This window comes from Cherax quadricarinatus, chromosome 1 (genome assembly GCF_038502225.1).
Source record: "Cherax quadricarinatus isolate ZL_2023a chromosome 1, ASM3850222v1, whole genome shotgun sequence".
Taxonomy (NCBI): Eukaryota; Metazoa; Arthropoda; class Malacostraca; order Decapoda; family Parastacidae; genus Cherax; species Cherax quadricarinatus.
In genome coordinates, this window is record NC_091292.1 from 88,082,172 (window position 1) to 88,226,350 (window position 144,179).

At 40.3% G+C, this 144,179-nt stretch overlaps 2 protein-coding genes across 3 annotated transcripts in view; both read left to right on the plus strand.

Moving 5' to 3' along the window:
• Window positions 1–18,062: 18,062 nt before the first annotated feature.
• Window positions 18,063–116,090, plus strand: LOC128689358 (protein amalgam-like). Of its 2 annotated transcripts, XM_070083452.1 has the most exons (13): window positions 18,063–18,321; window positions 18,746–18,800; window positions 43,264–43,437; window positions 55,137–55,210; window positions 55,795–55,944; window positions 56,703–56,846; window positions 70,584–70,724; window positions 71,218–71,464; window positions 85,591–85,718; window positions 90,061–90,271; window positions 106,336–106,419; window positions 113,741–113,858; window positions 114,364–116,090. In XM_070083452.1, the coding sequence occupies exons 2-12, from the start codon at window positions 18,752–18,754 to the stop codon at window positions 113,830–113,832; spliced, it is 1,494 nt and encodes a 497-aa protein (XP_069939553.1). In that variant the 5' UTR covers window positions 18,063–18,321; window positions 18,746–18,751; the 3' UTR covers window positions 113,833–113,858; window positions 114,364–116,090. The 2 variants fall into 2 exon arrangements, with proteins under 2 accessions (XP_069939553.1, XP_069939557.1); XM_070083456.1 differs by lacking the exon at window positions 106,336–106,419.
• Window positions 116,091–132,897: 16,807 nt separating this feature from the next.
• Window positions 132,898–144,179, plus strand: part of LOC128685958 (uncharacterized) — a 374,632-nt gene continuing 363,350 nt past the window's right edge. The window contains exon 1 of the mRNA XM_070083475.1: window positions 132,898–133,101. The gene's annotated coding sequence lies outside the window, so the exon portion shown is untranslated. The remainder of the gene's footprint in view (window positions 133,102–144,179) is intronic.

Genomic DNA, 144,179 nt, shown 5'->3' on the forward strand with positions numbered 1-144,179 from the left:
TGATGATGGTAGTGATGGTAGGGTGCAAGAAGTATAATGGTGGGAGGGTAAAGCTTTGCGTATGGAGAGTAAATGTAGCGTGAGGGGTGAGAGCGACCGAAGGAATATTGTACTACTGGGAGCTATGTTGATGCTACACACTGGTGATGGTATTTTCTCGTCAGGGAATATTTAACACGGGTCAGATATTTCCTGACGAAGAGAGTATCCAAATCATTTACAAAAAACAACGGAAAACATTAAAAACTATAACTCTAGACTCTAGAGGTTGGGGAAGGATGGTATTTTTTAAAATAGCCGAACTGTTTCTTTCCAGTGAACTTTCAGTTATTTAAATGTGTTCATGTTGAAACGCGTTTGCTAGTTAGTTTTTTTTATATATTTTTTACGTCGTCACAGACTTTACACGTGCTGAACTAGCTGTAAAATGGTGCCTGGGTATACCATAACTCTTCCATTGTGGGTCGCATCCTGGGAGTAGTAAATGTACAGACTAAAAACAAATTCCAAACCTACTGGAAGTATTAGTGATGGGAACGTTTCAAGTCTCTCAGTCTGCACTCCCAGAAACGTAGGCGAGAGAGATACATTATAATCTACACCTTTAAAATTCTAGAATGATTAGTCTCAAATCTGCGGTGGTGCATCCACAGACCTTTTCGGGTACCATGGTCATGTCTGATGTAGATCTGAAAAAAAAAAGATTGCAAGGCATAAGAGATTAGCAACATTAAGAGGAGCCTTGCAGCAGACAGATGCGCAGCGATAAAGGAGACAGCCCAATTATGCAGATCCGATGGCAATCAAAAGCGTCCAGATGGAATTTCCCTGTAAGCCTGGACAGACGGCAAACAACTGGTATGGGACTACAAGTGTGCATCCACATTGGTTGATACCTGTCTCCAATACAACAGGGAGGAAAGATAGGCAGCTGCCAGCTTCAAGGAGTCACAAAAAGTCTAGAAAATATGGTGAATTTGCCCATCATCATATGTTTGTTCTCATAGGTTCAGAGACTCTCGGCTCTTGGGGAAAGAGTGCTTCTAAGTTCCCTAAGGAGCTAGGCAAAAGGCTCATCGGGGCAACTAAGGATTCCAGGGCAGCAAGTATTCTCTTCCAGCGGCTCAGTTTTGTAGTTCAGAGAGGTAATGCCTGTTTTATACCGGGTACGCGCCTCGCTCTGAGGAGCTGGACGAAATATTTGTAATGTAGATTTTGATAAACGTATATTTGTAATGTATCCCTGAAACCCCATGTATTTTATACTCCAACATCTTTGTACCATCATTGTATCCTTTAAATTTTGTGTACCATATTACGTAATAGAATATTCCTATATGTGTAGTTAAAAAAAAGATGGGGTGGTAAGGGTTCGAAGCCTTATTTACTCCAAGGCGATATGTGTGTGTGTGTGTGTGTACTCACCTAATTGTACTCACCTAATTGTGGTTGCAGGGATCGAGACTCAGCTTCTGGCCCCGCCTCTTCCCTGATCGCTACTAGGTCCTCTCTCTCTCTCTCTCTGCTTCCTGAGATTTGTCATACCTCTTCTTAAAACTATGTATGGTTCCTGCCTCCGCTACGTCACTTGCTAGGCTATTCCACTTCCTGACGAATCTATGACTGAAGAAATACTTCCTAACATCCCTGTGACTCGTCTGAGTCTTCAGCTTCCAATTGTGACCCCTTGTTTCTGTGTCCCCTCTCTGGAACAATCCTGTCTCTGTCCACCTTGTCTATTCCCCGCAGTATCTTGTATGTCGTTATCATATCTCCCCTGAGCCTTCTGTCCTCCAGTGTCGTCAGTCCGATTTCCCTCAACCTTTCATCGTACGACATTCCCCTAAGCTCTGGAACTAGCCTTGTTGCAAACCTTTGTACTTCCTCTAACTTCTTGACGTGTTTGTTTGTTTGTGTGTGTGTGTGTGTGTGTGTGTGTGTGTGTGTGTGTGTGTGTATACTCGCCTATTTCTCTATGTGTGAAATTGCTATATTGCCTTAATAACGCAAGTTACATTGTTTTGTTTTATTAGGGTATCCTAAGTTAGATCTACCTGATATATATGAGCCAGTCACACCTGCGCCCTCAAGACACTGTAACATTTTTTTTTATGTACGTAAAACCTCAATAGAACTTAATAATGCTACTACCAATAAAAATGAGAATCCCAGAATTACATTGCTGTTTTCTTTCGTACCATTCCTGTGTGTTATGAATAATTGCCTTCGTTGTTCACTGAAGACAAGTCAGGTTGTTTGATAGTTTTCCACACTGGTGATGGCATTATCCTCACAGCGCAGGAGAGTGGTCAAGGCTGTGTTGTACAAACTGTGCCTGGTGTGCTTTTATTCTGGATAACCAAACAGTCTGAGAGTGCATTGTGATGGCTGCCCTCCTAACCTTGCATTCCTAATCCAATATTCCACTCGCAAGACCTGACCCAACTCTTCGACTAACCATCATTTAAAAACATGATTTCAAATATTCAGGCCGTGTATTCAGAAATTGGTGAATTCCCTAATGGTTTATATTCGATTTAGCGCGTTGTCCCCCGGCCACCCCATCAGCAGGCTGTCTTGGACGACCCGTCCCCATCCAAGCGTCCAATCCCCATCCTGCCTATCCCACGCCTGTCCAGGGACGGTCGCTGTTGCCATACCACCACCTAACTCCTCAATTTCCATAAAACAAAATTCACGGTGATATTTTAAATTTATTGTAATTGTCCAAGCATTATGGATGCCATACCATGAATCACAGAGTAATTGCAGGTTGAAAATGATGGATACCTAAAATGGATGGCTATATGCAGGGTTGTGTAGACTAGGCTCGCTTGGCAGAAGTTGTGATGGGTAACAGCTCTTAGGCGCGGCGGGTCCACCCAATGGACCGGACTGATAGTGCTCACCTATCCACTTCTGCTATTGACTGGCCTTTCTTACTTTGCCACTCTTGTGTTGACAGACCTAAGTGGTGATTCTGAGAGTGCTATATTAGCTTGACACACTCCCTGGACATTATTTTCGAAAAAAACAAGCTTTACACTTATTTTCATGACTTGAACACAGAATTCGTGTTAGTCCTTGAATTCCCCCTCACAATTCTTTCTTTTCTCTGGTTCCCCTACACAATTCTTTCTCAGGTTCCCCTATACAGTTCTTTTTCTCGGGTTCCCAGTTACAATTCTTTCTTTTTTCTGGTTCCCCTATACAGTTCTTTCCTTCATCGGGTTCTTTCCTTCTAGCGTTCACACGTCTTTTTTTTCATTGCCTACGTGCTGGAAGTTTCCTGTTTACTGTTTCTTGTCCATTTTCCTGAGAAATTCGTATCCAATGTCCCAGAAGTCTGTCCCAGGTCTGCAGCTGGAGTCCCGCCCTCCCCAGCCATGTTTATTTAGCTTTGATGGCGCTCTCACGTATGTACTTGGCTGCTTCAGTGGCTGGCTGTTTGGGGATTGTTATCATTACACTGGAAGGCTGGTAAATGGTGATTACAAGCTCAATTATGTTTATGTTGTACATCCGGTAAAGTTGTGGGTCGTTAGGGAATTGGTTAAATTTTAGCAGCCTCTCTTACCCCCGTCTGTTTCTCTCTCCATACACGCTTATAGGGACCAGGAGCTGAGCTGAGACTTGACCCATGCAAGCAAAAATTCCAGTAAGCAAACATATTGTCTTAGATTTGCCGAACAAACCAGTTAATACAGTTTGAATATATATATATATATATATATATATATATATATATATATATATATATATATATATATATATATATATATATATATATATAAAGTTCCACCCACATTTTATTCTAATACATAATACTACCACTTTCCAGGTTATAAATGTTCAACATTTAGCCTTGCCATTTTTAGACTTGCTCAATTTGTCCTTTAAATTAATGGCTGAAAACTTTTAAAAAAGTTTAGCATTTCTTCGTAGTAATGTTTAAATTATTCAGCAATTAGCAGGGGAAATTCCGAGTGTGATGTTATCAGTAGCGAGGGAGAAACTTGCTGATGTTCCGGATGGAGGGGGAAGGGAAACAGGGCATCTATATACACCGAGAAATATATCTGTACACTGACCAACGTGTGTAGCCCTCGCTATATATTTGCTAAAATGTATATATACACAAGAGAGAGAGAGGGGTGTTTATGATCACTGGGTTTACTTCCTATTTGAGATTTTAAAATAATCTTAACTGGTGGGAAACAGGTCGAATTCAGCCCTGGTAATCAACCCTCTTACAGTCAATAGGTTTGAAACCCAATATGTCAAGCCAGAGTGGAAAATCAGGGTTAATCTCCCTGTAAACTAGGCTCTTCCAGTCTTTTTTTTTTTCCTTAAATTCGTTAAAGTATCACTACTGGCCACAATTTACAAATAATTGTGTTAGCTCCTCTCCTTCCCCATTAACACTTTAGGTAACATTTCCGCTCGGTGAAGCATTCAACTCAGTCGAACGAATAGTTGTTCAATACCTGGTTTGAATGAGACATATTGTCAGGTCTTCATTTTTTATACTCTATGAATTTAAGCTTAGGGATGTTATCCTTTCCCCGTTTATTTCAAAAGGCCAGTCCTGTCTAAGATATATATACTAACATATTCCTCGTGGGAGGCAACCCTCTTGAACGACGAGTCACCATGTACCTATATGTATCAAAACGTAAATCAGCCGAGATATCTGTAAATTTATATTTAATAGTGGAAGATTTTTGTTTTTCATGATGAAAGCTATGAGATAAACAGCGTGAGTGATGAGGATGCGGGTGTGGGAGGGAGTCATGTGCCTCTCCCGTGGCTCATTGTGTCCCTGGGACCTGCCACCGTGTCCCTGGGATCTGCCACCGTGTCCCTGGGACCTGCCACCGTGTCACTTGCTACACTCAATCTCATATCTGCAGTATTCTGAGAAGCTTAGCTTGTGTGTAAAAATCAACAGCAAAAGAAGACCTTTATTAGTACGGTGCTTCACTTACACGAGGCTTTATTAAAGTACACAAAGCTTCTTGTAGGTGAAACGTCTTATTAATAAAGTTTTCTTTTTGGGCTGTATGTGTCTTTTTAACACTTGTCAGCTATTCTATACTTCAACTACTTGAGTGTTGGGGGCATTCCTGGCAGGAGGTCGGGAACTACGCTGCTGGGGGTATAATAATGAGCTGTTAGGGGAGAAACCTCAAGGAAGGTTCTTGATGCCAGTTCTTATTTATAAAGGGAATTGAACTTGACTTCTCCATCCTTGAATCGAGCCTGATTACCTCCCATTCCCTCTAGGGATTGTATGACCCCTACGGGTTTAGCGCCCCCCTCCCCATGAATGCATGGAGGATGATATGTAAATCAGACGCTGGGGTATGAGAACAGGATAGCTAGTGTCCCATCTGCTAGAGAAATAAGAACAGCCTAGATGCTGGAGATAAGTAAACAGCCGAGGCGCAGAACTAGCTGCTGAGAGTGGAGGGGCAGCTAAACTCTATACCGAATTAGCTGCTGGGGAGGATGAGAACAGCTGTTGTCCCAGCTGCAGAAGGTAAGATGACAGCCTAGCTAATGAACTGTGTGTATGTGAATCAGCTGCTGATGAATGAGAATAGTCTAGCTACTGTCCCAGCTGCTGGGGGTATAGGAACAGCCTAACTACTTAGCGGGGTGTGAGAATAGCCTTCCTACTTAGCTACTGGGAGTATAGGAACAGCCTGACTGTTGTCCCAGATGCTGGGGGGTATACAGTAAGAGGATAAATATCCTGGCTGCTGGTTCCAACAATTGTGGCAGCTGCCCAGCCTATCACCTTTCACCCCCCTGGCCTCCTTGTATTTTATTATAACTGTTGTCATGACCAGTAAGTACCTTATGTCTCTTCTCGGTTACAGTTATCTTAACTGACGTAGCCTCTTCACTTTCTTCTCTCACACTCCCTTCAGGAAGGGTGACTTCATGATGGTGAAGGGCTCGTGATCAAAGGAATTAAAACGGTTTGCCCTCGGATAAAAACCTTCCCGAATATAATTTCCTCCCTAAATCTATTCTCCGCGTTTTTAGCGCTTATAATAATCTCCAAGTCTCTTAATTTTTTTATTGGCATTGCTCGTGTTAATTGCAGTCTCCATAACATTTGCTCCAAAAAAAATATTGTGTGGGAAGAACCGACTAGTTTGTTTTGAAATACTATTGAAATTGAAATTTTAATTCCTTATGATGGAGGTAATGTGTAACTCCTAGGTTATGTGATTTTTTTTTAACTAGATAAACAGCAGAAATAATGGTTCAAGGTGGGGGAAAATGGAAAGAGGAATAATTTACGGTAATGGTAATTAATTAAATTAAAAAAAAACAGTAATCCTTCACATGGCTTGTTTTATCAGTTCAAGACTAGCAAGTGTTACCAAGTTTGCACATTGTATCAACATCCGTGGGCCCAGACTTTTCAACATCTTGATAAAAAATCTCACTTCTGGGACAAGTGTAGAAATGTTTAAGAGGAAACTGGACAAGTATCTCCAGGTGCCAGATCAAGTATCTCCAAGTGTCAGATTATTGCTAGTGGGCCGCCAGCAATAACAGCATGGTTGACTAGACATGCCTGGCCGGGCTCCAGGAGTAGGAAAAAACTCTTGAATTAAGGCCTATAACTTAATATGACCTCAGACACATACACACACAAAAAAAAAAATATGAGTAACCCGGTGAATTTGTAAATCAAATTATATATTATTTGAGACTCACTAATATCAGATTTCGCTTCAAAAAGTGATTTCATGCCTTTGAAGGGCTCTTGATCCAGGTAATTGGAACTAACTTCCCACTTTCTTGGTTTAAATTTCATGATCAATTCCTCAATTGTTCTGTGACTTCTAAGGGTTTAGCGCCTCCCCCGCGAATATACTACTAGTACTACTACTACTACTACTAAATAATAATAATAATAATAATAATAATAATAATAATATCAGATTTCCGTATCAGCAAAATAATTCCTAATTGTTTTTTGGTCAGTATGATGTTCATTGATACCTAACTATAAAGGTCTTCTTTTCTACTAATTGCTTCGTGGAGCAGCTGCCATGTGTAGATGCTCTCTGCTTAATTATACATAAAACATTCCTGAAATAGATTTCCACAAGATCCATGTGCAGATCTCCGGCTTCACAGGTTCAAGTATCACCGACACATTTACTTAGGTTGTTATAAGCTATAAACTCACACATATACACATGTGCATGATGGAGGTGGTGGTGGTTTTGAGGATGGTGATTGTGTGGTTACCTTGGTTGTGGTAGTTATGATGGTATTGGTGGTTGTGGTGCTGGTGTTGAGGATGATAGTGTTGGTGGTGGTGGTAATGGAGGAAGTGACGGTGATAGTGGTACTGAGATATATATATGTGTATGTGTGTGTGTGTGTGTGTGTGTGTGTGTGTGTGTGTGTGTGTGTGTGTGTGTGTGTGTGTCTGTGTGTGTGTGTGTGTGTGTGTGTGTGTGTGTGTGTGTGTGTGTGTGTCTGTGTGTGTTTGTGTGTGTGTGTGTGTGTGTGTGTGTGTGTGTGTGTGTGTGTGTGTGTGTGTCTGTGTGTGTTTGTGTGTGTGTGTGTGTGTGTGTGTGTGTGTGTGTGTGTGTGTGTGTGTGTGTGTGTGTGTGTGTGTGTCGTGCCGAATATGTAAAACTGGTCAATTAGCAAAAACTCATTTAAAATTAAGTCCTTTCCGAAATTTTCTCTTATACGATTAAAGATGTATTTTTTTCATTAATGTTAATGTAAAAAATTTTAATTTTTCACCAAAAGAATCTTAGAAAACTTACCTAACCTTATTATAACAAGAGCAATTTATTTTAGCCTAACCCAGCTAAATATATTTTAAATACGTTTACAGTAATTTCGTACTAAACAAACACAATCAAATATATTTTTTTCGTTAGGTTCAGAATGATTTTGGCGAAATTATTGCATACACAAATTTTCACTTGTCCTATATGGCAAGATGAGCGTTGCTATTTAAGCCAAGATCGCAAATTCTGCTTATTCGGCACGACATATATATATATATATATATATATATATATATATATATATATATATATATATATATATATATATATATATATATATATATATATATATATATATATTTCTTTCAACGTACCAGTCGTATCCCACCGAGGCGGGGTGGCCCAAAAGGAAAAACGAAAGTTTCCCCTTTCAAATTTAGTAATATATACAGGAGAATGGGTTACTAGCCCCTTGCTCCCGGCATTTTAGTCGCCTCTTACGACACGCATGGCTTACGGAAGAAGTCTGTTCCACTTCCCCATGGATAATATATATATATATATATATATATATATATATATATATATATATATATATATATATATATATATATATATATGTCGACCACTCTCCAACGAGAGTGGTCGCGCTTATGGAACGCGGGGATACTGTCTCGGATCGCGCATCGACCGAAGTTATTATCGTCACATTCATAAGGTAGTGGTAAACCCGTAAGGATGGGGGTCATACAGTGCCTGGGGAAATTGCAGGCATTCAGGTTCAGTCCAAAGAAGGGAAGCACGGATTCGATTCCTTCGATCAAGAGCCCCTCACCAGCATCAAGGAACCTCCCTTGACCTCTCATGGAAGGTTCCTTGATGCTGGTGAGGGGCTCCAGTTCCCTGAATTAATCCTGAATGCCCCCCCCCCACAGGCGCTGTATAATCCTTACGGTTTAGCGCTCCCCATAATAATAATAATAATAATAATAATAATAATAATAACCTCCATTGAGGGGATAATATAACAGACAATATAACCTAACCAACCTTAAGCAAACAATACTTAGTCTGCCTAATCAAACGTAGGTTAAGCAACTTAAATATAACTTAATGCCAAGCTAACAGCATCAGCGTTCACGATCACACTCATTATTCATGCATTTTTTCTAATGTCACGGTGAACATGTGAGGCAGTGCTGGCAAATGTATTCCTCCTGTAAATTAGTAGTTGAAACGATGGTGTTAAATTTAAAGAGGCGGTGTGAGAGACGGCTACAACACCCACTCTTGGTTTGAAACTCTTCAACTCGGAGTTTTGGAAAACTCTTACTTGCAATCGTAACTTTTTTTTTGCAAGGTTAAGCTACAATTTCGTTGCTTGAATGTGGAATTATTGTTGAATTCGTGGGAAATGCTAAACCCGTGAAGGTCATACAGCACACTGAGGAATGGAAAGCAATACAAATTGATCCAAGGAAGGGAAGGATAACCCAAGTTGGAAGTTGGGAGATCAATAGAGTGCTTAAGCGTTGTTTGTATTGGGTCATATCTTGGTTAACCTCTACCTTCCGCCGCTAATAATGTATTCGACAACTTTTAGTGAACATTCGCCAGATGGTTGTTCTCCCTGATGGAGTTGGCCGTGAAGCCTCACGCGGGCACTATTATAACTTCCAAAAGACGGCAGTAGCTTGGAAGAGACAACTCAAAGACAGCTTGTCTTGTCTACCTCTGGTCCTCACACCTCCACGGAGACATACACAATCTTGTACATGAATGGTATACAATACCGACAAGATGAAAATTAGACACATGTGCAACATCTGGGTATCTTTATTGTAGACATTTTGCCATCCAGTGGCTTTATCAATACAAATTCAAGGACGTAATTGGAAGACAGTAGAACTATATGCGAAAAATGAGGTTTCACTACTGCACAGTCTTCTTACACCATGACAAACTTCAGATGCCTTCTCGAAAAAGCATTTTATGTGTTTACGTAATTAAATCAGACAAAACCGGAACTCGTAAATTATTTGAGGGTGACAGGCGAAATTATATCTTTGAGGTTCACTGTTATTATTTTAATAGGAAAGTGTTAAATCCGTATTACATGCATCTCAAAAAATCAGCCCCTGTACTTCAATGCATACAAATGAAAGAATACAACGTGTGTGGCAGTTTCTAATGCAGGCAATTATCACCATTAAGGATGTACAAATAACCCGCACATAGAAGAGAGGAGCTTACGACGACGTTTCGGTCCGACTTGGACTTGTGACTTTGAAGATTGAGACACTTATGCAGCATATGGGAATCTTTATTCAGGAAACGTTTCGCCACACAGTGGCTTCATCAGTCCAATACAAAGAGGAAGGCGTAAGGAGAGGAGGAGAATGAGGTAATCAGTCCCTCAACCTGGAGTCGATGTGTTCAGTCCATCAATCTTGTAGAATGTACAGCATAGGGCCGTAGACGTGGCTTATATACTGTAGTGAGGTGACGTGAAGCAGATGGAGGCGGGGTCATAGTGGTACCATCCACTAGTCGAAGTAGGTCTTCGTCCAAAGGTTGAACAAGTGTTGAAGAATTCTTTGTAACAAGACCCCATGATGCTGCCGTGTCTGACAGTTGTGATGAATGGTTTGAAAAACCGACAAGTTGAAGATTGAGACACTTATGCAGCATATGGGAATCTTTATTCAGGAAACGTTTCGCCACACAGTGGCTTCATCAGTCCAATACAAAGAGGAAGGCGTAAGGAGAGGAGGAGAATGAGGTAATCAGTCCCTCAACCTGGAGTCGATGTGTTCAGTCCATCAATCTTGTAGAATGTACAGCATAGGGCCGTAGACGTGGCTTATATACTGTAGTGAGGTGACGTGAAGCAGATGGAGGCGGGGTCATAGTGGTACCATCCACTAGTCGAAGTAGGTCTTCGTCCAAAGGTTGAACAAGTGTTGAAGAATTCTTTGTAACAAGACCCCATGATGCTGCCGTGTCTGACAGTTGTGATGAATGGTTTGAAAAACCGACAAGTTGAAGATTGAGACACTTATGCAGCATATGGGAATCTTTATTCAGGAAACGTTTCGCCACACAGTGGCTTCATCAGTCCAATACAAAGAGGAAGGCGTAAGGAGAGGAGGAGAATGAGGTAATCAGTCCCTCAACCTGGAGTCGATGTGTTCAGTCCATCAATCTTGTAGAATGTACAGCATAGGGCCGTAGACGTGGCTTATATACTGTAGTGAGGTGACGTGAAGCAGATGGAGGCGGGGTCATAGTGGTACCATCCACTAGTCGAAGTAGGTCTTCGTCCAAAGGTTGAACAAGTGTTGAAGAATTCTTTGTAACAAGACCCCATGATGCTGCCGTGTCTGACAGTTGTGATGAATGGTTTGAAAAACCGACAAGTTGAAGATTGAGACACTTATGCAGCATATGGGAATCTTTATTCAGGAAACGTTTCGCCACACAGTGGCTTCATCAGTCCAATACAAAGAGGAAGGCGTAAGGAGAGGAGGAGAATGAGGTAATCAGTCCCTGATTGACTGAACACATCGACTCCAGGTTGAGGGACTGATTACCTCATTCTCCTCCTCTCCTTACGCCTTCCTCTTTGTATTGGACTGATGAAGCCACTGTGTGGCGAAACGTTTCCTGAATAAAGATTCCCATATGCTGCATAAGTGTCTCAATCTTCAACTTGTCGGTTTTTCAAACCATTCATCACAACTGTCAGACACGGCAGCATCATGGGGTCTTGTTACAAAGAATTCTTCAACACTTGTTCAACCTTTGGACGAAGACCTACTTCGACTAGTGGATGGTACCACTATGACCCCGCCTCCATCTGCTTCACGTCACCTCACTACAGTATATAAGCCACGTCTACGGCCCTATGCTGTACATTCTACAAGATTGATGGACTGAACACATCGACTCCAGGTTGAGGGACTGATTACCTCATTCTCCTCCTCTCCTTACGCCTTCCTCTTTGTATTGGACTGATGAAGCCACTGTGTGGCGAAACGTTTCCTGAATAAAGATTCCCATATGCTGCATAAGTGTCTCAATCTTCAACTTGTCGGTTTTTCAAACCATTCATCACAACTGTCAGACACGGCAGCATCATGGGGTCTTGTTACAAAGAATTCTTCAACACTTGTTCAACCTTTGGACGAAGACCTACTTCGACTAGTGGATGGTACCACTATGACCCCGCCTCCATCTGCTTCACGTCACCTCACTACAGTATATAAGCCACGTCTACGGCCCTATGCTGTACATTCTACAAGATTGATGGACTGAACACATCGACTCCAGGTTGAGGGACTGATTACCTCATTCTCCTCCTCTCCTTACGCCTTCCTCTTTGTATTGGACTGATGAAGCCACTGTGTGGCGAAACGTTTCCTGAATAAAGATTCCCATATGCTGCATAAGTGTCTCAATCTTCAACTTGTCGGTTTTTCAAACCATTCATCACAACTGTCAGACACGGCAGCATCATGGGGTCTTGTTACAAAGAATTCTTCAACACTTGTTCAACCTTTGGACGAAGACCTACTTCGACTAGTGGATGGTACCACTATGACCCCGCCTCCATCTGCTTCACGTCACCTCACTACAGTATATAAGCCACGTCTACGGCCCTATGCTGTACATTCTACAAGTTTGATGGACTGAACACATCGACTCCAGGTTGAGGGACTGATTACCTCATTCTCCTCCTCTCCTTACGCCTTCCTCTTTGTATTGGACTGATGAAGCCACTGTGTGGCGAAACGTTTCCTGAATAAAGATTCCCATATGCTGCATAAGTGTCTCAATCTTCAACTTGTCGGTTTTTCAAACCATTCATCACAACTGTCAGACACGGCAGCATCATGGGGTCTTGTTACAAAGAATTCTTCAACACTTGTTCAACCTTTGGACGAAGACCTACTTCGACTAGTGGATGGTACCACTATGACCCCGCCTCCATCTGCTTCACGTCACCTCACTACAGTATATAAGCCACGTCTACGGCCCTATGCTGTACATTCTACAAGATTGATGGACTGAACACATCGACTCCAGGTTGAGGGACTGATTACCTCATTCTCCTCCTCTCCTTACGCCTTCCTCTTTGTATTGGACTGATGAAGCCACTGTGTGGCGAAACGTTTCCTGAATAAAGATTCCCATATGCTGCATAAGTGTCTCAATCTTCAACTTGTCGGTTTTTCAAACCATTCATCACACTTGTGACTTTGTAAATGGTCCAAGACGGACGGAAACGTCGTCGTAAGGTCCTCTGTTCTATGTACGGGTTATCTGTGTATCGTTCCAGTCACGGTATTGTGCCTTTTTTTTGTTACCATTAAAGATCTGAAGCCTGTCGAGAAAGGTACTTCGTAGTTATCACATGGAGACTAATACAGTGCCTAGGAAATGGGAATTAATCAGGAATGATCTGAGAATGGGAAGTGTAGGTAGCTTGGGCGTCTGATCATTAGACAAGATTTGTTGGAAGAACTGAACATTATACAGTGTATGTCTTCTACAGTGGTCCATTGAGTAACATCCAGTCCCCGAAGTTTCCACATAATCTCTCCAATTTTAGCTCTTAGGGGACTATCTACCCAGTCCCCAAAGCTGCTAGATAATAGTTATTGCTCTAGAATCTGTCTAGAGCAGACGCTAGTAATATTTCTAAAGGGCCAGTCAGAAACAGTGAACTGACACTCATTAATTATATCAGTAATTAAGACATGAAATCTAAATACAGGACTATAAAAGTTTAAATAAAAAATAGGGAGCAATACACAGTGAATAATAATAATAATAATGATAAAAATAGTTTATTTCAGTTCATAATACATAAGTTGAAAGAGGAGACGTGCAACAATTAGTTACGTTTATTCCGATAGGTGTCACCTACGCAGTAGGCAGCATCAGTCGAGTGGAGAGGTGGCACAGCAGAAGCAGTGGAGAGGTACATATGATATGATCAGTCCATTAACCTTGAAGTAGTGCTTTGAGGTGGTCAGTCCCTCAGCTTGAAGATGTGTTTCACTTCATACCTAGAGGTTATTCCGGGGATCAACGCCCCCGCGGCCCGGTCCACGACCAGGCCTCCCGATGGATCAGGGCCTGATCAACTAGGCTGTTACTGCTGGCCGCACGCAGTCCGACGTACGAGCCACAGCCCGGCTGATCCGGCACTGACTTTAGGTATCTGTCCAGCTCTCTCTTGAAGGCAGCCAGGGGTTTATTGGCAATTCCCCTAATGCTTGATGGGAGGCTGTTGAACAGTTTTGGGCCCCGGACACTTATGGTGTTTTCTCTTAGTGTACCAATGGCGCCCCTGCTTTTTATTGGCGGCATTTTGCATCGCCTGCCCAGTCTTTTACTTTCGTAGGGAGTGATTTCTGTGTGCAGATTTGGGACCATTCCTTCCAAGATTTTCCAAGTGTAGATTATGATATATCTCTCCCTCCTGCGTTCCAACGACTACAAGTCAAGTGCTTCCAAGCGTTCCCAGTAGTTAAGGTGCTTGACAGAACTTATGCGTGCAGTAAAGGATCTCTGTACACTCTCTAGATCTGCGATTTCACCTGCTTTGTATGGAGATGTTAATGTACAGCAGTATTCCAGCCTAGAGAGAACAAGTGATTTGAAAAGGATCATCATGGGCTTGGCATCTCTCATTTTGAAAGTTCTCATTATCCATCCTATCATTTTCTTTGCACGTGCGATCGTAGCACTGTTGTGATCCTTGAAAGTGAGATCCTCAGACATTACTACTCCCAGGTCCCTTACATTATTTTTCCGCTCTATTGTATGGCCGGAGTCAGTAGTATACTCTGTTCTAGTTATTATCTCCTCCAGTTTTCCATAACGGAGTAGTTGGAATTTGCCCTCATTGAACATCATATTGTTTACCGTTGCCCACTGGAAAACTTTGTTTATATCTTCTTGGAGGTTAACCGCGTCCTCAGCAGATGACAGCCTCATGCAGATCCTAGTATCATCCGCAAAGGATGATACGGTTCTGTGGTGTATATCTCTGTTTATGTCTGATATGAGGATAAGGAATAAGATGGGGGCGAGTACTGTGCCTTGTGGAACAGAGCTCTTCACTATGGCAGCCTCCGATTTAACTCTGTTGACCACTACTCTTTGTGTTCGATTTGTTAGGAAGTTGAAGATCCATCTCCCCACTTTCCCAGTTATTCCTTTAGCACGTATTTTATGGGCTATTACGCCATGATCGCATTTGTCAAATGCTTTTGCAAAGTCTGTGTATATTACATCTGCATTCTGATTTTCTTCCAGTGCATCCAAGGCCATGTCATAGTGATCCAGTAGTTGTGAGAGGCAGGAGCGACCTGCCCTGAACCCATGTTGCCCTGGATTGTGCAGATTTTGGGAATCCAGGTGATTTGCAATCCTGCTTCTTAGCACTCTTTCAAAGATTTTTATGATGTGGGACGTCAGAGCTATTGGTCTATAGTTCTTAGCTAATGCTTTGCTGCCACCTTTATGGAGCGGGGCTATATCCGTTGTTTTAAGTGACTGTGGAATCTCACCCGTGTCCAAGCTCTTCCTCCATAGTGTACTTAGGGCACGCGAGAGGGGTTTCTTGCAGTTCTTAATGAAAACAGAGTTCCACGAGTCTGGGCCCGGGGCTGAGTGCATAGGCATGTTGTCAATGGCTTTTTCGAAATCTATCGGAGTTAGGGTAATGTCGGAAATCTGGCATACATTTATGGAGTTTTGAGGCTCATTCATGAAGAAATCATTTGGGTCGTCGATCCTCAGACCGATTAGTGGTTCACTAAACACAGAGTCGTACTGGGATTTCAACATTTCACTCATTTCCTTGTTGTCGTCTGTGTAAGTCCCATCCTGTCTGAGTAAGGGCCCGATACTAGATGTGGTATTTGCCTTGTTTTTGGCATATGAAAAGAAATATTTGGAATTTCTTTCAATTTCACTAATAGCTTTAAGCTCCTCCTGCCTCTCCTGGTTCCTGTAAGAGTCATTTAGCTTAAGTTCGATAGTTTCCACTTCCCTGGTCAGCGCCACCTTTCGTGTATCAGATATTCTAGCACTCCTGAGGAGCTCAGTGACTCTTCGTCGTCTTCTGTAGAGGGAGCGTCTTTTTCTCTCCAGTTTACTCCTGCTCTTCTTCTTTCTTAGGGGAATATGCCTAGAACATGCTTCGGCTACCAGGAAGTTGATCCTTTCAAGGCACTGGTTTGGGTCCATGTCATTTAAGACATCTTCCCAACATGTTTCGTTTAGGACATGGTTTACCTGGTCCCAGTTGATGTTCTTGTTGTTGAAATTGTATTTTGTGAAGACACCTTCACAGGTACATGCATTCTGCTGTTCAGGACCCCTATGCATGTACGTCTGGACTTCGATTAGATTGTGATCGGAATTAGTTGTTTTTGATATTCTTATGTCTCTTATCAGGTCCTCATTATTTGTGAAGATAAGGTCAAGTGTGTTTTCTAGTCTTGTTGGCTTCACTATCTGCTGGCTTAAGGTGTGTTTTTCGCAGAGACTTAGTAGCTCATGTGTGTGTGACCTTTCATCTGCACTACCTCCGGGGATTGTTTCAGCTATAACATTATTTGCTACATTTTTCCATTTTGTATGCCTTAGGTTGAAATCACCAAGCAGTAAGATGTTTGGGGATGGAGCTGGAAGGTTTTCCAAACAGTAATCGATTTTCAGTAGCTGTTCCTTGAACTGTTGGGAGGTTGCATCTGGTGGCTTGTATACAACCACAATGACTAGGTTTTGGTTCTCGATCTTTATTGATAGAACTTCAACTACCTCATTTGTGGTGTTCAGCAACTCCGTGCAGATAAGGGACTCTTTGACATACAGGCCAACCCCCCCTTGTTGCCTGTTTTTTCTGTCGCATCTAAAAAGGTTGTAACCACTTATCCATATTTCACTGTCAAAGTGATCTTTTGTGTGAGTCTCTGTGAAGGCTGCAAACATTGCATTAGACTCCACTAGAAGTCCACTGATAAAAGGTATTTTGTTGTTGGTGGATGGCTTAAGGCCCTGTATATTAGCAAATATGAACGAGGTTGTATTCTGTGTTTGTTGGGGGGATTTTGTTATTGGCATCAGTAGTTGTAATTCTGGAGGGCCATGGGTGGCCACTGGCTGTGCCTCCAGTCCAACAAGGCTCCAAGGTGGTGGACTATTTTTGTTATTTCCTTCCATTTTCTTTTTTCGTTTCCTGCCACTAAAAAATCACCTGGAGTTGGGTAGTCGTAGCTACTATTGTTTGTCCTGTGGGGTCTGTGCCTCCTGGTCCCTTTTAGATGGTATGCAGGGCACTCGATGTTGTAACACTGCTTCTGGAGGACCGAGGAGTGGCACATTTTTGGGTGAAAGAAAGTACAGGAAGAAGAGCGACACACTCCTTTAGACAGGAGGTCGCTACATTTTTTGGGATGGTCAAAGTTGCATGTCCCATTTTTTTCCCCTGTTATTCCATGTTTACAGATGCCCCAAGCATAATATTTGCACAAATTCACCTTTGGTTGAGAATTGTTGGGAGGTGTGTTGTCAATTTCTGCAGGTTCTGGGACTGCACTATAATCCTCAGTATCCAAGCCAGGGCCACCCCGTCCTGGATTCCATCTACTTTCCCCAGTAGAGTCATAATAAAAGTAAACAAAAGACAGATGAAGGACTGTAGATGCTTAATTATTTTAAATTGACGAATTTTCGTACTTTCAGTTTAGTAGTAGAATAATAACGTACAGTTAATTTAGATTACCATACACCAGGAAGAAGATGCCACAAGACCAGGTTAACACACAGGAAATACTATGAAATACAAGGTGCAGTGTCCACAGTTAAGAACATAGGAATGAACACTGCAGTAAGCCTTTTTGTCCATACTAGGCAGGTCCACCTCACACCCACCCACTCCTACTCATATACTCGTCCAATCTATATTAAAGCTGAACAAAGTTATCGCTTCAGTGACGCGACCTCAGAGTTTGGTCCACTCACCTAAAACTCTATTTTCAAACTAGTATATAACTATATTCTTCCTGAATGTAAATATTTCCAAATGTTGTGCATTCTATGGGCCTTCATGTTATTATATATTTTTATGTATAGTAATTTCAAAATAAAGAATTTGACTTTGATTGCCGCAGGTTGTGTCTTAGACAGGTCTTATGCAACAGCACTGATAACAACAGTATTATTAATTATAACTGAGGTAAGAGACACTGAGTAGCTCATGCGAAAGTGAGCCATCAGCTTCCTGCCGAGCACGTGGTGGCTGGCCGCTCTGGCCCCCCAGTCTCACTTGAGTTGTGTTCAACCCCCCCTGTGCTGTGAACCCATCTGGAAACCTATCTCGAAACTTTTTTCATATATATATATTTCCCCCCACCAGCCCTTAGTGATATTTTGTAGGGGTCTCTGGAACGTTTGGAATAATATAGACTTGTAATAATTTTGTTATCCCAAGGCTACAAGATCGTTTGTGGAAGGAGCGATTATAAATATGAACCATACCCCGGCCGGGATTGAACCCGCGGTCATAGTCTCAAAACTCCAGCCCGTCGCGTTAGCCACTAGACCAGCTAGCCACAATAAGATTCGTCCAACTAGGTATATTGTTTGCAATCGTGTCATTACGATTTCGTGAGTCATGTTGACGGCAGTGAAGGGACTTGAGCTAGAGTTCGTCACGGCCACGCTAGCTGGAGATTCGTCTGTAAAAACTTGCATTTGTGGTCACAGTGGTGCCTGTGCTAACCTTCCTATGGTGTAGAAATATACCTAGTTGGACGAATCTTATTGTGGCTAGCTGGTCCAGTGGCTAACGCGACGGGCTGGAGTTTTGAGACTCTATGACCGCGGGTTCAATCCCGGCCGGGGTATGGTTTGTTTGCAATCGTGTCATTACGATTTCGTGAGTCATAAATATGAAGAGGGTGATCTCCAAGCTGATGCTGCTGGCGCTACTAGCAACAGGTATGTGGGTGTAACCCAGGTCTTGAGCATACGTGGGCAAGACTGCAGCGTAGGCGTGGCTCCAGCGTGGGCGTAGCTTCAGCGTGGCCATACCCTCCATAGTGGGCGTTTGGGCGTATCTGATACACCTAGATTGCAGATGTGTGGTTCATATTTTTTTCCTCCTAGAAAGTGTACAGAGAACCTTTATTGCACATATAAGTTCTATCAAACACCTCAACTACTGGGGAAGCTTGGAAGCACTTGACTTGTACTCGCTGAAACGCAGGCGGGAGATATATATCAATCTACACTTGGAAAATCCTAGAAGGGATAGTCCCGAATCTGCACACAGAAATCACTCCCTACGAAAGTAAAAGACTGGGCAGGCGGTGCAAAATACCCCCAATGAAAAGTAGGGGCGCCATTGGCATACTAAGAGAAAACACCATCAGTGTCCGAGCCCAAGACTGTTCAACAGCCTCCCACCAGGCATGAGAGGAATTACCAATAGGCCCCTGGCTACCTTCAAGAGGGAGCTGGACAGATACTTGAAGTCGGTGCCAGATCAGCCGGGCTGTGGTTCATACGCTGGACTGTGTGCGGCCAGCAATAACAGCCTGGTTGATCAGGCCCTGATCCACCGGGAGGCCTGGTCGTGGACCGGGCCACGGGGGCGTTGATCCTCCTCCGGAATACCCTCCAGGTAGACTTCAGGTTGATCAAATAAAACCAATAAGTCACATGCAATGGTTGCAGATTATTCTGACCCTGAAAGAGAATAGGTATACTCAGACTAATTTGAAAATGACAAGTCTCTGAGATCATTTGATTAGACTACACAAGATGGAATACGCAGGGAAGGCGCCAAGGGAGACTTCAGCTCCCCCCCCCTCCCCCCCCCCCAAAAAAAAAAAAAATTACCTCAGCCTTCCCAAGGCAAGCCAAATAAAGTCATAATAACAGTTGCAAAACAAAATCTCCTAGCCCCCCCCCTCCCTCCTCGTCGTTCAACATCCAACCAGATATCAACCCCTCAGTTCTTACCTCCCCTCCCCCCCCAGAATAGTAACTCTGGCGCCGCAACTGGAAATACGTCATACCTGAACTACTGAGGTTAATTAGCTGCCTGACTGCGGTGGAGTGCGGTTGTGCACAGCACCCCTCTGCTGTTTTGTCAGGAGAGCTCTCATAGCAACAATATGGCGCTGAGTATCCGACGTAGGGTGAACACTGTCGGCGTGGAGCTGCTTCGTGGGGCGATTTCCCCCTCTACGGCGCAGGTGTTACTTCCGGCAATCATCAGGGAAACGTACGGAGTGCAGGATGATGAGGTTTATGGTGTGGCCCTGAATGGGGCCTATCGTCTATTCGTCAAGTTAAATTCGACGGCTGTGTACGAGTCGTTAGTGACGAAATTTGAGCATGTGAGTATTGATGTAACTCCAGCTGTCAAAGTGCGACTCATAGACGTTTCTCGCCACTATACGTGGGTGAAGTTGCGCAATGTCCCCTTCGAGGCTGACGAGGAGGACTTACGGAAGGTGTTTGCAGCTTATGGTACCGTGCATCTGGCAACCCAAGGCAAGTGGGCGGCAGGTGCGTACGTGGGACGTCCGGAGGGTACATTCTCCCTCAAAATGACACTGAGGCACCCGATCCCGTCATATGTCGTGATGCCGGAGTTTAGGACCCAAATTCTAGTGGCGTATGCTGGGCAGCGACGGACATGCAGGTTGTGTGGAGAGTATGACCATATGGCGGCGACGTGTGGGAGGCAGTGGAGGGCGCCGGCGCAAACAGGTGGTGCACCAGTTACAGGTGTGGAAGTCGTAGAGGAGAAGTCCAAAGGAAACCGAGGAGATGGCCGTCTGTGGAGTGAAATTGTAGAAGAGTCTCTTGTGGTGCATGTTGAGCGGGGCACGAGTTGTGTGGAGCCGAAAATGGCCACTTTGCCGGTGACGGGGGAGGAAGTGCTCATTCAGCAGGAGGTGCAAGAGCTGGAGGAGGAGCTCGACGAGGTATTGAAAACTTTACCTTCTTCGGGCGAGGATAATGGCTTGGTCCGTGAAATGGTGCCTGAGTTGAAAGGAGAGTGTGGCGGGACAGGCACGGGAAGGAAGGAGGACAACTGCAGGCACAGAGAGGAGTCACCAAGCTCTGTGCGACAGGTCACAGTAGAGGTTGATGTTCACTGTGAGGAATCTTCGGTAGACAGTATGGCGGTAGAGAGTGTTACGAGGAAGAGGGCGGCTGCGTCAGACTCAGATGATGTCCTGACGCCCGCGCAGAGGTCTGGGAGGAAGGATGTATATTCTCGTGACAGCCAGGATAAGAGGCATCGAAGAGGGGGGGGGTGGATGGTGACAAACCACATGTTGACCCTGGGGCAAGAGGCCCTGGGAAGGGTGAGAGGAGAAAGGGTTGGAAGCTTTAGAAAGGCCTTAAGTGCATGACTGTGAATGTGAATGGACTGTGTACTGGTGTGAAGAGGGAATGCTTTCGTATGCTCTTACGTCGATACAGAGTGGACGTAGTCTTTCTACAGGAGCATAATTTCAGGGAGGGTAGAGTGCTCGAGGTGGACGGGTATACGGTGTTGACTCTGCCATCGGCACGTTTGAAAGGTGGTGTGGGTTTATTGATAAAGGAGGCGAGCCCGTTTGTGTTGCAAAGACGTGAAGGGGGTGGGGGGGGGGAGGGTGTTGCGTGTGGATGGGTGGTGGATGGGGCAGAGGGTAACCTTTGTAAGTGTGTATGCACCAGCTGAAAATGATATGAAAGTCAAGAGGGATTTTGTGTGTGATGATCTAGTTTTTGCTTTCCGTGGTTTACCTGAAGTGGCCATCGTAGGTGGGGACTGGAATTGTGTGATCAGGAGAGCGGATGTGGAACCACGAGGGGCGGGGCATATGTTGACAGCATTACGCAATCTTTTGGTGGACGTTCAGTTGAGGGATGTGGTAGGTGGGGGAGCGTGGGAGGTGGAGCATACTTTCGTGAGGCGAGGTTACGCAGCTAGGTTGGACAGGTTGTATATATCTCATAAGGTATTGTCAACGTCTGTCCGTACTATTGAACTAGCTTTTTCAGATCATAGGGCGGTTGTCGCAGAAGTAGAGTGGGATTCTCTAGCTTGTATCTCTAGGGGATATTGGAAATTAAATACGAGTCTGTTGGAAGATGAGGAGGGGTTGGGGGGTTTTACGGAGCTGTGGGAGAGATTAACTGAGGAGGTACAAGGTGTGGAGGACGTGGTGACGTGGTGGGATGGTGTGGCTAAGGACCGGATTCGGCATTATTATGTGAGGGAGGGGAAAAGGATTAATTCTTTAAAATTTGGGTTGATTAATTATTTGGAGGACAGGTTACAGGGTTGTTATGTAAAAGGGACAGTAGAGGGTGTCTATCCGATGGACGACATTATGATACTTAAAGAGCGGTTGCGGGAAATTCAGGACGAGCGGTTCCAAGCGGTGAGAGTAATGGCGGGGGTGGAGGAGGTGTTATGGGGAGATAGGCCGTCTTCGTGTGTGTTGCGCAGACAAAAACAACGTCAGCAGGCAACAGCTATTCCATGTTTGGAGGTTCTTGAGTCGGTGGGAGGGTATAGGGCGGGTCAGGTTATCCACACTACGGATGGGATGGGGTTGTTTGCGGATACGTGGTACGAAAAGTATTGGCGGGAGGAAGGGGTAGGATTAGGGGATTTAGAGAGGGTGTGTGGAAGTGTGCCATGTAGGTTAGGACACAGTGATAGGGAAGCTTTGGGGGGGGACATAACTGAGGGGGAAATATGGAGAGCTTTGAGTGCCATGCGAAAGGGCAAAGCACCGGGAATCGATGGACTGCCGGCGGAGTTTTATCAACAGCATTGGGAGTTAATAAAAGGTTTTTTGGTGAGGTTACTGAACTTGATGAAGGTAAGGGGAAGGTTGGGTGAAAGACAGGCAACAGCTGTAGTAGTTTTGGTACCGAAGGGTAAGGAACAGCGTTCGCTCAGGGACTATAGAACAATATCGTTGTTATGCGCGGATTATAAGTTATTTGCAAAAATTTTAGGAAATAGGCTCAAGTGTGTTGTAGGGAGGGTTGTATCGGAAACCCAGTTTGGGTTGCCAGGTAGGTCTATGGGGGTGGGACATGGTCTTTTAAGGGATTTCGTGGAAGAAAAAGGGGGGGGAAGGGGGGGGTTTGGTTGCACTAGACTGGCAAGGAGCTTATGATAGGGTGGAGCGAGAGGCGTTGAGAGCTATCCTTAGGAAACAGGGCTATGGGGAAGAAATAGTGGGATGGGTAGAGGCGTTATATAGAGGGGCAATGGTGAGAGTACAGATTAATGGAAGATTAGGGGGGAGGATTGTAATGGGCAGAGGTCTTAGACAGGGGTGTCCTATGTCACAGCTTTTATTTGCATGCATACAGGACCCCTTTTATAGAATGGTGGAGCGCCATATGGGCGTTAGTGAAGGGGTTGGGGGGGGTACTGGGGGCGTTTGGCCTGTTCTCATAGGGTATGTAGATGATACCACTGTATTGGTTAGAGAGGGGATGTCCATAAACGCCTTAGATGGAGTGGTCGACACGTTTGCATGTGCAACTGGTATGAGGGTAAATTCGGAGAAGTCCATGGTTATGGGGTTAGGAACTTGGGGGGAGCGGGTCGAGTGGGGTAGTGCAGTCGTAAAAACGCGGGTGATGTCATTAAAAATTTGTGGTCTAATCTATGCAGATGATCTTGAGGTTGCACGTGTTAATAATTCGGTCAGGTTGGTAGAAAGGATACTGGGTCGATTGGGAGCATTGCGGCCTTATCATTTGACCCTTGTGCAGCGTGCCATTGTAATTAACGTTTTATTGTATAGCAAGGTTTGGCATGTGGCTGCCGTGTTCCCTTTAACGGGGACGGCAATTGCAACTATACTTAGAGGGGTTTTTAAATTTTTGTGGGGTTCAGGTTGTGATTGGCTTAGAAGGGATGTAGTAATGTTACCTGTGCGTCAGGGGGGGTTGGGTTTAATGAACTTAAAGAGGAGGGTCAAATGTATCTTTATTAAAAGGGAGGTGATGAGGGAGGGTGTGAGTGGGGGGGGGTTGGTTAAGGTACACAATAAATTGAAACGCATGTTTTCTGGGACGGAGTTGAGGGAGTGTGAAACTATTTTGAGGGCAGTGGTGATGGTTAGGGATCTGGGTAAGGTAAAAATAAGTAGGCTGTGTAGGATGTCGGCGGAAAGGGTTGTGGCTCCGGTGGAGGGGATTTTCCCCATGTATGACTGGGGATGTATATGGAGAAGGTTTGGTAGGTTAAGGTTACAACCCCGTGGACGTGAGGTGATGTATCGGTTTTTGCATGGGATTTTACCATCGGGAGTGGTCTTACGAGCTAGACGGGTGGTTGAGGGGGGGGGGTATGTGGAATATGTGGAGGGGAGGATTCTGCATTCCATGTAGTGTATTTTTGTGAGGGGTTGGGGAGCGTCAGGGGTTGGTTGAGCAGGGTGTTGCATAAGATAAGTGGTCAATACTTCTCTGTTCTGCGGGCATTGAGTCTTGATGTGGGGGGTATGGATGAAAGTATTATTAGGGCTGTGGGGTACATTATGGTAGATTATGTCTACATTATGTGGGGAATGAGGGGGAAAGGGGTAAGTGAGGTGAAGAGGAGGGTATTGGCTGTTACGTTTTTCTTAAACGTTGTGCCGTAATAGAGAACTTTATGGGAGGAGGTGGGAGCGGGATTTCTCTGAGGGATATAGAGCCCTTACATTAGAGATTTTATTAAATTTGTAAATTAGGTGGGTGGGGCAGGGTAGGGATGGTACAATGTGTTATGTTGATGGGCTGTCAGGGGTGAAAACGGGGTCGCCTCCTGGTATGTAGCGGGTGAATGTGTATGAACCTGGGCGTATGATGTGTATTCATGGTCTGTGACGAGTATACTCAATATATGTGTTTGATTTTGCAGTAGGACATTGTTCTATATATGTTACTCATATGCATGTTGTTAGATGCTTGTAGAGGTGTCAGTGTGTTGGATCCTTGTTTATTAATATATTCTGTGTTTGATGAACATATTGTTTTTACCTTATTCTCAATACATTACGTTAATTGTATTTAACGTATACGGTGTCCTACTTTATAATTTACAAAGTGACAATATATGCATATTATGGTGTGTTTTGTTAATCATATACCAATGCAATTGGAATTAGTCGTTTATTGGTTATCATAGGTGTAGGGGTTTTCATGTATGGGTGAGGAGGGTTATTTGTGTTATCTCAAGTTCATGTTTGTGTGGTTGTTAATGATTTATCTGTGTAAGACCTGTTTTTGTCTTTATCTATCTCTTGTATTGTATTGTTCTAAATAAAATATAAAAAAAAAAAAAAAACTACTGAGGAATATAGGAAATTAATTTGTTGCTATAATGAGCTGAATATATTGAACGGAGGTTCAGTACAAAGATTAAGTAAACATACTCCTAGTTATTAATGAGGCTTTGGAACTGCTGTGGGGCAAATGAGGTTCATTATTATTATTATTATTATTATTATTATTATTATTATTATTATTATTATTATTATTATTATTATTATTGGAGGCAAGCGCAAAATCCGTAGGTGGTCGTACAGAACCTGGAGAATGGGAGGAAAACAGGTTGTACTCCAGGAAGAGAAGGGTAGCTCCATTTCCTTCTTGCAAGAGAGCGCTTCACCAGCATCATTGCACTAATAGAGTGAAGTAGGTTGAGTCACATGTAACAACGATACCAAGAGAGGAGGCAAGTGTGTGTGTGTGTGTGTGTACTCACCACCTAGTTGTGGTTGCGGGAGTCGAGTCACAGCTCCTGGCCCCGCCTCTTCAACTGGCCGCGTCCCAGTCACTCTTCCCGCTCCGTGTGTGTGTGTGTGTGTGTGTGTGTGTGTGTGTGTGTACTCACCTAGTTGAGGTTGCAGGGGTCGAGTCCTAGCTCCTGGCCAATGTGTGTGTGTGTGTGTGTGTGTGTGTGTGTGTGTGTGTGTGTATGTGTGTGTGTGTGTGTATGTGTGTGTGTGTGTGCGTGCGTGTGTGTGTGTGTGTGTGTGTGTGTGTGTGTGTGTGTGTGTGTGTGTGTGTGTGTGTGTGTGTGTGTGTGTGTGTGTGTGTGTCTGTTGGTTTGTTTCTCGCAACAAGGACACCTGGCTATGTGTCTTCCCTCCTTCAATTTAGCGGGAAGCCACATTCTCCAGTGCCGAAGCTCTGGTTTGTATTAAACTTGATTTCCTCTTCCCTTCTACAGTTGAAACCCATTGAGGGAAAGCTTATATAGTTTAGTTCGTTTATGTCTAATATATATATATATATATATATATATATATATATATATATATATATATATATATATATATATATATATATATATATATATTACAGGAGGTACCCACATGTACACCTGTTTTCAGTGTTCCACGTTTTCATTGGCTTTCAGTACTCTTGTTTCACCCACCAGTGACAAGAACAAGCCGTAGAATATGAAAAAAAACTAGCTATAGGCCTTTCGCACTGTCTCCAATGTTTCCTCAGGAGCCACAGTGTTGAAAGGGTTGCAGTAGGTGGAGTGGAAAATTCTGTTATGAAGGAGGTATAACCCGCGCTGAGCTCATCTCGCTTTTTTTTTTTTTTTTTGAGATGGGTTCAGCCTTCAGGTTAGTTTTTCGCTTTATTGAGTAGTTGGAATTTGTTTTATGCTCATTTCTAGTTTTTATTTTCTGAAAATTTCCGTAACGCCGTATTTGAAATTTGTCCTCAAAGAACATCACATTGTTTTCTGCTGGCCACTGGAAAACTTCGTTTGCATCATCTTGGAGATCTGTGTCCTCAATGTAATCTTTCTCTCTCATGTTTTAGTGTCGTCTGCAATGGATAATACGGTTCTATAATTTATATCCCTGTTTATATCAGATATCAGGATGAGAAAAAAGATGGGAGCGAGTACTGTGCCTTGGGGAACATAGTTGTTCATTTTGGCAGTCCCTTACTTAATTGTTTACTATTGCTCTTTACAGTCCGTTTGTGAGAAAGTTGAAAATCCATCTGCCCGCCTTTACTTTTTCAGCTAATTCCATTTGCATGCATTTTTTTTTTTTTGCACAATTACACCATGGTCGCATTTATCGAAAACTTTTGCAAAGTCTGTATATACCTCGGCCAGGTGCCGGATCAACCAGGTTGTGTTAGATATGTGGGTGAATGGGCCGCCAGCAGCAACAGCCTGGTTGATCAGGCAAGCACCAGACAGCCAGGGTCGGGGAAGTAGGAAAACTCTCAATCACCCTTCAAAGGTATATAAAAGGTAAGGTATGGTATACATGTATGTGAAAGTAATAAATATGTTTTTGTCTTCATAATTAGTGCAAATGAAGCTTGTGTATAATTTCATCTTCGTTTCTGCCTCGTTCACTGCTGTGGTTCACATGTTAGGTTAGCCTAGTGTTGTCATCTCCCACAAAGAATATAAAAGTTACTGCCTTCTTTTTATACTATTATTTTTTTCAAGCTCGTGTTGTATCACCCCTACGGGTGATACAACACGAGTTATTATTATTATCGTTATTATTTTATTATTATTATTATTAACACACTGGCCGATTCCCACCAAGGCAGGGTGGCCCGAAAAAGAAAAACTTTCACCATCATTCACTCCATCACTGTCTTGCCAGAAGGATGCTTTACACTACAGTTTTTAAACTGCAACATTAATTCCTCTCATTATTATTATTATTATTATTATTATTATTATTATTATTATTATTATTATTATTATTATTATTATTATTATTATATTGGCTAATTCCCATCTAAGATTTTTTTCCAAAAGACAGGTACGCCTATTAAAAAAAGGTAAAACCACGGACGCCTGACACTCGTCAAATAGGGACGAAGGAACATATAAACTCATTATAAATACCTTCTCAGGATGATTAAGTGTGAACGTCATTGATAGGTTAAGAGAATCTGTTAACGTCACTGTTATAGTTAGAGAAATTTACATACGTCATGGGGCTGGTAAGGTTAATTCATTCACACTCGTGGATCATGGAAATTTATGTGCCTCGTAGGAACGATTAGAGAAATTCATGCCCGTCACTGTGATGGCTAGAGAGATTCACATATATATATCATTGTGATGGAGTGTGACGCCTGTGACTCAAGTAATCTTCTATTGGTTCTTATGCATAGATAGGTTTTCTAGTTTTGTGGAGTGAACGATGTAGTATTTTCATCTAATGTAATGAAAAAAAACAGTCAAAATAGGAAATAAAACCCGAATGCTTTCATGTGCTTACACATGAAGACGGGCCACTAGCAGCAACAGCCTGGTTGATCAGGCTAGCACCAGACGAGCCTGGCCTATGGCCGGGCTCCGGGAATAGGAAGACTCTTGGAAATATGTGTGTGTAAGCACATGAAAGCACTCAGGTTTTATTTCCTATTTTCACTTTTATATATATATAGTATACTTGCAGTCACGCTTTTTATTGTGAATTCTTCCATAATCCAACGTAATTTGCTTGTCTTTCACATTTAGAAAAAAATAATAATGGTAATTTTATTATTGAATCACATACCCTCGTTTGGTACTTAGAAATGCTCTCTAATTGCATCCTACAGAAAAATACAAATTTTTTGACACCTGTATGTAGATGTTGAAGGAATATGGGACACTAATAATGAAACAGATAAGGTAACATTATATGTACAGTAAACGAGAAATAGGGGTGCACAGGCAAAAATGTGATAAAAACGTGGAATAATGCGAAAAAGAAGTAAATGCCGGATGGGAGAATTAGGCAAAACCTATTTGGCCGGGTTCTCTGGATCGGGGATAGTGGATGGGTCTCACGGCTTTAATGTGACAATCGGAAATTGTTGGAGACCGTTGAATTTTGATTTGTGTCATATAGTCTTAGCATATTTATGGTTGTACGAAGGTATCCGAGGTAACGGCTGATTAGTGGCAAATGTGTGCATATAACCGTTAATTAAGTGGTGTGTGCATATAACCGTTGATTAAATGGTGTGTGCATATGACCGTTGATTAAGTGGTGTGTGCATATAACCGTTAAATGATGTGTGCATATAACCGTTAAGTGGTGTGTGCATATAACCGTTAAGTGGTGTGTGCATATAACCGTTAAGTGGTGTGTGCATATAACCGTTAAGTGGTGTGTGCATATAACCGTTAAGTGGTGTGTGCATATAACCGTTGATTAAGTGGCAAGCCTGTGTACATAACAGTTGACTAAATGGTAAGTGTGTCCATATAACAGTTAATTCAGTGGTAAGCGTGTCCACAATTCTGTCTGCCGCAGTATAAGGATTTAAAATCAGAGTGGATGAAAAGTGATATTCCGTGGAATGGTTGGGAAGATGAAGTTTCCGTGTCTACGAGACACTTGTGGAAAACACTTATCAGTTTCCCAAGGGTGAGAGTGAGGTGTTAGTCTCCCTCCCAGGCTGGGGGAGTCACCCTTGTTCCTCTGGTGGGGAGGAAGATTTTTTGTATTTCCCGAAGGGCGTGGGGAACATTGATAGTTATTTTCTGTGACAAGAAACGTCATCTTGACAATGACAGTAACGAAACACCCCAGAATCTAATAATAATAGTAATGCATCTGCTGATGGACACACACACACACACACACATATATATATATATATATATATATATATATATATATATATATATATATATATATATATATATATATATATATATATAGATATTTATTATCACACCGGCCGATTCCCACCAAGGCAGGGTGGCCCGAAAAAGAAAAACTTTCACCATCATTCACTCCATCACTGTCTTGCCAGAAGGGTGCTTTACACTACAGTTTTTAAACTGCAACATTAACACCCCTCCTTCAGAGTGCAGGCACTGTACTTCCCATCTCCAGGACTCAAGTCCGGCCTGCCGGTTTCCCTGAATCCCTTCATAAATGTTACTTTGCTCACACTCCAACAGCACGTCAAGTATTAAAAACCATTTGTCTCCATTCACTCCTATCAAACACGCTCACGCATGCCTGCTGGAAGTCCAAGCCCCTCGCACACAAAACCTCCTTTACCCCCTCCCTCCAACCCTTCCTAGGCCGACCCCTACCCCGCCTTCCTTCCACTACAGACTGATACACTCTTGAAGTCATTCTGTTTCGCTCCATTCTCTCTACATGTCCGAACCACCTCAACAACCCTTCCTCAGCCCTCTGGACAACAGTTTTGGTAATCCCGCACCTCCTCCTAACTTCCAAACTACGAATTCTCTGCATTATATTCACACCACACATTGCCCTCAGACATGACATCTCCACTGCCTCCAGCCTTCTCCTCGCTGCAACATTCATCACCCACGCTTCACACCCATATAAGAGCGTTGGTAAAACTATACTCTCATACATTCCCCTCTTTGCCTCCAAGGACAAAGTTCTTTGTCTCCACAGACTCCTAAGTGCACCACTCACTCTTTTTCCCTCATCAATTCTATGATTCACCTCATCTTTCATAGACCCATCCGCTGACACGTCCACTCCCAAATATCTGAATACGTTCACCTCCTCCATACTCTCTCCCTCCAATCTGATATTCAATCTTTCATCACCTAATCTTATATATATATATATATATATATATATATATATATATATATATATATATATATATATATATATATATATATAATGAATTACGTATTTCTCTTTATATATATCGAGAACAACAATGTATACAAAGAGTGCTTTCTCTAATTCCTATTTTTAGTGATTTAAATATAATCCATATTGGTGGACAGGTGAATTGCAGCCTGGTCATGGACCGGGCCGCGGGGGCGTTGATCCCCGGAATAACCTCCAGGTAGTGACCCTTGTGCAGGCGATTGGTCTTAAACCTAGCAAGCCAATCAGTTAATAGGTAAACTTCATTGCATTCTCATTCGCATATTGTGCAGAGGTGTGTTTAACATGCAGACAGCTACAAGTGTTGAGTCACTACACGATACACGAAAGATATGCCCAGCTCTTCCCCCCCTTCCCTCTAACTCAGCGGACTCAAAAGGAATAGTGGAGAACGAGACACTTATGCAACATATGGGAATCTTTATTGATGAAACGTTTCGCCACACAGTGGCTTCATCAGTCCAATACAAAGAAGAACGGTGTAGAGAGAGGAGTTTGAGGTGATCAGTACCTCAGCCTGGAATCGATGTGTTCATTCCATCAATCTTGAATGGAATTGTTCATTCCCGTATGTTGCATAAGTGTCTCACTCTTCAACCTGTCGGTTTTCTAAACCATTTATCATAAAAGGAATAGTATACACGGCATGAGTTTCTACTGCCGTTAAATCTCAGCATTGAACATTTCAAGACAATCAGAAGATGCCTTCATAACTTATCGTATGATTAATTGGCACCTACGCAGCCCAGAACTAATTCGAACCTTCCAGTGCCATACATCAGATTGAAGATGAAGCATTCTCTAGTTATCGCAAAGCCGTTCAGAAGTTGTATTCTCAAGTTGGCACTGAGAAGTTCTGAAGCTGATGTGCAAATGAACATCAGTATATAAATTTTCTGAATCCTTAATAAAACTGATAGATTGGCAGCAACACAGCTCAAGATCAATCAAAAACTTCCTCTCGGTTACATCAGCATTTAGGATTTAAAGTCAAAGAGGCATCCAGTTATTGCATGCAAATCAATTTGTTTAATTAAATTGGCAAATTAAAACTTACGTAACACAAAATCAATATAAAGCGTCCTTTGAGCACAGCTTGCTATTGTTGTGGCCCGGTGGCCTGGTGGCTAAAGCTCCCGCTTCACACACGGAGGGCCCGGGTTCGATTCCCGGCGGGTGGAAACATTTCGACACGTTTCCTTACACCTGATGTCCTGTTCACCTAGCAGCAAATAGGTACCTGGGTGTTAGTGGACTGGTGTGGGTCGCATCCTGGGGGACAAGATTAAGGACCCCAATGGAAATAAGTTAGACAGTCCTCGATGACGCACTGACTTTCTTGGGTTATCCTGGGTGGCTAACCCTCCGGGGATTAAAAATCCGAACGAAATCTTATCTTATCTCTTAAAGTTTGAAGTCGATCAGAGGGGGCATTCTCCAGTCATTGTTCGAAATCCAATAGCTTATTATTAACCATGCTAGCAAATTGCGACGCATCCTGTCCTTAAGCCATTAAATATTGTAGCCGTTCAGAAGATGATTAATAAATTATTTTATAGAAAAACACCATTTTAAAAATAAAATTGATTTCTACACACACCATTAAGAATCACAACCTTCTTCTAAGTACGATACGCTAGTGTTGAAAGTTTGAAGCCGATCAGAAGAGGCTTTTTCGAGTTATCACACTGAAACCAAAATTGGGAATGGTCGATATAAAATTAACCAGAAGGTCTAGTTGCATGGACCTTTTCCTGGTCAACAGTACATCCCACCCACCCCTCTTACATGAGTGAGAGGGGGTTGGATTTGAGTGCGACTTGTACATGAGTGCATAGGGTTATCAAAGCTTATCCCTTGGGTAGCATTGAACATGAGTTGGGCAAATATTTTTTAGTGGGTTGGGTTTCAGAAAGACCTGCCTAGTATGGGCCAGTAGGCCTGCCTAATATTGGCCCGTAGGCCTGCCTAGTATGGGCCAGTAGACGTGCCTAGTATGGGCCAGTAGGCCTGCCTAGCATGGGCCAGTAGGCCTGCCTAGTATGGGCCAGTAGACGTGCCTAGTATGGGCCAGTAGGCCTGCCTAGTATGGACCAGTAGGCCTGCCTAGTATGGATCAGTAGGCCTGCCTAGTTTGGACCAGTAGGCCTGCCTAGCATGGGCCGGTAGGCCTGCCTAGTATGATCCAGTAGGCCTGTCTAGTATGGGGCAATAGGCCTGCCTAGTATGGGCCAGTAGGCCTGCCTAGTATGGGCCAGTAGGCCTGCCTAGTATGGGGCAGTAGGACTGCCTAGTATGGGGCAATAGGACTGCCTAGTATGGGCCAGTAGACCTGCTGCGGTGTTCCTCCTCTCTTTTGTTCTTATCACCTAACACTTAGTATAATAGGGAACATTCTTAATATTTTCCCTGACAGGAAATATTACCTCTAACATTGAGAGGAAACATCTGACTGTCTTCCTGTGACGGGAAATGTCCTTCCCATGAATGACGTGGGAGTATCCCTCCTTCAAATAGCGTAATGGGTGACATGGGAGCATCTCTTCTCACCTAGCGTTGTGGGTGATGTGGGAGCATGTCTTCTCACAGCGTAGTGGGTGGCGTGAGAGCATCTCACATAGCGTAGTGGGGGACGTGAAAGATGGTGTATTATCTGGCAGCAACGTCCGCCGTGAAGACAATTCCACAATTTGCCCGAAATCTGATAACACGTCCGCCAACGCCAGCAGATATGTGTTTGTTCTCTGCCGTTGTGCTGTCCCCTCGTAGTGTAGACCGTAAAAGACAGCTTTGTTAACATTGCTGTGGAGAGGACGCGGGATCGTTTACTTTGCTGTGACGACAGCGTAGGGTTGTTCACTTTGCCATGGAGACGATGTGATATTGTTCACTCTGTTGTGGAAACGACGTGTTATTGTTCACTGCTGTGAAGACGATGTGGGATTGTTCACTTTGCTGTAGAGACGACGCGATAAATGTGTAGCTCCCGCTTGAGTATGTATACTAGGATGTAGACCGTGAGAGGTGTATGAGTGTGTGTATGTATGTATATTATTGTAACCACAAACGAGTAGCATTAATTAATCAATAACAACACTGCGACTAGATGAGGATTCGAACACATGTCGTTTTGGTCCGCTTAACGGTGAGTGAGCGAAAATCACACATGACGCTCTAACCCACGGAACCACGCATGTCCTCGGATCACGGTAAAACACCTAGCTCTGTTGAGTGCGTGATTCTTGGAGGATTGTGTGGTCCCGCGGGTTAGAGCTTCACGTGTGACTTTCGCTCACCTTGAGGCGGGCCAAAACGACAAGGGTTCGAATCCTCGGCTTGTTGCAGTGTTGTTATATATATATATATATATATATATATATATATATATATATATATATATATATATATATATATATATATATATATATATATATATATATATATAATTTTTTATTAACACACTGGCCGATTCCCACCAAGGCAGGGTGGCCCGAAAAAGAAAAACTTTCACCATCATTCACTCCATCACTGTCTTGCCAGAAGGGTGCTTTACACTACAGTTTTTAAACTGCAACATTAACACCCCTCCTTCAGAGTGCAGGCACTGTACTTCACATCTCCAGGACTCAAATCCGGCCTGCCGGTTTCCCTGAATCCCTTCATAAATGTTACTTTACTCACACTCCAACAGCACGTCATATATATATATATATATATATAATATATAATATATAATATATATATATATATATATATAATATATATATATATATATATAATATTCTTCTTCTTATTCTTTTTAGTAATCTTTACAGGAAAAGGGGTTACTAGCCCATTGTTCCCGGCATTTTAGTTGACTTTTACAACACGCATGGCTTACGGAGGAAAGATTCTTATTCCACTTCCCCATGGATATAAAAGGAAAATTAATAAGACCAAGAACTATTAAGATAAAATCAAAGAAAACTCAGATGAGTGTGTATGAATAAATGTGTATATGTATGTGTAGTGTGACCTAAGTGTAAGTAGAAGTAGCAAGACATGCCTGTAATCTTGCATATTTATGAGACAGACAAAAGACATCAGCAATCCTACCATCATGTAAAACAATTACAGGCTTTCGTTTTACACTCACTTGGCAGGACGGTAGTACCTCCCTGGGTGGTTGCTGTCTACCAACCTACTATTATATTGGCAGTTTGGAGGGATATGTTGTGTATCTTTATATGTGTATGCTTCTAGACTGTTGTATTCTGAGCACCTCTGCAAAAACAGTGATAATGTGCGAGTGTGGTGAAAGTGTTGAATGATGATGAAAGTATTTTCTTTTTGGGGATTTTCTTTCTTTTTTGGGTCACCCTGCCTCGGTGGGAGACGGCCGACTTGTTGAAAAAAAAAAAAAAAAAAAAAAAAAAAAAAAAAATATATATATATATATATATATATATATATATATATATATATATATATATATATATATATATATATATATATATATATATATATATATATCGCAGTGTATACGCTGAGCTGAGCTAATTTTAATCTCAATTTTAGGGATTAAAATATTCTTGACTAGTGATGAACGACCCTCATGTAGTCAATAGGCTTCAAACCTCTACTTACCAACCCACTTGTACTATTTTCATGAACCATGAACCCGTACGGTAGGTCGTGCAGTGCTTAGAGAATTTTAGGCTTGATCCAAAAAAAAAAGAGAGGGTAGCACTAGTTCCTTTGATCAAGAACCTCTTGCTGCTAACATCACTTTGTTCAGCATAACTATCACGTACACAATGGTACAATGTACGTTATTAATGACTATCTTGATTGCTGTTGTGCAGAGATAATTTCTTTGCTATCATGCATAACAACACTCGATAAACGAATATTAAATGTGATGTTTAGGGCTGACGTTTGGATGAGACATTGAAGAGTGACCTTTGGACGTGAAATTTGGGGGTAACGGTGACGTTTCCTTGTAAAAACAATCTTGAGTTTGTGGAAACAATAGCGTGTCAACTCTTCAAGGAAAGGTTTGTTAGGGGAGGAGGTTGCCTATATCAGCGAGGGACACTAGATCCAAGGAACTGGAGCTCTCTTCTCCTTCCTTGTATAAAACCACCCATTATCCAAGGCTCTGGATAACCCCCTATGTGTTTAGACCTCCCCCCCTCCAAGAATAAATTAATAATAACACTTGAAATGTATCCCTCACACCTCATGTAATGTATATGTATATACGCCATCTTTATACCAGCAATGTATCTTTAGTGAGTGTCAAATTTTAATGATAGTTCTAATAGCGTGAAATGGCATGTATTTGAGTCACATTTCAATGAGTATTGCCAGGCTTTAGTCCCCGTGTCTCTTGGCGGCGCTCCAACCACTGTGCCCAGCTTTCAAATCGAATTAATTTGATATATTACCACTCGTGCTGAATAGCCTCGAATAATCCTTCTTTGAGGGGTATTCACAGAGGATTTTTCTAAGGATTGAATATGTAAATGCGGATTAAATCCGATTAGGGAAGTGTAGGGTGTTAATAATCAGATTTTGTACTTAAGATTCGAAATAAAAACGTGAATTTATAGTGATATATATTTAATCTTTAAGGTTGCTGTCGTTGTGATGGTACAGATAAATACTGTATATGTTGCTCTTCTGACACTTATCATATAAAATTGTAAAGTTATTTAAAACATTAATATGACAATACAAAACCATTGAAAAACAGGTTAATGAGAGTTCAGGGAGAGCTCGACTGGAAGTGGTTATTCCTTTACATATGTACCTTGAATCCTATGTAAGTGTATTTTAAACCATACCACGGGTGGGATTTGAACCCGCGGTCAGAGAGTCTCAAAACTCTCTGACTCAAGACTCTCTGACCGCGGGTTCAAATCCCGCCGGTGGTATTGTTTGTTTGCAATCGTGTCATTACGATTTCGTGGGTTAAGTGTATTTTACATAGTGGATTTTATCATACTCCTGAGGGAGCGGTGAAGACGTGCAGGGATCATACACTGCCTGGGAGAGTGGGGAATAATCAGGTTTGATCCAAGGAAAACGGGGTGGCTTCAGTTCCTTGGATGAAAAACTCATCGCCAGTATTAAGGCACCTTATTTTGAGAAACGTAGTAAGTGGTGTGAGAGATTGTGATATTATTGTTTATTTCAACCTCAGCGACACTGATGAAACTTGTCCTTTCAGTGTAGTGCCTTGATGCCAGTGAACGGTTCTTGATCCAGGGGACTGGAGCTACCCTCGCCTTCCTCGGGTCACACCTAAGTACCTCCCATACTCTAGGAGTTGTATGGACAACTACAGGTTTAGCGTTCCATTGTTAAAATTTCGCTTGCGAGATTGAATTAATGAAGTGGGAGCCGAAATGTTCAGTTGCATTAGGCATAGTCACAGAGAGAACATACAACTAGAATTATAAACTCAAGCTAATATTGCTAATTTGTAATATACATAGTTATTGATCATGAAGTGGCCGGGTAGTCGACACCCGCTAGGCCAGGAATCTGGTTCATGGACACAAGTATTCCTACAACACCTTATTGTTATTATAATAGTCATGAGAAAGCGCTAAGCCCGTAGGGATCATGCAGCGCCCGGAGACCGGGAGGTAAATAAGCTTGATGCAAATAAGAGGGTAGGTTCAATTCCTTTATTAAGAGCCCCTTGCCAGCATCAAGCCCCCCTTGAAGGGAGGCCAGCATCAAGCCCCCCTTGAAGGGAGGCCAGCATCAAGCCCCCCTTGAAGGGAGGCCAGCATCAAGCCCCCCTTGAAGGGAGGCCAGCATCAAGCCCACCCTTGGAGGCCAGCATCAAGCCCCCCTTGAAGGGAGGCCAGCATCAAGCCCCCCTTGAAGGGAGGCCAGCATCAAGCCCCCCTTGAAGGTAGGCCAGCATCAAGCCCCCCCTTGAAGGGAGGCCAGCATCAAGCCCCCCTTGAAGGTAGGCCAGCATCAAGCCCCCCCTTGAAGGTAGGCCAGCATCAGATAAGTCGTTCCTTTTCGTCTCGCTTGGAAGACAGTCTTATCAGTGTGCGTTATTTGTCTCTCCGCCGCCCCTCCTCCCCATTATCCTGCCATAAAGGCGCCCCTGCCGTATAATTTTTTTATGGCTGCCTTCCCATACACATTTTCCCAGAAGTAATTCTTCTGCGTCTGTCTCGGTGCCTGGTAAAAAAGAATTCGTAATTTTTATGAAAGAAAACTTAAAGACTACTAGAACGAGAAATGATAAATGGTAGAATCTTGTTTCATATTTTTATTTTTCAAGCATCATCGGTATTACTCCAAGTTTAAGTCGACCCTAAATGCTTCGCATAATACTGTTAACCTTTTCAAGAGTTACGAAATAAGTAGCCTATATAGATCAAGTATTAGAGTAATAATTGTGAATAAAACTTGCAAAGGACCAGCTTTTGCATATTAAGTCAACAGATTCAAATAATTTATCATGTTTACCCATGTTAATGTACCTTATTGGAAAATAATATAATAATAATTATTTGTTTTTAACACGGAGTAAAGATGACCCGACAAAGAGGAAAGCACTTTCACTGTCATTCATTCAGTCACTGCCTTGCCAGCATCCTTCTGACAGTTATGCCCAGATGACCCTTCAAACAGCAATATTCCCATTCACTGCTTTCAGAGTGCAGAATGTGCTCCTACCTCCAGGACTCGAATCCAACTAACTTGTTATCCTGAATCACTTCATAGATGCTATTCAGCTTACTCTCCCACAGTACGTTAATCATAAGAACCACCTGCCTCCTTTCTAAGTCACAGACAAGCCTGTTGGATATTCATGCCCTCTACCTGGAGATAATTCCGGGGATCAACGCCCCCGCGGCATGGTCCACGACCAGGCCTCCCGGTGGATCAGAACCTGATCAACCAGGCTGTTACTGCTGGCCGCAAGCAGTCCAACGTACGAACCACAGCCCGGCTGATCCGGCACTGACTGTAGGTACCTGTCCTCTCAGGGAAGGTTCCTTGATGTTGGTGAGGGGCTCTTGATTTAGGGAATTGGATCTGTGCTCGTTCCCCGAATTAAGCCTGAATGCCTTCCATATCTCCCCCAGGCGCTGTATAATCCTACGGGTTTAGCGCTTCCCCTTGATTATAATAATAATAAAAATTTAGGTACCTGTCCAGCTCTCTCTTGAACCCAGCCAGGGGTTTATTGGAATTCCCCTAATGCTTGATGGGAGGCTGTTGAACAGTCTTGGGCCCCGGACACTTATGGTGTTTTCTCTTAGTGTACCAATGGCGCCCCTACTTTTAGTTGGGGGCATTTTGCATCGCCTGCCTAGCACTTCCTCCGTCCAACCTTTCCTAGGACAACCCTTACCCATATTCACCCCCCCCCCCCCCCCCCCCCGATTTACGCACTCTCCAAGTCATCCTGTTTTTCTCTATCTCAAAATATCCTAAACACCTCCTTCTCAGCCGTCTGAATACTTTTGGCACCCCCCCCCCTCGCCTCGTCTTCAAACATTGCCCTCAAACACACCTCCATTACCTCCAGCCTCCTTCCTGCAACGTACACTGACACATTCCTCCTTTTGCCTCCATGGATAAAATTATTTGTCTTCAACTTTTTCCTTTCGTTAATTCGTGTAAATAAAGATTATATCCTAGTCTTATATGACCGTTTGCCTGACATGTTATTCGTTCATGACATACATTTTTGCACATGACAAAAAGGACATAATATAATGAACTTACATGCATAACGTTTGGACTCCAGGTATCTAATAAAGAGCAAATGATGATACACACCTGCAATAATGATGATTTAGACTCTTGCCAGTAATATGAATCTGAAGTGGGCATTGGCTGTAGGAGTCATATGACATGAGAAATGGGAGGTAATCAGGTGTGACAGGGTTGGATACGACGTAAGGTGTCAGTGGCCGTATAAAGCCGCCAACAAGAAGCATCAGGCGTGATCTAAAAAAAAAAAAAGTGGAAGAGGAAGGTCTTCAGTGCCGGTATTGGTGGAGTAAGGTCTCCCTCTACCCCTGTGCTGTGCCTCGAGCACCAGTGATGAATTTGCCTTGTTTTTTTCCCCTGGGACATTTGTCGTCATCAGCCCTCTGGGTAATTGGTCGGGGTGCTGAGTATCTGCTCCCTCTAGGCTTAAGGAAGTTCTGTAGTTGCTGAGTCAGGCAGTGATAATGATAATGACTTCAAATTAAGATTCAGATATACATAATTTTATGGGAAGCCCATAGTATGCACATTGCACACATTTCGAGGGTGGGAGGTGTGGGCAGATAGCTCTGTCATGGTTTATTCAGGAAAGGAAGTCCATCTGGCCTACTTGGAAACGTTGTTCCTGTTTCTTTTAGAGGGAACTTTGTTTTCTTTTCAGTTCCAGCCCAGATTTGGTCAGTATATTTTTTCCCGGGCTCGACAGAGGCGGGGCTCAATGAAGTGTAATAGTAAGCTCTGGTGGCCCTGGAAACAACAAGAGTGGAAGAGAGAAGAAACGAGGTTCCAGCAAGACCCAGTAATGGAGGAACCATCTTCGGGAACTAATAATTACTACCTGGAAGATGAAAAGGATTAAGTAGAAGAAGGAATTACAGGAATCAAGACCCAACTACTGCGATACTGTCTGCTAATGACCGTCTCTTCAATATTTCCTGAAGACACCAACAAAAACACATTGCTCAAGACGCATTTTATGACCATTACTATTCACCCTGGGTCCTTAACAAGAAATTGCTCGTCATCCAATTATGATAATGATCTATAACCTATAAAAAAACAGTATAAATACAACGGTATATCTAAAATGGAGAGGAAGACAATATTTTAGATAAGGCTTCTCTGTAGTTGTCTGAATGAGATCCATTTTCTATTTCGTTTATGTTGATGTTATGGTTATTGGAGGGTTTTCTTCCTAGATTATTTAATTTTTTTTATTGTATGTATTGTATTATGTTTACTTTAATTGCATTATGCTGTAATATGTTTCGATGACAATGTTACCTGGAGTTTACCTGGAGAGAGTTCCGGGGGTCAACGCCCCCGCGGCCCGGTCTGTGACCAGGCCTCCTTAGGTCAGTGTCCCAGGATGCGACCCACACCAGTCGACTAACACCCAGGTACCCATTTTACTGATGGGGAACACAGACAACAGGTGGAAGTTAGGGGAGTGTCGAGGATAATCTACTTTAGTTAGACAATAATTACAATTTACAATTTTGAAACAAGATGCATTATTGTAGTTAAATTATTTTAGCTAATACTACGGAAATCTGAATGCTTTATTTGCAGGGTCAATGCACAGAAAGATATGTACCTATGTATATATAATATAGCTACATGTGTTATAGCTGTATAGCCCTTGTGACTTAGCGCTTTTTTTTATTATAATAATAATAATACATGTGTTATATGTAGCAATATAACAGTAATGCTCAATACCTTCAGTTATATTACCATGACAAGACAATTGCCACTAGGTTCCAAATTAAATAATTATTGTTTTATATTATATTCGTGCAAAAGCACTGAACTCATAAGGGTCAACTGTGGAAAGAATAGTAATCGGGTTAGATCCGAGGAAGGGGAGGATAGCTCGATTCCTTGGATCGAGAGCACTTTGGCTGCATTAAGGCACACTCCCCTTGAATGGAGAACCCCCTCCCTCTCCTGTCTCTCATACAGTATACATGTATATATGCAAAACAACCACAGGGGAGTTGAATGATAGCTCTAGGCTTTTCGTTTGGCAATCAACACATCAGGAGCTTGCAATGTTGCAGAAAAAAGGAGTAATTCCAAGCAAATACGTTCAGTGAAACATGTTTTATATATATATATATATATATATATATATATATATATATATATATATATATATATATATATATATATATATATATTTATTAACATATGGGCCGTCTCCCACCAAGGAAGGGTGGCCCGAAAAAGAAAACTTTCATCATCATTCACTCCATCACTGTCTTGCCAGAGGTGCACTTACACTACAGTTATAAAACTGTAACATTAACACCCCTCCTTCAGAGTGCAGACGCTGTACGTATTTCCCATCTCCAGGACTCAAGTCCGGCCTGCCAGTTTCCCTGAATCCCTTCATAAATGTTACCTTGCTCACACTCCAACAGCACGTCAAGTCCTAAAAACCATTTGTCTCCATTCCCTCCTATTTAACACGCACACGTATGCCTGCCTTGGTGGGAAGCAGCCAATGTGTTAATAAAAAACATACATACATGCATATACAGTGGACCCCCGGTTAACGATATTTTTTCACTCCAGAAGTATGTTCAGGTGCCAGTACTGACCGAATTTGTTCCCATAAGAAATATTGTGAAGTAGATTAGTCCATTTCAGACCCCCAAACATACACGTACAAATGCACTTACATAAATACACTTACATAATTGGTCACATTCGGAGGTAATCGTTATGCAGGGGTCCACTGTATATATACACACACACACATTATATATATATATATATATACACATGTATGTATGTATGTTGTGCCGAATAGATAAAATTGGTTAATTAGCAAGAATTCATTTAACCCTTAAACGGTCCAAACAGATCGACGTTCAAATTCGTAGTGCTACAAAAGTAGATCTACTTTTTTTTACATATTTTCAAATATAACAAAAAAAAATGTAGATAAAAGTGTTTTTTTACACGTTTTCAAATGTAAAACAAAAAAGAAGATCTACATTTTTTTACATGCTTTCAGATGTTGAAAAAACGTATATATACTTTTGGACCATTTAAGGTTTAAAATTAAGTCCTTTTTAAAATTTTCTCTTATGCATTTAAAGATATATTTTTTCATTTATGTTAATGTAAAAGTTAATAATTTTGTACTAAAAGAATCGTAGAAAACTTACTTAGTCTTATTATAACAAGCACAGTTTAATTTAGCCTAATCCAACTAAATATATTTTAGATAAGTTTACAGTACCTCCTGCCTCTCTCATATGCCAACAAGAGCCTTCAATGGGAAAACTGATTTAAATGCTCATTTATCCATTAAAATTAGTGCTTTATATTTATTTCTCATTGTTTTCTGTATGTAAAACTATAGTATTTATTCTTTAAAAAATGAATTTTTTGTGAATATTTTTGGGTGGAATGGATTAATTGGATTTACATTATTTATTATGGGAAATATTGCTTCGACTTTAGGCCTAGCTCCTGAAATGGATTATGGCCAAAACTCGGGGTTCCACTGTACGTATATGCAGTAGGACCCCCATATCCATGGGGCATAAGTTCTAATATCTACCTCAGATACCTGAAACCATGGACAGTAGTGAACCCTATATTTAAGTAATTTTTCATTTACGTACTGTACATACATACTTATGATAAAATTGATAAATTATGAACAATAAGTCTAGAATTAACACTTTTTCACTGATGGGAAGCACTTCATGCCTTCTCTTAGGCTTTGAAGAACTATAATCATCACTACTTTTGCACTTTGGTGCCATTATTAAGCAAAATTATTTTTGGGCCAGGGTAACAGAAGCAGTGGAAACCGGACCTGCGGATACAGCAATCCTACTGTATACACATACATACATATGAGAGCTTATATGCAGCCTTGATAGATGAAAGGTTTTAGTTTTGCCAAGTTAATCTAATAATTTTGCCCTGAAAGACCCAAATAGTTTTAGCACTATGTAAATATAATAATAATAATAAGTAGCTAAATATTCCTACTTATGTTTCAGTGCATGCACAAAACTACGAGGATGGCTATCAATATGACGACTCTGAAAATCCTAAAGAGTATGTGGAGGACAGCTATGACCCAGATAGTACTCCAGTCTTCAAGGCCAATTCCCAACATTTCTCTGTGGAGGTTGGAGGAGACATCACCTTCCCGTGTGATGTAGAGAACCTAGGTCAGTATGCTTATATCCTTAAAAACCTCCTATTATTATTATTATTATTATTATTATTATTATTATTATTATTATTATTATTATTATTATTATTATTATTATTATTACTTGTATTTTTTACTAATTGTATTTTTTATTATGGTTATTATTGTTAGTATAGTATGTATTGTAATTGTTTTATTTAATTCACAAAAAACACTAAACCCGTAATTATTATATAATCATAACGAAGCTCTAAACCCTTAAGGGTCATGCATAATGACTAAACCCATGAGGGTAATAACATACTTTTGGAACTGAAAATAATCAGGTTTCATCCAAGGAATAGGAAGATATACTGTACATGTAAATATATATATATTGGCAGTTTGGAGTGTCTGTCTAAACTGTCATATCTGGGCACCTCTGCAAAGACAGTGACTATATATGAGTGATTGTGAAAGTGTTGAATGATAATGAAAGTTTTTTCTTTCTTTTTGGATTCTTCTTTCTTTTGGATCACCCTGCCTTGGTGAGAAACGGCTGTGTTAAATAAATATATGTGTGTGTGTATGCCGCGTATTGGTCATCCTCGAAAAGGTTGGAGGGAGGGGGTAAAGGAGGTTTTGTGGGCGAGGGGCTTGGACTTCCAGCAAGCTTGCATGAGCGTGTTAGATAGGAGTAAATGGAGACGAATGGTATTTGGGACCTGATGAGCTGTTGGAGTGTAAGCAGGGTGATATTTAGTGAAGGGATTCAGGGAAAATGGTTATATTTATATAGCTGGACTTGAGTCCTGGAAATGGGAAGTACTATGCCTGCACTTTAAAGGAGGGGTTTGGGATATTGGCAGTTTGACGGGATATGTTGTGTATCTTTATGCCCAGCGGTGAGAGTAGCGACTTTCATTGTTGAGGTCCAGGTAATAAACCCTGGACATTACTATAAAAAAAATTTTATAGGTAGTAGGTTGGTAGACAGCAACCACCCAGGGGGGTACTACCGTCCTGCCAAGTGAGTGTGAAACTTTTGTTTTTCTTTTTTGGGCCACCCTGCTTTGGTGGGATAAGGCCAGTGCATTGAAAGAAGAAAGACTGTGTTTCCTTTATTTTTAGGATCACCCTACAGTAACAAAATGGTACTTAGTGTGGTGGAGTGACGAAAATTAGAAAATTCTTCTTTTTATTAAAATATGAAAAGTATGCAGTTACTTATAAGTAGGAGGTTGGTAGACAGCAACCACCCAGGGAGGTACTACCGTCCTGCCAGGTGACTGTAAAATGAAAGCCTGTAATTGTTTTGAATGATGGTAGGATTGCTGGTGTCTTTTGTCTGTCTCATAAATATGCAAGATTACAGGTACGTCTTGCTGCTTCTACTTACACTTAGGTCGCAAACTCCCTTCCTGTAGGCTTTTTCACCCTGAAATGTGTACCTCTTCAGTACAGGAAAGACTGTGCTATAACTTAAATTGCCAGGCATACCATCTAAAGGGGACAAAAAGATACAAAACATCCAGGCCATGGGAAAACCTGGGTAGCCACAGCCACTCAAGAGGGAGAGGTTTTTTAGTGCCAGGAAGGAAAAAAAACTGGCAGGAAATGGCAGAAATCGTACACCAAATCCAGTCATTCCTGGAGTGGAACCACAGTCGATGGCCTCCACTCCAAACCAACACATACAGATACTAATGCCGGAAAAAAAATCCCCCCCCAGTACCAACAATACCACCAGTCCGATAACATTCTTCTTTGCAAATATACAGGGTCTAAAGCCAGCAACAAACAACAAAATACCTTTCATCCGTGGACTGCTTGCAGAGGCAAAGGCAATGTTCGCGGCTTTCACTGAGACCCACATAAAGGATCACTTGGACAACGAAATATGGATCCCAGGTTACAACCTATACAGATGTGACAGAGTGAACAAGCAAAAGGGGGGGGGTTGGCCTGTACATTGCAGAGTCACTTGTTTGCACAGAACTGCTTAATGCCTCAAATGACGTAGTGGAAGTTTTAGCAGTAAAGGTCGAGAAGAAAAACCTAGTCATTGTGGTAGTCTACAAGCCTCCGGATGCAACATCCCAGCAATTCCAGGAACAGCTGTTAAAAATTGACCACTGTCTGGAAAATCTTCCAGCTCCTGCACCCAACATCTTGCTCCTGGGGGATTTCAACTTAAGGCACCTAAAATGGAGGAATATAGCAAATAATATTGTTGCAGAAATAACACCAGGAGGCAGCTCTGATGAAAACTCACACTCACACGAGCTTTTAAATCTCTGCACAAAATTCAATTTAAACCAGCAAATAATAGAGCCTACTAGACTGGAGAACACACTAGACCTCATCTTCACTAACAATGATGATCTGATAAGAAATGTCACCATATCAAAAACAATATACTCAGATCACCACATAATTGAGGTTCAGACATGTATGAGTGGAGCCCCAGACCGACAAAATGAGACTAGTCACGAGGGAGCATTCACCAAATTCAACTTCAATAACAAAAACATAAAGTGGGACCAAGTAAACCAAGTCCTAACCGATATAAGCTGGGAAGATATACTAAGCAACACAGACCCAAACTTATGCCTAGAACAGATTAACTCGGTGGCACTCGATGTATGCACAAGGCTTATTCCTCTAAGAAAAAGGAGGAGTAGATGTAAAATAGAAAGAGACAGGCGCTCCCTTTACAGGCGACGGAAAAGAATAACAGAGCGGCTAAAAGAGGTCAATATATCTGAAATGCGCAGGGAGACACTGGTCAGAGAAATAGCAAGCATCGAACTTAAGCTAAAAGAATCCTTTAGGAGTCAGGAATCGCGGGAAGAACTAAAAGCTATAAATGAAATCGAAAGAAACCCAAAGTATTTCTTCTCCTATGCCAAATCAAAATCGAGAACAACGTCCAGTATTGGGCCCCTACTTAAACAAGATGGGTCCTACACAGATGACAGCAAGGAAATGAGTGAGCTACTCAAGTCCCAATATGACTCAGTTTTTAGCAAGCCGCTAACCAGACTGAGAGTCGAAGATCAAAATGAATTTTTTATGAGAGCCACAAAATTTGATTAACACAAGCCTATCCGATGTTATCCTGACGCCAAATGACTTCGAACAGGCGATAAATGACATACCCATGCACTCTGCCCCAGGGCCAGACTCATGGAACTCTGTGTTCATCAAGAACTGCAAGAAGCCCCTATCACGAGCCTTTTCCATCCTATGGAGAGGGAGCATGGACATGGGGGTCGTCCCTCAGTTACTAAAAACAACAGACATAGCCCCACTCCACAAAGGGGGCAGTAAAGCAACAGCAAAGAACTACAGACCAATAGCACTAACATCCCATATCATAAAAATCTTTGAAAGGGTCCTAAGAAGCAAGATCACCAACCATCTAGAAACCCATCAGTTACACAACCCAGGGCAACATGGGTTTAGAACAGGTCGCTCCTGTCTGTCTCAACTACTGGATCACTACGACAAGGTCCTAAATGCACTAGAAGACAAAAAGAATGCAGATGTAATATATACAGACTTTGCAAAAGCCTTCGACAAGTGTGACCATGGCGTAATAGCGCACAAAATGCGCGCTAAAGGAATAACAGGAAAAGTCGGTCGATGGATCTATAATTTCCTCACTAACAGAACACAGAGAGTAGTCGTCAACAGAGTAAAGTCCGAGGCAGCTACGGTGAAAAGCTCTGTTCCACATGGCACAGTACTAGCTCCCATCTTGTTCCTCATCCTCATATCCGACATAGACAAGGATGTCAGCCACAGCACCGTGTCTTCCTTTGCGGATGACACCCGAATCTGCATTACAGTGTCTTCCATTGCAGACACTGCAAGGCTCCAGGCGGACATCAACCAAATCTTTCAGTGGGCTGCAGAAAACAATATGAAGTTCAACGATGAGAAATTTCAATTACTCAGATATGGTAAACATGAGGAAATTAAATCTTCATCAGAGTACAAAACAAATTCTGGCCACAAAATAGAGCGAAACACCAACGTCAAAGACCTGGGAGTGATTATGTCGGAGGATCTCACCTTCAAGGACCATAACATTGTATCAATAGCATCTGCTAGAAAAATGACAGGATGGATAATGAGAACCTTCAAAACTAGGGAGGCCAAGCCCATGATGACACTCTTCAGGTCACTTGTTCTATCTAGGCTGGAATATTGCTGCACTCTAACAGCACCTTTCAAGGCAGGTGAAATTGCCGACCTAGAAAATGTACAGAGAACTTTCACGGCGCGCATAACGGAGATAAAACACCTCAATTACTGGGAGCGCTTGAGGTTTCTAAACCTGTATTCCCTGGAACGCAGGAGGGAGAGATACATGATTATATACACCTGGAAAATCCTAGAGGGACTAGTACCGAACTTGCACATGAAAATCACTCACTACGAAAGCAAAAGACTTGGCAGACGATGCACCATCCCCCCAATGAAAAGCAGGGGTGTCACTAGCACGTTAAGAGACCATACAATAAGTGTCAGGGGCCCGAGACTGTTCAACTGCCTCCCAGCACACATAAGGGGGATTACCAACAGACCCCTGGCAGTCTTCAAGCTGACACTGGACAAGCACCTAAAGTCAGTTCCTGATCAGCCGGGCTGTGGCTCGTACGTTGGTTTGCGTGCAGCCAGCAGCAACAGCCTGGTTGATCAGGCGCTGATCCACCAGGAGGCCTGGTCACAGACCGGGCCGCGGGGGCGTTGACCCCCGAAACTCTCTCCAGGTAAACTCCAGGTAAACACTACACATACATGTACATGTTTATTTATACACACTCATCTGAGTTTTCTTTGATTTTATCTTAATAGTTCTTGGTCTTATTACTTTTCCTTTTATATCCATGGGGAAGTGGAATAAGAATCTTTCCTCCGTAAGCCATGCATGTTGTAAAAGTCAGCTAAAATGCCGGAACAATGGGCTAGTGACCCCTTTTCCTGTAATAATTACTAAAAAGAATAAGAAGAAGAAAATTGTCAGAGTGGGAAGTCTGAATGTGCGTGGATGTTGTGCAAATGTTAAGAAAGAGATGATTGTGGATGTTATGAATGAGAAGAAGCTGGATGTCCTGGCTTTAAGTGAAACAAAGCTGAAGGGGGTAGGAGAGTTTCAGTAGAGAGGAGTAAATGGGATTAGGTCAGGGGTTTCAAATAGAGTTAGAGCTAAAGAAGGAGTAGCAATAATGTTGAAGGATAAGTTATGGCAGGAAAAGAGGGACTACAAATGTATTAATTCAAGGATTATGTGAAATAAAATAAAGGTTGGATGTGAAAAGTGGGTTATAGTAAGCATATATGCAGCTGGAGAAGAGAAAAGTGTAGAGGAGAGAGAGAGATTTTGGGAAATGTTGAGTGAATGCGTGGGGAGTTTTGAACCAAGTGTGAGAGTAATGGTGGTTGGGGATTTCAATGCTAAAGTGGGCAAAAATGTTGTAGATGGAGTAGTAGGTAATTTTGGGGTGCCAGGGGTAAATGAAAATGGGGAGCCTTTAATTGAGCTATGTGTAGAAAGAGGTTTGGTAATAAGTAATACATATTTTATGAAGAAGAGGATAAATAAATATACAAGGTATGATATAGCACGTAATGAAAGTAGTTTGTTAGATTATGTATTGGTGGATAAAAGGTTGATGGGTAGGCTCCAGGATGTACACTATTATAGAGGGGCAACTGATATATCGGATCATTATTTAGTTGTAGCTACAGTTAGAGTAAGAGGTAGGTGGGAAAAGAGGAAAATGGCAACAACAAGCAAGAAGGAGGTGAAAGTGTATAAACTAAGGGAGGAGGAAGTTTGGGTGAGATATAAGCAATTATTGGCAGAAAGGTGGGCTGGTGCAAGTATGAGTAGTGGGGGGGGGGGTTGAAGAGGGTTGGAATAGTTTTAAAAATGCAGTATTAGAATGTGGGGCAGACGTTTGTGGCTATAGGAGGGTGGGTTAAGGAGGAAAGAGGAGTGATTGGTGGAATGATGAAGTAAAGGGTGTGATAAAAGAGAGAAAGTTAGTTTGAGAGGTTTTTACAAAGCAGAAGTGTTATAAGAAGAGTAGAGTATATAGAGAGTAAAAGAAAGGTGAAGAAAGTGGTGAGAGAGTGCAAAAGGAGAGCAGATGATAGAGTGGGAGAGGCACTGTCAAGGAATTTTAATGAAAATAAGAAAAATTTTTGGAGTGGGTTAAACAAGTTAAGAAAGCCTAGAGAACAAATGGATTTGTCAGTTAAAAACAGAGTAGGGGAGTTAGTAGATGGGGAGATGGAGGTTTTGGGTAGATGGCGAGAATATTTTGAGGAACTTTTAAATGTCGACGAAGAAAGGGAAGCAGTAATTTCATGCACTGGCCAGGGAGGTATACCATCTTTTAGGAGTGAAAAAGAACAGGATGTGAGTGTGGGGGAGGTGCGTGACGAATTACGTAGAATGAAAGGGGGTAAAGCAGCTGGAACTGATGGGATCATGACAGAAATGTTAAAAGCAGGGGGGGATATAATGTTGGAGTGGTTGGTATTTTTGTTTAATAAATGTGCTTTCTCTACTTTCTTGATGTGCTTGACCAGGTGTGGCAGGTGTGTGTGTGTGTGTGTGTGTGTGTGTGTACTCACCTATTTGTAGTTGCAGGAGTGAGTTTGCAGTCCCTGGCCCTGCCTCTTCATTGGTCACTACTAGGTCTGCTCTCACCCTTCTCTAAGAGCTTTGTCATACCTCTTAAACTATGTATGGATCCTGCCTCCACTGCATCACTCTCCAGATTGTTCCACTTCCTGACAACTCTTAATGCTGAAGAAATACTTCCTAACATCCCTGTGACTCATCTGAGTTGTGACTTTTTGTTGCTGTGTCCCATCTCTGAAACATTGTCCCTGTCCACCTTGTCAGCTTTTCTCAGTATTTTATACATTGTTATCATGTCTCTCCCCCCCCCCCCATCACTCCTTTTCTCCAGTATCGCCAGGTTGAGTTCCCTTAACCTCTCCTCGTAGAACTTGTGTGTGTGTATGCAATACGTATACGTATATGTATACATATATGAATTGCATTCTTCTTTCAACAAATCCACTGAAGCAGGGTGGCCCAGAAAGAAAAACAAAAGTTTCTTTTTTAAATTTAGTAATGTATACAAGAGAAGGGGTTACTAGCCCCTAACCCCTGTTCCACTTTCCCATGGAGATAAGATGAGATAAACAAGAACAAGAACTAAGAAAATAGAAGAAAACCCAGAGGAGTGTGTATGTACATATGCTTGTAAATGCATGTATAATGTGACTGAAGTGCAAGTAGAAGTAGCAAGACATACCTGAAATCTTGCATGTTTATAAGACAGAAAAAAGACACCAGCAACCCTACCATCATGTAAAACAATTACAGGTTTTTGTTTTTACACTCACTTGGCAGGACTATAGTACCTCCCTGGACAGCTGCTGTCTATCATCCTACTATCTAGATGAATGTATTATATTATACTACAGTATATGCAGCAGGCATTTATGATTGTGCTAGATAGGAGTGAATGGAGATGAATGGTTTTTTGGGACCTGATGAGCTGTTGGAGTGTGAGAAGGCTAATATTTTGTGAAGGGATTCAGGGAAACTAGTTAGCCAGACTTGAGTCCTGGAAGTGGGAATTACAGTGCCTGCACTTTAAAGGAGAGGTTTTTCTGATATTGGTTGTTTGGAGTGACATCTAAACTGTTGTATCATCTAAACTGTCATACAGTAATTATGTGTGAATGATGGTGAGAGTGTTTCTTTCTTTTTTGGGTTACCCTGCCTCATTGGGAGATGGCCGATGTGTGGAAAAAAAAATATATGGGTGGCCAGAAAAAAAAAAATTCACCATCATTCACACTATTACTGTCTTGCCAAAGGTATACAGATATGACAGTTCAAATGTCCCATAAAACAGTAAATACCCCAAACCCCTTCTTTAGAGTGCAGGCACTCTAAAGAAGGGGTTTGGGACTCAAGTCTGACTCACCGATTTCCCTGAATCCCTTTACAGTATATTACCCTGCTTACGCTCCAGCAGCTCGTCAGGTACCAAAACCATTTGTCTCCACTGACTCCTGTTTAATATGCTCACACATTTCTGCTGTATGTCCAAGCAGGAATACCTTTAAAGAGTTTCGACAGTTTAACTACTCTCAGACCCTTGCACACAAAACCTCCTTTATTGAGGTTAGTCAGTGTCTTGTTTGTGAGAAATGAGAGAGAAGTGCTGAACTCTGCCTTCCAGTCTGACTGCCAGTTCCCCAGTCCTCTCTTAGCTCCTTTTCTTGAGCTTATAAAGGCCAGTTTACCCTTCCCTGGCTTTCCATTGTCTCTTAGCTGGAGACTTCAACATCAACCTTGGCTTACTAGATGATCAGCCTGTAACTGATTTCATCAACAATATGAACAACACACTTCTCATACCAACAATAACTAAACCAACCAGGCTCACTGAGACAAGTGCAACCATAATAGACCACATATGGACCAATATACTAGCCCCCCTTAAATCAGGGATAATCACAGATAGCACTACAGACCACTACCCTACCTTCCTCCTGACAAACATTAGTAAACCACCACTTGAATACAACAAAGTCTCATTTAGACTCTATGACGAGGCCTCAATAAGGAAGTTCACAGCTGACCTAGAGACTGTTGACTGGCCTACAGAATTCTCCAAGGCCAATGGTATTGATGACTGGACAGACATTTTTCTTAACAAATTACTTAGACTATACAACAAACATTGTCCTATAAAAACGAAACAGATCACAAACAAACGGCTTGGTTGCCCATGGCTAACCAGCACCATTCTGAAATCCATTGACAAGAAACACCAATATGAAAAACAATATAGTCGGCCTAGGAAAGGTTGGAGGGAGGGGGTAAAGGAGGTTTTGTGGGCGAGGGGCTTGGACTTCCAGCAGGCATGTGTGAGCGTGTTTGATAGGAGTGAATGGAGACAAATGGTTTTTAATACTTGACGTGCTGTTGGAGTGTGAGCAAAGTAACATTTATGAAGGGGTTCAGGGAAACCGTTTGGCCGGGCTTGAGTCCTGGAGATGGGAAGTACAGTGCCTGCACTCTGAAGGAGGGGTGTTAATGTTGCAGTTTAAAAACTGTAGTGTAAAGCACCCTTCTGGCAAGACAGTGATGGAGTGAATGATGGTGAAAGTTTTTCTTTTTCGGGCCACCCTGCCTTGGTGGGAATCGGCCAGTGTGATAATAAAAAAAAAAAAAAAAAAAAAAATTCTTAAACACTATTCATCAGTTCTCACCAAAATAATAAAGAAAGCCAAACAACTATACTACTCCAGTAGATTCACAGACACTAGAGGAGATATAAAAAAGACCTGGAAAACACTCTCTCAGATTCTAGGGACCCACAAACTGAAAAAAACCAAGAATATTGTCCTAACTAAACCTAATGAAACACCACTACATCCCACTGACACAGCTAACAAGATAAACGACTTCTTCTCAACCATAGGATCTAATCTCGCCAATAAAATCCCACATACCAATGCCCATGCCGGGGACTACGTAGATGGGAATTTCCCAAATTCCTTCTATCTTGCACCAACTGAGCCCTCGGAAGTCACCGAGATTATAAAGTCACTTAAAAATAACTCAGGGAATCTGTCTCATGTCCCACCATTACTGTACAAGCGAGCGGCCCATGTCCTTTCGCATGCTATTTCATTACTTTTTAACAAGTCACTAGAAACTAGCACCTTCCCGAAACTACTCAAGATGGCAAGGGTTACACCAATACATAAAGGTGGTGACCCTACAGACTTAAACAACTATAGGCCAATATCAAACTTACCATTGCTATCCAAAATCTTTGAGAAACTCGTGCACAGGAGACTATATTCATTTATAACAGCACAAAACATACTCAACCCCTGCCAATTTGGATTCAGGAAAAATAAAAGCACTAATGATGCAATCATAAAAATGCTAGATCTGCTTTACACAGCATTGGAAAATAAGGAATATCCACTAGGAATTTTTATTGACCTAAGAAAAGCTTTTGACACAGTAGACCACGACATCCTACTCCACAAACTTGACCATTACGGTATAAGAGGCCATGCGCTTGCTTATTTCAAATCTTACCTTACTAATAGGTATCAGTATGTCACCATTAAAGACACAGCATCAACAACACGGCCACTTGATACTGAAGTTCCGCAGGGAAGTGTCCTTGGTCCCCAGCTCTTCCTCATATACATCAATGATCTTCCATACGTATCCCAACACCTGAAACCCATTCTCTTTGCTGACGACACGACTTATGTCATCTCTCACCCTAATCTTGCCACACTCAACACCATTGTTAACGAGGAGCTGATCAAAATATCGACTTGGATGACAGCCAATAAACTTACGCTTAACACTGACAAAACCTACTATATTATGTTTGGTAGCAGAGCAGGAGATGCACAAATTAACATTAAGATCGACAACACTCTAATTACCAGACATAATGAGGGCAAATTCCTAGGCCTATACCTTGACAAAAACCTGAATTTCAGCAACCATATCCAACACATAACCAAAAAAGTATCCAAAGCGGTTGGGATCCTCTCCAAGATACGATACTACGTGCCGCAAAATGCCCTTCTCACACTATACCACTCACTTATTTATCCATACCTCACCTATGCTATTTGTGCTTGGGGATCAACTGCAGCAACACACCTAAAGTCAATAATAACCCAACAAAAAGCTGCAGTAAGAATAATCACTAAATCCCATCCCTGGCAACACCCCCCCCCCCCCACTCTTCATAGATCTAAACTTACTCCCTGTTCAGTACATGCACACTTACTACTGTGCAATCTACATCTACAGGACCTTAAACTCCAATATCAACCTTGACCTAAAATGCTTTCTTGATAGTTGTGACAGAACCCACAGGCATAACACCAGACACAAACATCTCTACGACATTCCCCGTGTCTGACTAAACCTTTACAAAAATTCAATGTATGTCAAAGGCCCTAAAATATGGAACACCCTACCTGAGAACTCTAGAACTGCAGACACATTCATCACCTTCAAAACTACCATTAGAAAACATCTTATCTCCCTGATACACCCCATCAACTAACTACACGAATACCACCTGGTGGTTCACACTTACACTCACTCACCCATTTGACCATAAACAGAAATATTAATCTCAATCTTAAAATAATGAATCCTATGATACTCCAATACTGAAACTATGTACTGTGCCAAAACAAAAGCATTCACATTGCTAAACTCACAAACTAGTATTTGGTCACTTAGCCATAATACCAACTTACCTCATAATTTGTAATATTTTAAAATAAAGAATTAAACTAAGTCTGCCCGAAATGCCTAGCCATGCTAGGCGTTCTAGTGGTACACTCTGTAATCATTATTTAACTACATGTAAACCACACAATAACCAAATTCTGTAAATTCAACATTGTAATCCTTATAGAGAATAAACTTTGAATTTGAATTGAATGTGCTCACTCGTATAGATGAGAATTTCTTCCTCAAGTGGAAAGCCAGGGATTGACACCCAGTCTCAATAACTCACAGTGGTATGTAACTTTTATACATACCCTGTTTAAACTATTTTTAATATTTTCAGATTTATTTAAGTTTGGTCATACAGTATCCTTGTACTGAAATTTTCTTTCATGCTACAGGAGGCCATGTGGTTATGTTCAAGCACATTCTGCTCAATGGTGAACACCAGTTACTGTTTGTTGGAAGCATTCCTGTAAGTTTTGTATTGCCATACTTCTAGTTATATGATATCATAGCCTCTAGTATGGACTGTAATTCTTCATTACATGTCATATGCAACCTCTCTTGGCTTGTACCTAGATAAATATTATCTCTCAATGTATATTCCTTAATTCCACCTAGATATGCAGTGTGATATATCGTTAGAATGCTTTACAAGACTACATAGTAAATGCTAAAACCACTGGAAACTTAAAAAAGAATTGTGATAGACAGATACCTGGAAAGACCAGTGTGAAAATTACTACTACTTGGATAAGTGGAGTTATCTTGCATTAAATAATCCTAAATATACCTTTAGCTTTGTTGAGAAAAATACATTTATCCTAACACTGAGAAGCTAGTAACAGTACTAGCGAATACAGATAACATTTTGCAATTATGTTCTTATTTTTAAACATTAGAACTTCTGTTAATCACAGTGACTTGTCTAAAACTTTCATTAGGCCTTTAAATTTTATTATAGAAAAATGTTGAATTATAGTACAAAGAATTTATTTATCAATATCTGTGATATTTTTCATAAAATATACACTCAGAGTAATATTTGTGTTACAGTTGAAACCTGCAGCAAAGTTTACTAGGAATGAAAATTCCTTTATTTTGAGTGGTGTTACCAGAAGAAATGCTGGCAAGTATGTTTGCCGCATCGAGACATCCCCAGCCATCGAGTTGATGCATACACTTGATGTTCAATTTCCAGCAATGGTGAGTTACCTAATAGCTGTTACCTATGGTATATGAAGCATAATTAATGATCACTAGAAAAAGCAGAGCCTGGTATAAGAGTTTACCAAACATGTGCAGTGCTGTATATTATACTGTATGGTACTGTACTTAAAAAGCTCATGGTAGTCTAGCAACTTGAACATACAGCTTCTGTACCATATACGGGTATCTCACTTTATGCAGTGGCTTTGTTACGTGTCAGTGGTGCGTAAGCAACCCTGATGAACATGTAAAACAGGGATATATTTCATGACTTTGCAACTTATACATTTTGTGATCAGTGTTTGCTAAAAAAAATATGAACATATGGCACATGTACCAGACAGTTGTACCAAGCAATCGGAGTACCTATGCAAAAAAAGAAATTAATTGGGTCAAAAAAATTGAGAAGTTAAAATCCAAAATTCAATACATAATAGTTCTTATACAATAAAGATGGTACAATACCCTTGGGGAAAAATCCCTACTCTTACCATAAATGAAATTAATTTGATCCTACAACAACTGAGGAAAATTAAACCCAAAATTACATCATAATTCATCCTTTTATGCTCTCTTCTCCCTCCACCAACTTAACCAGCCTATCTTAGTCTAGGTTGAATGCCCACATTTTATGAACCTATGAAGGACACCAAATTTAATACTGTAAATTACCCAGTAAATGCTGAACTGGACACTACAAGCATAGCTCTTCTTCTTTAGCTACAGATAGGTAATTACTGTTTGTATTTTTTAAGGTAAAACGTGTAAGTGACGAGATACAACGTGTGGTCCAAGGATCAAGTGTGACCTTGGAGTGTGTCTCAGAAGGTAACCCACCTGCTGCCATTAGCTGGAGCCGTCAACAAGGACACTTACCTTCTGGAGCACAGTCTGAAGAGGTATAAAAAAATTACAATTTTTTTTTTCCTATTATTGTGTGAGCATAATTTGCAAAATCTGATCAGGATTATTGACAAAATAATTTATGTATCTACAGAATAGTAGGACCCGCATATCTACAGGGGATATGTTCCCTTCTGCAGATACTGAAACCATGGATAGTAGCAAACCCTATACAGTAGACCGTTATATTACATGATAGTTACGTTCCTGAAAACACCATATTAGGTAAATCCGTGTTAGATAAACTGAAGAACTTATGGGAAAAATAGGGTTACATTCCAGGGAGCCCCAAAAAAGCCAAACAGCTTTTTTTTTAGGCCTCCAGATCTTACAAAAATAAAAGTGAATATCTAATTGTTGTTCACTGTTTTATACCTGGAGATATGTTGTTTATACCCTTAAGACTACAAATACAACAGAAATAATAGTATTTCTTACCCTAAATTGTGGGTGCTGGTGTTTGTCGATGATTGTGAAGAGAGTGGAGAGTTATGCTGTGGCTGAGGTGGATGGTAGAGGTTCTGGTACTGAAATCGATGGTTGTACTGAAGTGTGCATAAATTCTGTAATGAATTTTTGTTCTATTTTACCCCGGAGTACATTATACAGCTGACAGTAAGGCATCAGCTGCTCTAGACACTGTTTCAGAGCACTGCTAGATTTGTCAGGGTTCTCTATGGTAAAAAATCTAACTTAAGTCAGTCAGTCAAGTCAGTAAATTCAGTAAAGTCAGTCAGTTATTCATCACACAAACTCATATATTTACCTCATTCTTTTTAATTGTACAAAGTGTCACTTGATTAAGGCCATAGGCTATCTCTGGTCTAATATATCTATATTCTTTGTAACTCTAAGACTTAAATGCCTATACCTTTTCTTGCCACTTTCAGTAACACTTGTGTGCCTACTGGGTGCCATGATTGCTTGGCAGATACAAGATATGGCAATTAAAAGACCAAAACACAATTCACAAAAACAGCTAGCTCCTAAGGCAGTGGAACTGAACACATATTCACGAAGGCCGGGATGGTGGTGGTTGAAGTGTCGGTGGTGGCGGAAGTGTTGGGGGTGGCAGGGGATGATGATAGGTCTCCCCCGCTGACCCACAACAAGGCGGCAGCTTGAGCTGACGGTAAAGCATCAGCTGCTCTAGACACATTTCAGAATAAAGATACGAACTGTTGCATATGTGTCTTACTTATCAACTTGTTGGTATTATATACCATTATCATATTCACTGTTTCTAGATTTGTCAGGGTCCTCTTCGTTAAAAAAGTCAAAGTCAGTCAGTCAGTAAATCAGTCAAGTCAGTCAGTCAGTAAATCAGTCATTAAGTCAGTAAAGTCAGTCAAGTCAGTAAAGTAAGTTAGTCAAGTCAGTAAAGTAAGTTAGTCAAGTCAGTCAGTAAGTCAATCATTACACAAACTCATATATTTACCTCATTCTTTTTAATTGTACAAAGTGATGCTTCATTAAGGCCATAGGCTATCTCTTGTCTAATATCTCTATTTTCTTCATTAATTCTAAGACTTAAACACACATATACCTTTTCTGGCCACTTTCAGCAACACTTGTATACCTACTGGGTGCTATGATTGCTTGGCAGATACAAGATGTGGCAGTTAAAAGATCAAAACAATTCACAAACAAAGCTGGCTCCTAAGACAGTGGAACTGAACACATATTCACAAAGGCTGGGATGGGGGTGGCAGGGGGATAGTGGTAGCTCTCCCTTGCTGACCCACAACAAGGCGGCAGCTTGAGCTAGGGAAATTTTTTCCTCGCCCACAAATGGAACCATATTAGGTTAATTTTACGAAGTGTTGTGTAAAATTGTGTCGCAGTTCTTCAATTGTAGTGCAATAACCAAAACTTGGCAAATAAGTCCATGTAATATAACAGTCTACTATATATAAGTCCTATACAAGCCTATTATAAAGTTTAGTTGATAAATTAATTATCACTTTTTTATTGATGGGAAGTACTTCGCTGCTTCTCTTAGGCTTTGAAGAACTGCCAGCTTTGGGGACATTATTATGCAAAATTAAGAGGTATTTTTGGGCGACAGTAAACCGTGGATACCGAATCAGTGGATACTATGGTTCTACTGCATATCTCATATGAATTTACCTGCACATATAACCCTCACATAGGAGACTGAAACTTTTGATGACATTTCAATCTGACTTGGACCATTAACTAGTCACATCTAGTTCATGGTGAAAGTCAGACCGAAACGTCATCATAGGTTTCAGTCTCCTATGTACGAGTTGTTTGTGTATTGCTCCAATTACTGTATTATGCCTTTTTATTCTTGATGAATTCATGTGCTATATATGTAATTCTCTAAACATAATTGTCCATATTTAACATGACAGTAGTAAATAGCTGTAACATCTTGTGAAATCTTGAATAAGTGCTGAAAAATGGCACATTGAATAGTTGCCACTTAATTCTGTATAATATTCCTTACTGTACAGTATGTTGCAGGTCGGAAGGTCCCTTAATTTGTGATGTTTTGCACTTCTGGCATCATTTAATCAATAGATTAAATGGTGTTGAACAAAATTCTTCCTCCATAAGCTATGCATGTCATAAGAGACAACTAAAATACCAGGAGCAAGGGGGGTAGCAACCCCTTCTCCTGTATACAATACTAAATTTATAAAGAGAAACTTTTTGTTTTTCTTTTTTGGGCCACTCTGCTTTGGTGGGATACGGTCAGTGCATTGAAAGAAGAAAGACTGTGTTTCCTTTATTTTTAGGATCACCCTACAGTAACAAAATGGTACTTAGTGTGGTGGAGTGACGAAAATTAGAAAATTCTTCTTTTTATTAAAATATGAAAAGTATGCAGTTACTTATAAGTAGGAGGTTGGTAGACAGCAACCACCCAGGGAGGTACTACCGTCCTGCCAGGTGACTGTAAAATGAAAGCCTGTAATTGTTTTACATGATGGTAGGTTTGCTGGTGTCTTCTTTCTGTCTCATAAACATGCAAGATTTCAGGAACATCTTGCTACTTCTACTTACACTTAGGTCACACTACACATACATGTACATGTTTATGTATACACACTCATCTGAGTTTTCTTTGATTTTAACTTTATAGATCTTGTTCTTATTGCTTTTCCTTTCATATCTGTGGGGAAGTGGAATAAGAATCTTTCCTTCGTAAGCCATGCGTGTTGTAAAAGTCAACTAAAATGCCGAGAACAATGGGCTAGTAACTCCTTTTCCCGTATAGCCTACTAAAAAGAAAAAGAAAACCGTTAAAGTGGGATGTTCAAATGTGCATGGATGTTGTGCAAATGATAAGAAAGAGATTGTGGATGTTATGAATGGGAAGAAGCTGGATGTCCTAGCTTTAAGTGAAACAACGATGGAGGAGGTAGGATAGTTTCAGTGGGGAGAAATAAATGGGATTAGGTCAGGAGTTTCAAATAGAGTTAGAGCTAAAGAAGGAGTAGCAATAATGTATAGGAGCCGTTGAACCAAGTGAGAGAGTAATTGTGGTAGGGGATCTGAATGCTAAAGTAGGAGAAACTTTTAGAGAGGGTGTGGTAGGTAAGTTTGGGGTGCCAGGTGTAAATGATAATGGGAGCCCTTTGATTGAACTTTGTATAGAAAGGGGTTTAGTTATAGGTAATACATATTTTAAGAAAAAGAGGATAAATAAGTATACAAGATATGATGTAGGGCGAAATGACAGTAGTTTGTTGGATTATGTATTGGTAGATAAAAGACTGTTGAGTAGACTTCAGGATGCACATGTTTATAGAGGGGCCACAGATATATCAGATCACTTTCTAGTTGTAGCTACACTGAGAGTAAAAGGTAGATGGGATACAAGGAGAATAGAAGCATCATCGAAGAGAGAGGTGAAGGTTTATAAACTAAAAGAGGAGGCAGTTAGGGTAAGATATAAACAGCTATTGGAGGATAGATGGGCTAATGAGAGCATAGGCAATGGGGTTGAAGAGGTATGGGGTAGGTTTAAAAATGTAGTGTTAGAGTGTTCAGCAGAAGTTTGTGGTTACAGGAAAGTGGGTGCGGGAGGGAAGAGAAGTGATTGGTGGAATGATGATGTAAAGAGAGTAGTAAGGGAGAAAAAGTTAGCATATGAGAAGTTTTTACAAAGTAGAAGTGATGCAAGGAGGGAAGAGTACATGGAGAAAAAGAGAGAGGTTAAGAGAGTGGTGAAGCAATGTAAAAAGTGAGCAAATGAGAGAGTGGGTGAGATGTTATCAACAAATTTTGTTGAAAATAAGAAAAAGTTTTGGAGTGAGATTAACAAGTTAAGGAAGCCTAGAGAACAAATGGATTTATCAGTTAAAAATAGGAGAGGAGAGTTATTAAATGGAGAGTTAGAGGTATTGGGAAGATGGAGGGAATATTTTGAGGAATTGTTAAATGTTGATGAAGATAGGGAAGCTGTGATTTCGTGTATAGGGCAAGGAGGAATAACATCTTGTAGGAGTGAGGAAGAGCCAGTTGTGAGTGTGGGGGAAGTTCGTGAGGCAGTAGGTAAAATGAAAGGGGGTAATGCAGCTGGGATTGATGGGATAAAGATAGAAATGTTAAAAGCAGGTGGGGATATAGTTTTGGAGTGGTTGGTGCAATTATTTAATAAATGTATGGAAGAGGGTAAGGTACCTAGGGATTGGCAGAGAGCATGCATAGTTCCTTTGTATAAAGGCAAAGGGGACAAAAGAGAGTGCAAAAATTTTAGGGGGATAAGTCTGTTGAGTATGCCTGGTAAAGTGTATGGTAGAGTTATTATTGAAAGAATTAAGAGTAAGACGGAGAATAGGATAGCAGATGAACAAGGAGGCTTTAGGAAAGGTAGGGGGTGTGTGGACCAGGTGTTTACAGTGAAACATATAAGTGAACAGTATTTAGATAAGGCTAAAGAGGTCTTTGTGGCATTTATAGATTTGGAAAAGGCGTATGACAGGGTGGATAGGGGGGCAATGTGGCAGATGTTGCAGGTGTATGGTGTAGGAGGTAGGTTACTGAAAGCAGTGAAGAGTTTTTACGAGGATAGTGAGGCTCAAGTTAGAATATGTAAGAAAGAGGGAAATTATTTCCCAGTAAAAGTAGGCCTTAGACAAGGATGTGTGATGTCACCGTGGTTGTTTAATATATTTATAGATGGGGTTGTAAGAGAAGTAAGTGCGAGGGAATGATGTCACGAAAAACCAAGGCAAACAGAAATCAAATCTATGCCAATTCTGTGCATTAGGTATCTGCAGGCCTGGAATATCTAGAAAAACAGATGGGAAATGCAACTTTGACCACCTCAGAAAATGCCGTGCCCGTATGACAACAGGAAAATGCAACCTTCCTTCCTGTAAGCTTTTCCACCCTGAAATGTGTCACTCTTCAGTTCAGGAAAGGCAGTGCTATAACTTATATTGTCAGGCACACCACCTAAAGGGGACAAGAAGATACAGAACATTCAGACCATGGGAAAACCAGGATAGCCACAACCACTCCAGAGAGAGAGGTTTTTTAGCACCAGGAAGGAAAAAAAGCTGGCGGGAAATGATAGAAATCATACGCCAACTCTGGTAATTTCTGGAGCAGAATCACAGTCAATAGCCTCCACTCTAAAACAACAGATATTAGTGCCAGGTAAAAAAAGACCCCCACCCCCTTCCACACCACCAATACGACGACATTCATCTTTGCAAATATACGTACAAGGTCTAAGGCCAGCAGTAAACAACAAAATACCTTTCATCCATGGACTGCTTACAGAGTCAAATGCAGTGTTTACAGTTTTCACAGAGACCCACAATGAGATATGGATCCTGGGTTATAACCTATACAGATACAATAGAGTGAACAGGCAAAAGGGGGAGAAGGGTTGGCCTGTATGTCACAGAGTCACTGATATGCTTGGAACTACTAAATGCTTCAAATGATGTAGTTGAAGTTTTGGCAGTAAAGACTGAGAACGAAAGCCAGGTCATTGTGGTTGTAAACAAGCCTCTGGATGCAATTTCCCAACAATTCCAGGAACACCTTTTAAAAATAGACCATTGTCTGGAAAATCTTCCAGCTCCTGCCCCAAACATCTTGCTCCTGGGGATTTCATCCTAAGGCACCTAAAATGGAGGAATGTAGCAAATAATGCTGTAGCTGAGATAACCCCAGGAGGCATCTCAGATGAAAACTTGCACACACACAAGCTTTTAAATCTCTGCACCAAATTCACCTTAAACCAGCAAATAATAGATTCAGCAAGGTGGAGAATACACTAGACCTCATCTTCACTAACAGTGATGATCTGATACAAAATATTACCATATCAAAAACAATATACTCGGATCACAATATAATAGAGGCTCAGACATGTGTGTGCAGGGCCCCAGGCCAACAAAATGTGATCAGTCACGAGGGAGCCTTCACCAAATTCAACTTCAGTAACAAAAACATGAGGTGGGACCAAGTCAACCAGGTCCTAAATGATATAAATTGGGAAAATATCCTAAGCAACATGGATCCAAACCTATGTCTAGAACAAATTAACTCTGTGGCACTCGAGGTATGCTCAGTGCAAATTCCTTTAAGGAATAAGAAGAAAAGATGTAAACTAGGAAGAGAAAGGCACTGCCTATACAGGCGAAGGCAAAGAATAACATAGTGGCTAAAAGAGGCCAATATATCTGTAATACAAAGGGAGGCACTGGTCAGAGAAATAGCAAACATTGAACTTAAGCTAAAGGAATCTTACAGGAGTCAAGTAACGTGGAAAGAAATAAAAGCCATAAATGAAATTAAATATTTCTTTTCTTATGCCAACTCTAAACCGAGAACAACGTCCAGTATTGGGCCCCTACATATGAACATAAGAAAGGAGGAACACTGCAGCAGGCCTGTTGGCCCATACTAGGCAGGTCCTTCACAGATTCATCCCACTAACAGAATATTTGCACTCATAAGAACATAAGAAATAAGGAACACTGTAACAGGCCTACTGGTCTATGCGAGGCAGCTCCAATTCTCCCCACTAGCTTAAGCCATGCCTTGACCTAGTGAGGTCGGACATGTCACTTAAGGGAGGAGCACTGCATCCAACCTAGTACCTAGTCAGGTCCAACTCACACCCACCCACACCCATTCATGTATTTATCCAACCTATTTTTAAAACTACACAATGTCTTAGCATCTATGACGGTACTCGGGAGTTTGTTCCACTCATCTACAACTCTATTACCAAACCAGTGCTTTCCTATATGCTTCCTGAATCTGAATTTTTCCAACTTAAAAACCATTGCTGCGAGTCCTGTCTAGGTTAGGTATTTTTAGCACGCTATTTACATCCCCTTTATTAATTCCTGTTTTCCATTTAAACACCTCAATCATATCCCCCCTAATTCTATGCCTTTCTAGAGAGTGCAGATTCAGGGTCCTCAGTCTTTCCTCATAGGGTAGATTTCTGATACATGGGATCAACTTTGTCATCCTCCTTTGTACGTTTTCCAGTGCATTTATATCCATTCTGTAATACGGTAACCAAAACTGTGCAGCATAATCCAAATGAGGCCTAACCAAAGATACACAGAGTTGAAGAACAACCTGAGGACTTCTAGTATTTATACTTCTAGATATGAAGCCAAGAATTCTGTTAGCTTGATTGCGAACACTAATGCACTGTTGTCTTGGTTTTAGATTACTACTAACCAGAACTCCTAAATCCTTTTCGCAATCCGTAATATTAAGATATACATTATTTAGTTTATATGTGGCATGGTTATTTTCCTGTCCAACATTTAGAACTTTACATTTGTCTATATTAAACTGTATCTCCCACTTCTCCAACCACTGCATGAGTTTATTCAAATCATCCTGGAGTGCTCTAATGTCCTCGTTAGAATGAATTGGATGGCCTATTTTGATGTCATCAGCAAATTTATTTATGTCGCTATTTATTCCCTCATCTATGTCGTTTATGTAGATTGTGAACAACAAGGGGCCCCAACACTGACCCCTGCGGAACACCGCTTGTAACGTGCCCCCATTCTGATTTCTCCCCATTTATGCAAACTGCTGCCTATTCGTCAACCATGCCTCAACCCAGGAAAAAATTTCTCCTCCTATTCCGTGTGCCCTAAGTTTCCTCAATAACCTCTGATGTGGAACTCTATCGAAAGCCCTACTGAAGTCCATATACACAATATCATATTCAATACCATGATCTACCTCCTCAAATACCTTAGTGAAGAAAGTGAATAAATTCGTAAGACAGGAACGCCCCTTTGTAAAACCGAGCTGAGATTCATTAATCAATTTATGTCTTTCGAGATGGCTACGAATTGCTTCTTCAATTATTGATTCCATAAATTTTCCCACTATGGAGGTAAGGCTTATTTCATCTTTAGTTCAAAGCTAGGGACCTGTCACTTGCCTTGTAAATAGGTATTACATTTGCCATTTTCATTTATCAGGCACTATGCTAGTTTGCAGTGATATGTTGAAAAGTTTAGCCAAAGGCGTGCTAAGTTCCTCTTTACATTCCTTTAACCCCCTTGCAAACAGTTCATCAGGGCCTGGGGATTTGTTAGGTTTTAATTTCTCTATTTGTCTGAGAACCATATCACTAGTTGCTGCAATCGTGCAGAGTTTATTATCATCCTGTTCTACATAATCTATTATTTCTGGAATTTCGCTAGTATTTTCCTGGGTAAAAACTGAGAGGAAGTAAGTATTGAAAATTTCACACACATCCTTATCACTATCAATGATCTGACCTGAGTTACTCTTAAGTGGGCCTGTCTTGTCCCTAATCTTACTTCTGTATACCTGAATGAACCCTTTTGGGTTAGTTTTCGAATCCCTTGCGACCTTAGCCTCATAATCCCTTTTTGCTTTTCTTATTCCTTTTTTTATTTATCTCCTTAATTGAATATATTGATTTCTTAACTGCCCCTCCCTTCTTTCAATATGCCTCTCTTTTGACCAATGAGACGTTTTAATCTATTGTTCATCCATTTGGGATCATTTTTGTTAGATCTTATTTCCCTACTTGGAACAAAAGTTGTCTGGGCAGCTAGAACTATGCTCTGAAAAATGTCATATTGGCAACCAACATCACCTACCTGACCCATAGTTAGGACATCCCATTTAGCCCACCCAGGTAATTTTTCAGTCCCATGAAATCGGCCAAGCGAAAGTCTGGGACAGAGATTTGAGTGCAGTTATGCGGGTAACTCCACGATACATTGAAACTAAGTGATTTGTGATCGCTTTTCCCAAGCTCGTCATTAACCTCAAAATTATTAACTAGTGATTCTTTGTTGGCAAGAACCAAGTCAAGTAGATTGTTTCCTCTAGTTGGTTCTGCCACAAACTGTTTTAAAAAGCAATCCTGAACTGTATCAAGAAAGTCACTAGACTCGAGATTTTCTGTCACATTGTTCCAATCAATTTATCTAAAGTTAAAATCTCCCATTCACACAACATTTTCATATCTAGATGCCTTATGAATTTCATCCCATAGCAGCTTACTGCACTCCCTATCAAGGTTTAGGGGCCTATAAATCACACCCAAAATTAACTTTTCACGACCCTCGAGAAACTGTAGCCAAACAGATTCTGTGTCCGATGTTTCTAATCTTATATCTTGTCTAACACAACAATTTAAATTATCTCTGACATACATCACCACTCCATCACCCTTCCTGTTGACCCTATCAGTATGGAAAAGTTTATAACCCTGTATGCTGTATTCAGAAGGTATTTCTCTATCTTTCAAGTTGAACCAGGTCTTTGTTATAGCAATAATATCTATATTACCTTGTAGGTAGTAGGTTGGTAGACAGCAACCGCCCAGTGAGTGTAAAACGGACTCCTGTAATTGTTTTACATGATGGTAGGATTGCTGGTGTCTTTTTTTCTGTCTCTTAAACATGCAAGATTTCAGGTACATCTTGCTACTTCTACTTACACTTAGGTCACACTACACATACATGTACAAGCATATATATACACACCCCTCTGGGTTTTCTTCTATTTTCTTTCTAGTTCTTGTTCTTGCTTATTTCCTCTTATCTCCATGGGGAAGTGGAACAGAATTCTTCCTCCATAAGCCATGCGTGTTGTAAGAGGCGACTAAAATGCCAGGAGCAAGGGCCTAGTAACCCCTTCTCCTGTATAAATTACTAAATTTAAAAAGAGAAACGTTCGTTTTTCTTTTTGGGCCATCCTGCCTTGGTGGGATACAGCCGGTTTGTTGAAAAAAAAAAATTATATTACCTGCACTTGCAAGTAATCTTAGCTCATCTATCTTATTTCTTAGACTCCTACTATTTGTATAGTAAACTTTAAGGGAGCTAGTCACTCGTTGCTCTCTACTATCTCTCTTTGTTTATTGATCAGTTAATTTGCCTTTACTAGCAACTTTATTTTGAGTATTATCTTTTAAACATATCCCTGAGGTATCCCGGTAATATCCACTATTTTCAACCCTAATACTGCAGCCTGATTGTTTCCCACAAATGCCCATACCTCTATAATCTATCAGTTTAAAGTCCTAGATAAGTCACCAATAACCCCCTCGATCAAATTAGCTAATGCAACCACTCCAGTCCCAGAGAGATGAGCCCCATCCCTTGCATACATATCACATTTACCATAGAATATGTCCCAGTTATCAATGAATGGGATTGCAAGTTCCTTGCAGTACTTGTCTAGCCAGCAATTTATACCATTTGCCCTAGACATCCATTCATTGCCCACTCCCCTTCTAGGCAAGATGCTACATACGATTGGACCCCCCTTAGACCTGACTACATCTATGGCTGACTTATACTTATCCAGCAGCTCCTGTCTCCTGCCATTCCCAATGTCATTACCACCAGCACTAAGACATAATGGGCTTGTTCCCATTACCTTACATAATTTTATCCAACCTGCTGACTATGTCACCAACACCAGCTCCTGGGAGGCACACTGTCTGTCTGACCTTTCTATCTCTGTTACAAAAAGCACGGTCCATATATCTTACCTGAGAATCTCCCACAATCAGAATATTCTTACGTTGATAAGCAGGGGAGTCAGTGGTACCTTTAACCTCACTAACCACTGAAGTACACTCGTCCTGAAAAACAGAGAATCGATTTCCTACCTTCACATCTTCTCTATTAACCTTCCTTATCATTCTTAGATGAGATGGGTCCTACACAGATGACAGCAAGGAAATGAATGGGCTGCTTAAGTCCCAATATGACTTGGATTTTAGTGAGCCACTGACCAAACAGAGTTGAAGACCTTAATGAATTTTTTATGAGCGAGACAGAGAATTTGGTAGAATCAAACCTATCTGATATTATCCTGACACCAAATGACTTCGAAAAGGCAATAAATGACATGCCCATGCACTCTGCCCCAAGCCCAGAAACATGTAACTCTGTGGTCATTAAGAACTGCAAGAATCCTATATCACGTGCTTTTAACATCCTATGGAGAGGGAGCTTGGACACAGGGGTTGTCCCACAGCTGCTAAAAACAACAGACATAGCCCCACTTCACAGTGGGGGCAGTCAAGCAATAGCAAAGAACTACAGACTGATAGCGCTAACATCCCATATAAAAATCTTTGAAAGGGTTCTAAGAAGCAAGATCGCCATTCATTTAGATACTCATCAGTTACACAACCCAGGGCAACATGGGTTTAGAACAGGTTGCTCCTTCCTGTCCCTACTGCTGGACCACTATGAAGAGGTCCTCGATGCTCTTCTAAAGCATCCAGGAGCATGGAGTATATACACAGACTTTGCAAAAGCTTTTGACAAGTTTGACCGTGGTGTAATAGCACACAAAATGTGTGATAAAGGAATAACATGAAAAGTTTGTAGATGGATCTATAATTTCCTAACAACTAGAACACAAAGAGTACTGCAGTAGTAAATGGAGTAAAGTCTGAGGCAGCTACTGTGAAAAGTTCTGTTCCACAAGGCACAGTACTGAACTCGCTCCCATCCTGTTCCTCATCCTCATATCTGATATAGAAAGGGATGTAAGCCACAGCACCGTATCTTCCTTTGCAGATCACACCTGAATTTGTTTGACAGTGTCCTCCATTGAAGACACTGCAAGACTCCAGGTGGACATCAACCAAATCTTTCAATGGGCCACAGAAAACAATAGGAAGTTCAATGATGAGAAATTCCAATTAGTACTCCGATATGGAAAAACTGAGGAAATTAAAACTATATTGGAGTATAAAACAAATTCTAACCACACGAAGAGCAAAAAGCTATTGTAAAAGACCTGGGAGCGATAATGTCAGAGGATCTCACTTTCAAAGATCACAACATTGTATCAATCGCATCTGCTAGAAAAATGACAGGATGGATAATGAGAACCTTCAAAACTAGGGATGCGAAGTCCATGATGATACTCTTCAAATCACTTGTTCTATCTAGACTAGAATATTGCTGCATGCTAACATCACCTTCCAAGGCAGGTGAAATTGCTGACCTAGAAAATGTACAGAGAACCTTCATGGCACACATAACTGCAATAAATGACACTATGCAAAAACTCAATGCACATAAAAGGCCCTAAAATCTGGAATTCATTACCTGTAAATATAAAAGAAACACTACCTGTTTATAAATTCAAGTCTCTTCTCAAAGATCACTTACTCACCCAAAACCAAATAAATACTGAATAACTGAACCTTATAAATTGTATATCTTAAATGTTTCTCACAATTATATCACATAAATGTTAAACCTAAAACCGAATCTAACTTTATTATTTTTTAAATACACTACCTAACAGAATACTTCATATGACTGAATGTACAACAATGCATGCAACCATATGACCTGTCTTTGTAATACTCACTTGTGCTTTATAGTAATCTATTTACATTAATGTTTTATCACTGATTTCATCATTGCTTAGTTAATCTTAAGTTAATTTTAAGCCAGCCCGTAATGCTATGCATAGTATAAGTGGCTTTGGCATGCTGCTCTTATCTGTATTTTTTTGTACCTCTGTATGTGTGCTCAAATTGTTAATAAATAAATAAATAAATAAATAAATAAAACACCTCAGTTACTGGGAATGCTTGAAGTTCCTCAACCTGTACTCCCTAGAATGCAGGTGAGAGAGATACATGATTATATACACTTGGAAAATCCTAGAGGAATTAGTACCAAACTTGCACATGAAAATCACTCCCTATGAAAGCAAAAGTCTTGGCAGATGATGCAGTATCCTCCCAATGAAAAGCAGGGGCACCACTATCACGATAAGAGACAACACAGTAAGTGTCAGTGGCCTAAGATTGTTCAACTGCCTCTCAGCATACGTAAGGGGGGATTACCAATAGACCCCTGGCTGTCATGAAGAAGGTGCTGGACAGGCACCTAAAGTCAGTACCTGACCAGCTGGGTTGTGGTTCGTATGTTGGGTTGCGTGCGGCCAACAGTAACAGCCTGGTTGATCAGGCCCTGATCCACCATGAGGCCTGGTCACAGACTGGGCCGCTGGGGCGTTGACCCCCGAAACCTCCAGGTATACATTGGTGGGAGAGAGCCAGTGTGGTAACAGAAATAAAATTGAGAATACTGTATACCATTATATAGACCACTGGAAAATAAATACTGTTGGTATTATTTCACCTACTACTATACCAATTACAATCATGGGAAAGTGTTAAGGTGATAGAGGTTATATATTGCTGTCTTATTAATGTAAATTCTTGTTTGTAGGGCCTGAGTATCACCATGGAAAATGTTGACCGTCATGTTGAAGGTACATACATCTGCACAGCTTCCAATGGAATAGGAGACCCATCATCAGCATCCATGACGATTGAAGTTGAATACCCACCTGAGGTCACCACCAGTCAGGTAATCCTTTATTGTGCTTTTGCTTTCTGAAGTAAATTATTAGTGTGTGTACAGTATTGTATTCATGGGTAAACCCTAAAAACATATGGAATCATACAGTACCTGGGAACTGGAAGGTCATCAAGATTGATCAGAGGAACTGGAGGGTATCTCCATTTCTTTGGGCCAAAAGTTCTACACCAGCATCATGGCACCCTACTTAAAGAATTTCCAATTATTGGAAGAGGAAGATATTTTACAATATAATGATTATGCCAGTTAGCGATACAGTATTATTATTTTTATTATAAATAAAAATTATGCATAATCTAAAGATTATTTATATTTTTATGGAAGTTTTATTTTTATGTGAATGTGATTAGGCATCTTCTTAAAGAAATTGTTTGAGCATTAGTAATTTGCAAAAATCATCATTAATTCTTCTATGTAAAGGTAATCTTGCTTTTAATTTTATACTGTAACAAAACTGCTAACTTCAGCAAATTATCTTCAGGCTATGCTTCATACTGGGGAGGGTGACCAGGCCAAACTGATATGCATTGTCCATGGACGTCCCAACCCTCTTGTCTCCTGGAGCAAGGATGGGAAGCCCATCAACCCTGACCACCATATCATTGAACATGATAGCTTTCACCGTCACACACTAACCATCAACAAAGTACGAGAAGGGGACTTTGGTGTCTATACTTGCACAGCAGAGAACAGCCAGGGACAGAGAGAAAAAACACTCAAACTGACTGGTAAGTGCAACATATAATTTTTTATAGTTTTGAAAAATTCATTTTTGTATGTGCTCATTTGAAATCACTAATAAAGATGATTGCTTGAGGCTGGGCATATGAGGTTTTTAAGGGAATAGTTAATTTTCAGTGGCTTACCTTTAAACTGCTGGGAATTTGGATCTGATGATTTGCACTATATACAGGAAGAATGACTACATCTTGGTTTTCAGGTTTCACTGTCAATACTTACACTACATTGTTTGTGGTGTTAAGCAGCATAGTGCAAATGAATGTCATTATTGTATAAACCAACTCTCACCTTGTTCTCAGTTCATTCAGTTACATCTGATAAAATTGTATCACTATCTGTCTATCTATCTATACATTGAACTCTCCATAAAATAGACTAATAGAAGGGAAAGTGTCTCATTTAGTGAAACTCCATTATATAGAAAGTTTTGATTAAGCAGACTACATGTGCTTAATTGAGTATAATATTGTGTTATATGTAGGTAGTAGGTTGGTAGACAGCAACTGCCCAGGGAGGCACTACCGTCCTGCCAAATGGGTGTAAAATGGAAGCCTGTAATTGTTTTACACGATGGTAGGATTGTTGGTGTCTTTTTTCTGTCTCATAAACATGCAAGATTTCAGGTACATCTTGCTTTGGTGGGATATGGCCATTTGTTGAAAGAAGAAGAATTGTATTATACACTACAGTATTGTACATTACACCTGTACTTGTATGTGAAAAGAAAATGAGTTTAAAATACAATACAGTAGAGTTCATTACAGTAATTTTTCTTACCATTTCTGGTGGGTAGATGAGCTTACAGCTGTATAGTATTCCCTCATGGTCTAGTGGTGTCCCAAAATAACTTATTCTTGTAGACAGGTGAGATGTAGATGGCTCAGGCCTTGGTAGATGGTTCGAGAGACGTACATCTAGGAACAGGTTTAAAGAAAAAATTCAGTCTCATTTGTTTGACACACTGATGCTGCTTACTTATGACAAGTTCCCTAAAAGTGCGAAAGTTTTGATAATAGGCTTGCCCATTTCTCTTGCTTGAGAGGTCATCATCAGCATTATCCTTTTCATCTACGTGGTACCAGTAGCTTCATTTGCAGTTTCTGCATTACTCACCGTCTAGTAACCGGTATCTCCATCATTTTCTTACAAGCATTCAGTCACATCTTCCTGCGTCATGTTTTTTCTCCCATCTTCTGAAGTGTTTGATGAAAATCAGTGGTCTTGAACCCCTCAAAATAAGACTCAGTATTTTCCCTTCATTAGCCAATGTTGGCATTTTTAGTTCCTTCTGTGATGCTGCAGTGTTGAAGATGGCAGACTTCAGGTCATACTTCTTGACGTTTTCCAACATACACTGGCCTCTGCTGTCTCTTTTTCGAATCTTGTCCTTCCTCAATTACTATCAGTACTTTGTCTAGATATCTTGATTGATACAACCTCTTGCAGACTGCAATAATCCACTGATCTGTAGGTTGAATCAGGGAGGTAATATTAGAGGCTAGAAGCATATCCTTAATTCTTCCATCACTATTGATTAAATTGGAGCCTGTGGATGAACATGTGCATTATTAAGCAAGAGAAGACCAAGACTTCATCAGGATCAAGTTAAAGGTTTTCTAGCTGATACTTGTGTACTTCAGGGATGAAATGTTATAAAACCAGTCAGAAAATATCCCAGTCAAACTAGCCTTTCTTACCCTTGTAATAATTGACTGTTATCTCTTTTCATTCAGTCTTTTGAAGATTGTGGCTGTGCTAATTTGCCAGTGACTGTCAGTTTCAAGCGATGCATACCATGAGCATTGCCACAGCCTAATACCAAGAAGCATTCTTTGCTGAGCTTAAAGTCGTGTGCATTTTTCCCATGGAAGTGCCAAAGCCAACCATCACTTGATCCAAAGTCTTTGCTCATATGGCTTGCTAACTTCTTAGCAGCAGAGCAACCTCAAAAGAAAGAATGTTAACACCAGCAGTGTGCTACTAAGTATACCATTTTTGCTCTTCTGCTTCAATCCTTGTATCTTGAGCCATTTTCATATGCTTCCTAGAAATAACTGGAGAACCTTTTATGCTGAACATCTACACTGATCTTCATAGCATATTCTGTAAACTTTTCCTTGCTTCTACATATGTCAGATACTGTTTTACTACATTAAACTCCATGTACATCCAGGCCACTAAAATGCCAGCCTCCAGCTTCCTTATTAATTCAAGTTTCTGCTTAACAGTCAAGGCCACACACTTCTTGGCACTATCACTTGCTTGAAAGGCCATTGTTAATAATGTACACAGTACTTTAAAAAAATAATTAAAAACACTAAAACTATGGAAAAATTGGAGATGAAATGGTGATGGCATGTGAGGCATGCACAGTCAGACAATAAGAAACTGATGCTGGTTGAGTCAATGGTCCTGCTGCCCAAGAACACTGAGAATAGATGCCTCCAGGACAAAGCACAGACCAGACAAACTTGCAATTATGTGCAGTTGGCTCATATTATCAGGCTTATGACCAGACCAGACAGCCATGTGACATTGCAGATTTGGTCCGCTTCATAGCTGTTTTAATCAGACACCCCTAAAATGAATATGTTGAGCCTTTGTCCAGCCAGATTTTTTGTCTATTTTAGCTGATATCTGGTTTATGATGGACCTTTTTATTGAGGGTTTACTGTACTTAGTCTTTGTAAAGACTCCAAACACTGCATTTTTGACTTAAAGGAAGATTTTGTAATTATTGATAGTTTAATATTTGCAAGGAGAAAAAGGAATTACAGTACAATGGACCCTCACTTTTCGTAATTAATCCGTTCCAGAGAATGTGACTCATCGAAGTTGACGATTTGCGAATCCATTTTCCCCATAAGAAATAATGTAAATCCAATTAATTTGTTCCAGACACCCAGAAGTATCAACAAATTTTTTTTTTTTTACCTTAAAGGTAGATTTACATGCACAAAAGAATGAACATTCAACATGACAGTTACCTTTATTGAAGGCTGTTGTTGATGAATGGAAAACAGGGAGGAGGGGAGAGGCAAGAGAGGTTATTGTTTGGAAGGGGAATCCCCCTCCATAAGGACTCTAGGTCACTTCAGGGGTCACTTCCCTAGCTTAAATATAGATTTACATGCAGAAAAAGAATGCCAAATAAATGTAAAGCACTAATAAAATGTATAAATGAACATTTAACATCACACTTACCTTTACTGAAGACTCTTGTTGATGTATGGCATACGGGGCAGAGGGAGGGGAGGCGAGTTTATTGTTGGAGAATATGACACTAATATCACCTCTATGGTTTATTTATCTATCACAATTCAACTAATATAACATAATAAACAATAGTAAAAGCATAAAAACATGGAATATACTCTAGAATAAATAAAATAAGTCATTATGAATGTCACAAGAGGTGTTCTGTTGTTGTTGGGTGTATAAGGGCCACTGAGAGCATCAGCTGTCCATAATGGTGGTGAAGCAGCAGCTGAGGTGGCAGTGTTTTCTGTAGCCCTATATAACTCCAACAACATTGGAGGAGTTAGCAGAATCACTGAAGAAGGCACCCTCTACCACCATCACAACCACTGCCACCCTCTACCACTATCACAATTGCTACCACCATTACTACCACCCTCTACCACCATCACTAGCACCCTCTACCACCATCACTAGCACCCTCTACCACTATCACAACTGCTACCACCCTCTACCACCATCACTACCATCCTCTACCACCATCACTCCCACCCTCTACCACTATCACATTGCTACCACTACCACCACCACTTTCGTATTTTTCTACAAACTTTTTCTTAAATTATATGTGTTTATCACATTCTTTACCAAAGGGCTGGCACTAGAAGCTTTCTTTGGAGCCATGGTGACTTATTTAGCAGTTGCAAGCACTAAAATGAATGGAATATTATGAAATGTATCATATGAATTCGTGGGATCACCCTCACTTGCTGATAAACAATGGCACACTGGCTGGGAATGGAGTGTGAGGCGGCTCGAGGCCATGTGTATGCGTCCCAGACAAATGACTATTTGCAAGTAAAACGACGATTTGTAAGTCAATGTTTTGATGAAAAAAACGTTATGATTTCCGAAAATTACGACTTTGGAGCCTTACGAAAAACAAGGGTCCACTGTATTATACATATTGTATTTTTTGTGCTATGATTTTTTGATAAAATATATGTAGCTCTGGAGGGGCAACCACTAGTTTTGTTTTTTGTCCAAGCAAGTACAGGTTGGCCATCACTAATCCGGCAGTCAGTAATCTGGCACTAATTTCGACTAGCATAATTTAAAATTTCTGGGGTTGCCACGCCAACCTGCCGCTACTGTTTGGTGGTGCTACTTGCTGCATAAGTCATTCCAATTTCTTTTTCTCCATTTACTGTTATAGTATACTCACTCTTAGCCCTAGCCATGGTTCCAACAAATAAAAGAAATGCTTCTAATTGTGTAAAGCACATACACCGTACATTGTCCATAAAAAATAAGGTGGCTTTGAAGCCACTGTTGGTTGCCATGAGCTCAGCTCACTCAGATAAGCTCTGACCAGTATATTTGAGCCTGCATATGAGAGAATAGGTCTGTGTGGTAAGTGTGCACTATATGGAAAAAATCCTGCAGTACACAGTGCATAATGAGAAAAAAACTGCGATTGTGTTAGTCAGTGAAATTGCAAATATCGAACTTAAGCTGAGGGAATCTTACAGGAGACGAAGAATCACAGGAAGAACTAAAAGCCATAAAGGAAATTGAAAAAAATCATAATACTTCTTCTTTTATGCCAAATCTAAGGAAAAAACAACATCAGGTATTGGGCTCCTGCTTAGGCAGGATGGGACATACACAGATGACAGCCAAGAAATGAGTGAGATACTAAAGTCCCAATATGACTCGGCATTCAGCGAGCCACTGCCCAGACTAAGGGTCAACAGTTCAAATGAATTCTTTATGAACGAAACCCAAAATTTGGTCATCTCAAAAATCTCGGATATTATTCTAACTCCACTCCACAAGACTTTGAAGAGGCAATGAATGACATGCACTTGGCCCCAGGCCCACATTCATGGAACTCTGTGTTCATCAGGAATTGCAAGAAGCCCCTATCACATGCCTTCAGCATTTTATGGAGAGGGAGTATGGACACAGGGGTCATCCCACACACTAAAAACAACAGACATAGCCCCACTCCACAAAGGTGGCAGCAAAGCATTTGCAAAGAACTAAAGACTGATAGCACTAACATCCCATATCATAAAAATCTTTGAGAGGGTTCTAAGAAGCAAGATCACCAACCATCTAGATACCCATCAGTTACACAACCCAGGGCAACACAGGTTTAGAGCAGGTCATTCCTGCCTGTCCCAGCTACTGGACCACTATGACAAGGTCCTGGATGCTGTAGAGGATAAACGAAATACAAATGTATACACAGACTTTGCAAAAGCTTTCGACAAGTGTGACTATGGTGTAATAGCACACAAAATGTGTGATAAAGGAATAACAGGAAAAGTTGGTAGATGGCTCTATAACTTCCTGACAAATAGAACACAAAGAGTAATAGAAAACAGAGTAAAGTCCCAGGCAGCCACAAGGCACAGTACTCGCTCCCATTCTGTTCCTCATCCTCATTTCTGACATAGAGATGTAAGCCATAGCTCCAGGTCTTCCTTTGCGAATGACACCCGGATTACCATGGCAGTGACCTACATCGAAGACACCACAAGACTCCAAACGGACATCAACCAAATCTTCAAATGGGCCACTCAAAACAATATGAAGTTCAATGAGGAGAAATTTCAACTACTCAGATATGGGAAACTTGAGGAAATTAAAAATGTATGAGGGTATACGACAAATTCTAACCATACAGTAGAGCGGAAAAGTAATGTAAAGGACCTGGGAGTGATAATGTCAGAGGATCTCGCCTTCAAAGACCACAACAATGTATCTACCTCATCTGCTAGGAAAATGATAGGATGGATACCTGGAGAGAGTTCCGGGGGTTAATGCCCCAGGAGGCCCGGGCTGTGACCAGGCCTCCTGGTGGATCAGAGCCTGATCAACCAGGCTGTTACTGCTGGCTGCACGCAATCCAATGTACGAGCCACAGCCTGGCTGGTCAGGTACCGACTTTAGGTGCTTGTCCAGTGCCTGCTTGAAGACAGCCAGGGGTCTATTGGTAATCCCCCTTATGTATGCTGGGAGGCAGTTGAACAGTCTCGGGCCCTTGACACTTATTGTATTGTCTCTTAACGTGCTAGTGACACTCCTGCTTTTCATTGGGGGGATGTTGCATCGTCTGCCGAGTCTTTTGCTTTTGTTGTGAGTGATTTTTGCGTGCAAGTTTGGTACTAGTCCCTCTAGGATTTTCCAGATGTATATAATCATGTATCTCTCCTGCCCTCCCAGTAATTGAGGTGTTTTATCTCCGTTATGCGCACCGTGAAGGTTCTCTGTACATTTTCTAGGTCAACAATTTCACCTGCCTTGAAAGGTGCTGTTAGTGTGCAGCAATATTCCAGCCTAGATAGAACAAGCGACCTAAAGAGTGTCATCATGGGCTTGGCATCCCTAGTTTTGAAGGTTCTCATTATCCATCCTGTCATTTTTCTAGCAGATGCGATTGATACAATGTTATGGTCCTTGAAGGTGAGATCCTCCGACATGATCACTCCCAGGTCTTTGACGTTGGTTTTTCGCTCTATTTTGTGGCCAGAATTTGTTTTGTACTCTGATGAAGTTTCAATTTCCTCATGTTTACCATATCGGAGTAATTGAAATTTCTCATCGTTGAACTTCATATTGTTTTCTGCAGCCCATTGAAAGATTTGGTTGATATCTGCCTGGAGTCTTGCAGTGTCTGCAATGGAAGACACTGTCATGCAGATTCAGGTATCATCTGCAAAGGAAGACACGGTGCTGTAGCTGACATCCTTGTCTATGTCAGATATGAGGATGAGAAACAAGAGCTTTTCACCGTAGCTGCCTCAGACTTTACTCTGTTGACTACTACTCATTGTGTTCTGTTTGTGAGGAAATTATAGATCTATCTACCAACTTTTCCTGTTATTCCTTTAGCACACATTTAGTGTGCTATTACGCCATGGTCACACTTGTCAAAGGCTTTTGCAAAGTCTGTATATATTACATCTGCATTCTCTTTGTCTTCTAGTGCATCTAGGACCTTGTCGTAATGATCCAGTAGTTGAGACAGACAGGAGCGACCTGCTTTAAACCCACGTTGCCCTGGGTTGTGCAATTGATGGGTATCTAGATGGGTGGCGATCTTGCTTCTTAGGACCCTTTCAAAGATTTTTATGATATGGGATGTTAGTGCTATCGGTCTGTAGTTGTACTATAGCTCATTCTAGCTCAATACATAGACTATACCAAAGTCATTACATTAGACCTTAGTGCAATTACAAGTGAGTCTTGTGCTATTTTTAATTTGTATTTTTATATTATTAGTTTATACCTAGTTGTACTTTAGCTCATTCCAGGACAACACATAGACAACACCAACTTCATTATGTGTATTAGTGACTATACTCTACATGACCAAAATGCTATAGCTATATACTTGTCCAAACTTCCCACCACTACAGATATCAGTACTAAAACTCAACACACAACTCAGGATATAAATAACCATAATTTAAACCTAGAAGATGATTGATCACGTTGACCCTGATCTAAACCTACATAATCTGACACACAATCAAAACCTATTGGAAAGTAACTGCCTTTACTACACAGCATCACAAGCCAGCACTATCCTAAACAATGATAAAAGTCTATCAGTACTTAACTACAACATTAGGTCCTTAAGCAAACACTATGATGACCTCCTGGCACTCCTTGAATCACTAAAGACACCCTTCTCCTGCATTATTCTTACTGAGACCTGGCTTAAACAGGACACAATAGATATCTACCCTCTACCAGGATACACAGCAATCCACAACTGCAGACCATACCAAGTTGGGGGTGGTATTGCAATCTATTACTCTAACCAATTATCTTGTATTAGCACCAATTGCTTTAGTGATGAATATGGAGAATACATTTTTGCTAATTTTACTGTAAAAAACCTTAAGACGCCTTTAACAATCGGTGCCATTTACCGGATACCCCACACAAACATCCCAAACTTCAGTGAGAAATTAAAGGCACTAATAACAAACAGACAAATGAATAAGCACCACCTTCTCTTAGCTGGAGACTTCAACATCAACCTTGGCCTACTAGATGATCAGCCTGTAACTGATTTCATCAACAATATGAACAACACACTTCTCATACCAACAATAACTAAACCAACCAGGCTCACTGAAACAAGTGCAACTATAATAGACCACATATGGACCAATATACTAGCCCCCCTTAAATCAGGAATAATCACAGATAGCACTACAGACCACTACCCTACCTTCCTCTTGACAAACATTAGTAAACCACCACTTGAATACAACAAAGTCTCATTTAGACTCCATGATGAGGCCTCAATAAGGAAGTTCACAGCTGACCTAGAGACTGTTGACTGGCCTACAGAATTCTCCAAGGCCAATGGTATTGATGACTGGACAGACATTTTTCTTAACAAACTACTTAGACTATACAACAAACATTGTCCTATAAAAACGAAACAGATCACAAACAAACAGCTTGGTTGCCTATGGCTAACCAGCACCGTTCTGAAATCCATTGATAAGAAACACCAATATGAAAAGCAATATAGGCAGGGCTTAATACACAAAGATATTCTTAAACACTATTCATCAGTCCTCACCAAAGTAATAAAGAAAGCCAAACAACTATACTACTCCAGTAGATTCACAGACACAAGAGGAGATATAAAAAAGACCTGGAAAACACTCTCTCAGATTCTAGGGACCCACAAACTGAAAAAAAACAAGAATATTGTCCTAACTAAACCTAATGAAACACCACTGCAACCCACTGACACAGCTAACAAGATAAACGACTTCTTCTCAACCATAGGTTCTAATCTCGCCAATAAAATCCCACGTACCAATGCCCATGCCGGGGACTACCTAGATGGGAATTTCCCAAATTCCTTCTATCTTGCTCCAACTGAGCCCACAGAAGTCACCGAGATTATAAAGTCACTTAAAAATAACTCAGGGAATCTGTCTCATGTCCCACCATTATTGTACAAGAGAGTGGCCCATGTCCTCTCGCATATTATCTCATTACTTTTTAACAAGTCACTAGAAACTAGCACCTTCCCGAAATTACTCAAGACGGCAAGGGTTACACCAATACATAAAGGTGGTGACCCTACAGATTTAAACAACTATAGGCCAATATCAAACTTACCATTGCTATCCAAAATCTTTGAGAAACTCGTGCACAGGAGACTGTATTCATTTATAACGTCACAAAACATACTCAACCCCTGCCAATTTGGATTCAGGAAAAATAAAAGCACTAACGATGCAATCGTAAAAATGCTAGATCTGCTTTACACAGCATTGGAAAATAAGGAATATCCACTAGGAATTTTTATTGACCTAAGAAAAGCTTTTGACACATTAGACCACGGCATCCTACTCCAGAAACTTGACCATTATGGTATAAGAGGCCATGCGCTTGCATATTTCAAATCTTACCTTACTAATAGGTATCAGTATGTCACCATTAAAGACACAGCATCAACAACACAGCCACTTGATACTGGAGTTCCGCAGGGAAGTGTCCTTGGTCCCCTGCTCTTCCTCATATACATCAATGATCTTCCAAACGTATCTCGACACCTGAACCCCATTCTCTTTGCTGACGACACGACTTATGTCATCTCTCACCCTAATCTTGCCACCCTCAACACCATTGTTAATGAGGAGCTGATAAAAATATCGACTTGGATGACAGCCAATAAACTTACGCTTAACGTTGACAAAACCTACTACATTATGTTTGGTAGCAGAGCAGGAGATGCGCAAATTAACATTAAGATCGACAACACTCTAATTGCCAGGCATAATGAGGGCAAATTCCTATGCCTATACCTCGACAACAACCTGAACTTCAGCACCCATATCCAACACATAACCAAAAAAGTATCCAAAACGGTTGGGATCCTCTCCAAGATACGATACTACGTGCCGCAAACTGCCCTTCTCACACTATACCATTCACTTATATATCCATACCTCACCTATGCTATCTGTGCTTGGGGTTCAACTGCAGCAACACACCTAAAGCCAATAATAACCCAACAAAAAGCCGCAGTAAGAATAATCACTAAATCCCATCCCTGGCAACACACCCCCCCACTCTTCATAGATCTAAACTTACTCCCTGTTCAGTACATCCACACTTACTACTGTGCAATCTACATCTACAGGACCTTAAATTCCAATATTAACCTTGACCTAAAACGCTTTCTTGATAGTTGTGACAGAACCCACAGGCACAACACCAGACACAAACATCTCTATGACATTCCCCGTGTCCGACTAAACCTTTACAAAAATTCAATGTATGTCAAAGGCCCTAAAATCTGGAACACCCTACCTGAAAATTCCAAAACTGCAGACACATTCATCACCTTCAAAACTACCATCAGAAAACATCTTATCTCCCTGATACACCCTGTCAACTAATAATACGAATACCACCTGGTGGTTCACACTTACACTCACTCACCCATTTGACCATAAACAGAAATATCAATCTCAATCTCAAAATAATGAATCTTAACTAGTCATAAGTTGGCCTGTGATACTCCAATACTGAAACTATGTATAGTGCCAAAACAAAAGCATTCACATTGCTAAACTCACACCTAGTATTTAGTCACTTAGCCATAATACCAACTTACCTCATAATTTTGTAATATTTTAAACTTAAGATTTAATATAAGTCTGCCCGAAATGCCTAGACATGCTAACCACTACATGTAAACCACACAATAACCAAATTCTGTAAACTCAGCATTGTAATCCTTATAGAGAATAAACTTTGAATTTGAATTGAATTTGAATTTGAATTGCTTTACTGCCCCCTTTGTGGAGTAGGGCTATGTCTGTTGTTTTTAGTAACTGTGGGACGACCCCTGTGTCCATGCTCCCTCTCCATAGGATGGTAAAAGCTCGTGATAGGGGCTTCTTGCAGTTCTTGATGAACACGGAGTTCCATAAGTCTGGCCCTGGGGCAGAGTGCATGGGCATGTCATTTATCGCCTGTGTGAAGTCATATGGCATGAAGATAACATCAGATAGGCTTGTGTTAACCAAATTCTGTGGCTCTCTCATAAAAAATTCATTTTGATCTTTGACTCTCAGTCTGGTTAGCGGCTTGCTAAAAACTGAGTCATATTGGGACTTGAGTAGCTCACTCATTTCCTTGCTGTCATCTGTGTAGGACCCATCTTGTTTAAGTAGGGGCCCAATACTGGATGTTGTTCTCAACTTTGATTTGGCATAAGAAAAGAAATACTTTGGGTTTCTTTCGATTTCATTTATGGCTTTTAGTTCTTCCCGCGATTCCTGACTCGTATAAGATTCCTTTAGCTTAAGTTCGATGTTTGCTATTTCTCTGACCAGTGACTCTCTACACATTTCAGATATATTGGCCTCTTTAAGCCGCTCTGTTATTCTTTTCCATCGCCTGTAAAGGGAACGCCTGTCTCTTTCTATTTTACATCTACTCCCCCTTTTTCTTAAAGGAATAAGCCTTGAGCATACATCGAGTGCCACCAAGTTAATCTGTTCTAGGCATAAGTTGGGGTCTGTGTTGCTTAGTCTATCTTCCCAGCTTATATCATTTAGGACTTGGTTTACTTGGTCCTACTTTATGTTCTTGTTATTGAAGTTAAATTTGGTGAAGGCTCCCTCGTGACTAATCTCATTTTGTCAGTCTGGGGGCTCTGTGCATACATGTCTGAACCTCGATTATGTTGAACCTTATGAGAACCTTCAAAACTAGGGATGCCAAGCCCATGATGATTCTCTTCAAATCGCTTGTGCTCTCTAGGCTGGAATACTGCTGTACACTAACAGCCCCCTTCAAGGCTGGTGACATTGCAGACCTGGAGAGTGTACAGAGTACTCTCACAGCACACATGAGTATGATAAGGCACCTAAATTACTGGGAATGGTTGAAGGTCCTTGATCTGTATTCCCTGGAATGCAGGTGAGAGAGATACATGATAATATACACTTGGAAGGTCCTGGAGGGATTGGTACCAAACCTACAAATGAAAATCACTCCCTATGAAAGCAAAAGACTTGGCAGGAGATGCAACATTCCCCCAATGAAAAGCAGGGGCGCCACGAGTACAGTGAGAGACAACACAAATAAGTGTCCGGGGCCCATGACTGTTCAACTGCCTCCCAGTATACATGAGTGGGATTACCAATAGACCCCTGGCTGTCTTTAAGAAGCCACTGGACAGGCACCTAGAGTCAGTACCTGACTAACTGGGCTGTGGTTCGTATGTCAGCTTGTGTATGGCCAGCAGTAACAGCCTGGTTGATCAGACCCTGATCCACCATGAGGCCTGGTCTCAGACCAAGCCTCAGGGGCATTGACCCCTGAAACCCTCTCCAGGTAAACTCCAGATGTTGTTTATGTAAAACAGCAACTTTGCGGTGCATTTTTGTATGGTTTTTATGGTTGTATTCTTGTTTTTTGGTCTCATTTGATAGAATAGAAGATATATTACAGACATAGTTATGATTTTGATTGGTTTCACGATGGAAGGTACCTTGAAATTGAGCTCAAAGTAGCAGAAATGTTCAATTTTTGCTGATGTTCAAGAGTAAACAAATGTCCAATACGTGTCCAGCTGGCTGGTCTGATACACGGTCATGAGTGAGTTGATACTATTTCTACAATTATTACAATAATGCAGTAGTCTGAATAACAGTAAATCTTCAATTTTTTGTGTGAATAAAAATTCAAAATGGAAAGCAAGATATAAGAGGGGCTGGAGATGTGACTAATGAACAGAGAAAATGTTATTTTAGTACCAGGAATGTCTGCATTATTTATTCTATATCCTGTTTTGAAATTGACATCTCTTGAAATTTGTGTGAAATTGGCCAAATTACCAATTTCTGACCACTTCATTGGGTAGTTGAAATAGGTAAATGGGTGGTTTCTTGTACTCAGTCGACAAAAATAGAAGGAATACTAGTGAAATAGATATGAATTTGGTATACCAGAACAATGGAATGGGCCAAAAATAGGGCATAAAGTGGGTCAAATTGCCGATGCGTAAATATCACTGTTGGGTTAAGTATACAATAGTACCTCGAATTTTGAACAGCTTCAAGCTTGAACAATTGTATAAGTTTATTTTTGTAAGTGCTTTTGTAAGTGTATTTTTGGGGGTCTGAAACGGACTAATCTAGTTTACATTATTCCTTATGGGAACAAATTCATTCGGTAATGGCACTCGAACAGCCTTCTGGACCGAATTTCATCCGAAATTTGAGGTACCACTGTATTCTAACCTAACCACTCTGTAATCCGGTAAAATCACTAATCCGGCACCCTACAAGTCCCGATGATGCCGGATTAGTGATGGTCAACCTGTAGTTAAAATTTTGTATTTTTTGCCATTCTTTTATTATACTCATTGTAAAATACTTTAATTTATATGTTTGCAATTGCCATGGTCATTTGGATACTCAAATGGCTTGACTCACCTGGTTCATGTAGAAAGCAAAGCAGTGTTATGTGGCTAACCCTCCGGGGTTAAAAATCCGAACGAAATCTTATCTTATCTTATCTCTAAAAATCTCTTGCCAAAGTAACAGAAAACAAGTAACTAAACCATTTCTAGAGCAAAAAACAGCAGTAACCAGATAATGTATTTACAAGTATATTATTTCCTTGTCGCTCACCTTATTATGATAGAACCACATCATGCTTTATGTAATTCTGACAGTTGATCAATTTAATATTTAGTTACTCTTGGTAGCTTTGAGTTTGTTTATTTTTATAGAAATAGGTGGTTGAAGTTGTAGTACTGAGAGAACTGGATATTAATGTTGTCAGGTATGATGTGTCTGTAGATATGCAAGTGCCCTTAATCCATATAATTTTGTGTTCATTCCAGGTCTTCCTAAAGTCCCCAAAATGACAAGTAGCCCAGCAGGTGGGGAGAAGATTACATACACACTAACATGGGAGACAGAAAGCTACACTCCTATTACCCAATATCGTCTAAGATACCGGAAATTTAAGGTAACTTATGTGCATAAGTATCGTTATTTATATATCAGCTAGTACCATTTCTTGATAAAAACATTCTTAAAATTAACAAGAACATCATTGCTAATAATACACCAAGAAATTTGGAATACATTATAACATGTTTATAACATGTTTATTTATATTTACAGTATTTTCATATAGTCGGACTTGAGTCCTGGAAATGGGAAGTACAATGCCTGCACTTTAAAGGAGGGGTTTGGGATATTGGCAGTTTGGAGGGATATGTTGTGTATCTTTATACGTATATGCTTCTAAACTGTTGTATTCTGAGCACCTCTGCAAAAGCAATGATAATGTGTGAGTGTGGTGAAAGTGTTGAATGATGATGAAAGTATTTTCTTTTTGGGGATTTTCTTTCTTTTTTGGGTCACCCTGCCTCGGTGGGAGACGACCGACTTGTTGAAAAAAAAAAAAAAAATGTTTATAATAGCCTTCTGCTTCCATGGTATGTTAATAACTGCTTTGTATTCAGCCCCAGAGCTGAATCAACACCTTATAATTCTTGGAAATAACTTAACTCTGATTTGTACAGTAATTCTCAATTCCTTTTAGTATTTAGAAAAGAATCAAGATTTTATGAGGTGAATCAAGAATATACATCATTATCTTTTCTCATGGGCGTTTGTATTACATTATCAAGATTACAAACGACTGCATTTTTATGTTTTAACTACCCCTGCAGAGTAAATGACACTTAGATGCAGTGGATACCCTTTTTAACATTTTGCTTGATAAATTAGACACATGTGCAACACTTGGGTATCTTTAATGAGGAAACGTTTTGCCACACAGTGGCTTCATCAGTCCATACAAAGGAGAACATTGAAGAACAGGAGGAGTTTGAGGTAATCAATCCCTCAGCCTTGAGTCGATGTGGTCAGTCCATCAATCTTGAAAAGAATACAACATATGTGTGTAGAAGAAGCTTATATACCGTAAGCAGAAGTGCAGCAGTCGTAGGTGGTATCACATTTGTCCAATGTGGAAGTAGGTCATGCCCAAGGGTTAGGCATGGACTGACCACATCAACTCAAGGCTGAGGGACTGATTACCTCAAACTCCTCCTGTTCTTCGATGTTCTCCTTTGTATGGACTGATGAGGCCACTGTGTGGCGAAACATTTCGTCATTAAAGATACCCAAGTGTTGCACATGTGTCTAATTTATCAACTTGTCGGTTCTCTGAACCATTCATCAACGTTTTGCTTAGTGGCAATGGGGGAAACATTGTCATTATGAATTTATCCAGTTCTTTTATATGTCATTCCACCTTGTTAGTATTTACTAGTGTGTATGGTACCATTCCAGATCCAGCTTCCTTTTCTACTGAAAACTTGCAAAATTTGTGCAGGTGATAATGTCTTTACGATTAAGTTCAAAAATTATTTTATGAGTGATAAGACAGAAAATATGATGTAAATATTAAAAAATCTCTGCTGCATTATTACGTTAGCAGACATACTGTTACAAGTCAGATGCAGAAACACTTTTAATATTACTCTTTAGGCTGCTAGGAAAAAAGATTTATTTTACATAAGACAGTAATAGTGTAAATGATGGTGAAAGTGTTTCTTTTTTGGGTCACCCTGCCTTGGTGGGAGATGGCCAGCATGTTAAATGAGAAAAAGATACATGAATTCTAAAAAAGAATGGGCTGAATAGTTCATTTCTTTCACTATGCTATCTCCACTGCAGCAGTAATTTGTTGATCTATTTTATTTAATAGAATAGAGCATTGTCCTCCCTTTAAGGGAGGGTAATCTTGATGCTGATGAAGGTCTCTTGATCTAAGGACTTAGAGTTACTCTTCCCCTCCTTATTTCAAACCTGATTATCTTCCATTCTCTAGGTACTAGAGATCCAGAGAAAATGTGGAAGATTAATGCACAGATAAAGCGAAACATTACTCAACACTGTATAATCCTTATGGATTTAGTGCTTCTTCATGAATATAAAGTACTACTATAGTAGGCCTTCCCTTGGTTCAGAAATGGAACTTTTTTCTCAATAGACACCCATGTTATACTTGGAGATGCATTCCTGAGCCATAATATTTCATATCTAATTTATTTAAGGTATTCTTACCCAATATTTTACATTAATTTCTTACAAATATTTACCGAGTATTTTATATCCATTACTTACAAATAGTATGAAACATTGTTTAGTTAATGTTCATATGTCACTTAAATAGAACAGATCTACAGTACAGTGTAAAATACATGTGTAGGGGCAAACAGTAGCTGGACTGTCTTCCTCAACTTATTCTGATTCTTATTCACTCACATTCTGTCTTGCTTTGTTTCTAACACAATGCACACTACATTTGCTCATCATATTTTCAGTGTTTTGGTGAGGGTATCAAGTGCCTGGGTATATGGTATGGGAAGGTAGTGGTGAGGCTAAATTTGTGAGGGAGAGTGTAGTGTGAGAGGAACTTCTACTGTCCTGCTCCTTGACTACTGACATGCATGATTCACTGGCAGGAGTGGTAGCTACCACAGCATAACAGTACTATGTATTTAATCTACAGTTTTTAACTACTTTCTGCCAAAAAAAAGTCTGAATGTTTTGCACATGCATGAGAGGTATATACAGAAAATGCCAATGAATTTTGTAAAAAAATAATAAAATTTATTTATTAGTCACCCTTAATTTTTTTTATTTTATTATTAAGACATCAGCCGTTTCCCACCAAGGCAGGGTGGCCCGAAAAAGAATTTTTTTTTATCATTATTCACTCCATCACTCTTGCCAGAGGCGCACTTACTACAGTTATAAAACTGCAACCTTAACACCCCTCTCGTAGTTCTGTCATTCTCAGTTAAGTAGTCAAACAAATGTGAGCTCTGTAAATGAATAAAATAACCATACAGACAGTATCAGTGGATCTGTTAAAAACTAGCAGAGAAAATATGTAATAAAGTACATATACTTATAATACATTATAACATGTTTATAATGTTGTACATGTTTATAAGGGTTGTTGAGGTGGTTCGGACATGTAGAGAGAATGGAGCGAAACAGAATGACTTCAAGAGTGTATCAGTCTGTAGTGGAAGGAAGGCGGGGTAGGGGTCGGCCTAGGAAAGGTTGGAGAGAGGGGGTAAAGGAGGTTTTGTGTGCGAGGGGCTTGGACTTCCAGCAGGTATGCGTGAGCGTGTTTGATAGGAGTGAATGGAGACAAATGGTTTTTAATACTTGACGTGCTGTTGGAGTGTGAGCAAAGTAACATTTATGAAGGGGTTCAGGGAAACCGGCAGGCCGGACTTGAGTCCTGGAGATGGGAAGTACAGTGCCTGCACTCTGAAGGAGGGGTGTTAATGTTGCAGTTTAAAAACTATAGTGTAAAGCACCCTTCTGGCAAGACAGTGATGGAGTGAATGATGGTGAAAGTTTTTCTTTTTCGGGCCACCCTGCCTTGGTGGGAATCGGCCAGTGTGATAATAATAAAAAATAAAAATGTTTATAACATGTTTATTTATATTTACAGTATTTTCATATAGTCGGACTTGAGTCCTGGAAATGGGAAGTACAATGCCTGCACTTTAAAGGAGGGGTTTGGGATATTGGCAGTTTGGAGGGATATGTTGTGTATCTTTATATGTGTATGCTTCTAGACTGTTGTATTCTGAGCACCTCTGCAAAACCAGTGATAATGTGCGAGTGTGGTGAAAGTGTTGAATGATGATGAAAGTATTTTCTTTTTGGGGATTTTCTTTCTTTTTTGGGTCACCCTGCCTCGGTGGGAGACGGCCGACTTGTTGAAAAAAAAAAAAAAAAACAAACATAATAGAACATTTAGAAAATTGCAAATACAGTGGACCCCCGGTTAACGATATTTTTTCACTCCAGAAGTATGTTCAGGTGCCAGTACTGACCGAATTTGTTCCCATAAGGAATATTGTGAAGTAGATTAGTCCATTTCAGACCCCCCAAACATACACGTACAAACGCACTTACATAAATACACTTACATAATTGGTTGCATTCGGAGGTGATCGTTATGCGGGGGTCCACTGTATTAAATCTTTAGTTCTTGACAAATGTGAACCCTCTCCATGAAAAAAAAAAAAAGAAAAGAGACCATACAGAGTATGCAAACATTTTAGTAAAAAGCTGAGGAAAAAATAATTATAATCCAATCTTACGTAAATTTTAAGCACAGGCAATCCTGTGCTTAAAATGTCTGAAGCAGACATTTATGTATTTACTTTATTTATAATTTCTTATAACTTTCAGATTACCCCAAGCCCATTGTATTTAATTGAAACTGTACCACAGTAAAATTTGCTAATTTATTATTGTTACAGCCCAATGTGACAAGTCAGGCCCCAGGTCAGTGGATTGACAGGCTTCATTCTCCTAAGCTATCAAAGGAAAACTTTACTGGCCCTATTCATCATATGAGCCATGCTATTGAAGATCTTGAACCTGCTACTGATTATGAAGCAAGTGTTTCTGTTGAAAATAAATTTGGCTGGTCCGAGACCTCGAAACCCTTCCAGTTCTACACAAGAAAAGGTATGACACATTCGGCGGAGACCTGAGTGATTGGATGTGTATGTGGGAAGAATGATGCGTATAAAATGAAAGCTAGATTATTGCTTATTTTAATTAATAAGATTTTTGATGATTTATTTTAGTGAAGTTATTAATAAATCTTTAATTTCAAGCTCTAAATTATTACATTGGTTCCCATATATGCATTCATAACTTTACGTATCTTCAAAGAAATGAGCAAACTACCTCAAATTTTGTCTTCTAAATTATGTCAGTGCATCCTCTTAAGCTCTATTTTGTTTTCCAGTAAAGTGTTTTGTGTGTCCTCTGCCTAAATTTTATTAGAACAGTCTTCACTGTACTCCCTCACTGTATTGAATTTGTATTGAAAACTTATTTCATTATACATATATTGTAACTGTGATTTGTTCACAAATTCCCTGATATGCAATTTTTTTTTCTATAAGTTTTCTTTTTACAGAGAACCAAAATTTTACTGGTTATGTGTGTGTGTAGATCTTCAGCTGAGAATATTGGGGTCATTTGAGGTAATATCCATTCCCAGGCATAGCTCCTCTTGTTGGAGATTCTCAAGAAAAATTTCCCAGAGATGTTAGTTGTGTCTTGAGGCTACTAAATGAAGCACCGCTTAAACTGCTGTTCTTATAATAAACTAACATTGCAGTTATACATTTATTTATTTATTTATTTATTTATTTATGTGACTCACTAAACGTGTGTGGGGTTATTAGAGCAGAGTAGTGGAGGCTCAATACTTCGAATGCTAAATACAAGCCAGTCGCTCTGCCTAATTGCATATGCCTACTTGTCACTAACAATGTACAGAACTCTCAGATCAGCAATCTTATCTGACGAATGTTATTAATTGCTCATAAGCAAAAGTATTTTTAACGTATTTAAGGAATGCAGTATTCTGGAGTAAGACTTGCCAAATATTGTGTTTTGTTAACTTATGGTAATAAGTTTTCCTCTTCAGAAAATGCAGAATAGGGTCTATATTTGCTCCCATTCAATCTTTGTTTTTTATCTTAACTGTGACACCTTTTCCTATCCTTTCTCTCCTTTGTTGTTAACTTGTATTATTTGTCATATCAAAATTTGAAGTAAAAGAAAAGTCATAGTATTTGCAACATTTTCTACAATATTTCTTTAAAAATTTCATTCAGGGACAGTAAGAGGCTCAGTTTCTCGACCAGTGTTTTCATCTGCTTCAGGTGGAGCTGACCTCATAACTGGTCAAGCTTATTTTGTGTAAATCAGGGGGAGACTTTCTTTTATGTGTTTGGAGGTTTGCATTCTAGGATTTATTTCCCATATATTGTGGAGGTTTGCATTCTAGGTTTTATTTCCCATATATTGTACTTTTTTCCATTCACATCTCTGTATTCTATATCAGTTTTGTATCCATTTTTACTTATCAGTGGAATTTTTTATATACGTACTACATAGGAAGAATTCTGGTATTGTAATACAGTATTACACAGTTTTAAAGAATGAAAATAATTTGTGTGGAGAGTTCCACACAAGGAATAGCTGCCTGTCAATATAACCATTATATTACCAGAAAATTAGATTCCAGTTACTGTATTGCCCAGTTAAGCCTTGTTTGCTTCCTGTTCCTATGTACACTAGTTCCCTGTACTCATCTAACTTTGAAACTACTCAAATATGCACATTCATTCTTCAAAATTGTGTATTCTCTGTTTGAGTTCCATGAGCCACATTAGAAATTCCACCAACAACAACCTAAATTATGAAGGTGGCAAATGAGGACCATAAGGGAGATATTCAAAGTGCAAAGTGAATTTTTGAACTGAATTGCTAGCTAGATGATTGATGTGTGTGGATGTGAGAAGAGTGTATTTTATACTGGCCTAGACAAAGCTCTGCATCCTTAAGATAGGGAATTTGCTAAAGGTAATATCCCTAGCTAGCAAGAAAACCAACATGAACATTTCTCACATGCTCATCCAAATGAAGATTAGGTGGAACAGCAGTTATTCACAAACAGGTGCATGTATCAGGAACTTAATAATTCCAGTGGGGGACTGTTAATACAAGGGTTTAGAGACCTATCTGCTCCAGACTTTGTTGTTTCCAAATGGTTGATTTGGTATGTTTCTCTTATTTTACTGTTTTTTTTTAACACTCTGGCTGTCTCCCAATGAAGCAGAGTGATCCAGAAAAGAAAGAAACACTTTCACCATCATTCACACATAATCACTGTCTTTGCAGAGGTGCCCAGACATGACAGTTTAGATATCACTCCAAACAGTCAGTATCCCAGACCCTTCCTCCCCTGCATCTGTTTTGAATGAGTTCAAAATGTACTCAGCAAGTGCCAGATTAGCTAGGTTGTGATGACTTTGTAGGCCTACAGGTCAGTGAGAGCAACAGCCTGGTTGATTAAACTGTAACCAAGTCTGGCCTCAGACTGGGATTTAAATGTAGAACTCACAAAATCGGTCACAGGTGTGCATAACGTACTGTACTGTACATAAACAGTCCCTATGTCAACAAAATCTAGTTCAATTTACATAAAAATATTTATGCCAGTAAAATCTATTTAATTCTACATAAACAGCACCTATGCCAGTAAAATCTAGTTAATTCTTAACTTATTGTAAATCTTAACATATGGATTTATTCATATGTACGTTGGAGCTACAGTATTTAGTAACTATTCCTTCAAATGGCAGTTGTTGACATTGGCCTTTATTTGCAGTTTGTGTTTGGATATTTTTATGAGGAAGTGGCAGAGATAAATATGCAGTAGGGCCCCACTTATATGGCAGGTTATGTTCCAGGCTACTGCCGCAAAGTAGACATCACCAGAAAGCAGAATGCCATTTTTTTCACTTATAATTGCATATAAATGCCAGATAACAAGTTTACATTAACATATATTAAGTCAGCAATAGAACTAGGCATTAAAAACAATAAAAAGTAAAATACACATACAGTACACTCATTACTTACCTTAAAATATTTGTAGTCTTAATGGCCTTAATGTAGGGTAAGAGGTGAAAAGTATTTATTTGTAGAAAGTCATGTGGAAGGTATGGTAGCCCACCTGGCCACCCCACCTACTATGACATTTAAAGCACCCTAGAGTGATAAAATGCATATACAGTACACTCATTACTTACCCTAAAATATTTGTACAGAGAACTTTCACGGCGCACATAACGGAGATAAAACACCTCAATTACTGGGAGCGCTTGCGGTTCCTAAACCTGTATTCCCTGGAACGCAGGAGGGAGAGATACATGATTATATACACCTGGAAAATCCTAGAGGGACTAGTACCGAACTTGCACACGAAAATCACTCACTACGAAAGCAAAAGACTTGGCAGATGATGCACCATCCCCCCAATGAAAAGCAGGGGTGTCACTAGCACGTTAAGAGACCATACAATAAGTGTCAGGGGCCCGAGACTGTTCAACTGCCTCCCAGCACACATAAGGGGGATTACCAACAGACCCCTGGCAGTCTTCAAGCTGGCACTGGACAAGCACCTAAAGTCAGTTCCTGATCAGCCGGGCTGTGGCTCGTACGTTGGTTTGCGTGCAGCCAGCAGCAACAGCCTGGTTGATCAGGCTCTGATCCACCAGGAGGCCTGGTCACAGACCGGGCCGCGGGGGCGTTGACCCCCGGAACTCTCTCCAGGTAAACTCCAGGTTAATGTAGGGCGAGAGGTGAGTAAGAGAGATGAAAACAAATAAACGAGACAGAGAGAATGAGTAAGATGGCAGAGCCACAGACATGTTTATTATATAATTTTGAAAAAAATATCATAGATAGATTAATGGAAATGTCTATATTAATGTAATATATGACATTTAATGTGCCCAAGAGATTAAATGGCATCAAGAGTAGAGAGACTCTTAGAGATAAAGATGTTTATTTTGACAAATTACATGGTTGTACAGAGGAATATAATAGTTGGGTGTACATGCCAAAAGCCCCTTTGTATGCAGAGCATTTTGGGCAAACTTGAAGATTAACTTAAGATTAGTAAGGCAATAATACATACTGCATATGGTCATTAGTTGAGTTAGTGAGTACAGTAGAATTGCATATTCTATCAGGTAATGCTATTTGGTTTTGATAGTGATTTTAATATGTACCTGCATACCAGCACAGTGTGTAAGTATATTTAGGTACAGGTACACATAAGTATAATTATCAAAGTCTTTCTTTCAACACACCGGCCGTATCCCACCGAGGCGGGGTGGCCCAAAAGGAAAAACGAAAGTTTCTCCTTTTACATTTAGTAATATATACAGGAGAAGGGGTTACTAGCCCCTTGCTCCCAGCATTTTAGTCGCCTCTTACAACACGCATGGCTTACGGAGGAAGAATTCTGTTCCACTTCCCCATGGAGGTAAGAGGAAATAAACAAGAACAAGAATTAGAAAGAAAATAGAAGAAAACCCAAAGGGGTGTGTATATATATGCTTGTACATGTATGTGTAGTGTGACTTAAGTGTAAGTAGAAGTAGCAAGACATACCTGAAATCTTGCATGTGTATGAGACAGAAAAAAAAAAAGACACCAGCAATCCTACCATTGTGTAAAACAATTACAGGCTTCAGTTTTACACCCACTTGGCAGGACGGTAGTACCTCCCTGGGCGGTTGCTGTCTACCAACCTACTACCTAGAAATTATCAAAGTACATATAAAATATTATAGGTAGTAGGTTGGTAGACAGCAACCGCCCAGGGAGGTACTACCGTCCTGCCAGATGAGTATAAAACGAAAGCCTGTAATTGTTTTACATAATGGTAGGATTGCTGGTATCTTTTTTTCTGTCTCATAAACATGCAAGATTTCAGGTACGTCTTGCTACTTCTACTTACACTTAGGTCACACTACACCTACATGTACAAGCATATATATATACACACACACCCCTCTGGGTTTTCTGCTATTTTCTTTCTAGTTCTTGTTTAGTATTTCCTCTTCATCTCCATGGGGAAGTGAAACAGAATTCTTCCTCCGTAAGCCATGCGTGTCGTAAGTGGCGACTAAAATGCCGGGTGCAAGGGGCTAGTAACCCCTTCTCCTGTATATATTACTAAATGTAAAAGGAGAAACTTTCATTTTTCCTTTTGGGCCACCCCGCCTCGGTGGGATACGGCCAGTTTGTTGAAAGAAAGAAGACATATAAAATATGCAATAACTTTAAAGCACTTGAAATTTTAGAAAGTTTTCAGACATAATAGAAAGATGTGCTCATGGAGAATGTAAACAAACCAGGTGGGACATGCCATATTTGAAAAACCACTCGCCGTATAGCAAGTTTTGGTTATAATTTGAAATTGCCATATTAGCAGAATGCCATAAGGTGAAACACCATAAAGCAGGGCCCTAGTGTACGTAAAATACACAATAACTTTAAAGCACCTGAAATTTTGGAAAATTCCCAGACATAATAGATGTGCTCACGGAGAATGTGAACAAACCGGGTGGGGTGCGCCATATTAAAAACACTCGCCATATAGCAAGTTTTGGCCATAATTTGAAATCACCATATTAGCGGAACGCCGTAAAGCAGGACCCTACTGTATAGACGTATATGTATGTTTAAATCATTAGTACATATTTAACATGGGACAAAGAAATTCACAAGGGTAAAATAAAGCAGATAAGAGTAGTTTATGTACTATGTACAGCCTCTCCTCACTTAACGACGGAGTTCTGTTCCTAAGACCATGTCGTTAAACAAATTTATCGTTAAGTGAGGAGCATACTATAATGGTTGTGGGTTTGTGTCGACCATCTTTGATATTGTTTTAATGCCTCCTTTGCACCATTTATAGTATATTTGTTATAATTTTAATCCCTTAACTGTTCAAATGTAGATCTGTGTTCTCTCGCCCAGCGCTATGAATATTTTGAATTTTTTTAAATAGAACATTTTTTTACATGTACTGCATGAAGCTTGCAGAAGTGTTGCCAATATACCTTTTTTTTTCTAATTTTTTTAAATTTATATAATTTTTATGTTCTGATAATTACAATTTGTAGAAGTTCTTGTGATTTCATAGCCAATCTTTGTTCTGACACTAATATTAGGTACTGAAATAGTGCTGAGAGAGTCACAAATACAGTGACAGGTGAACATTTTCACTTACCTTAGTCACATACTGTTGTCTAGAAATATATACATAGTATTTATAGGTCCCAGCAATGTTTTGGACATGTTTACCTGGAGTTTACCTGGAGAGAGTTCTGGGGGTCAACGCCCCCACGGCCCGGTCTGTGACCAGGCCTCCTGGTGGATCAGAGCCTGATCAACCAGGCTGTTGCTGCTGGCTGCACGCAAACCAACGTACGAGCCACAGCCCGGCTGGTCAGGAACCGACTTTAGGTGCTTGTCCAGTGCCAGCTTGAAGACTGCCAGGGGTCTGTTGGTAATCCCCCTTATGTATGCTGGGAGGCAGTTGAACAGTCTCGGGCCCCTGACACTTATTGTATGGTCTCTTAACGTGCTAGTGACACCCCTGCTTTTCATTGGGGGGATGTTGCATCGTCTGCCAAGTCTTTTGCTTTCGTAGTGAGTGATTTTCGTGTGCAAGTTCTGTACTAGTCCCTCTAGGATTTTCCAGGTGTATATAATCATGTATCTCTCCCGCCTGCGTTCCAGGGAATACAGGTTCAGGAACCTCAAGCGCTCCCAGTAATTGAGGTGTTTTATCTCCGTTATGCGCCCCGTGAAGGTTCTCTGTACATTTTCTAGGTCAGCAATTTCACCTGCCTTGAAAGGTGCTGTTAGTGTGCAGCAATATTCCAGCCTAGATAGAACAAGTGACCTGAAGAGTGTCATCATGGGCTTGGCCTCCCTAGTTTTGAAGGTTCTCATTATCCATCCTGTCATTTTTCTAGCAGATGCAATTGATACAATGTCGTGGTCCTTGAAGGTGAGATCCTCCGACATGATCACTCCCAGGTCTTTGACGTTGGTGTTTCGCTCTATTTTGTGGCCAGAATTTGTTTTGTACTCTGATGAAGATTTAATTTCCTCGTGTTTACCATATCTGAGTAATTGAAATTTCTCATCGTTGAACTTCATATTGTTTTCTGCAGCCCACTGAAAGATTCGATTGATGTCCGCCTGGAGCCTTGCAGTGTCTGCAATGGAAGACACTGTCATGCAGATTCGGGTGTCATCTGCAAAGGAAGACACGGTGCTGTGGCTGACATCCTTGTCCATGTCAGATATGAGGATGAGGAACAAGATGGGAGCGAGTACTGTGCCTTGTGGAACAGAGCTTTTCACCGTAGCTGCCTCGGACTTTACTCTGTTGACGACTACTCTCTGTGTTCTGTTAGTGAGGAAATTATAGATCCATCGACCGACTTTTCCTGTTATCCCTTTAGCACGCATTTTGTGCGCTATTACGCCATGGTCACACTTGTCGAAGGCTTTTGCAAAGTCTGTATATATTACATCTGCATTCTTTTTATCTTCTAGTGCATTTAGGACCTTGTCGTAGTGATCCAATAGTTGAGACAGACAGGAGCGACCTGTTCTAAACCCATGTTGCCCTGGGTTGTGTAACTGATAGGTTTCTAGATGGGTGGTGATCTTGCTTCTTAGGACCCTTTCAAAGATTTTTATGATATGGGATGTTAGTGCTATCAGTCTGTAGTTCTTTGCTGTTGCTTTACTGCCCTCTTTGTGGAGTGGGGCTATGTCTGTTGTTTTTAGTAACTGTGGGACGACCCCCGTGTCCATGCTCCCTCTCCATAGGATGGAAAAGGCTCGTGATAGGGGCTTCTTGCAGTTCTTGATGAACACGTAGTTCCATGAGTCTGGCCCTGGGGCAGAGTGCATGGGCATGTCATTTATCGCCTGTTCGAAGTCATTTGGCGTCAGGATAACATTGGATAGGCTTGTGTTAACCAAATTTTGTGGCTCTCTCATAAAAAATTCGTTTTGATCTTCGACTCTCAGTCTGGTTAGCGGCTTGCTAAAAACTGAGTCATATTGGGACTTGAGTAGCTCACTCATTTCCTTGCTGTCATCTGTGTAGGACCCATCTTGTTTAAGTAGGGGCCCAATACTGGATGTTGTTTTCGACTTTGATTTGGCATAGGAGAAGAAATACTTTGGGTTTCTTTCGATTTCATTTATGGCTTTTAGTTCTTCCCGCGATTCCTGACTCCTATAAGATTCCTTTAGCTTGAGTTCGATGCTTGTTATTTCTCTGACCAGTGTCTCCCTACGCATTTCAGATATATTGACCTCTTTTAGCCGCTCTGTTATTCTTTTCCGTTGCCTGTAAAGGGAGCGCCTGTCTCTTTCTATTTTACATCTACTCCTCCTTTTTCTTAGAGGAATAAGCCTTGTGCATACATCGAGTGCCACCAAGTTAATCTGTTCTAGGCATAAGTTGGGGTCTGTGTTGCTTAGTATATCTTCCCAGCTTATATCGGTTAGGACTTGGTTTACTTGGTCCCACTTTATGGTTTTTGTTATTGAAGTTGAATTTGGTGAATGCTCCCTCGTGACTAGTCTCATTATGTCGGTCTGGGGCTCCACGCATACATGTCTGAACCTCAATTATGTTGTGATCTGAGTATATTGTTTTTGATATGGTGACATTTCTTATCAGATCATCATTGTTAGTGAAGATGAGGTCTAGTGTATTCTCCAGTCTAGTAGGCTCTATTATTTGCTGGTTTAAATTGAATTTTGTGCAGAGATTTAAAAGCTCGTGTGAGTGTGAGTTTTCATCAGAGCTGCCTCCTGGTGTTATTACTGCAACAATATTATTTGCTATATTCCTCCATTTTAGGTGCCTTAAGTTGAAATCCCCCAGGAGCAAGATGTTGGGTGCAGGAGCTGGAAGATTTTCCAGACAGTGGTCAATTTTTAACAGCTGTTCCTGGAATTGCTGGGATGTTGCATCCGGAGGCTTGTAGACTACCACAATGACTAGGTTTTGGTTCTCGACCTTTACTGCTAAAACTTCCACTACATCATTTGAGGCATTTAGCAGTTCTGTGCAAACAAGTGACTCTGCAATGTACAGGCCAACCCCCCCCTTTTGCCTGTTCACTCTGTCACATCTGTATAGGTTGTAACCTGGGATCCATATTTCGTTGTCCAAGTGATCCTTTATGTGGGTCTCAGTGAAAGCCGCGAACATTGCCTTTGCCTCTGCAAGCAGTCCATGGATGAAAGGTATTTTGTTGTTTGTTGCTGTATATTTGCAAAGAAGAATGTCATCGGACTGGTGGTATTGTTGGTACTGGGGGGGGATTTTTTTTCCGGCATTAGTATCTGTATCTGTTGGTTTGGAGTGGAGGCCATCGACTGTGGTTCCACTCCAGGAATGATTGGATTTGGTGTACGATTTCTGCCATTTCCTACCAGTTTTTTTTCCTTCCTGGCACTAAAAAACCTCTCCCTCTTGAGTGGCTGTGGCTACCCAGGTTTTCCCATGGCCTGGATGTTTTGTATCTTTTTGTACCCTTTAGATGGTGTGCCTGGCAATTTAAGTTATAGCACAGTCTTTCCTGTACTGAAGAGGTACACATTTCAGGGTGAAAAAGCTTACAGGAAGGGAGTTTGCATTTTCCTGTGGTAGTATATATGTGGTAGTATATATGAAATTCCTTGAAGCATGGTGTAAGACGAGTGTCACTCCACTGCTGACAGTGCAGCAGTGGAGTGACATTTGATGATCGTGCACTGCCTTGGCTTTATTTGTTTTCACTGTTACATATAAACATGTCTGTCTTTTTTTCTGTCAATCTGTCTGTCTGTGTCCATCTGTCTGTCTGTCCATCTGTCTAGCTCTCTGTTTATCTCTGTCTCTGCTTATCTGTCTTTCTGTCTCTGCTTGTCTCTCTTTCTGTCTCAAAGAGAGCGACTCATGAACCAACAGGTATTACACACGATGCAGAGTAATCACGTCTGATTCCTGAACAGGTGAAAATGTGTATTACTTGCCACTCATTCTTATTATGCATTATATCTACAAGCACAGTATAGCACTTTGTCTGGATTTTTATGGGTTATTCTAGGTAATTTATGCTATGTATAATTGTATTTATGTGTACCTGTGAGATAGACAGAGACAGAGATAGATACAGACAGACAGATGGAGATAGAGACAGCCAATCAGCCAGCCTGCTGAACATATATTACATGTTCCAGAATTGTTTCTCTTTACTTTGGGCATAGGTTATAGGACATTCTAGCAGGATGACACTACCAATGGTACCAAAATTGAAAGGATATTGCACAAATGATGCACATGGGTTATTATCGAGGTCTTTGATATTTCCTCAACCATTTGTGACCACATCCACCTCAAAACCACTAAACTCGGGGTCAACATCACTTTCTTCTTAAAAGGGGAGTGTTAATACAACATGACATCAGTGAATCCCAGGTGTTTGCTGCGCTGTTTGCTCTAGCTGGCGCTCAGTTGAACTGTTGCTCCCACAAGGTACGAAGTGGTCCCAGATTTTTTTAATAATGCACACACAGAGTATTAAATCCCATTCTGTGCTGACCAGGCATCTCAGGCCAATTGTGCCAAATTTGGAGGCAGGAAAAATTAAACGTTGATCTACATTTGGAGCACTAGCGGTAACAGCGTACAGTGGAACCTCACTTTTCGTGATTAATACGTTCTAAAAAGTCTGACGAAAACCAAATCGTGTGACAACTGAAGCAATATTTCACATAAGAAATAATATAAATCCAATTAATCCATTCCAGACACCCAAAAATATTAAAAAAAAAATACATTTTATAGAGAATATAGTTTTACACACAGAAAACAATGAGAAATAAATATAAGTAACTAATGAAATGGATAAATAAACATTTAGCATCACTTTTACCTTTATTGAAGACTCTTGTTGGCTTATGGAAGACGGCAAGGAGGGGAGAGGGAAGAGAAGAGGTTATTGTTTGGAAAGGGAATCCCCTTCCATAAGGACTTCAAGTATCAAGGCCCTATCTGGGGTTACTTACCTTCTTTGTCTTTTACTGGCATTAGGACCAGCTTGAGAGTCACTGTACCCCTGTTGCACAAAAAATCTGTCCAGAGAGGTTTGTTTCTGGTGTCTCTTTAAGATTTGCCTAAAATGGGACAAGGCATTGTCATTGAACATGTTGCAGACATGGCTTGCAACAGCTTTGTTAGGGTGATATTTCTCCACAAAACATTGCGACTCATTCCACTTTGAACATTCTCCCCTCTCTCGCCATCCTTCTCTGAAGCAATTTCCTCAGCTACAGTCTGTTGCTGTTCCAGTTGAAGGTCTTATAGCTCTTCAGTGGTTAGCTCTTCCCTGTGATCATCCACCAACTCTTCCACATCCTGGCCACTCACATCCAACCCCATGGACTTCCCCAAAGACACAGTATATACTCTTTTGTGTTTCTCGCCTTCTTTATCAAAGGGCTGGCACTTGGAACTTTCTTTGGCCCCATGGTGGCTTATCTAGCAGTTGCACTCAGTAAACAAGCACAAAAAACAATGGATTATTATGAAATGTTTTGGATGAACGCGCGGGGTGATGCTCACTCAACAAGAAACAAAGGCAGACTGAGTCACAAACGCATGGGATGCTTTGTGTGGGCGCTTGAGTGGCTGAGTCACACGGACGCGTTTGGTACAGACCATTTTCAACTCTACGAACACCAAGTGGATGTATGAAAACTGGGACAAAATTTTGACAAAAAAAAAGTTGTCGAAAACCGAATCCTACAAAAACTGGAGCATACGAAAACTGAGGTTCCACTGTACTAGATCTACGTTTGAACAGTTTAGGGGTTAAATGTTTATGCAGTAGTGTACTGTATATTGAAATAAACAGAATAGAGGAAATCAACTGTAAAATACATTTAGGTATAAATACTGGTCAGAGAGCCTGTCGTAAATCCGAGGCATTGGTAAACGAGTACATCGCTAAGTGAGGAGAGGCTGTATTTTGGCCTACCATTAAAGCTGTAATATATAGTACTGTGACATACCTTTGACTGGATTGATGAGCTGTTCTTCTTTCTTAATTATCTTTTGTTTTATTTTGCCTGTGTGAGTTTATTTGTGCCATTTACTAGTGTTTATTAGGTTTGTGCTTTGATGTTTTACATATAAATAATTTACGATGTTTCATCTCAGACATAAATTAGTATGAATACATTGGTAATAAATGATAGTGATTTAATCATGGATAACCCAACAAAGCCACTATAGGTTTATTTCCATGACTATCTTTATTATCCACTAAACCGTAATTCATTGTGGCTGCAAAGTTGATAGTTCTGAGTCAGATTCTGTGAGGTGCTGAAGATCTACAATATTGAATGACAGATTTGAGTTTTCATCTAATACAGTAAATTCTTTAAAATCCAACACTAGGAAGAGTAATTTGTGATAAGCCTATGTTGTATAATGCAAACAACTTAAGAAATGGTATGATACAGACTCAGGATTACTGTAACAGAGGCAGTGGTAGAGCATGCAAGGATACAGTGGGAGCAGCTTGTAATTCATATATGTACAATGATAGACTTCTAACGTATTGACTGACAAGTGGCCCTTTAATAGATGACTAAATTATGCAGTAGGATGTACATACATTCTTGTAGATCTTTTAATGACTATCTTGGATGCTTAGCAAAAATACGTAGCGTTACATTAATGAAACATTTACTAGTCCCGAGCTAATCATCACAAGGAGCTCGTGGCGCCCCTTGCCATGATTAACTTGGGACCTTCTGACTATGAAATTTTGAGGATCATTGCAACACTCAAAACCACATTAATTAGGAAGATGTAAGATCAGTATAGGTCACCCAGTTCTGCGAACATACAATAAACTCAACTGGACAAAGAAGTAAAAATTTTGTATGTTCCAGTTGCAAAAGGATTTAGACAGGGAAACAGCAAAACTCTGTTGGCTGATTTGAAGCACAGGTCGGCCATCACTAATCCGGCAATCAGTTATCCAGTTCCATCAGTAATCCAGCACTAATTTCGGCTAGCATAATTTCAAATTTCATCATTATACTGACTCATAGCATCATACTGACTCGAATTTCATCATTATACTGACTCAGAAATTGTGAAGATGGTTGTAAATCCACAGCAGCAAGCCAGTGGAGGAGAAAGCAGTGATGAAAATGAGGAAGATGTAGCAGAAAAGGTCTCTATTGATAAGTTAATTAAGTGTATTCTAACCTAACCACTCTGTAATCTGGCAAACTCACTAATCCAGCACACTACAGGTCCCAATGATGCCGGATTAGTGATGGCTGACCTGTATTTTTTTTTTTGCCAAATGCTGATAATGTAATTAAGACAATCTCATGGTACAGTGGAACCTCAAATATCGAACTTAATCCGTTTCAGGAGTTAGTTTTAAATTCGAAAAGTCTGAAAAGCAAGGCAATATTTTCCATGAGAAATAATGGAAATAAAATTAATCCGTTCGAGAAACCCAAAAATATTCACAAAAAAAAAAAACATTTTATAGAGATTAATTATAGTTTTACATACACACAACAGATATAGTGTTCAATTATGTATTAATAAATTTAAATAAACATATAAAATAACATTTTACTTACCTTTATCGAAGTTTGGTGATGGCATCTGGAAGATAGGGAGGAGGAGAGAGGGAGTTGGGGTTAGTGTTTGGAAGGAGAATCCCCCTCTATGAAGACTTCAAGTATCAAAGCCCTCTCTGGGGTTACTTTCCTTCTCTGTCTTTTAATGTCACTAGGACCAGCTTGAGAGTCACTGGACCCTTGTCTCACAAAATAACTGTCTACAGTCCTCTGTTTCTGGTGCCTCTTTAAGATTTCCCTAAAATGGGACATGGTTCTGTCACTGAACTTGTTGTAAAGATGGCTTGTTTCAGCTTGTTCAGGGTGGTACTTCTCCACAAACATTTGGACATCATTCCACTTCTGTATTATTTCCTTCTTCACATCCGTGGTGTTTCTCACTTTCTTTACCACAAGGGTACCACTAGTAAGTTTCTTTGGGCCCATTGTTGCTTATTTCAGAGTCCCACAAGCACTAAACACAATGAAATAATCATAAAATGTTTGAATGAGACAGCAGGTTAGTGTTCACTCAAGCATCAACAAAACCAGACTGGCTCACGGCGCCTGCATGGGAACACGGACAGAGCGGGTGCCGGACAGGTCTGGTACCCGGCGGTTCGAAAGTAGGGGCGAGTTCGATAATAGGGACAAAGTTGGTTCGAAAAAAAAGGTTCTATTTTCGAAGAGTTCGATAAGCAATACGTTCGAAATTTGAGGTTCCACTGTACTGAAGACTACAATACAGTTATGGCTAAGCTTGACATGGAAAACTGGCCTTAGATAAGTTAAACTTTTTTTTTTAGAACAGTACAGCAATCTCAAGAGGACACACAAACATATTTAACAACATTTTTTTTTTTTTGTGGCTGTAGAAATTTTAATGGAAGACAAGTTCAAGTACATGTTAGATCAATTTGTAGTGATAATTTAAAAAAAACCTGGCAGACAAAATAGAGATGGTATATTGCATAAAGGATGCAACCTGGCTTCACCCTACACGAGAAAGTTGTGCAGATTTTAATGTCGCAGATTTTTCTTCCAAGCCACCTCACTGCTAGACATGTCACAATCATTTTTTTTTCAATTTTATTATTTGAGATTAAATATGCAGTACTCTATATCAGTGTTAGTTTATAGGTTTTATGAATAAATAACATTATGCTTTCTTGTGTGTGTTTGTTAGTAGGATATTAATTTTTTTTTAGTCGTGGCCTGTGAGAGTGTAAGAACTGAATGACCTACTACAGCCAAGTGCTCTCTACTTATAAATTCCTGTCTTTTTGAGTTCCATCACATCAACATTTGAATCCATGTGTGGAGTTTACTTTCACTACAGTACCTTGCCCATTTCCTTGCAGTGTGTGTGTGTGTGTGTGTATGTCTATATGTATGTTTGTACAGTATGTGTTTGTGTGTATGGGGGGGGCTTATAGATGTGTGCAGGCATGTGTGTGTATATGTTTGTCGGTAGACAGCCATATTTATTAATAAGTTAGTTATTTTATAAAGTGGGGGTTATGAGGACCTAGACTCACATTTCAGTATTAGATTACATTATATTAGTATATAAGAGTCAAAATATTGTAAAGCTGAGGTTCTTATCTGTGATTCATCATCATTTTGAGACAGAAAAAATTTTTCATGAAGGAACATTTTAAGTTTAAGAATAAAATTATCTTTGCTGAAAGTTAGCTAAATACAATATTTGAAAAAAATATATTAAAAAGGAATAAATAAATTTACAGAAGTAATAACAATATGGTGTGTGCCTACTACTGGGATATTGCTGTGGTGGCCAATTCATAGACCAGGCCTCCTAATTGATGCCTTGGTCAGTCAGGCTGCTGGTTGTTACAGCATGCAGTACATCATTGGTACCACAGTTTAGCTGGTCAAGAACTTGTCAGATTTCCTCTTGAAGACAAGGGTTTGACTAATTTTCTTTATGTGTACAAGTATCTGAGAGGAGGGTGTTTCAAATTCTTTGATCTGGTATACTGAGTTATCCTTTAGTGTACTTATTGCCCCCTTCTTTTAATGGAGCTATTTTGTACTGATCAATTTAGATGTCATGGAGTAGAGAATTCATATGGTGATAAACCCTGCCAATAAAGCAGAAGAATAAATATAGTTACAGTAATTATATGCATTTCTCTTATAATGTATCGCTGATATTACAAATACCTAAAAATTTTCTTAGTAAGAATATTCTTGAATTATTCATCTGGCTTGTCTTTGTCAGTTAAGTTATCATTTTGTCATCATAACTTTGACATATGTTTCACCAAAGCTATAATGTTAAGGAACAATTAAAGGTGATTAATTGAAATTAAAGAAAATTTATATCCCTCATAAGTTGTTGACTAAAAACATCCATAGTTACTCTTATGTCAAAAATGATCAGATTGGATCATCTTTAGATCCTATGACAGGACTTCCTAGTCAAACTTGTCCCATTTTCCGTTATTTAGAAGACCCTACTACTACTACTACTACCACTACCACTACCACGACCCTGGCCCCGGAACCCGAGAACATCGCTCCTGTTATGGAAGGTTTGTTCTCACTCAGAGCAACTAACCCTCTTGAATTGTAGCTTCCCTGCTGTACAGCAAACAATCCAGCTTTTAGCTTCAGCTGAAAGTCTCTACCTTATCCTTTCTGTGTATAAACATTTTAGGTCGAATTCTTAGTATCCCTTGAGTGGTGGTAATAATGTATGGCCACTCCAAGTTCCAATCGATGCATTGTGCCTCATTTTCGGTTGGATGACAAATAGGGCCTTACGAATGGGACCTAAATCTCAAGTGGTGGTAAGAATTCAGGCCATACTACTCTGGATTGTTTTGAAATACTAAGTAACCTTAACCTTGTGGTGTAGAAGACACTTACTCATCTCTTGGTGCCTCTCCGAAGTATGCCCTGTCTGTTTGGCAGTGTCTAACCCAAGCATGCTACTATTTTCATTTACTCACAGTTTTGCCACAATCTGTTGCAGGTGTTCCCTGGGGATTACAAGAGGAGCAATGCTTTATTCATAGCTTTCTTCAATAATTTGTATTATAGGGTGATTGCAAGTGGACCTTGTCTTTAAGTATCTGTGAGATGGTTCTGTTATACAGTATTCTCTGTGGTTCTACCCAAGATGAAACAGTCAGTCTATCCACTTTTGAAGGATTCATATAAGGAAACATGCATCTAGAACTTTGGAATATTCTCACTTGATAGTTTTCAGTATTGTATTGATTTTTTACGTAATAGCTGTTTCCCACTAAGGCAAGCTGACTCAAAAAAGGGAAACATATTTACAAGCACTCGTTCAATAGCTGTCTTGCCAGATGTGCATGGAAGTTACAAATAATTTTTTTAATGGGATAATATATAATATATGTAAAAGTGAACCTTCAGTAATGCTGATGGTATAGCAGTTGATGCACAAACAATCTCTCTCTCTTAGTGACAGCTGTGATGGGAGCACAGTTATCTCCACCCTTATATATTTTTCAATATAACAAGCTTATTAATGTAATCTTGCAATTTAAGGACCCATTTTGAGGTATAATTTACTGATGAATTATTATCTGTCAATAGAATATATCTAATAATTTTGGTTCATGTATGAGTAAGAAGAGTATTGTATATTGTGTTCTGTACATGTATTTCTGTAATTTCATATTCTATTATTCATTTTAAATGGGTGTCTTTTTTTCCCCAGAATAATTAATAATTGATCCTTCTAAATGCTAGGCAATTAATAATTTGTTAAAAGGCATAATTGTTAATTTATAAAAGGCATAATTGTTAATTTTATTGACATAGATTTTATAATCATTGAATATAATTTACACTCTATCCTGTGTATACTCCCATTAATAATTTGTGAGTGATAAGTCACTGAACCTAATAAGTTATAAGTGTTTATTTTTATAAAGGTACAGATGTATAACATTTTATAGATTGTTTACTGTTACTGTAAAAGTCTTTATGAAAGGGAAAAAGTAATACTATTTCTGTGTTTGGGTTCCATGAACTCCATTAAATACCAAACTGCTGCCGGGTAACCTCTGTGAGACCAGTAATAGCCTCCTAAACCACTTTTTCACCAGATAAAGTCTGTTGGTTACAGAAATCTTTATTATTGTTACAACCATGGCAAAGCAATCTCATCTCTGTCCACTTGCTCTTTCCCTATTAGACCATTAAATTGAGGATTCACTGTTTACTTCCATGATCATGTGCATTAGGACTTCCTCTGGTGACCTGCTTCACGTGTTGCTTAGAACCACAGCATCATTCAGTTGACTGTCTTGGTTCTACCAAGGCTTCAGCAACGCATAGGATATTGTTATGTGGACATTCAACTTTTTCTCTGCCATCCGGGAGGATGGTTATCACCATTACTATTGTATACCACATAGACTGGGACAGTTTTTTCATGGTATTTACTGTAGCTGAATCATCAGTATGTTTTATTAATATTTTTGATGGTCTAAATATAACTTACACATGGTCTCCCTGACTAACTGAGACATGCTGGATATACTGATAGTACTTTACCCACTGTTCCATCTTGGTGGCTATTCATTTCTCATTGATTCATAGATGAAAGCTATCAAAAAGTTTTGGTGGTTCTCACTTGCCTCTAGCTTCTCAGTTACAACTTGGTTCACACACACTCCATATCATATGTCTGATGTCTCTTCCATCAGTTGGATAGCCAGTCTGAATGTTCGCGGCTGGACCTCGAGAAGGTGGCACCTTCGTCTTGTTGCATTTCATGTAATTTTAAGGAATTAAAGGCTATACATATTTCCATAGTACAGTGGGTCACCTCTTCTGGAACTGTCTTTGATGATCTACTTGGACAGTTAATATGCACTCATGCAACTCTAACATCTAAGCTTCCACATGTCAGTTTTATTTTTCAACCTCACAAAGAGGTGTTCCATCCTAAATAACAGTCAGAGGAAGTTCTCCATCTTTGTTACATGTTACTTCTGTAGCAGAATACTTCATAGATGGGCTCTGGGTCTGGATAGCTTGACCTCCATGATTCTTGCTTGCCTCTTATAAGCTCTTACTCACTGAACTCTAGTTTAATGCACCTCCATTCAGCATCAGTACAGATCTGTGTGGAAGGCATTCCAGACGTTCCTACAGGATGAGGCCATGTACCTCATGGGTGTCACTAATATGATAAAGTTCCTCATATGCCTGTTGTGCATGGGCAAGGCAGTATGCATGATTCAGGTATTGTAAATAAATATACCCTGGACGAGCCAATACATCACTTGGAAATTTCAATTAGACCACTTTTGTTAAGAATGCCATTGAAGCCATGTTTCATATATTTTCCAGATCCCACAAATGGATTTCTGGGTGATATTTGGGTGCTGTATTGGCATATACAGTGGAACCTTGACTTACAAGTTTAATCCATTTAGTGACCTAGCTCGTAACTCAATTTGCTAATATATCAAATCAATTTTCCTTATTTAAATTAATTGAAAAGCTATTAATCCATCCCAGCAGCAGGACAAAATATTTCAGTATAACGCTATCAACTCTACGACTTATTTATCTATCACAATTCATCTAATATGACATAATAAACAATATAATTAACAGAGAAACATGATATATACTCTAGAATAAATAAAATAGGCCATAATATGATGAGTGATGATGGTGGTGGAAGTGGCAGCAGCGTCCACGTTTCTTCCTTTTTCTATTGGTTAATTACTTAACTAACTTGCTACACTCTTAATGCCACACTTTATCACTGAACTTAACTGATACAATTTGTTTTGTTTAATTATTGAATTTAACTAATACAATTTGTTTTGTTTAATTATTGAATTTAACTAATACAATTTGTTTTGTTTGATCGCTGAACTGAACTGATACAATTTGCTTTAATTCCATGGAAATCATCCTCTTTTTCTTCTCAGCACTGTCTTTTGCACTCATTTTCTTAGGGCCCATGGTTAGAAAAAAGAAATTTGGTCAAATGACTGTAAAAAAAAAAATGCAAGCAAACACGAGAGAACTGCTCCCACGGCGATGTAAACATGTGGACTCCTTACCAGATGTTTTGCCATTGGCTGTGCCAACTAATGGCAGCATTCTGAATTATTATTACACATTACGTATGTATTATTATTATTATGTATTATAATTATTATTATTATTAGGGAACTGAAGCTCACTCATTATTATTATTGTTATATTATAACAACAATAATAATAATGATACATATGTAGTAATAATATTATTACTACTAGTAATAATAATAATACATATAATAATAATAATAATAATAATATGTAATAATAATAATAACAAGAGCTTGAGAATGCCACCAACTCAGTCCACTGTTTACCTCGGTGTGGGAGTATTTCTCTCATGCTTTGCTTACATTTTTTACAGTCATTTGGCCAAATTTCGTTTTTCTAAGCATGGGCCCTAAGAAAGTAAATGTGAAGGACAGTGCTGAGAAGAAAAAGAGAATGATTTCCATGGAATTAAAGCCTAAAATCATAGATAAACAAGTGAGGTGTGCAGGTTTTGGGTTGAGGGGGAAGCGGGGGAGCTGGCTCGTAACTCAGAGCAAAAAATTGACTGAGCGACAGCTCGTATCTCAAAAAACTTGTATGTTGGGATACTCGTAAGTCAAGGTTCCACTGTATTGTCTACTATCCATTTTCCTCACTCCCTTAAACAAAACACCTACTGTACTTTGTTGAAGAAAAGACAGGTGCAGAGCAAATTTTAATTTTGGCATTATTTTGCTCTGTGTATATGTACTTCATAATGCTCTCACAGAGCAAAATGTTGTCACAATAAAAACTTTCTCTCCACCTGTCTTTTCTTCAATATTATCAGCAGTGTGCCTTTGTATCCAGAATATCTATTCAGAAAATCATTTTCAAACTAGTTGTTGGTGCCTGAGTGAGTACCATACATGTTTCACAGCAATCATCCTAACTTTTACCATTTCATCCCAGGGAACTCAGTTACCCTCATCTTGAGGTTAGACTTTCTTCTGAAGAACAAGAGTCCACAACTTACACCACATACAATAAGATATTATGATATGTTTGCCAGAAAATTCTGTTATCTGTCTAGTTACAGCCTTTCAGGAGTCTTTCTAACAGTCCTTGTCATGCCCAAAAACTCTTTAGAGGAGCTTCTTCATTCCTCTGTCTTAAGAACTTCCCATCAATGCCAGACTCTTTTCTGTTTGCTTACACCAAGCACAGCCTATCTACACCAAAAGTGGGGACCAGCGACATCAGTATTTTGTCAGAGTCCTTGACGCTGACAGCTCATGTTCGATTAGATTTCATCATGGAGGGCATACGGATTAAGAGTACATATGTCTTATCCAGTCATTATAGTACTATGCTGTACTTCCTACTGTACAGATGCTTATGTTGCCTTCCTGAGTCATCAGCATGCCAATCTCTGAAGTCAGTGGCTTCTACATTTTATTACTAGATCAAATGGTGACTTGCTCTCTTAGCCTTAAATAATAATAATACTCTGCTTCTGTGTTATATTAAATTTATATATGTGGTAGGAAGAATGAGGGTCATTTTCCCTCCACCACAGAAAGAACATAAAGAAGGAGCACTTCAGGCCAGCTGGCCCATGCTAGGCAGTTCCAATTCACCTACTGGCCTAAGCTAGTCAGGTCCAAGTCACATCCACTTAAGAAGGAAGGAGCAATGCATCAGACTTACTGGTCCAAGCTAGTCAGGTCCAACTCACATCCACCCACACCCACTCATGTATTTGTCTAACCCATTATTGAAACTACACAACGTTTTAGTTTCAGTGATGTTACTCGGGTGTTTGTTCCACTCTTCCACAACTCTAGTACCAAACCAGTGCTTTCCTATATCCTTTTTAAATCTAAATTTTTCCAACTTGAAACCATTACTTCAAGTCCTGTCTTGGTTAGATATTTTTAGCACCTTAGTCACCTCCCCTTTATATATTCCTGTTTTCCATTTATACACCTCAGTCATATCCCCCCTAATTCTATGCCTTTCTAGATAGTGCAGATTAAGTCTGACTCAACCTGACCAAAACTTTAAATTGATGGTGAAACATTGTAATCATCCTGACATAGCTTTTTAAATGTAGGTATAGCATGTTATGGCCCATACCAATATGAATATAAGAAGTAACATATGCTTGAGTCATCAAGTCTAGTCCAGCTGGTTCTCTAAATCCTGACATTAAAAACTCTTCACAAGACTGAATGGATTATGAGAGGTAGCTTGTGATGTTCAATTTGCTCTTTGTGTGTGTCCATGTGTTTGCAATCCTCAGGATTTTTTTTGACTAGCAAAGTAGCATCCCATACCACAGGATTGAGGGTTTTGCCCAGGACCTCTGTAAGAGATCTGCTCATATGCACATCAAAGCATCTGTCGAACAGTTGGGTTTTATAAATCACTCATGTCACAGATCAGAGTTTTCTGTCTCAGTGCTCTGCACTCTGAGTATTCAGCTGCCACTTCCACAAACTTTGGTATTTGTGAAAGGACTCATAATGTGGTTTATGGACCCTGAACACAATATAATGTCTTTATATACAGTATGAGAAACTACATTCTGTGGAGACTTCCGTGAACTGAATTGTCTGCCATCTCCCATCATCAGCTGCTCCTCACAAAACTCTGCTAAATGTTGGTGTGGTCCTTAGTGGTTTCTGAGATAAACACTACATGGAACTCAAGTGCTCATGTACATAGATGTAACCAGCACACACTGGGCCAAAAATTTGTCTTAAGAGAATATTACTGGAATTTCATGGGTTAAACAATACAGACATGTTGCTGTTCCTTATGTGGTTCATGAACCCTGAACACAAAGTATTCATACTTCAAAATGGTATATATTTTTAAGCTTTAAATTTTCCCCAAATGGGTCCATTTATGAAGATAAATAATAATGAACATTATTGTAGTGCTAAATGACTCACAATGGTTTAGTGCTTTCCCTGAATATAATAATAATGCAGTAATAATAATACTTGATAGCAATAAAAATTACTGTTATAAGTCATGGGCTAATAATATAATTCAGTATTACACATTGACAATCTCTTTTACGTGAACTTAATAAGTAAAATCAAGCAATCATTGGTAAAATTATTTAATATTAAGACGTAAATACTGTACAGTACTATATTTCTGTTCGCATCTCGGTTGAATTTTTTTTTTTTTTTGTATGACTTGTTCATGCATCTCGGTTGAATTTTGTTCCTTTTTGTATGACTTGTTCATGAGTTGTTGAATAGTTATAATTGGGTGAGATGCATGTCTTGCTGCAGTCAGGTGCATTACCACCAGACAGTCCATTGGTACAGACTGTTTCTCTCTATTCCTGTCTGTAATAATAACCCTTCTTGAAACTAATTAATTACCACTCTTTAAATAATATCCAGATGTAATAATCATAAACTTTGTTAAATTGCATAAAAGTATCAGAGGTGCACAGACCTAGTCTGTGCCTGTGCCTGGCTTCATTTATTTCATATTATAAATTGAATTATTTTTTTTAACCCTCTCTTCAGTTAGCCTTAAATAATAATAATAATAACATCCTTTGCTTAAAAGAGAGAAATAATTATCTCCCTCATTATGTCTTCATTTATTTTTTGGTGTATTTATTAATGTAATTACTCTTTGGAGACAAAGAAAAGAGTTACAGATGAAGTTTTCTATAAAGTCACTGACTTGAAAAACACCTGTACACAGAGTGACACATTGTCCCAATAACAACTCATTCTGCAACTTGTATCTTTGTCTTCATGCTTGCTGATAATACACTGTTTCATTCACCATTTCTCTTTGCTACAGAAGTGGCCATCGGTCAGTCTGCAAGTGGCTGCGGCACTGTCACCCTGAGTATGGCACTGCTGAAACTGGTATTGGGTGCCTTCCTCTCATAAAGATTTAGAACATATAGAATTTTAAGGTAGGTCATACTTTTTAACTCATAGTATCAGTGTTAGATAACTGCAACAGTTTTCAGGTGTTTGTACATTACATTTTAAAATCTGTTATTGTCTAGCATATATTCCAGTTCATGTGTTTACTTGACCTGAACTATACTGCAGGTATTTTCTGCTTGTACTTTTGAAAAGAGAAACCATATCATGCACATTTTGAGAAAAAGAGGAAATGTTTTAAAATTGATCTTCTCCTCCTCTAAGAAAGGCAATATTTATGCAAATTTTTCATATGCCTTTTTTTTTTTTTTTTGCACCATAACTAGCATAACAACCTACCCCAAAAAAATCAAGTAACTTAAAGTTAAAAGTGATATAAAGTAATTTATCTACCGGAACCTATTTTCGGACTTGCACAGTGTTACTTCATTGTTTTGCTTGGAGTGACGGTTGTCAGGTAGCCCAAAATAAGAATAAAAATTGTGTTAATTTTTTTACAACGACTAAAATAATACTTTTATTTTATTGCAGTGGTTATAAAGGAGGCTCCTTATTTGAGACCCCACCATCTTCAGTCCATAGAATAAGGTGCCATAAATCTGACAATTTCAATATTTTTTCTACTGTTGAAGCTCGGCCTATTTCAAAATCTTGGCCCATACATATACTTCAGGTGTAAAATCACAAACTTTCAGGTGCAGTGGATAAATGATGTCTCCCTTGAGGTTGCTTTTACTTACATGAAAAGAAGCGAGTCATGTGATTTTTTCCATGGCCATGCTCTTCTGAACGGTGTTACAAGAATCTAGTTGCCCCTCTCCTGTTTCTGATTTGTATGGACAATTAAATCAAATTCTTAGTTGTCCAAGGAGCACTCTGTTATCTAGCTAATGCTTTTTAACTATATAAACTAAAAGACAGAACATTAGATTTAGATAGAATGTACTCCACAACCTGGAAACACAAAATATGGAACAGAATTTTCTACCATTTTTGAGTAGATTTGTCAAAAATACTTACAACATGACTAACTGGCCGTCTCTTAAGATAACAAAAAAATAGTTAATTTAATTCTTCCAGTATTTTGCTACGATATATTGGCTTGGTAATGCCAATCCTTTTGCAAGTGTCTGCTAGCTTTTGTATTCTTAATGGTGACTGAGCTGCCTGAAGAAGGCAGGAAGCACGTGTCATTTGTGCTTCGTGTGTATATCTGTGTATCTGTGTGAAAGAGTGAGAATAGTATGAATACAGTATGGAAGTTTTGAAAGCCCCATGCATGGGAGGTTAGTCACTGTATATAGCATGTTCTCATCTCAAGGTGCATTACGTATTAACTACACTGACAGGTAAAGAGGCAATAAGAGTCAGTTTTAAAGGCTGTTATTGTAAGAAACTTTTGCTCTAAGGACACATCCTTGTATTCCAAATTTATAATTTCACCTTTAAGTATAATTGACAGATGAGTTACCCATAATAAGTGTGTATCATAGAGTTATAAGTAATGTATATTTTCCTGTGCTATGTCCAGGAGATGTTCCTCCTGTGCTGTGAAAGAAACTAAGAATGATGGTGATAATAATGAAAAAAATTAACTTAGGTGGGAATGCTTATAAATTAGGAAATTGCAACAAAATCTATTTCTGAAGCCTGTTTATTTAATCTCAGTGCTTAACATTTAACTGCTGGATATCCTGATAATCTGTCAGGAACATAACTATTGAAAAAATGGAACTGAAAAGATGATTTGTACCATACTTACATGTCACTGACTAACTTCATGTAACGTCCTTTGTATGTATTTCCACTGTTGTTTGGCCTTTTGGATAAAATGTGTACTCAGGAGACTCGCATGGGTCTTGTTCCACCTAATTACTTGGTGGTCTTCCTCTCAAGTGAACAGTGCTGCAGTGTTACAGGGAATTTGTAAAGGATACTGTGTAACTATTAGTAAAACATTTAATATAAAAAAAAATTTAAATGTGAAGCATGCTATCTTTTATTTAGAATAACTATCTTAATAATACTGTACACCAATCTTTGGTGTAGTTCTGTCCTTGTCAAAACTCTATATGCAGTATATATAATCTTATATTTCGAAAATGTATCTGTAGTTAAGCAATGTAATGTAATTTTCTATTTTATAATGATTGGTCTTTTGCATAAAAAGAAAACACTGCCATTAACATGCTTTCCATGCAGCTCTCCTGTGTTGTAATATTTTGTACTATAATCTGCAAATAAACGTGTCAATGTCAGCGGTACTTGTTTGTTTTTCTCTTTGTACTCTGGCAGTATGGAAATGATTTACAATTACAATGATAAAAATATAATCTAAGAGAACTCCCCCCCCCCCCAAAAAAAAAAGCCTAGCTTACAATGTTATAAGACTATGTGAAGTACTGTACTGTATATAGAACATACAGTAGTATACTGTATATAAAATATACAGTACACTACTGTATATAGAACATACAGTAAACTACTGTATACCAAACAGACAGTACACTACTGCATATATAGTTGTGTTCTCCAGTACAGTTGCCAACTACTTGGATAAAACAACTACACTATGCTTCAAAAAAGATCACATACTGTCTACAGGAAATGATGTTCTCTCCTATAGTGTGAAAAGTCCATATAATGCTTGAGGTAAGTTTTCTTTGCCATTTTTGTCTTATATCTATATTTCATAAAATGTTGAAAGTATATCTCGTACTCAAATAGATATTGCTGAGAGTAATGAGAGTGCTGACCAGATTTTGATTTTAAGAACTAATTATGAAATATTAATAATATTGTTTTCAAATTTTTCATTTTAATAAATTGGTGAATATTTTCTACTTAAAAAAAAAAAGGATGATTGTGTTTAAGTTTCTGTCAAACAGATAGTGCTGTATGACTTTTATGGGTTTAGTCCTCAATTTTTATTATAATACTGGTAATAATAATAATAATATTGTAGTGTGGAAGGCCATTTAAGTTATGATGTGTGTGCATTTCTGAATAAATGATGATGAATGTTTCATTTTATTTTTTAAATCACCCTATCTTTTATTTATTTATTTATTTATTTATTTATTTATTTATAATTTGAGCACACATACAGAGGTACAAAAAAAAAAATACAGATAAGAGCAGCATGCCAAAGCCACTTATACTATGCATAGCATTACGGGCTGGCTTAAAATTAACTTAAGATTAACTAAGCAATGATGAAATCAGTGAAAAACATTAATGTAAACAGATTACTATAAAGCACAAGTGAGTATTACAAAGACAGGTCATATGGTTGCATGCATTGTTGTAAATTCAGTAGAATGGAGTATTCTGTTAGGTAGTGTATTTAAAAAATAATAAAGTTAGATTGGGTTTTAGGTTTAACATTTATGTGATATAATTGTGAGAAACATTTAAGAGATACAATTTATAAGGTTCAGTTATTCAGTATTTATTTGGTTTTGGGTGAGTAAGTGATCTTTGAGAAGAGACTTGAATTTATAAACAGGTAGTGTTTCTTTTATATTTACAGGTAATGAATTCCAGATTTTAGGGCCTTTTATGTGCATTGAGTTTTTGCATAGCGTGAGATGGACACGAGGAACATCAAAGAGTGATCTGTGCCTTGTGTTATGGTCATGTGTTCTGTTGAGGTTGGCAAGGAGATGTTTGAGGGGAGGGTTAATATCAGAGTTGAGTGTTCTATGTATGTAATAGGTGCAGTAATAAGTATGGATGTTTTGTATGGTGAGTAGGTTGAGTGTATTGAATATTGGTGGAGTGTGCTGCCTGTAGTGAGAATTTGTTATCATTCTAACTGCAGCCTTTTGTTGGGTAATTAGTGGTCTGAGATGGTTACTTGTTGTTGAGCCCCATGCACAAATTCCATAGGTGAGATAGGGGTAAATAAGAGAGTGATATAGGGCCAGGAGGGCTGACTGTGGAGCATAGTACCGTATCTTCGATAGTATGCCTACAGTCTTGGAAATTTTCTTAGAAATTTGTTGTATATGTGTATGAAATTTGAGTCTATTATCAAGGTGGATTCCTAAGAATTTTCCCTCTGTTAGCTTTGTGATAGGTGATCCGTTTATCATTATGTTAAGAGGGACATCTGTAGCTCTGTTACCAAACTGAATGAAGTAGGTTTTGTCAATGTTTAGTGTAAGTTTGTTAGTACTCATCCAGGTAGATATTTTCTGTAATTCGGTATTTACAGTATTGGCTAGCGTGACTGGGCTCGGGTGGGAGAAGACGTATGTTGTGTCATCAGCAAATAGTGTGGGTTTGAGTAATTGCGAAGCATTTGGTAGGTCATTTATGTATAGGAGAAAGAGAAGAGGGCCAAGGACACTTCCCTGTGGGACACCAACTGTAATTGGTTGTGCAGAAGAGTTTGCCCCATTTGCGTACACATATTGGCTTCTGTTGCTGAGGTATGACTTGAGGTAGTTGAGGGAGTGCCCTCTTATACCATAGTGTGACAATTTTACGTGGAGCAAGTCATGGTCAACTGTATCAAAAGCTTTACGTAAGTCAATGAAGATCCCCAGTGGGACTTCTTTTTTCTCTATTGCAGTGTATATATGTTCTAGCATGTGTATAATAGCATCATTAGTATTTTTATTAGGCCTGAATCCAAATTGGCAGGGGTTGAGTATGTTTTGGGAGATAAGGTAGGAGTAGATTCGTTTATGAATTAATTTTTCGAAGATTTTTGAGAGAGGGTGTAAGTTGGATATTGGTCTATAGTTATTCAACTCTGTTTGGTCTCCTCCTTTGTGGATCGGGGTGACCCTTGCTATTTTGAGTACTGTAGGGAAGGTGGAGGATTCAATGGATTTGTTAAAGAGTGTTGCAATGATTGGTGATAGCACTTGTGACACTTTTTTGTATATAAAGGGTGGTAAGGTATTTAGATCTCCTGCCTTGTTTTTTAGTGCGTTGATAATAAGGGAGACTTCGTATGGGTTAGTCGGAGCTAGGAACAGTGTGTTCGGGTAGTTGCCGGTGAGGTAGTCATTTGGTGGGGTATCTGAGCTTGGGATTTTATTGGCAAGGTTTTGTCCTATAGTGGAGAAGAAATCATTGAGTCTGTTTGCTGTTTCTGTTGGTGGGAGTTGGGGTTCATCTGATTTTGCTAATTTTATTTCGCTATTTCGTGATATCTTTTTTGTTCCCAGAATTTCTGATAGGGTTTTCCAGGTCTTTTTTATATCACCTCGTAAGTTGGATAATCTGTTCTCATAATACAATTTTTTTGCCCTTCTTATCAGGCTGGTTAGGATTGACGAGTAACGTTTTGTTTGGTCTCTGGTTATGTGACCCATTCTGTACTGTTTTTCATATTGGTGTTTTGTATTTATGGATTTGAGAATGCTGGGTGTTAGCCAGGGACTGTTCAGTCTCTTAGCTGTCATCTGCTTAGTTTTTTTAGGGCAGTGCTTGTTATAGAGGTATTGGGTCTTTTTTAGAAAATTATTAATACATTCGTCAATATCTGTATTGATTTCTAGCTCAGTGTGCCAGTCAATGTTTGCTACTGCTGTTGTGAAGTTATTAATGGCTGCCTCATTGTGAAGTCTGAAGGTGACTTTAGCAGTGTCTTGGGGTAATTTACCAAGAGTTGTTATGAGGAAAGTAGGGTAGTGGTCTGTGGTATTATCTGTAATTATGCCTGATTTTAAAGGGGATATGGTGTTGGTCCAGATGTGGTCAAGTAGGGAAACACTAGTCTCTGTAACTCTTGTAGGTTTTGTTACTGTTGGTAGCAACATACAGTTACTCATTGTGTTTGTGAATTCAGTAACGTGTGGGTCCTGGTCTTGCAGGAGATTTATATTGAAGTCACCTGAGAGTAGTAAGTGATCTTTGTTCATGCGTGCATCAGTTATCATACTTCCTAGGTTTTGACTAAATTGGCTAATGTTTGACTGTGGAACTCTGTAGATGTTTATCAATGTGAGAGGTTTTTGTAGGTATTTGGATTTGAATTTGGCTATTATATATTCCCCATGTTCATCTCTTGTGCAAGTATTAGTGATACATTCTAGTTGGTCTGAGTAGTATATGGCTGTGCCACCCCCTTGTTGGTCTGGCCTACAGTTGTGTATGGCTGTGTAACCAGGAATGGCATAGACATCTGTACTATCAGGCTTTAGCCAGGTTTCAGTTAGTGTAATGATGGACATATTGGCATGTAAGGAATTTAGTAATGCTATGAGGTCATCGTAATGCTTGCTTAAAGATCTGATATTGTAGTTAAAGATAGTTATGTTGTTGTTGGCACTGAGAAGTGCCTTTGATTGTTCTGCAGTGTAGTAATTACAGTAACTGTTTGATTCATTTAAGTCATTAAATAAGAGATAAGAGGTTGGTATCAGGATCAATGCTTGTAATCATAAGATTTGTAGTGAATCTATAGGTAGAATTAAGTATAAAACAGAGTAAATAGTCTTAAGCTAAAAAAAATAGCACCTGAATTATTTAACAAATGTAAAATAATGAGCTAAGGTAGTTTTTTTTTTTTTAAGCTAAAATAAAGGAGACAATATAAAAGGGACTAGTACAAATAAAGTGATGATCAAATAATGGAGCTTGGGAATATGATAGTAGGTAGTACTATAAAATAAATGAGTTTTGGAATATAATGGCAAAATTGTGAACTTGTTCTACTTTAGCACCTGAGAATAGCACCTTGATTATTTTAACAATTGTGAATGTATAAACTAGGGTAGTTATATAAAGCTAAAATAAAGGAGAAAATATATAAGGGACTAAAATTAAGTAATGGTAAACAAAGTTAAATGGACAGATGGTCACTATGAAATAATATTGGTTTAGGAGTAAGATCTGATTTGTAATATTAGATAAATTGAGCAGTTTATTGCACAATAAAAGTAAAAAAAATGAGGTAGTTGGTACTAGCTAGCAAAAGATAGTTTTGGTACTTGCAAAAAAGTAATTGGAATATACACTAATTGCATACACAATGAAGAGTGACTAAAAAACAAGTAGTGATAAACAAAATTAAATGGACAGGTAAGAATAATGAATATTATTAATTTGGAGTAAGATTTGACTTGTAATTTAAAATTATGAGCAATTAATAGCAGTAAGAAAGAAGTATAGAGTATTGGAGGTAGTTGGCATTAGCTAGTGATGAAAAATAATAAAAATAATAATGTACAATATAATAGTAACGTACACTATATGCACCACACGTATATATGTATTAAGGGCACTTATCTAATCTGTTACAGAAATGTCAGCTTTTCTAAGGAAGGTAGAGAAATCATGTTCGTTTGAGATGGTATATTGTTGTCCTGTTGATGTTTTCCTTACTAGTATTTTCCCATCTCGCGTGAAACACTGGTGTATTTTGTTTTCCTGTTTAAGTTTTCTCAGCCTGAACAGAAGGTTTTGACGTTTTTTTGTTAGACACTCATTTATGTACACTCCATTTTTCATTGTAATTGCTGATTTAATTAGGTCCTTTCTTTTATCGTATGAATGAAGTCTGATCATTATACTGTGTTTACTTCCTGGTTTTCCTAGCAAACGTGTTTCTTTGATTTCATTGTTTTGCACGATGACTTGTACGTGGTTCTGTATTATCCTGATAGCAGTTTCTTTGCACTGTGCTTGTGTTATGTCACTAGGAATGTGTGGACTGTTTATTATAACTGCATCAGACAACTTATCTTGTTCAGTTTTGTCGTCTTGGAAATCAAGGTATTCATTTAGTCGAGTGTGCATGTTCTGATTCCAGTCCTTGATTGCTTCTTCAACCTTCATATTTATTGTTGTTATTTGCTCAGTGTGACTGGCTATAGCTGCTTTTAGAGTATTTTCTGTGTCAACACTTCCCGATGTAATCTTCTCTTCAAGGTTTTGGATCTTATTCTCGAGGTTGGTTATCTTGGAATCTCGTCGCTCGAGTGCTGCTTTGATATCTTTGATTTCATTTTCTAGAGCAACGATGTAGTCCTTGATATTGTCAGGAATAATCATACCTGAGTTATCATGGATGAATCCTTTGAAGGGAGTGGAGTTGGAGGGGGAGTCAGCCATGTTTGTTGTTGTTGTTGTTGTTCCCTGGGTGGCGGCGGTGAGGGGGGTTGATGATACACTGGCGTCCTGCTGGGTAGACAAGTTGAGTTCTAGGGTCCTTGCTGTTATTCTTTTATTACTGGTGTTGTTTCTTCTGCGATATCCTTTCATAGTATCACTGAAGTAGATACTGTGTAGCAATGGAGGAGAAGGCTTGTTTTCTCGGAGCTTGGGTTAAGTGGTTGTCTGGCAGCGGAGGCAGTGTTTGGGTTAGCAGGGCTGTCTTCCTTAGATCTTCTAATTTTGTCAAGATTTGGGTTACATTCTTAGTATTCTTGGGTCATGTTGTGGTCTACGTGGGTTCATGTAGTTGAACTTTCACCTTAGGCCATCACAAGTTTTGATGGGCGATGTTTTTTTGAGAAAGAAGAGCTGGTAGGATACCGTTGCTGCCGCTGCCGCTGTGTAGTGTGGTGATGGGAGATGGCTGGTGATAATAATAATAATCATCATCAGTGGTGGAATAATAATAATCATCACTGGTGGAATAATAATAATCATCATCACTGGTGGAATGAGAAGGTAAAGGGTGTGATAAGGGAGAAAAAGTTTGCTTATGAGAAATTTTTAACAAAGCAAGAGGTGATATAAGAAGAGTGGAGTATATGGAGAGTAAAAGAGATGAAGAGTGGTGAGGGAGTACAAAAGGAGAGCAAATAATAGAATGGGTGAGGTGCTCTCAACAAATTTTGGTGAGAATAAGAAAAAGTTTTGGAGTAAGATAAATAGGTTAAGAAAGCCTAGGGAACAAATGGACTTGAAAGTTTGAAACAGAATAGGGGAGTTAGTAAATGGGGAGCTAGAGGTATTGGGAAGATGGCAGGAATATTTCAAGGAACTGTTAAATGTTGATGAAGAGAGGGAGGCAGTGATTTCATGCATTGGTGCTTAGTGCTTCTTTTTGATTATAATAATAATAATTCATGCATTGGTCAGGGAGGTATAACATCTTTTAGGAGTGAAGAAAAGCCAGATGTGAATGTGGAAGAGGTGCATGAGGCATTACATAGAATGAAAGAGGGTAAAGCAGCTGGAACTGACGGGATCATGACAGAAATTAAAAGCAGGGGGGATATGTGTTGGGGTGGTTGGTATTTTTGTTCAATAAATGTATAAAAGAGGGGAAGGTACCTAGGGATTGGCAGAGTGTGTGTATAGTTCCTTTATATAAAGGGAAGGGGGTCAAAAGAGATTGTAAAAATTATAGGGGAATAACATTTGTGGTTTAGCTTAGCTCTTCTTTTTGATCTTCTTTTTTATTATAATAATAATAATAATAATAATCTTCTTTTTGATAATAATAATATGTATGGTAGGGTTATTATTAAAAGAATTAGAGGTAAGACAGAGAACAGGACTGCATATATGTAAACAGTATTTAGATAAAGGTAGGAAAGTTTTCATTGCATTTATGGATTTAGAAAAGGCATATGATAGAATGGATAGGGAAGCAATGTGGCAGATGTTGCAAGTGTTTGGAATAGGTAGTAAATTACTAAATGCTGTAAGAATAGTGAAGCTCAGGTTAGGGTGTGTAGGAGAGAGAGAGAGAGATTACTTCCTAGTAAAGTAGGTCTTAGACAGGAATGTGTAATGTCACCATGGCTGTTTAACATATTTATAGATGGGGTTGTAAAAGAAGTAAATGCTAGGGTGTTGGGGAGAGATGTGGGATTAAATTATGGAGAATCAAATACAAAATGGGAGTTGACACACTTACTTTTTGCTGATGATACTATGCTTTTGGGAGATTCTAAAAAAAAGTTACAAAGGTTAGTGGACGAGTTTGGGAGTGTGTGTAAAGGTAGAAAGTTGAAAATGAACCTAAATAAGAGTAAGGTGATGATATCACATTGGAGGGAGGGGAGTATGGAAGAAGTGAATGTGTTCAGATATTTGGGAGTTGACTTGTCAGCAGATGGGTTTATGAAGGATGAGGTTAACCATAGAATTGATGAAGGAAAAAAAGGTGAGTGGTGCTTTGAGGTATCCATGGAGACAAAAAAGTTATTCATGGAGGCAAAGAAGGGAATGTGCGAGAGTATAGTGGTATCAACACTCTTATATGGGTGTGAAGCATGGGTTGTAAATGCTGCAGCAAAGAGGAGGCTGGAGGTAGTGGAGATATCATGTCTAAGGGCAATGTGTGGTGTAAATATTGTGCAGAGAATTTGTAGTGTAGTAATTAGTCAGAGGGCTGAAGAGGGGTTGCTGAGGTGGTTTGGTCATTTAGAGAGAATGGAACAAAGTATACTTGGAGAGCATATAAATCTGTAGGGAAAGGGAAGCAGGGTAGAGGTCATCCTAGGAAAGGTTGGAGGGAGGAGGTAAAGGAGACAAATGGTTTTTGAGATCTGACGAGATATTGGAGTGTGAGCAGGGTAACATTTTGTAAAGGGATTCAGGGAAATTGGGTAGCCAAGTTTGAGTCCTGAAGGTGGGAAGTACAGTGCCTGTACTTTAAAGGAAGGGTTTGAGATATTGGCTGTTTGGAATGAATCTGAACTGCCGTATCTGAGCGCCTCTGCAAAGACATAGCCAGGAGCTATGACTCGACTCCTGCAACCACAATTAGGTGTGTACAGTGATTATGTATGAATGATGGTAGAATTATTGAATGATGAAAGTTTTTTTTGTCTTTCTTTTTGGGTCCCCCTGCCTTGGTGGGAAACAGCCAGCATGTTAAATAAATAAATAAATACTTTTTTTTTTTTCCAACAAGTCGGCCGTCTCCCACTGAGGCAGGGTGACCCAAAAAAGAAAGAAAATCCCCAAAAAGAAAATACTTTCATCATCATTCAACACTTTCACCACACTCACACATTATCACTGTTTTTGCAAAGGTGCTCAGAATACAACAGTTTAGAAGCATACACATATAAAGATACACAACATATCCCTCCAAACTGCCAATATCCCAAACCTCTCCTTTAAAGTGCAGGCATTGTACTTCCCATTTCCAGGACTCAAATCCGACTATGTGAAAATAACCGGTTTCCCTGAATCCCTTCACTAAATATTACCCTGCTCACACTCCAACAGATCGTCAGGTCCCAAGTACCATTCGTCTCCATTCACTCCTATCTAACACGCTCACGCACGCTTGCTGGAAGTCCAAGCCCCTTGCCCACAAAACCTCCTTTACCCCCTCTCTCCAACCCTTTCGAGGATGACCCCTACCCCGCCTTCCTTTCCCTATAGATTTATATGCTTTCCATGTCATTCTACTTTGATCCATTCTCTCTAAATGACCAAACCACCTCAACAACTTCATCCTGTTCCCTACTTGTATGTCTCATAACAATAAAAATGCTTTCAAATGAGCTGATGTAGGTAACAGCTCTTAGCTTGCCAATAAAGTTAGGAATCCTTAACCTGTAAATAGCTTGTCAATAAAGCTAGGGATCCTTAACCTTGTCAAACCCTGTGTAAAAAAAAAAAAAAAAAAAAAAAAAAAAAAAAAAAAAAAAAAAAAAAAAAAAAAAAAAAACTCTTCTGCCTCCGAATTTTCTGCATAATATTTACACCACACATTGCCCTTAAACAGGACATCTCCACTGCCTCCAACCGTCTCCTCGCTGCTGCACTCACCACCCAAGCTTCACACCCATATAAGAGTGTTGGTACTACTATACTTTCATACATTCCCTTCTTTGCCTCCATAGATAACGTTTTTTGACTCCACATATACCTCAATGCACCACTCACCTTTTTTCCCTCATCAATTCTATGATTAACCTCATCCTTCATAAATCCATCCGCTGACATGTCAACTCCCAAGTATCTGAAAACATTCACTTCTTCCATACTCCTCCTCTCCAATTTGATATCCAATTTTTCTTTATCTAAATCATTTGATACCCTCATCACTTTACTCTTTTCTATGTTCACTTTCAACTTTCTACCTTTACACACATTCCCAAACTCATCCACTAACCTTTGCAATTTTTCTTTAGAATCTCCCATAAGCACAGTATCATCAGCAAAAAGTAACTGTGTCAATTCCCATTTTGAATTTGATTCCCCAAAATTTAATCCCACCCCTCTCCCGAACACCCTAGCATTTACTTCCTTTACAACCCCATCTATAAATATATTAAACAGCCATGGTGACATTACACATCCCTGTCTAAGACCTACTTTTACCGGGAAGTAGTCTCCCTCTCTTCTACACACCCTAACCTGAGCCTCACTATCCTCATAAAAACTCTTTACAGCATTTAATAACTTACCACCTATTCCATATACAGTGGACCCCTGCATAACGATCACCTCCGAATGCGACCAATTATGTAAGTGTATTTATGTAAGTGCATTTGTACGTGTATGTTTGGGGGTCTGAAATGGACTAATCTACTTCACAATATTCCTTATGGGAACAAATTCGGTCAGTACTGGCACCTGAACATACTTCTGGAGTGAAAAAATATCGTTAACCGGGGGTCCACTGTACTTGCAACATCTGCCACATTGCTCCTCTATCCACTCTATCATATGCCTTTTCTAAATCCATAAATGCAATAAAAACTTCCCTACCTTTATCTAAATACTGTTCACATATATGCTTCAATGTAAACACTTGATCTACACATCCCCTACCCACTCTGAAACCTCCTTGCTCATCCGCAATCCTACATTCTGTCTTACCTCTAATTCTTTCAATTATAACCCTACCGTACACTTTTCCTGGTATACTCAGTAAACTTATTCCTCTATAATTTTTACAGTCTCTTTTGTCCCCTTTCCCTTTATATAAAGGGACTATACATGCTCTCTGCCAATCCCTAGGTACCTTCCCCTCTTTCATACATTTATTAAACAAAAGTACCAACCACTCCAACACTATATATCCCCCTACTTTTAACATTTCTGTCATGATCCCATCAGTTCCAGCTGCTTTACCCCCTTTCATTCTACGTAATGCCTCACGTACCTCCCCCACACTTACATTCTGCTCTTCTTCACTCCTAAAAGATGGTATACCTCCCTGACCAATGCATGAAATTACTGCGTCTCTTTCTTCCTTAACATTTAAAAGTTCCTCAAAATATTCTCGCCATCTACCTAATACCTCCATCTCCCCATCTACTAACTCCCCTACTCTGTTTTTAACTGACAAATCCATACTTTCCCTAGGCTTTCTTAACTTGTTTAACTCACTCCAAAATTTTTTCTTATTTTCATTAAAATTTCTTGACAGTGCCTCTCCCACTCTATCATCTGCTCTCCTTTTGCACTCTCTCACCACTCTCTTTACCTTTCTTTTACTCTCCATACACTCTGCTCTTCTTATAACACTTCTGCTTTGTAAAAACCTCTCATAAGCTACCTTTTTCTCTTTTATCACACCCTTTACTTCATCATTCCACCAATCACTCCTCTTTCCTCCTGCCCCCACCCTCCTATAACCACAAACTTCTGCCCCACATTCTAATACTGCATTTTTAAAACTATTCCAACCCTCTTCAACCCCCCCACTACTCATCTTTGCACTAGCCCACCTTTCTGCCAATAGTCGCTTATATCTCACCCGAACTTCCTCCTCCCTTAGTTTATACACTTTCACCTCCCTCTTACTTGTTACCACCTTCCTCTTTTCTCATCTACCTCTTACTCTAACTGTAGCTACAACTAAATAATGATCCAATATATCAGTTGCCCCTCTATAAACATGTACATCCTGGAGCCTACCCATCAATCTTTTATCCACCAATACATAATCTAATAAACTACTTTCATTACATGCTACATCATACCTTGTATATTTATTTATCCTCTTTTTCATAAAATATGTATTACTTATTACCAAATCTCTTTCTACACATAGCTCAATTAAGGGTCCCCATTTACATTTACCCCTGGCACCCCAAATTTACCTACTACTCCCTCCATAACATTTTTACCCACTTTAGCATTGAAATCCCCAACCACCATTACTCTCGCACTTGATTCAAAACTCCCCACGCATTCACTCAACATTTCCCAAAATCTCTCTCTCTCCTCTACACTTCTCTCTTCTCCAGGTGCATACACGCTTATTATAACCCACTTTTCACATCCAATCTTTATTTTACTCCACATAATCCTCCCCTCAAGGGAAGTTCCTTGACGCTGGTGAGGGGCTCTTGATCTAGGGAATTGGATTTGTGCTCCGGTTCCCTGAATTGAGCCTGAATACCTTCTATCCCCCCCCACATGCGCTGTATAATCCTACGGGTTTAGCGCTCCTCCATGATTATAATAATAATAATCCACATAATCCTTGAATTAATACATTTATAGTCCCTCTTTTCCTGCCATAACTTATCCTTCAACATTACTGCTACTCCTTCTTTAGCTCTAACTCTATTTGAAACCCCTGACCTAATCCCATTTACTCCTCTCTACTGAAACTCTCCTACCCCCTTCAGCTTTGTTTCACTTAAAGCCAGGACATCCAGCTTCTTCTCATTCATAACATCCACAATCATCTCTTTCTTATCATTTGCACAACATCCATGCACATTCAGACTTCCCACTTTGACAATTTTCTTCTTATTCTTTTTAGTAATCTTTACAGGAAAAGGGGTTACTAGCCCATTGTTCCCGGCATTTTAGTTGAGTTTTACAACACGCATGGCTTACGGAGGAAAGATTCTTATTCCACTTCCCCATGGATATAAAAGGAAAAGTAATAAGACCAAGAACTATTAAGATAAAATCAAAGAAATCTCAGATGAGTTGTATAAATAAACATGTACATGTATGTGTAGTGTGACCTAATTGTAAGTAGAAGTAGCAAGACATACCTGTAATCTTGCATATTTATGAGACAGACAAAAGACACCAGCAATCCTACCATCATGTAAAACAATTACAGGCTTTCGTTTTACACTCACTTGGCAGGACGGTAGTACCTCCCTGGGTGGTTGCTGTCTATATATATATATATATATATATATATATATATATATATATATATATATATATATATATATATATATATATATATATATATATATATATATATGTATATATATATATATTTATTTTTTATTAGTTTGGTAAATGCTTCAATACCACTTGTTTCGTGGTTTCATTACTATATAAACTGCTTGTGGTGGCTGGTATTCAAACAGGTGTCCTCGGATCATGAACAACACCTACCTCTGCTGGGTGCGTGATCTTTGAAGGATCACTGGTTAAGGTAATGTGAACATTGTTCTGTCCTGATGCAGGAGAATGTGGCTACACTGATGGGCAGGGAAGGTCAAGATAATATGGCAACACTGGTAGGCATGGAAGGTCAAGATAATATGGCAACACTGGTGAGCAGGGAAGGTCAAGATAATATGGCAACACTGGTGAGCAGGGAAGGTCAAGATAATATGGCAACACTGGTGAGCATGGAAGGTCAAGATAATATGGCAACACTGGTGAGCAGGGAAGGTCAAGATAATATGGCAACACTGGTGGGCGGGGGAGGATAAAACCAAATGACAAACTTGGTATAAAGTACGTACGTCCTGTGACGTCACTCAGGAAATTCAGGTCGTTCACTCGGTGGCACAGTGGCACTTGTTCACTCGGTGCCACAGTGACACTTGTTCACTCGGTGGCACATGCTCACTCGGTGCCACAGTGGCACTTGTTCACTCGGTGCCACAGTGACATGTTTATTCGGTGCCAGTTGCACTAGTTCACTCGGTGGCACATACTCGGTGCCACAGTGGCACTTGTTCACTCGGTGGCACAGTGGCATGTTTTTTCGGTGCCAGTTGCACTTGTTCACTTGGTGGCACATGCTCACTCGGTGCCACAGTGGCACTTGTTCACTCGGTGGCACAGTGGCATGTTTTTTCGGTGCCAGTTGCATTTGTTCACTTGGTGGCACATGCTCACTCGGTGCCACAGTGGCACTTGTTCACTCGGTGCCACAGTGACACTTGTTCACTCGGTGCCACAGTGACACTTGTTCACTCGGTGGCACTAGGTTCTAGAGTACATGTTACTGATTATATTTTTGTTATATACCAGTTAGTTTCATCGTTCTTTTGTGTACGTGGTTTAACCCTTTAATCTTACATTATTATTATTATTATTATTATTATTATTATTATCCTCGTACCCTTCATTATTATTATCGTACCCTTTATATAATTATATACTGATTATAATTAGTATGTACCGTTCCTGTACATGCAATGCTTGATTGAAACTAAATAATGACGGTGAACACAAGCTCGTTTTTTTTTCGCAGCTGATTACTACCACCACGCTGAGAGACAACGCAATAAGTGTCAGGGGCCCAAGACTATTCAACTGCCTCCCTAGCATACATTAGGGGTGATTACTAATAGACCCCTGACTCTCTTCAAGAGGGAGCTGGATAGACACCTAAAGTTAGTACCTGACCAGCCGGGCTGTGGCTCGTATGTTGGTTTGCGTGGGGCCAGAAGTAACAGCCTGGTTGATCAGGTCCTGATCCACCGCGGGGCCTGGTCATGGACCGGGCCGCATGGACGTTAACCCCCGAAAAACCCTCCACGTATGCTACCATCACCACGTCCGTGACCTGGTAGGCAACGCTCTAACTTTACACACAGTGACCGTGGCTCGATCCGCGGTAAAGGTAGAAACATGGGCATATTTCCTTACACCTGTTGTCTTCATTCACTTAGTAAGCAAGTACACTGTAGGTACCTGGGTGTAAGTTGACTGATATGGGGGGGACAAGATTGAGGACCCCAACGGAAATATGACAGACAGTTCCTCGATTACACACTGCCTTTCTTGGGTTATCCTGGGTAGCTAACCCTCCGGGGTTAAAAATCCGAACAAAATTTTATCTCATCTTTTATCTAACCATCATTATAACTACTGCCAAGGGAAATAATGCCGATGGTGTCACTTTTCAAATTGCTAGTACTCCCTAAATGGGGCCGTCAACACGGCCCCATTTAGGGCTGGAGAAATATCAGAGCTGGAACAAATAGAGATAATCTACGGCCCTCATAGAGCCAGTAAAGTATTTAAATTACAGGGAACGTCCTAAAGTCTTAAATATGTACTTACTGGAGAGATACATGATAATATATACCTGGAAAATGCTCAAGGGGCTGGTCCCAAATCTGTACACTGCCATAACAGCATACTGGAGTGAGAGATTTGGAAGTGCAAAATAAACCCTGTGAAAAGCAGGGATGCAGTGAGCACAATAAGAGAACACTATCGCCATTCATGGTCCCCAGATTATTCAACATCTTACTAGAAGATTATCAGAAACACTGCTGGAACAAGTGCAGAAGTCTTCAAAAGAAAATTGGACTAGTATCTTCACCAGGTACCAGATCAACCATCTGGGTCAGCGGGTGTCCAACAGGAACAGCCTGATTGACCAGGCTAGCACCAACGAGCCTGGCCCATGGCTGGGCTCCGGGAGTAGGAAGACTTGAAACTCATCAAAGGTATACCACAATCATCACTACCACCGGCAGTGGTCTTCCGCCATCACAACCAGATCAACGCCACCATTACCACCATCACACCAAATAACGGTTATATTTACCAACAAAAGGTCTGGAACTGTCATTATTTTGCACTTCTCAATACATACAACCAGAACATGGAATAGCTAATCATTGAGTGTGTAGATTGTTAGCTTGGGAGATACCTAACGTTGCCTAACCTAACACTACCTAACCTAAACTAACCTAACGTAGTTAACCTAACCTAAACTAGCCTAACCTAAAAAAAAAAGGCATACCACGGGCCGGGCTTGAACCCGCGGTCATTACGATAGCCTAATATATTTTCGTTATTATTCCATGATGTACATAGGTAGTATATATTGAGCAGTGCAAAATAATGACCGAATTCCACCGAGAAGCTGTTAATGACTGTAACCCAGTAAACACTTTTTTTATATGGAGTAAGTTTACTTAGGCGCATGTACACATAAATACACTTGTGGAAAATTGCATTTATCTGAATGTAACTAATTATGTACATAACAGTAAATGATAACAAAGATAATTATTATTTATCAATGTTACATAGACAAGTAGGAATTTGGGACACCTAGGTCGCAAAAAATGTCCCCCTTCGATACCTACCACTGTCATAACCACAAGTTGCTCTGGACCTATTAATTAAATGAAATATACATACACCAGGAATACTGGTAAATATATAAATTTGTGGACTGTATATTAAAAATAATAAATGGTTATATATATACACAATTACATAACAGAGGGAAAATATATCTTAATATCACTCACCAATTTGACTGGAGATTAATGTGTATCATACTCAGAAAACCTCACTCTAACTAAATCTATGAAAATAATGCTGGTCAGAATTACACACAAATCTAGAGAGCTTATCTGAGGTTCCTGGAGCTGTCTTGTCCAGTTGTCTGATATCTCAAGTTATGCAGGAATGCACATCCACCAATTTCGCCTCCTATTTGAGAGGTGTCAGCCCAATTTTAACCTCTAGAACACGAAAAATTCTTCCCATTACACTAACGTTTACTTGGCTCATTCAAAACCAAAATGGCGACTGTCCTGCTCAGGTTCAGAAAATTCCCATTTTCTATGACAAATTTTTATTAAATGCAATATAGGCCATCTATTTACCTATAAATTACCGTATTTTCGGAAAATATATACAGTATTTTCCACAACACTTATATAGTGTAAATTACCTAGGATAACCCAAAAAAGTCAATCACAGTGACGTGCTTATTTATTGTTATTGTGCTTTTTAAAGGCTACGGTGGCTTATACAGTATGAGTCCTCCATGTGTTTATTGGGCTGTTAGGTCAACATGTGTTTACCTTTGGTGCACACATGTGCACTAGGTGACAAAGTCGTCAATAACAGTGCAATTAAATGGAGTTGACGGGCGAGTGTTGTGTCATGGGAGAGTTGAGAGGCGAGTATTGTGTCATGAGGGAGTGGACAAGCGAGTGTTGTCAAGGGGTGGTGGAGAGGCAGTGTTGTGTCAAAATAATCAGCTGTATATCCGCCCATCTTGTGCTATGGAATGTTAATGTAGGTACATAAGAGATCTTGAAAATGTTAGTGGAATTGTGAACAGCAATTTGGAAGAATTTGCCGATACAAGATTGAGTAACTACCACTGCAGTTGACAGCAGGTCTACTATTATGGTAGGTGATGGAAGCATACTATATAAAATATTTTAACAGCTAAGAGCTGTAAGGCTACATCAGCTCACTTCAGTCTAGTCACACAAGAGACGTGCTTTGATGATTTAAGGGGCTCTTGTTCCAGGGAACTGGATCTATCCAACCTTTTATCGAACATTATTTCTCTACATTTCCCTAAAGTCCTAGACCAGGGTTTTTTAACTTTTATACAATTATAGACCCCCAATGAATTGCCTAATATGTCTACCATACTCCCTTTGTCACACTGTTGAAATAATCATCACTTAGCTCCCTATAAAATATGTATTAAGTTCTCCGTGGCTAATAAAGGCACTTGAAATAATATCTCGAGTTCACTTTTTGGAAGTTTTACTTGTGGATTCATGTAAGATAATATTTATTTAGGAAATATAAACGATTTTGCAGACAGTAGTATAATTTTGTAGTGATTCTGCATTCACATAAATGTACGCAATTATCTATTTATACAGTACTGCAGTAACAAAGCTAGGCTCTTCAGTTATTATTTTATCATATGATATTTTACATTTCCAATGGTTGTACCATTTACCACTGCCTCTTGCAATGCTTTCCATTGTTGTTAGCGAAGTTAGTGACAATGCATGTACATTTAGCCTCGGATACAGCAGCGAAGTCAGTGTGATACATCTCCGTCGAGGCTCTTAGAACGTTCTCTGAGGGGTGAAGGTGTTCAGTGTTGTCTTCATCCCAGGGTGAGCAGCTGGGTGACCTCTGGGTGAAGAGAGGTCAATGACTGGAAGAAAGGTGCTGTTGAATGTAGATCCGAACCTTAGTCACCTGCTGACGTCCCACAGTGTTGGCGTGGGGAAGGTGGGTGGGAAGAGGTGAGGAATGCAGTTGAACGAGTGGACGATTTATCCATGTGAATGGGGATGGTTTATGATTCTGCCTTTGTGTACTCGCCGGGTGGTACTCATAGAATTGTTTTCGTCAGAATGTGTTTGCGGGGAACGAACAATTAGCAGAAATCAGATTAACCTATTCACTCTCGCCACTGTACCTCTTATTTCAATCAGTCTCAGTCTGCTGACAAACCCCTTGATTATCTTGTACGTCATTATTTTGCCTCTTCTAGTTATTCTCTTTTCCAGTGTTCTTAGTTTTAATGTCTTGAGTCTCTCTTCATAGACCGACCTTCAAAAGAAAAGTGCCTCGATGATGAGGGACTTCTGATTCAAGGAACTGGAACTACCTTCGTTTTGTTCCTCGGATCAAACCTAATTATCCTCCAGTCCTTAGACGTTTTGTAACCCCTGTGGGTTTAGTACTTCGTAATAAAAATTCTGATAGGCCTACCCTCTCAGTTGCAGAGCCTGTCTAAGCGCAAATCTCTGAGGCTTGTGACTGTAATAAAACTAAAACAATTTGCTAGTATGATCAATTAGCAGGTGATGCACAGCAAGTTATTATTTTAGGCGATGGTATAAATTTAGTATTGAGCGAAACCTCTAAAACTAAGGCTTGTATATTTACTTGTTACCCCAGTCACCAGGCCAGGTTGCCACCAGTCACCAGGCCAGGTTGCCACCAGTCACCAGGCCAGGTTGCCACCAGTCACCAGGCCAGGTTGCCACCAGTCACCAGGCCAGGTTGCCACCAGTCACCAGGCCAGGTTGCCACCAGTCACCAGGCCAGGTTGCCACCAGTCACCAGGCTAGGTTGCCACCAGTCACCAGGCCAGGTTGCCACCAGTCACCAGGCCAGGTTGCCACCAGTCACCAGGCCAGGTTGCCACCAGTCACCAGGCCAGGTTGCCACCAGTCACCAGGCCAGGTTGCCACCAGTCACCAGGCCAGGTTGCCACCAGTCACCAGGCCAGGTTGCCACCAGTCACCAGGCTAGGTTGCCACCAGTCACCAGGCCAGGTTGCCACCAGTCACCAGGCCAGGTTGCCACCAGTCACCAGGCCAGGTTGCCACCAGTCACCAGGCCAGGTTGCCACCAGTCACCAGGCCAGGTTGCCACCAGTCACCAGGCCAGGTTGCCACCAGTCACCAGGCTAGGTTGCCACCAGTCACCAGGCTAGGTTGCCACCAGTCACCAGGCTAGGTTGCCACCAGTCACCAGGCCAGGTTGCCACCAGTCACCAGGCCAGGTTGCCACCAGTCACCAGGCCAGGTTGCCACCAGTCACCAGGCCAGGTTGCCACCAGTCACCAGGCTAGGTTGCCACCAGTCACCAGGCCAGGTTGCCACCAGTCACCAGGCCAGGTTGCCACCAGTCACCAGGCCAGGTTGCCACCAGTCACCAGGCCAGGTTGCCACCAGTCACCAGGCTAGGTTGCCACCAGTCACCAGGCTAGGTTGCCATCAGTCACCAGGCCAGGTTGCCACCAGTCACCAGGCCAGGTTGCCACCAGTCACCAGGCCAGGTTGCCACCAGTCACCAGGCCAGGTTGCCACCAGTCACCAGGCCAGGTTGCCACCAGTCACCAGGCCAGGTTGCCACCAGTCACCAGGCTAGGTTGCCACCAGTCACCAGGCCAGGTTGCCACCAGTCACCAGGCCAGGTTGCCACCAGTCACCAGGCCAGGTTGCCACCAGTCACCAGGCCAGGTTGCCACCAGTCACCAGGCTAGGTTGCCACCAGTCACCAGGCTAGGTTGCCATCAGTCACCAGGCTAGGTTGCCATCAGTCACCAGGCCAGGTTGCCACCAGTCACCAGGCCAGGTTGCCACCAGTCACCAGGCCAGGTTGCCACCAGTCACCAGGCCAGGTTGCCACCAGTCACCAGGCCAGGTTGCCACCAGTCACCAGGCCAGGTTGCCACTAGTCACCAGGCCAGGTTGCCACCAGTCACCAAGCCAGGAGTCTACCAGTCACCAGGCCGGAACTCCACCAGGCCAGGATTCCACCAGTCACCAGGCCAGGTTGCCACTAGCCACCAGGCCAGGTTGCCACTTGTCACCAGGCCAGGTTGCCACAAGTCACCAGGCCAGGTTGCCACTAGTCACCAGGCCAGGTTGCCACTAGTCACCAGGCCAGGTTGCCACCAGTCACCAAGCCATGGAGATTAGTATTATTTTTCAACTGCTAGGCTACCTTTGGGGACATTAAGAAAGTTTTAGGGCACAGCATAAATTTAGTATTAGTTTTTAATAACTTCAGGTTATTGTTCCCCTCCCTCCTTTCCCCTTTCTCTTCCTCCATTCTCCTAACTCCATCCCCTTCCCTTTCCCCCTCCCACTCCTTGTTTTTAATTTACTCGTCACTGAAAATTATTTGACAAGAGTCTAAATGGTTCTTCAAGGTCATCTTACACACTGATATGTTTAAATAGCTGCGTCCTCGAGAGTGCAAGATCACTACAGACTGACTTGAGGGAGGTACGTGATACGGACTTTCCTTCTCCCACTTCCTCCTCTTGCTTGCACTTCCTGCTCCTCCCTCTCTACTGTACCCCACCCATTCCATCCCTCAGTTTTCCACTCACTTCATTCCCCTACCACTGATTTTCACCTATTATATTCCTCATTGTTCCTCCTCCTACTGTTCCCATTCTTCTTTCACCTACTTTTCCATTCTTCAAGTTTCTCTCCCTTTCCCCTTCCTCCTTCATCTACCCCTCCCCTCCCCTCCCAGGGACAAAAACCAGTCTGATGATCAGCAGACGTCGCCGACGAATCCCTGAATGGCTCGCCTTGGCACACCTCCATACCAGTAGCCTGGAGTACCTAGTACCTGCCTGAGCGATTAAATTATTATGCAGAGACATACCTGGGACCGGCTTCCAGCGTTACGTTAGCAACCCGGTTTGAGGCCAGACTTCCCTGTTGACTGTCTAGAGCTTTATCATCGCCTGATAGAGCTCTACACAGGAGGTGCATCATGACCTGATAGAACTCTGCACAGAACAGAGCTTTGTCATGACCTGATAAAGCTGTACAGAGCAAAACATCGTCCCAATAGAAACCTGTCTCTCTCTGGTATGGCTCCTGCGGACGAACAACAATTAGGTATCCCTGGAAGGATACCTCTAAGTAGTTGACAACTTTTTTTATGCTGCAAGGTTTTTGTTTATAATTTGAGAACGACTAATCCGAGAATCTTGACATTTTCAGCGCTAGTTTACTGTAATTAAGGGAAGAGTTGTGCAACTATTGTCATGTGAAGATCCACTCTAGTCAGATTTACGTAGATAGAAAATCTCTTCCGATAGGCTTCAAACTTTTATCAGTTTTTGTATCCCACTAAGATTGTATTAAACTTTCAATTTTATTATAGTGTAGAGGGGCCAATTTGTCATTTTTTAAAATATGACCTCTGCTGAATGGCTTCAGTCTTTAATGGCTGATACTTTTTGTGTATGGCAGTATCCAAAAAAATAGGCTTTTTAGATGCAAATTTACAGAGTCTACTAACATAGTAAACCTGAAGGTGTAAGTCAGATTCCAAGTAATAACTGTGTGTGTGTGTGTGTGTGTGTGAGAGTGTGAGTGTGAGTGTGTGTGTGTGTGTGTGTGTGTGTGTGTGTGTGTGTGTGTGTGTGTGTGTGTGTGTGTGTGTGTGTGTGCGTGCGCGCGTGTGTACGCATGTTTGCGTCTACGCATGTATGTGTATCCCACACAGTGGAGGCTGTGAGGAGACTCCGTTTGTTGAGTAATCCAAGCAAGAACCTTGCTCCTCGCAAATGCCAGTCAACTCTACCCCCTCCCCCATTCTCTCCCCCCCTCGCTTCTATCATTTACCCTATCATCCCCTTCCCCTCCTTCCCCATATCATCCTCTTCCCCTGCTCCCCCATATCATCCTTCCCCTCCCCCCTATCATCCCCTTCCCCTATCATCCCCTTCTCCTATCATCCCCTTCCCCTATCATCCCCTTCCCCTATCATCCCCTTCTCTTCCCCTCACCCCTTCCCTTCTTCCCCCCTCACCTCTTCCCTCACCCCTTCTTTCGCCTCCTCCTCCCACTGTCCTTCACTATCCCAAGAAATCTACAAGGAAAAAGTCTTCAACGATTTGCAAATATTTCTGAGCGCGTAAGCTTTTTATAGCTCTACAATCTTATCTGGGTATGCAAAAGATTGCAGGTGTCAGGTCTAGTGTCGGAGATAATAAATTTTATGTTTGGGTTTTACTGAACATCACGGAGCAGTATGTGTTGTCAGGGGCAGATGTGAACACTAAATTCATTTGAACAACCCGGCGGTCTCCTGCCCAGGCAGGGTGGTGAATTAAAAAAAAGGGGGGGGGGATAGTAGTAGAAACAGAAGTGGTAGTTGGTAGGAGGAGTAGTGGTAGTGGCGAAAAAGACAAAGTGGAGTGAAGTGAGGCAATAATAGTAGTAGTAGTAGAGGAAAAACATACACCATCACTCATTCAATCACTGTCTTGACAGAAGCACACCTACATCACAGTTAAGGTGACACTCCGAACTGCAACATCTTCACTACTACTTCAGAGTGCAGGTACTGCACACTCCACCTCCAGGACTCAAGTCCGGCTTCAGTCTTTCATTGTCACGGTTGTCTTCATTGTGTGTGTGTGTATATATATATATATATATATATATATATATATATATATATATATATATATATATATAATACGTTTTGCATGACGCATTTAAAACGGTGACCAATAATACAAGTTGTGATGAGTAACATTTCTTGAGTTCATCACGTACAGACGTATTTAAGGTCATATTGTAAAGAATGATAATGACATTGATCTTGAAGACAAAAGCAGTTATAGAACAAGAAAAGAGTCAAGGGAAAAGATGTCGACTTAGTCTTAATTTATGTGTGGGAGGGGAGGGGAGGGGAGGAGACGGAGGAGGAGAGGATCGAGAGGAGAAATAGAGTCAAGCTAAGAGGAGGATGAGTAGTAATAGTAGTAGTAGTAGTAGTAGGAGGAGGAGGAGGAGGAGAAGGGTAAGAAGGAAAGAGGAGGACAAGGGAGATAAGAGGAGGGGGGAGGAAGGGGGCGGGGTTGTCATGAGAGCCACATGATACTGGGCCAGCCTCTCGTAGTTTCACAACAGTGCCGGTATAGTCTGTGGCACTGTTGCAATAGTTCGTCTTCGCAGTGTCTACACTCACCATCTGTTTCTTGAATTCAAGATCTGTGTAAACAGGATGTGTGCACACTTACATATGTGTACACGTGTGGAAGTATATGTGTACACGTGTGGAAGTATATGTGTACACGTGTGGGAGTGTATGTGTGTGTGTGTGTGTGTGTGTGTGTGTTACCATTTTGTCCTAGGCACATGTCGATTAGACACTACGCCTGTTGTATATTCATACATGCGCATTTGTGTGTGTTTGTGTGTGCGTGTGCTGGTGTGTGTGTATGTGTGTGTGTGTATGTGTGTGTGTGTGTGTGTGTGTGCGTGTGTGTGTTGGTGTGTGTGTGTGCTGGTGTGTGTGTGTGTGTGTGTGTGTGTGCTGGTGTGTGTGTGTGTGTGTGTGCTGGTGTGTGTGCTGGTGTGTGTGTGTGCTGGTGTGTGTTTGTGTGTGCGTGTGCTGGTGTGTGTTTGTGTGTGTTTGTGTGTGCGTGTGCTGTTGTGTGTGTGTGTGTGGGTGTGTGTGTGTGCTGGTGTGTGTGTGTATGTGTGTGTATGTGTGTGTGTGTGTGTGTGTGTGTGTGTGTGTGTGTGTGTGTGTGTGTGTGTGTGTGTGTGTGTGTGTACTCACCTAGTTGTACTCACCTAGTTGAGGTTGCGGGGGTCGAGTCCAAGCTCCTGGCCCCGCCTCTTCACTGGTCGCTACTAGGTCACTCTCCCTGAACCATGAGCTTTATCGTACCTCTGCTTAAAGCTATGTATGGATCCTGCCTCCACTACATCGCTTCCCAAACTATTCCACTTCCTGACTACTCTGTGGCTGAAGAAATACTTCCTAACATCCCTTTGATTCATCTGTGTCTTCAGCTTCCAACTGTGTCCCCGTGTTGCTGTGTCCAATCTCTGGAACATCCTGTCTTTGTCCACCTTGTCAATTCCTCTCAGTATTTTGTAAGTCGTTATCATGTCCCCCCTATCTCTCCTGTCCTCCAGTGTCGTCGGGTTGATTTCCCTTAACCTCTCCTCATAGGACATACCTCTTAACTCTGGGACCAGTCTTGTTGCAAACCTTTGCACTTTCTCTAGTTTCTTTACATGCTTGGCTAGGTGTGGGTTCCAAACTGGTGCCGCATACTCCAATATGGGCCTAACGTACACGGTGTACAGGGTCCTGAACGATTCCTTATTAAGATGTCGGAATGCTGTTCTGAGGCTTGCCAGGCGCCCATATGCTGCAGCAGTTTTTTGGTTGATGTGCGCTTCAGATGTGCCTGGTGTTATACTCACCCCAAGATCTTTTTCCTTGAGTGATGTTTGTAGTCTCTGGCCCCCTAGACTGTACTCCGTCTGCGGTCTTCTTTGCCCTTCCCCAATCCTCATGACTTTGCACTTGGTGGGATTGAACTCCAGGAGCCAGTTGCTGGACCAGGTCTGCAGCCTATCCAGATCCCTTTGTAGTTCTGCCTGGTCTTCGATCGACTGAACTCTTCTCATCAACTTCACGTCATCTGCAAACAGGGACACCTCGGAGTTTATTCCTTCCATCATGTCGTTCACAAATACCAGAAACAGCACTGGTCCTAGGACTGACCCCTGTGGGACCCCGCTGGTCACAGGTGCCCACTCTGACACCTCGCCACGTACCATTACTCGCTGCTGTCTTCCTGACACGTATTCCCTGATCCATTGCAGTGCTTTCCCTGTTATCCCTGCTTGGTCCTCCAGTTTTTGCACTAATCTCTTGTGTGGTACTGTGTCAAACGCCTTCTTGCAGTCCAAGAAAATGCAATCCACCCACCCCTCTCTCTCTTGTCTTACTGCTGTCACCATGTCATAGAACTCCAGTAGGTTTGTGACACAGGATTTCCCGTCTCTGAAACCATGTTGTCTGCTGGTGATGAGATCATTCCTTTCTAGATGTTCCACCATTCTTCTCCTGACAATCTTTTCCATGATTTTGCATGCTATACATGTCAGTGACACTGGTCTGTAGTTTAGTGCTTCATGTCTGTCTCCTTTTTTAAAGATTGGGACCACATTTGCTGTCTTCCATGCCTCAGGCAATCTCCCTGTTTCGATAGATGTATTGAATATTGTTGTTAGGGGGTACACATAGCGCCTCTGCTCCCTCTCTCAGGACCCATGGAGAGATGTTATCTGGCCCCATTGCCTTTGAGGTATCTATCTCACTCAGAAGCCTCTTCACTTCTTCCTCGGTTGTGTGTACTGTGTCCAGCACATGGTGGTGTACCCCACCTCTCCGTCTTTCTGGAGCCCCTTCTGTTTCCTCTGTGAACACTTCTTTGAATCTCTTGTTGAGTTCCTCACATACTTCATGGTCATTTCTTGTTGTCTCTCCTCCTTCCTTCCTTAGCCTGATTACCTGGTCCTTGACGGTTGTTTTCTTCCTGATGTGGCTGTATAACAGCTTTGGGTCAGATTTGGCTTTTGCTGCTATGTCGTTTTCATATTGACGCTGGGCCTCCCTTCTTATCTGTGCATATTCGTTTCTGGCTCTACGACTGCTCTCCTTATTCTCCTGGGTCCTTTGCCTTCTATATTTCTTCCATTCCCTAGCACACTTGGTTTTTGCCTCCTTGCATCTTTGGGTGAACCATGGGCTCATCCTGGCTTTTTCTGTTGCTTTATAAACCCAATTTCACAGAGGATATGTAATTTAATGTATTTCCCTATAATTAAAGTCACTTGCTGCTGCAGTTCTTGTTGTTGTTTGTGCTACTAGATGGCTCTGACGGTCATAGTTTTATGTCACATTACTCTTTCCCTCTGGAAAGATAATCTGATACTTAGTAAATCATAGACTGTAAATCACAGACACTGTGTAAACCTTCATTAAAAAAGAAAACATTTCGCTCGGTAGAAGTTTATTAAGCTACTGAGCGAAACGTCGATTGTAATAAAGGTTGTATTTCTTTGTCTACAGTTTATTGTCTGCAGATGTCTAACAAGTGTGGTTATAGGTAATTGCACACAAAATGCATATAAAAGGAATAACTGAAAAGATGGGTAGAAAGCTATTTAACTTAACAAATAGAATCCAAAGTGTAATAGTAACCAAAGTGGAATCGGGCTGCTACAATGAGAAAGTTCTGTTCCCCAACACACTGCAAGCGCTCCCCTTTTCTTTGTTATTCTCATTTCTGTCAAAGACAGGGACATCAATCATATCACTGTATCATCCTTTGCAAGCGATATTAAAATCTATATGAAAGTGTCATCCACAGAAGATGCAGCGAGCCTCCAAGCTGATATAAACCAAGTTTTCCAATGGGCTACTAACAACAGTGTGATGTTCATTAAGGATATATTTCGGCTACTATGTCACGGAAGAATGGAGGAAATAATATTAGGATCGGGGTACAAGACAGACTCAAACCACTCAAGAATATATAGGTCAAATGTGAGAGACCTGTTAGAATATCTCACATTCAAAGAGCACAACAGTGTTGCTATCGCAACAGCAAGAAAAATGATAGGTTGGATAGCCAGAACGTTTAAAACAAGGGATGCCAAGCCAGTGATGACTCCACGGAGTCACTCGTGTTCTCTAGGCTGGAATATTGCTAAGCAAAAGGACACAAGTGTGTCCTTTTACTGAACATATTGTCCGCAATTCTACCAACATTAAGGGACCACAGCTCTTCAACACCTTCCCGTCATGCATAAAGGGGATTACCAACAAACTCCAGCTGTCTTCAAGAGGGAACTCGATAGATTCCTCAAAACAGTTCCTGATCAGCCGGGTAGTGACGCATTCGTTGGACTGCGGGCGGTGGGTACTAACCTCTTGATGGATCAGGCCAGCAACCAGGAGGCCTGGTCTGGAAGCGGGTCGTGGGGGCGCTGACCCTCGGAAGCGACTCCAGGTAGGTAAACTCCTGCATGGTGATGGGTTGTATGTTGATAATTCATTGTTCAAGTTATTCACTGTGATGATTTTGCTTTTTTTGGTAAGGAATATTCACATATCTCTCAAGTTTTCTCATTTCCTTTTTAGCACACCCATGATTTCTCTCACTGAAGAACCGGAGAGAGAGAGAGAGACAGACAGACAGACAGAGACAGAGAGAGAGAGACAGAGACAGACACAGACAGAGACAGTCAGAAAGGAGGGGGGGGGTGCTAACACTATTTTTTCTTACAGTCGAGAATTTTGATGGGAAACAATATGTAATAATAATTTTCCTAGTTTTGTTTCTGTGATTAGTTATATTAGCTTCCTGCTCTACTCATTTAGCTCCATTATTATATCTTGTTAATATTTGTTGACGTTCTTTCTGATAGATGTTTGTATCCTTCTTGGTGCACTTGTTGGTTACCATTATGTTGTGGGTAGAAGTGGGTTGGAAGTAGTAATAGGGAAGAGATTGTGTTGTGTTTGAGTGAAGCTGGGAGAATGGGGTGCCGTGCCTGTTGTACTGGGTGTTACAGTATTGTTGATGTACTGGGTGTTACAGTATTGTTGATGTAGTGGGTGTTACAGTATTGTTGATGTAGTGGGTGTTACAGTATTGTTGATGTAGTGGGTGTTACAGTATTGTTGATGTAGTGGGTGTTACAGTATTGTTGATGTAGTGGGGTGTTACAGTATTGTTGATGTAGTGGGTGTTACAGTATTGTTGATGTACTGGGTGTTACAGTATTGTTGATGTAATGGGTGTTACAGTATTGTTGATGTAGTGGGTGTTACAGTATTGATGATGTAGTGGGTGTTACAGTATTGTTGATGTAGTGGGGTGTTACAGTATTGTTGATGTAGTGGGTGTTACAGTATTGATGATGTAGTGGGTGTTACAGTATTGTTGATGTAGTGGGGTGTTACAGTATTGTTGATGTAGTGGGGTGTTACAGTATTGTTGATGTAGTGGGTGTTACAGTATTGATGATGTAGTGGGTGTTACAGTATTGTTGATGTAGTGGGGTGTTACAGTATTGTTGATGTAGTGGGTGTTACAGTATTGTTGATGTAGTGGGTGTTACAGTATTGATGATGTAGTGGGTGTTACA

Coding starts and splice junctions, on each gene's coding strand:
- LOC128689358 (XM_070083452.1), top strand. CDS start 18,752: ATGAAGAGGGTGATCTCCAAGCTGATGCTGCTGGCGCTACTAGCAACA. Junction 18,801..43,263: donor GCTGGCGCTACTAGCAACAG/GTATGTGGGTGT, acceptor CTTATGTTTCAG/TGCATGCACAAAACTACGAG. Junction 43,438..55,136: donor GTGTGATGTAGAGAACCTAG/GTCAGTATGCTT, acceptor TTCATGCTACAG/GAGGCCATGTGGTTATGTTC.